The sequence below is a fragment of the Excalfactoria chinensis genome, chromosome 3 (assembly GCF_039878825.1).
Source record: "Excalfactoria chinensis isolate bCotChi1 chromosome 3, bCotChi1.hap2, whole genome shotgun sequence".
NCBI classification, from domain to species: domain Eukaryota; kingdom Metazoa; phylum Chordata; class Aves; order Galliformes; family Phasianidae; genus Excalfactoria; species Excalfactoria chinensis.
The window spans coordinates 66,893,037-67,016,942 of NC_092827.1; the positions used below are offsets into that span (position 1 = coordinate 66,893,037).

The following is a 123,906-nucleotide window of genomic DNA, read 5'->3' on the forward strand; positions in this document are numbered from 1 at the left end:
CAGAAACGACGTGAAACCTTTACTCTAATGTTAAAAAAACCCACTGTATCTCGTTACTTCCCCAACAGAAACCTGCACAAACCAACCACGGTTGCGGCGACAGGACCCCACCTTCGACCATCTGCTGCGAAACACCTGGTTATGCAACGGCAAAGATAATAATGGGAAATAAAGGGTGCACGGCTCGCGCTCACAACCGGCACTCGACCGCTGTGTGCGAGGGCGGCCGGCAGGCGGGCAGGCAGCAGGCGGGCGGCGCGGAGCCATCCCTCCAGGGTGAGGCCCGGCCCCGCCGCAGACAAAGCCCGTGGCCCGCCGCGAGCACCTGCACGCCGCCCGCCTCCGCCCCGCCCCGCGGCCCCTCCGCAGCCCCGCGCGGCGCCCCGCTCCCCTCCGCGGCCCGTAGGCGGGGCGGGCTCCGGGCGGCGCCTCCCGCAGCGCGGCCGACGCGGCTCTTTCCGTCGCTCGCCGCCGCCGCAGCATGAGCGGGCCGGGGCTGCTGGGGCCCGGCGGCGGTTCGGGGCTGCCGCCGCTGCCCAAGAGCTTGAGCGGGCTGCTCAACTCCTCCTCCTCCGGCGGCGGCGGCCAGGGCGGGCGCTGGCGGGACCTGGAGCGGCTCTACGCGCAGAAGTCCCGCATCCAGGACGAGCTGAGCGGCGGCGGCCGGGGCTCGCCGCGGCCCCCCAAGCCTCCCAATCTGGACGCGGCGCTGGCCCTGCTCCGCAAGGAGATGGTGAGCGGCGGCAGGGCACGGGGAGGCCGGCCAGCGGCGCGGAGCCCCCGGGGCGAGGCGGGCGGGGACGGCGGACGTGGCGGGAGGGGCGCGGCGGGGGGTGCCGCCGCTAAGCGGCCGCCTGTCGGGCGGAAGGGCCCACCGGGAGGCACCGTGGCGCCGTGCAGGGTCGCCGTGCGGAGGGCGAAGCGAGCGGCCTTTGTGTGGCGGCTGTAGGGCCCGCGGGGAGGTGGGCGCGGGCCGCGGGCTGGGGCGGCCCCGAGGAACTCGGGACAGTCGTTCGGAGAAGTGCCGTGGGCCCTTCGGTAAAAATACCGCGGGGAGCCGAAGGACGAGAAGTTGTGGTCTGTGCCAGACTGCGTCCGCAGCGGTTATTTTCCGTGCTCTCAGAATGCGGAGCTGCTGAATGAACGCCCTGTTCGGTGACAGCCGCCTGAATGTGCCACCCATCTCCGAACGCTGTCCTCTGAAAGAAAAACGAGCACTGACTGATTCATTTAGCTCGGGTGAATGACGCTTGGGTGCAACTTTCCTCAAGACCTTGTTTTGGTTCTGTAACGCAGCGTTATTAGCGCAGCTCCTCGGGGCGGTCTGGCACACCTTTGGGTTCAGCGCTCGTGTGGGTGTTGGTGCTCTGCTGATGGCAGATGCGCTCCTCATGACTAATGAACCACTTTATGTTCTGAAACAGCGTACGATATACAATACAAGGTGAAAATCTGCTCGTCCTAAGGCTTCTTTTGCCATGGTGGGGAGGTATTTGAGCTGAAAAAACTATTGAAAGACCCAAAGATACGAACTTTGTTGTCTTAATCTTTTCCAGAAAAGCAAAGCTAGCTCCTATAAAAATCCAATTTACTTTTCCTAACGGGAAATCAAAGGAGGTGCTTGTTAAACTCATTTGGCGCTGGAACTCCCCTTTGATAGTCTGTTCCCCTTGATGATGATTCGATTTATTTCTTTTTCCTTCAGAAGTGTTTTATCACAAACACACCAAAGACTTTGAAGCAACAGTCCCTTCAAAGGGACTGTTCCAGGTGTGCTCCTCCGTGGCCCATACAACCTGACTGTACCCCCGTGTACTGATAGGCTGCCTTTCATTGCGGGGACAGTAGCACGTTGTTATCTGTTTTGAACATTCTTCCTTTCGCCAATCGGAGGCAGCGTTACAGCTGAGCAATGAGCTCACTTCAAGGTTTCAGTACTGAATGAGGAAGCGTCTTTCCCCGCAAGATGTTCTGCACTGGCTTTTTGATGAGGAGAGTGTCGAGTTCAGATACTGGCAGAGGAAGGGCATCACAGGGGAGTTCATCTCAGAGCTTTGATCTTGAGGAGAAATGTTGATAGCTGGGGGGTGCACAGTACGTTGCCTCTTAGGAATCTCTAGAGTCAAATGCAGATGAGCTGGATTAAGAACATTCTGCTTGTGCTAGCAAGCTCGCATGTTTCTTCAGGCTTTTGGTACTGTCAGGATTGCACTGAAAGGTTGTGAAGAGCTAGAGGCTGTGGTTTTCTCAGTACATCTACTGTTTTTGTTTGATTGACACTGGTGAAAGCTACAGACATAATATATTACATAAAACTACTAAACTGGTTCTGTTGAGCAATGTCTAGCTTGGAGATTACAGCTAAGTGCAGAGCTGATCATTGCTGAATGCACTAAAGTGCTGCACTGAGCAGGGATGGGAAAGCTGTTGCAGATTCGTGGGCACTCCTTGGAAGACAAAGATCTTGCATCTGGAATCTCTTCTGCCTCCATGCTGCACTTTCCAGCCCAGCACATTCCCTGTTCTCCTAATCACTTGAATAATTCCTCACCAGTCTCATCTTTCAGACACTTAGTGCTGATGCAAGTTTTCCTAATCTTTCTCGTGTTTACATGTTAACAGTATCAAGTCCAGCTTCACAGAATTCTTTCTTGAGGTGAGCAGTTTGTTTAGGTGAGGCAAGCCAAACTTCATTAGCTGCCAGCCATGAGCGCTAATGTTCAGACTTCATTCTTGGCCAGGTAAACATTCATTAGCTTAATGTGCCTGAAAAAATTACCTCAAGTATGACTTGAGTAAGCAGAATGGGTCTGGATATGGTGCAGATACTTACTTTTGTTGGCCACTGTGCAGCCCTTTTGGTCCAAGCACTGATCTTCTGTCACAGAGTACAGAGAGACTAGCAGGTACCGTTCAGTGAGTTCTGCTTGCTTGGCCTGAAGAGCTGAGGGTACTGAAAGGCAGATCTGTAATCTTCTGGCATCCAGTATAGTGCTTCATACCTTACCCTGTCTCTGCCTAAGAGGCAGAAGTATTGATGTCTTGGTCTGTAAGAGACACCATCGTGTCTCTGCTCCTTGACCTGACCAGGTAATACAGCTTGGCACTGAAAGACACTGTATCCTGTTTTTCTAAGGTGGAGTTGTAATGTGGCTTGTGATGCTTGTTTTTCCTCCTCCCATCTTTATCTAAAGGAGCTCATGGGATAGGGCAGGTTGGGAGGGACCTCAGGAGTACCAAAGAAAAATCTTTTAACTTCTTGTGGTCTTCTGGTGCCGAATGCACCAGTTCTTAGAATTTCAATACGGAAGGAAAAGTTTTTGAGGTAAGAGTTCTCATTCTGTGTAAAATACACCCTTCCCTCCCCCCTGTTTTCAAATGTGAATTATAGCAGAAACTGTTGAAAGCCTGAAGCTCACTAGGTGTAGCCAGTCAGCTTAACATTCACTAATCTAAAACTCAGGCCTAATAGATACTTGAAAAGGTTACACCAGGCAGAGGTTTTAATTTACTGCAAGAGAAAACTCAGATTTAATGTGATCTCACCTGGATAGGTGGAAATGTCAAAGGAATTCATTTCATTGCCACAGGGGGAAACCACTTCAAGTTAAATAACCAGCTTCATTTAGTGTTCAGTGTAGCTTACCCATTTTTGTGCCTGAAATAAAGATGCCGGCTACAGGGTAACTTCAGTGTTGCTCCAAGTCTTACATTTCTTTTTGATCTGGTTAGTTCTAATCAAGATGAGATCTGTGAAAGACATGCAGTGATATCAGAAAAGTATGTCTTCCGCATCGCTGCATGTAAAAGCATCGTGTTGCAAGTAAAATCACTCTTGTAATGTTATTATTTTAATTTCTCTTCCACTCCTTCCCCCATCAGGTTGGCCTTCGGCAGCTAGATATGTCACTTCTGTGTCAGCTGTACTCCCTGTATGAATCCATTCAAGAATATAAAGGTGCCTGCCAAGCTGACTCTAACGCAGACTGCTCGTATGCTCTGGAAAATGGCTTTTTCGATGAAGAGGAGGAATATTTCTAGAAGTAAGAAGGCTGCTCTAGAGTCTTTGGTCCTACTCTCCCTACATACGCTAAGTCACCAAGAATGACTGGAATCTCTACAGATGGATCTCTTCTTGAGGAGGAGCACCCAGCTAACCTAACTTGCATTCAATTCACTTACTCTAACATGCTGTCAGCACAAGTTACTCATGCAAATACCACTTGACGAAAGTGCTGTACTGTAACTTCTGAAGAGTCCTCAAACATGTTTGACAAGAGTTTTCAATGTTATTTGCAAGGTGGGTGTTTTCAGCTTACAAACACTGATAGCTTATAACTGGAATTTTAATCATAGAAGACAGTAATGACTTCCTGATCTGTAGTAACTCCTTGGGGTGGGGGAAGCCTCCGCTGTGGTGTAAATAGCTATAGGTGATTTTGTTCTGTCAACAGTATTGATAAATGCAGTTTGAACAGGCATCTGGATGCACGCACATCCTCAGCTCTACTAAGCTAGTTCTGCTCTTATCAGCTGCATCCAGTTTTGTACTGGGTGGATTGTTTACACAGTTTATTTTTTTTCTTAAGCTAATTTTGACTTCCTTATAGCCAGCTTACCAGCTGTACGTGTGATACTGAATGCTATCAGCAGGTTTTTTTTCTGTTGATCTAATTCACTTTCTTGGTACTGCCGTTTGGCGTTAACTTTTATACACTTGTCTGGATTTCTTGCAAAACAGCTCTTTGACCTGCTAAACTCTGTTCTAAGATGGTTTGCTTGGCTTTTACTGTACTGAGGAGTAAAAGCACAGAATCAAACATAGTCTGTCTGCCACTGTGTGGCTTGGAATAACGTGAACTCTTGTGCAAGTGTTCTGGATCATATGAAGAATAAGGAAACCTCTCATATGACAAAATGGGACAAATTGCAATATTTTGTATTGGGTGAACTTTGTTTCTGTAAGGTAGACTACAGCTCTTTTTAAAAACGCTAAATAAATATTTTGAGCACATACTTTGCATACGTTCAGACTTTTTATACTAACTTGCTCTTTGAAGTATAACTTATTTTTGTTTTCAGAACTTAAAGCACTTGATTTTCTTCCTAAAATTTCATCGCATGTACCTGTAACTCTCAATTAGCGTGGAATACGCGAGTTGCCAACTATCTCACTCTTCCCTCATTTCTGTTTTAAGTGAAATCAGCTCCTACCACGATTCTCATTTCTTAACTTTCCTTTTCAAAATGCTGTAAATCACAGTGCCTGGCTCGTGACACAAGCTAATAATAAGGGCTCAAAGCTCAAGGGGTTTTTGCATGGTTTACGTCTGGCATGCATACAGTTTACAGAATGAATCGGAAATCAATTTCTGGAGTAGCTACTCTCTTAGTTCTTTTTAGCAAACGCTAGGATGTTGCAGTGGTAAAAGCAAGGAGACCTTCAGGGTGGGGAGCTTTGTGCGTTACCTCTAAAAGTGGTTGATTTTAGTGGAATTTAATGGCCACAAGAGTAAAGACTGTGCTGTAATTGTGTATGTGTTTAAGCTCTTAAACTAGTCTGTGAAAATTGCTGGATTTCTTTGTGTTAATTCTGGTCTAATTACTACACTCACACAAAACTTAAAATAAATGATAAGTCAGATGCAAATAATCCAAATGGCTACACCTGTATTTCTGCGTGTGTATGTGTTGTGTATATAGACACACATACGCGTGCACGCAACTTGATGCTTTGACCTAGGAATGTATCAGCTTTGAATATAATTTGCTGTGCTTTTGGTATTTATACGAGGCTTTTTCTAGTCTGTTGAAATACTGCTCTTTTCTTGCTTTTTCTTGAAAAATAAAAAGCACGGTGTTTAGCAGAACTTCTTCATGTTTGTGTGTTAATTTGTCGTTTCGATACATCCAGCACCTCCAAAAACTCCTTTGAATTAAGCATAGTAAATCCTGTCTCTGCAAGAATCAAAGGTCATTTTACAGATGCTTATGCAGCGCAATTCCTGAGCAGTCCCGCTGGTGAGAATGGACTTAAGGAACATTTGTAAGGTTTTCTCTTAAATGAAGCTTTAAGTTAGCAATGTAAACCATTTGTGCTTTTTAATGCAGCATGCTTGTGAATTAGGAGGCGTGGCATGTACCAAGAGAAACATAAATGTCTCAAGGAATCACTCCATGGTGCTATTTGTACTGGAAAGAGGATGGACTATTAAGACTTGCTAAGGTTTTTAGCACTTTGTCCCTTTTAAGACTGCCTTGCGTAGGAGGGAAGTTGTGGTCTTTATTCCTAAGCCAGATTCAAATAGAGTGATGGCTGCCTGGCTAGTGAGAAGTTGTTCTTAAAAATGATAAAGTCAATAAACAGTAGTTCCAGAAGCATAGTTAGTTCCATGCCTGTTGTTTTGGTTACTGAGCTGTGTCTATTCACCACATTATAACAACATGAGGTAGGGAAGTTCTTTTCAAAGAGAGATACTTGATGGGTAAGTATAGCTTAAATACTGAGTAGTTGTTACATGCATCTTCAAGCCAGAGTTTGGTTATATGCATGATCGAACAGGCTGTGTCACTACACGAGCCTGCTGTTTTCAATCCAAACCACATAATAACAATGCTTCTTCCCACTTTTCCTCCATAGCCCAGTTTACATATGTGCACTCTTGTCTTGCTCTCCAGCTTGACCAGTAGAGAGTTACTGTGCTATAAGGACAGCTTCCTTAAAGATCTGCCAGCTCTGCTCTGCTCCCTTGTTCTTGAAGGCAGGTTCCCAGGGGGTTTTGTTGACCGACTCCTTGAAGAACTGGAAGTTGGTTTTCCTAAAAATAAGCTTCCTGATTTTGTTCTTTGCTTGTCCAATATCCATCAAGAGCGTGAACTCCACTGTTGCATGGTCACTACTGTGCAGGCAGCTTCCAATCCTGATGTCACCGATCAGTTTGCTCATGCTGGTGAGCAACAGGTCAGATACATTGCATCTGTCCCTCCTGGAGGTGTTGTCTATTACCTGGCTCAGTTATCCTCAATACATTCCAGCAGCCTCCTAGATTGCCTATTTTACCATCATTACTCTCTGTACTAACAGGAATGAACAAAGCTGGAAACAACACAACTGATTTCACTTTGTGTAAGGACTGCAGCCTTTTAGCAGTTTTCTCCAGGGAAGAGTTGAGTCCAAGGCATACTCCTGCAGTCATAAAATGGGGATAGCAGCTAGTTAAAGCAATGGAAATGAATTACATGTCAGTAAGTACACACAAAAGGATCCTTGACTGACTCACTTTTGCTGCATCTCCCTTAATGTAAAGTGGATGAGTGTTAAGTTAATGAGTATTTAGTCGGCTTCACAGTCACAGAGGCTGCAGTGTACAATGAATTCTAAAAGATGGGTAAAAATGTACCTCTTGTGTCTTCAGTCTCCCTCCTTTGTCATAGCTGTATCTCACCATGATGTGGGAAATGCTCTCCCACCAGACCTGGCTGTGCTGGATACAGGCATACCTGGAGAGAGTCACAGAATCGACAAGGTTGGAAAAGACCTCCAGGGTCATCCAGTCCAACCGTCCATCTACTGCTAATATTTCCCCGCTAAACCATGTCCCTTGTTACCACGGGAAGCAGACAGGAGCTGTGGCAGATGGGAACCCTCAGCCAAAGGAAAGCTTCACAGATACTTCTGAAAACGTGAGAAAAGATTTTTTCATTCTATTCAGATACAGTGTATGTTACCAAGTGAATACCGTGCAACTCCTAGGGCATACGGTCAGCTTAGCTGATGCTACCTTGGAGAAGGCTGGCAAGAAAACAGGAATGACATCCTGCAGTTCAGTGGTAAAAAACTTAGTAAAGTGGTTGAGAAGGTGATGAACCATTGTGAGCTCTTCTCTAGTTTTCCTCTAGAGTGTCTACATGTGAAGTAAAAGGATTAGAAATAGGGAATTACCAGGTCTGCGTCAGCTGTTTGAAGGCTTTTTGACAACATACCTTCAATTTCTTGCTATGACACCTGCAGCTGTATGGTCATAACCAATTCACAGGCTAATTTGGAGATGTTCAAAGTCTGCAAACAGAAGAATCTTGAAACAGTGCTCTACTCAAGACTCGATGAAAAGGATGGCTGATGTGATTGGCAGCTATAAGAGAATCTGTGTAAATAAGTTAGTCAACACAGTGTCTATTTACTAAGCTGAGGCTTTGCCTTGCATTTAATCTAGTTCCTCAAGAAATACAGCTGACATAATGGCTGTCCCAGCACCTGCTGTCAGTCTTTTTGCTATTAACTAGATCTGATGTTACAGAAGTTGTAAAAATTTGTCTATTTTTGCAAGCTTTGTAAAAAATAGCCACTGACAGAAGAAAGAGACCTAGTGCTGCTTTGACTGCCAGGATCACAAGGTGAAATTCATGTTTTCCTTTCTGTATGGCCATCAGCAGCTTGCAAGCAAAAGCTGGGCGGCTCCCTGGAGCTCTACAGCAGCCTGGGTGCCTGCTGCACCTTCCTTACTTCTGACTACCAAAACTAAAAACATGTGGGTGTTGTGGGAAGGTGGGAGGCTTCAGCATGTCTGTTGGTGAGCACGAGAACTGGCTATGTTGCATGGGAGAAGAGGCTTAGGGGAGACTCTGGATATTACCTTTTGGACTAAATGGGATGTTGGAAGGCGTGAGTGCTGGAATGAGGACTGTCAGAACTTTTGGAGGACAGAGTTAAGTGAGGTCTGGAAGGAGATGCTCAGAGAAAAGTTGGTTTCACTAGCTTTGATGCTCACAGCTTGTGGGATTTTTCTTGTCATTTTCCAACAGGTTTTAAAATCTGGGTATACACTGCTTCTTTGTCACGGATTTCTAATGTTGAAGTTATTTATTGTAGACGCTTAGTTTTGCTCACCTGAAAATAAAGCATTTTATTGACCTTGCTGTCTAGCTAAAACCATTAGTTTTATTGTTCTGATTGTTTTGTCAGCAAGGGGAGCAAATTTCCTCACTCAGTCATTCAGCTGGTGAGAGATGTGAAATGGGTGGATTAACAGGTGTACCTGCCAGAAGTCCTATCATCAGGACTGTTTTGTTGCCCAGTGTGAAGCTTTGTGCCTTTGAGCCATTTGGAAAGAATTTACTCCTGTTTTATTGAGGTCTGCCTATAAGAATACATCACCACAGTAGTTTCGGGTTCATATTCCTTTCCATTTACTATGTGCACTTTCTAAGAAAACAACTCAGCTGCGTGTTTGCCATCCACTGTTATATTTGCTGGTTTAACTGAACCTATTTAATTTAACAACACTGTGTAACCTAAGGAAATAACTTGTTCTTTAAAAAAATAACAATAATTAATCGTAATATAAACTAGAGCTCTGTCTTATTTTAAAAGTATTCTCATATTGATTTTAACATTTCCTGAAGTTTTAAGGCACCATACCCTAAGTGGTAAGGCTCCCTACCAAGCTATTCTGACTGGCTTCCTGGCTATTCTAACTCCACAATCAGCTCTGCAAAGGGCTGGGCTTCTTTGGTATTCTGAGGTTAAAAGAATCTGTGAAATCTGTATACATGGTTTGTACACAGTGACAAGCTATCCCAAGATCAGATTGTCTGGAAGAGCAGACATAGCTCACAATGTAGATATGCTCAAGGGCAGATGTAATTGATTAAACTGTAGGTGAGTCTTGATTTGTGCTGGACTGGCGCCTGCTGCTTGCAGGGCAATTAAGCTTCATAAGTAAGCAGCAGTATTACTGTAGAAAGCTCTCACTTGAGAGGGCCAGCAGTGAATGTGGCCATTTGTTTTAAAATGAGAGGGTAATTTTGGAGGGGATGAACTGCACAAATCTGTTGCTTTTACTTTTTTTTCATCCTTTCTATTCAGGAAAATTCATTAGATGGATGTGGAAACAAGCAGCATTGGGTAATCAAGCTCACATCTGATTTCAGAGGAATGTGCTTTGAGCAATAGAATTTACATTTTTCAGATAAGGTCGGTATGTAATTGAAAGAGACAAAACGATTTGCTTTTGAAACACACAGGCTCGTGACTACTTCCACTGAATGTTTTTGCCAGGGTTTTAAATGCACTAATGCTACAACATTATTAAATAATGCCTTTAAGACAATGCAATTTTTTGAGAATCCCTCAGTGTAAATCAGAGGAGAAATCTCTTACAGGCTGTAGATTATAAGAAGTTAAAACATGTGACCAGAGCAGACTACATTGGTTGCTGCTGGGAATTGTCAGTGTGTAGAGTTCAGATATGTGTCAAACTGCTGCCTTAAATTTGCGGTAGCAGAAGTAGTTTAATCCTTCTCGCAGTACTAAATATTCTCTTTCAGAAATCTCAAGCATTTCTTCCATGGGTCAGAAACTTCCCTGTGATTATCTGGCTAGACACACGAGTAATAGTTTTAGAGCTCTTTTTGGCTCAGGATACCAACCACTGTCACAAGCAATAAAGTTGCCTGTCTGCATGCTACCAGCTATAGCTTAAACTGTTCTGACTCGTCCAACAGCAGAACCTTTTAAATCATTTGCAAGAGGGCAATACAGTAAGGTCATTACTTCACTTAGAAAAGCACCTGTAGGATACAGGCAGTAAGGTTTATTCTCTTTTTTTCCTCTGAACTCAACCCTTTGCCTTGCCTTCTGTTCAACTGAATCTGGGATTTAACAATAATCTGTAGCACTATTTGTACTGAAAGCCCCACTGCTTACAAGGTGGTTATGCCTGTGTAAGATACTGGCAAGTTCAAGCACTGTGCACTGAGGTGAATTTATAAGAAATAAGGCAAAGTTTTGAATAGGAAAAGCAAAAGCTTAGACAGGACCACACGTATAACCTGTGTTACTAACAACATAGCATGGGCTACTCATGTCATGGAGTAAAACTATTTTTGTGTTCTACGTTCCACAAAGGGTAAATTACCTAAAGACTTCAACACTTGTTTGGTATAGGGGAAGGCCATTTTATCAAAATCAGCTGAAAAAAAATAACACATCATTAGGAAGGACATTTCTCATGGTACAAGATTATCAAAACTCTGTTACCACTTGTTACCTTCTGAATACAAGACACCTACATTCTGAGTCCTGATTATTTCTTCTTTCTTCTATTTAATATGTACAAATCAAAGATAATCTTTGCTAGTACCTCTGGATTACTCTTGCTCTTTTTGACTGACGTCACTTTGTCACTTTGCTCAGACTGGAGAAGTATTTCTAGTAACACAGTGTATCATACAATATAGCCTACAGAGAGAAATGGAGTAGGTAGCACTAACATACATTTTATTTATACCACTTCACGTGCGTTTTTTGATGAGGAGGAACAGAGAATGAATGGAATGCCAGTGTATTTAGAGGCCAACCATTGCACTTGCATTGAGGATTAAAATTTAATGATAAACGAGCGTGGTAGAAACTTGTGGTAATCTCTGGGGTGGTGGGGGAAGGAATTCTCCCATCTGTTTGATGTATTTCATTTATCTTGCCTGGTGCCCTCTTCTGTAGGATTTGCTTAAGGTCTGAGTTTTCATATGTAAATAGGTTTGTCTCATCTTTCTGTGATCACACAATGGGACTTCTTTTCCCCGTGCCACTTATCGCTAGCCAGTCATTCACAAAGTCCTTTCTGTTTATGTGGCAAATGGTGAATTGTTCTACTGTATGAATATAACTTCTCATAGAGAAGAAAAAATCTTTTCTCTGCCGTTCAATGCAGGTGTGTAGACAAATACGTCAATCAGTATTAGAGAAGTCACGCACATCTCACTGTAGATGTTAATTTGTAAGAGAATCCGTTTAAAAAGTGTGCAGGCTACAGAGACTTGGACTGCAATTCTTTTGCAAATCAAAAGGGAGTTTGTACAGATGCATTTATTATCCTGAAACAGAGATCCCAATTCACCATGTCCAATCCTTGCGTTCCATACTAAAATAAGTGCTCTAGTTTTCAGGCAGTCATCATATTTTTGTTTCAGCTTAACTGTGCGTAACCCAATGTAAATGTCTGGACAAGAATTCCATAGCAGATTTAAAAGAGTACAGACTACCTTATTTAAAGTCCTGCATACATGGCAGTTGTACAGCTGAGGAATCCAAGTGATAGATCTTCATGTTTTCTGTCCTAGCAAAGCTGTTGCAGGAGGTTGGCGGAGACTTTAAAGAATGCAACTGGAAAATAAAAAGAAGAAACTGCATTGGTAAAAATCAAGCCACCGTATTCACAATGAATTCCTCGTGTAAAGTCTTACATTTTCACAAAATCATATCGTTTGAATAAATTGACATAGTTTAAAGGCTGAGAAACAACATCAAAACGCCACTGCACACAACGAAATTTAACAGGTCTCCTAACTTAGGATAGACAGCTTAACTTGGGTCTCAAGGGCAGGATCTCTGGCTGCCAGCCGTAACAGCTGTCCAAAGTGACAGTCTGGCCTCACGGACAGAGGAAGGACCAGATCATCTCGGGGTTCCCTTTTAGCCCTCATTCTGTGCAAACAGATCACTTCCCACCAATAGCAGCAGAGCCAGCTGCCTGCTCAGGACAAAGCTGCACACTCAGGAACAGCTGTTGCGAGGAGTTGAGAGGAGCCAGCACTTTTCAGTATAATGGCATGAAATTGCAGATGGCTATCTTCCACTCTGCCATTATAAAGAGGAAGGAGCTGTGCATGAGAACTTCCTGTTTTGCTGTCCTCCATCAGGACAGAACATAAAGGATTAAAAGCCTCTCTGAACTTAATATCAAAGGGCTCCTGCAGCTGAACTAGATTAACATCACCATGTTGGCATTTTTATTTAATGAAAGCAGATAGGTAACGATGAGGGAAGGCAAAAATGATCTGTATACATTTTTTAATGCTGTTTTATCAAGAAGTTGTTTTTAATCTGTCTACACTTGCTGAACAAATACTTCATTTACCAGCATTGTCTTATTTTTCAGCTGAGACCCTTGGTAGTGAAAAAGCTGATCAGCTTTATGCTCAAAATGATGTATATACTTATGCTCTCTATCATGAAAAGTCCAAGCCATTTTTCCTGATTCTGGTACATGTCACTTCTTTATACAGTCGATGTTTTCTTCTTCCTAGGTAGTTATTATAACATTACTGTTGGCTTTTGATTTCTGTTGATGAAAAGAATGCTGTGGTCCTATTGAGAGAAAAAGATGCTATCTATCTCTGCTGTAGCCAAGGCAGGGTGCATCAATGGCTTTGAAGGTTAAAACCAAACCGTATACTAGAAGCAAAGTGAGAGACCAAAGAAGAGATCAAAGTTCAACAGTGATGCATGTCTGACAGCATCAGATGGGCTACAGGCACTCATAGCAGGAAATGGCTATAAAGGTAAAAACCTTTATGGATGCTTACAAGCAGAGTGAATTAATGGTTATAAGAAGAGGATGTAAGATGAGTAGAAGTGTTGCTGTATCAACATTTTGCTTTCTTCTTTCAATGTATACAATGCTTCTGGATTAATTAAAAAATAATAATACTAATATTTTTGTTTCAAAAAACAATTTTTATGCAAGACATACCTGTCCTTTCCACCTCAAAGCCTCCAGCTGCCAAGTAAATGTTCCTTTCAGATAGCTGAAAGTAAGATCATGTTAATGTGTTATGTTAGCTCCCACCCCTTCAATTTTACTGAATTTCAGATTTATTTTGGCACACGCAGCTGCAATAACTTAAACTTTCTTATAAAGGATTAATGATTTGCGGTATATACCCCTAAAAGTCGGCAAACATGTACACTATTCAACTGTTGGTCAGCAAGGCTCAGAATTAAGGCCTCCTTTAACATAACAAAGGAGAATTCTTTGAACATGTCAACTTTGATATTCACATTCTATAGCTCCTGGCATGTCTGTTTCAATATCTGACATTCATGGTGTTGACTGACTCCCACAAACCTGCAGCTGTGAGGACTTAATGCTTTTCATCTTTTTAAGCAGACAACAACAAATTAATTCTTCCCCAAATCCTGTGATGATGGAAGTGAAATCGTTTGATGGAGATACATACATACATAAAGCAACACAAGGTCACAGCTGTAGTCAGTCTCATATTCATTTTAAGTATTCAGACTTTAATTCATATCCCTACTGCTCTGCTCACATACGTAGCTGTGGTATGCATTACTGTGCATCTTGTGAACAATTCTTTTCCCTAGAAACCTATTCAAAATTAGTTAGTTAAGAGATGATAAGAAAATTTGGGGGTTATATAGACTTACTTCTCCAGCAGCCAGAACAGATAAAAACTATATGAGTTCACACTCTTACATTATGTAAAGGAATTGAAACTACAGCTATGCACAGAAATGATATATATATATATTAAGTCTATAGTCCTTATGAAAAGCAATTAAAACATAATTGGCAGTATTTGCTAGGTAGCATTTGCTTTGCATTCCTGCTGTTTATTCATACAGTGCTCAGAAGAGCTTTACATATACAGGAGACCATATTTACAGAAAAGATTTTACAGAACTCTTCAATTTCAGTCTTCTTTCCAGTCACCTCCATAATACAGTAAGCATTATTGGAAAGACTCAGGTCAGAACAGCATTATAAATGAGAAGAGAATACTGAAATGTTATATACTCCTTCCTGCAAATTCTAACTGTGGCAACCTCAGCTTCAAATTAATTCAGTCACAAAATTCCTATTGACTTTGAGCGCTGAATTCACATGTTCATTATGCCTTTTACCACAAGGGTTTTCTTTTTAAACTCAGACTAATCACAGTTTGCATGACTGTTTATGTACTAAATGAGGTGTCATACTAAAGTAAATTGCATTTCCTAGCTTTCCTGGTGAAACTGTGAATTAAGTCTGTTACAAAGCAGGGAAACAATTAATTTGTGGGCTGATTTTGATCACCGAGTTCATTTAATCATTTCTCCAAACTGAAAATGAGTAATAGTTTTATTTAGAAGGTTGGAGATATTAAAGAATGAAAAATAATGAAAGATTATGTACTAACAGTGCTTTTATGCTCCTTCCAGTTCTGGAAACAACAGTGCTTTACTCTTAAACTCCAGATGGCACTGCAGTGCTTACTATTACTTCCTTGGGTGAGAACTGGATCGGGAAAATGCAAGTTCCTGAAAAAAACAATAGCTTTCTTGTTTTAACAGAAATCAGCTGCTAATAGTTTTCCAGTGCAGATGGATATTTTACTTTCAGTTTTATGAATACTGGGATAACAAACGGCAGCTTGTGCGCTGGAGATAGGGCTGGTTGTGTAAGACAGGACTCACTTGTCTATGCTTGAATGAGGTCACAAGTGCAGTAGCCTACTTTTCACCAGTGAGACCTAAGGCAACACATACTATTGCTGTGAACAGGAAGGGCTGTGCAACAGCGGTGATTCTCCATTCATTCCACAATTGATTCTATCAATTTCTGTACAATTTGTTTGAAAAAGTGTATTTACAAGGATGGAGTGCAGACTGCTGAATTAACGAGGCTATCAGTAACTTCTTTAGGGAAAGTCATTGGCTTTACTGTTTGGAAGATACCCTGTCATTTGTTGATGTTGTTACATAGAATATGGCAACAATATTTACAAGAAATAATATTCTTCCTTCATGTTCATCCTTGGAAATATTTAGGAGTATGATGTTTGTTTGTTTAAGCACATACTCGTGCTGTTTTATATTCCATCCATGATAGCTCAATCTTCTCTTGCACTAACATTTCTTAACCCTAAACCCAACCCCCCTTTCTTTCCAAATGATCTTCTCAATTCTGCCTGCCATCTACATCCATTTAACTATTTAACTTTTACTCCAGTTCTCTACTGTTGTATAGAGTACTTTCTAAATACTTGACCTACGGACCCAGTTAAAGTTCACAGCATAATCTCTAAACCTTGGCACAACCCAGGTCTAAAGAACATCACTGTTTGTTTTGTACACTGCATCTGACAATTCTGGACTTGTATCCTTCTCCTGTAGGCCACAATAACCTATTGGGCTCTGAGCAAAACACTTCATTTCTCTAATACGTTTTCTAGCACAGATGACTATCTCATTACAAACATAAATGTAAGGAAAATGAGATCAAAAGACAGAAAAGAATAAATGTGAGAGGGACAGGACTGTTTTAAGCAGGCAGGACCTTAAAATAGTCTAGGTTTTCTCTGAAGCACCATATGGGACCCTTTCCCAAACGCATCAAAAACGCAGTCCTCAACACACACTGTCAATGGTCAACACACACACGAGGGGGAGGAGGGAGGAGGAGAGAATCCTCATGTTCATACTAGATTCATGGAGTATTAGTGCACTTGTCACATTAGCGCTGGTACATTAGTAGCTGTAAAATCACACAAGGCAGACTGACCTGCATGACTAGATAACGATGCCTCTGAAAGACCAAAAGCATGTACAACACCTACTTTTGTCCACGGCTGCGTAGCAATTAATTTTTCCTTCTTCCTCCAACTTGCATAAGAATGACGGTGGCTCCCGATAGCATTGCAGAGTGCAAAGCTGAGACATTATCAGCCTGTGTGACAGAAGATATAAGCACTTCTTTGGAAGTATTCACTTCCATTTTAGGTCTACTAAATAAAACTCAGAAAGTGTCCCAAAATAATTTATTTTCTAATCCTAAATAAACTTTAAGAAGATTGCTCCCTTCAAATTCATATACATTTTATTTACATATTTTGCTTCTGAACTGGTAATATTTACATTACATGTAACACCTTTCCCTTGTATGTACAGAAAGCTGGAAAATACCACATGAGTGTTACAATAACAAATAGGGTTTGACTCATTGGACACCAGCATTTTCCTAGTGCATATTCTTGTTGCCCTCTCTGCTGCAGAAGAACCATATCCCTTCTTTCGCTATGGGCAGAAGGTGAAGGATGAAAATGAAAGCAGGCCAGACTTGTATCCTTGAAGCTTTTATAAAATATTTACTGCACTTTCCCATTGCACTTTCTCAAACTGCAGCATATGTTGCAGTGATGTGTCTGCCAGTGTAGGAAGACAAGCTAAAGCACCATAAGCAACATACTGTTTTTAAAAAGATCACAAGGGAGGAGTACCTCTCCAAATCTAATTATGCAAAGCGTGTTCTAGATACCACGTTGCCAAAGTTGCTACAGCAAGGTGGATCCCTCATACACCTTCACAACTATGTGCTTACTGGAACAGTTTTGGTGTTGCCTTGTCTTGTGTACTTAAACAGAGTTGCACTTTACTTTTCAGGGTCTGGATGATTTGTTTTGTTTTTTTCTTTCTCTGGCCATATCATATGCTCAGAAAGATGCCAATTTTAACAAGTGGTACATACGTGGTGTTGGCTTCTGATCTATTGAAAAACAATTAGCAATCCTTTGCTTTTCTAACAGAGTAACTTAACAAGGCTTGCATAGTTGCAAGGGTTTTAATGTGTGATGTCTTCTGTGATCATAATCTAGACCTACTCTAAACCTGTTTGTAATTAACTTGGAGGATGCTGTGGAATTTTAACTAATGCATTTTGCAAAAGGTAGATAGGAGACTGTACCTGAGAAAAATGAAGAAGTTAAATAGTACTTGTTGACAGTACAACCTTCTAGAACTGAAGTGGGAAAATTAAACACTGAATGAAACACGATGGAAACAGGTCTGTAGAAGAGTAGGTCACTGTGTCCTAACTACTGCCTTGAGAAAATCGATTCTGCCAGCTCCTTGGTGGGCCATCTATCCCTCTCCTTGCCTGTGAAGGAAAGAAGTGCAGAACTTTCCTAAGTGTCTCCTTGTTATTACTTTGCAAATCTCGTCTATTTTTCAAGAAATACTGCTACATAAAAGAACATTCCTGAGTAGACTTACATTTCACTTTTTATAAAATCACATACAATTCTAAGCCAGTTACAACTGTACTTCCTAGACATTACTCTAGATTTCATTATTCTGGAGCATTTATAATAAACAATCCAAAGAATGGAACTTATTTTTTCCCCACTCCACTTCCAATCTGCAATACTTGCCTTTTCTATTAAAAAGAATCTGTTTGCACATGTTCATTTTTCTCTGAAATCTGTTTTTTGCAGAAATATCAATTTTGGCTCTTACATTTTTTCCACTGATTCTTTTCCTTCCTTCTAAGGGAACAATTTATCCCCCTCTTTCTGCCAAAATGCAGTGATTGCTAACAATGCTGACATTTTTCTAGCATACCTTTTTTTATTTCAGTCACTTACACAGCCAGATTTATAAAGCTATTAGTGAAATGTTCATATTTTTTATAGAAAAATAAGCTAAGGCTGAAGTTTCATCGCTCATCACGTTAAACAGCCAAACTTCCAAGTTCTTCTCGCTTTAGCTCATCCTCAAACTGTCTACAAAAATTTTTATTACTGATCATCTTCATTATCACTATAAACACAGTGTCTTCAGAGCCTGCTGGCACTGATCTTGCTTAGACAAGGGGAGCAGAGGTGCAGGCACTGATCTCTTCTCTCTGGAGACAGCAACAGGACCCAAGGGAGCAGCACGGAACTGCATGGTTCTTCAACAGAGGGTAAGTCAATCACTGGAAGACTCTCCAGGGCAGTGGTAATGCCCCCAGACTGCCAGAATTCAAGAAGCATTTGGACAACGCTCTCAGACATAAGGTTTGAATTTTGGGTAGTGCTGTGTGGAGCCAAGAATTGGACTGCGGGCCCCTTCCAACTCAGGATATTCTATGACCCTCTTCATTTGAAAATGATCATCATCATCCTGTTCCATATTTCTTTAGGTCTGAGCTGGCATTTCAAACATCCCATCCCATTTTCTGGACCAAACAGACCACACCATTTTCCAAAATTAATCCAAAGAAAATAGCCAACCAAGGGAACATTCGGTTCAAATTCAACGTAACTGCAAAAGAAAACAAAAAAACAAGTCCATGGATTTCCATCTAAGATCAATGTGAGAATTCATACTAATCTGTATGCCTACGAAATCACACAGATCTGTTCACACCTGCTTCACAACGCTGTGCATAAAATTAACACAAAACATTCATCTTCCAGACACGCAAATAATTCTGTTCTGTGCTCTGATGATCCACACTGAAGTCTCTCAGACTATAACTGATGGATCTGATGGCTTTAATACAGCATATAACAAGAGACAATAAGTTGTTTTTTCTTTCAGTTCACTTTATATGAAATTAAATATCATCATTTTAGGCTAGAGCTTTTTCAATCACACATCTCATATTGATTAAAAAAATGTAACAGTAGAAATGGCTGATCTAGCAGCTACATTTTTTCACATATTCTATACAAATAATACAGTAACAAAGCAAGAACGTACCTCTAATTGCCTGAGAGTTTGATATCAAAACAAATACTTTTATAAACACAAGGCACAAAGGTGTGTAGTCGTGCTCCCAAATAACAGCTGGAATTAGCAAAAGCTTTCCATAGCTGGACAACAGCAGTGCCTTGAGAAGTAAAATGAAGTCAGACTTTGTTTTTAGCATCTTGGGTCTCCTCCACCACAAGGCAATAAAGATGCCAACCAAAAATGAAGTTTGTTCTAAGAGACAATAAGAGAAATTGAAAAGGGAAAATGAAGCACCAAAATCAAGTAATTTTTGATACCTTATAGTGAAATGGCACGTCTCAAATGCACCAGAGCTACTGCTATTTAAAAGATACATGCAAACATGAACATGATTTGCAACTTCTATTTCTAATTGCCTGTTAGCCAGTAAAACTAGAGTCATTGATGCATTTCCCTTCTGAAAAGGTCACCAGTAACGAACTCCTTCATGCAACATAAGGAGGAATACTAAGGGGAAAATATCATGGATGTATTCTTGCTATCTTCTCCCTGTATAACACTGGAACTTACACAGACTTTAGAGCAACTCTTGTGACAGCTGTAATAGCTGAATTACTACTGAAACAAAAGTTCCAACATTTTTGCTGACACGTAATGAAAACCCACTAGAGCAACATTAGCAAATAAACAGTTACATTTTCAATGTCTAAGGGAAACATTAATTTTTGTCTGCATGCTTGATTTAAAGAATATCACCTGGGGAAAAAAAAAAGAGAGAATAAAAGCCTTAACCAAAATAAAACAAAAACTCTCCCTGCCTCCAACTGTATTCTTAGAGCACAGGAGTGTTTGTCTTTGGTTGGTTGGTTTTGTTTTTACAAGAGCATTTAGTCACTCTGAAAGAGTTGTCTTTTCTTTTCCAATAAATCATAGGCAAAACTCTATGATAGCACAGCATCTCCACATGTTACACGCTGATTTTAAAATGAGTAAAACCAAGACGGTCCTTTTAAATAGATCAACGTAGAAAGAGGAGCACACTCTATTATAGGGAACATAACTGGCAACGTATCATGCAAGAGAATGAGGCAGAACGTAAACTGCTGGGAATGCAAACGCGCTTGAAACAATGATCATATGTAAAAACAGGACAATGACAGTATCTGGAGCTTTGCACCTTGGAATGAGGCTGAGCTATATGCTACTCTTCAAGCTATTTAAATGAATTAAAACTGGTTTCTGAATATTGCCACTTTTCAGCGATTCAATTATCAAATGCTGATCATGTCAGTGTGAATATCATACCTGTCTGAACTGCAATCAAATCTGAAACATTAATTTGTAAGAAATGAAGGCAAATGAACGAATGTGTGCATAATCATTTAGCCATGCTGGGTTGCACATGACTTCTACTCTTTTTGCAATGCAGGTTTGTTGAAAGACTCGTGAAATTACTGAATGCTTAAGAAGTATGTTTGATAGTTACAGGAAATAATTACTGTTCTTACCTAAAGAAGCTATACCAAACATTCTATAGAAATCCCATTCCTTGGCATATCTGATTAAGTCGTCAGGATCTGTACTTTGGCTGGAATCCTGGAGTTGCAGCCACCTGAGATAAGCTTCACAGAGTAAACAAAATATGTAGAGCTTCCCATGAAACTGCAAAATGACAGAATAATAACAACATTATTAAATACATTTATTTAATAATATATAAAAAATAATAAAAACCAATATTAAATAACTATTTAAAATACATCCCTATATCTCTAAAGAAACAACCTCTGGAGGATTTTATTATCTGTTTGGAAATATAAACAGATTATTCATTATACATCACTAATTTAGCAAATAATCTTTTAAACATCAGTTAACAAGATAGGAAAATTAGAGCATATAGAAAACTGCATGGAAGAAAGAAATCAAACCCAAGTATTACCTTTAACCTAAAAATTCACACAGTAGGGGCATAGCAACTTACATTTATCTTTGTATTGAAAAGAATGTGTCTGTATGCTTGTGCTTTACATAAAATAGCATTAATCAAGATGATAACAGGATCATACTCAATGTATTTATCCACGGGTTTCTGGCACGATTTCTGAAAGTCACAAAACAACAAGAATTAGAAAGAAAAGAAAGCAAGAGTTATCATAGAATCACAGAATGGCCTGGGTTGAAAAGGACCATAACGATCAACTAATTTCAACCCCCTGCCACATGCAGGGTTGCCAGCCATCAGACCAGGCTGCCCAGAGCCACAACCAACCTGGCCTTGAATGCCTCCAGGGATGGGGCAGCCACGACCTCCCTGGGCAATATGTTCCAGTGTGTCACCACCCTCTGTGTGAAAAACTTCCTCCTACTCTCTAACCTAAACTTACCCTGTCTCAGTTTAAAACCATTCCCCCTTGTCCTATCGCTATCCACCCACGTAAACAGCCATTCCCCCTCCTGTTTAAATGCTCCCTTCAAGTACTGGAAGACTGCAATGAGGTCTCCCCGGAGCCTTCTCTAAGCTAAGCAAGCCCAGTTCCCTCAATCTGCCCTCACAGGAGAGGTGCTCCAGCCCTTTGACCATCTTGGTGGCCCTCCTCTGGACCTGCTCCATCAGCTCCACATCCTTCCTGTACTGGGGGCCCCAAGCCTGGACGCAGTACTCCAGATGGAGCCTCACAAGAGCTGAGTAGAGAGGGACAACCGCCTCCCTCTCCCTGCTGGCCACCCCTTTTTTAATGCAGCCCAAAACACAGTTGGCCTTCCGGGTTCATGAAATGTTCCTGAGCTCAGCGCAAATGCATAAACACAAAGTAGCTATTCAATTCTCATTAGTTTTTCCTTAACGCAATCTTTATTTTCAATTGCTTTTTAATTCATCCAGAAAAATCGCTTTTTTGCCCTTTGACTTTACAGTCAATACAAGCATTTCCATTATAAACCAGAAAGATACACCACCTATTTTTATAGGCTTCAGATCACGGATCAACAAACAGCGAAGGACGTACTTATTTCATTTACCATTTCCTTCTGTCAAAAGATACGCTTTATTCTCCTATCCTACCTTTTTCTTCTTTTCAAGAAATAAAAATATTCTTTCTTGTTCTTCCACGCTGATAAACAGCCCAGTGTTTCAATTCATTTTCAATACTACACAACCAAGTATCAGTGCAATTAGAAAACTCAAAATGTAGTTTTCACAGTCAGAAGCTGCTACTGATGGGTGGTAAGACATGGAAAAAAAACCTTCTCTGATGCATCTGCTGGTTCCTTATGTGCCTACAGGAGGTTATCTCACCCAGCCCAATGGGAATAGATTGTCATCAGCCACTTCAAACTTACTAACCTGGGTGGGTGCCTTCTCCTTGACTTGAGCTAATGAGAGAGGCTAACACAATTACCCTGTTGTATTTGTGAACGGAATAGTCTTAGAAGAGGCTCAACCAGCAGACCTGAGGGGAAAATAACTTCTAGGGGAGCCACTTCAGCTCAAGAAAGGGCACTTGCAGAAAGCTGCATGTCTGCAGGCCTGCTTTCTTCTGCTACCAACCCTCCCGATCTGCTACTAGCTTTCTCTAACTTGCCCAGAGCTAATTCCACTCCCCCAGGCCTCCACATCAGCTGCCGTGCTCAGAGTGCTGATCTCTATTTCCATTTTAATGAGCACCCAGCTCCACACTGCCAGAACAGAAATCCATGCACGGCGGCTTTCTGAAACACTGCCACAGTCAAAAACACAACATGAGACAACATGAAGCTACAGGCAAGCTCCATGTCAATTTGACAGTGAATCCTTGTGTCTGAACTTAACTTTACCTTGATATTTATCAGAATTGTCCCGCTATTATCAGCCCTTTGGAAGAGTTTACCCCCCTCCTGGATATAGGTTCGCTTCAGGTACTGAAAGGCTGCAATGAGGTCACCCTGCAGCCTTCATTTCTGCAGGCTGAAACTTTAACTAGTTAAAATGCTGTAACTTTACGAACATTGACAATCCATAGCACTTTCAGAGATCAGCATGAGCAGCTCAGCAACGCAGAACTACTTGCAACCTCACTTTTAAGACCGGGGTGCATTAAAAGGCGCAGCCCCAGGCCCAGGCCCGCTCCCGCGCTACTCACGCAAACGGCGATGCGGAGCACACCGTGCCGGTAGTCGCGGTAGAGCTCCGCCGCTTCCCTGCTGCACTCCACGCAGCGGTACGCCCCGCGCTCCGCCATGGCACCAACAGCACAGCTCACCCGCCGGCACCGCCAGCTGCCTCGTTTCCGCCTTCAGAGGCGGAAGAAGGATGGTCCCTCGCCGCGGTGCACGCCGGGAGTTGAGGTTTTCTCCCGCCCCTCGGCAGTGAGGCAGCCCGGCTGCAGGACTCCGTATCCCATGGGGCAGCGCGGCGGCGCTCTGCTCCCCCCCATCTCCTCCCGCGGGGAGGTGCTCTTCTCCCTGGGCGCGGTGTGGAAGCGGTGCGCATGCGCCGCGCGAAGATGGCAGCTGCCGGCGGACTCGGGTCCGAGAGGGGGCTGTGGGCGCCGCTGTTGGTACTGGCCCTGGCGCGGGTCGCGGCGGCTCTGACCGAGCAGTATCCGACCCTGTCCCTGCTCAAACAGGAGCTGCGCCAGCAGCGCCAGGGCTTGGCGGGGGGCTGCGGCTCGGCGGGGGAGTGGGCAGAGCAGTACTCGGCCGAGTGCGGTGAGTCGGCGGGCAGGCCGGCAGCCCGGGGCTCCGCTCGGCCCCGCGGGCACGGGGAGGGGCGGAGCGCGGCGGGGAGGCTGTCGGCCGGCTGCTGTGCGGGGCTGCCCGCCGTGCGGGGCCTGCTGGGTCTGGGCTGCGTGTGTACAGGGCCGAGAGTCCCGTTACAGAAACTCCGGGTTAGGCAGCTAAAGCTGCTCGGCTGACCTCAGCCCCGGTTCGCTTACGCTTCAGCACAGACCCGAAAAGACTTTCACCCAACGTTAAGATAAAATCAGCGTTAGGTACGAGTTAATAAATAGCAAAGCACTTTATGGCCTTTCTTCTCTTAGTGAGGCACAGGTGACTGGCTCCGCCGGCAATGTGTGTGAAAGGTTAGGGTTCGGTTTGGTAGAGGATGCTTTATTACAGAGCTCAGAGTAACTGGGGTCGATCTGTGGTGCTCTGCTTCAGTCATCTCCTGCCTTTGCTTTTGGTGTTTCCTGGTAATCACTTAGCTGGCAATTGAAAACCAGCACGCTAACCCTCAGATAGCAAGGAGTGGGTACACAGCTACTTAAATCTTGCTGCTAAGCAAATAGCCAGTTTAAAAGTTCCCTTAAGCTTTCAGCTGTTGCTTTAGTTCTCCTTTACCAGAAGCCAAGAACCTTGTTGTCTCACAGTGTTTCTCTTGCATCCACCACAAGATCTGGGCTACTTTCTTTGCTGTTTGTGCTTTACGTTGTCAAGAAGAAAGTGTTGTACAGCTGTGAGTGTACCTAACGTGTGGACAAAGGCAGGGGGTGACGGGTCCTTTCCCCCTATCCCTTGTAACAGATAGACTGTTATTACATTCTGCCACCTCATTCACAAATTCTTTCACTACATTTTCACTACTATACAGGAAACAGTTGTGGAGGTTGTAAGCCACATCTGCATCTTTTTGTTTTGACTTGAGAAGCAAGTTTGCTCAACAGGCCTGCTGGATGGTTGCTAGCTGTCATGACTTAGAGCACCGATATGGTGCAACTCATGTATTAATGATGCTGCTGCCTGTGACACCGGAGAGGAGAGTTCTGACCAACATTAAGAATGAGGCAGAGCTGAAACTTCCCAGCAGCAGTGCATTCTTTCTGGATACGAATCATGAGCCACTGTTCTTACAGGGCTTCCCAGCTTTAAACTTTGACACGCTTTTCACTAGTGCTGCCTGCTTCTCTTTGGTCTGTGTTTGAGAGAAATGGGCAGTTAGCTGACTGGAGACTGAGACTTCACCTCCATCAAAATGCACGCGTAGCACTTCCTCCAGAAGTTAATGCAAACACACTGAAATGTGCAAACGTAATGCAAGCAAGACTGAAAAGCTAACAGTTCTTTTGGGATAGCAGTGAAAGTACCGTGTAGATCAGACAGTGACTTCAATGTGGGCTTTTGTAATATCGTTTATTTCTGTTGTTGTTGTTGCTGTATACTTTGCTAGTCTTTTTCTTTGCTGTTTCAAGAGCTGTGTTTGGCTTTCTCACATTTCTAGGTTTGAGTCAATCTTGGGCATCCTTAGTAATATTTGTGGAAGACTTTCTATATATTTAGTTTGTTGTGGTTTGCTATATTTTCTCTACTTTTTGTAGTCTTTGTTTTGTCTTTTACTTGGGTGTTTCTCTACCTCCTTTCCATTTATCTTCCTCCGTAGAATTGAAATGATGATTTGAGATTCAATTTCTTGGACCAGAGATCAGCATCACCATATCAAATGGGGATATGTCTCCTGCTTCCAGTTTCTTTCCCTTTTATTCCTTATCTGACTTTTCAAACATTCCTCCCCCCCCCCCCCCCCCCCCCCATGTATTTTTAGCCAGTAGCATAAACAGCAGTAGTGAATACGAGGAATGTGGTAGTGGAGCACGTCTGAATTCTTCAGGTATTAACTATCTCTCTTTTCCCCTAGATTCATCATTTTTGCACTTCCAGGAATCAGACTGTGATTTAAGAAGCTCTTCGTCTTGTGAGTCCGTGCTTTCTCTCAACACAGAAAAAATTCTGGTATGCTATCAAGAATGTAATATACAAAACAATTTTAAATAGACTGTTGAACTGATTTGAACTGCATAACTGGTTTGAATGAATCAAATAACTGTGTTAATCAGTAGAGATGTGTCTCCAAAAGATCAAGTATGAATCAACTAAAGTTGATCATTAAAGAATGACTTCATAGTACTCCATCATGAGTCTCTAGGGCTCCCAGCGGTTCATATTAATTGAAGCTGGTCAGATCTGTCTAGTCTAGGAGTACCAGCAGTTCTTTCTAAGGCAATGAAATGTATGTTAATTTGTTATAAGTTTCCTAGTTTCAAAAAAGATATTTTTTGAGGGTAGTTTTTGCTTGTTTGTATGTTTTAAGAGATCAAGAATACATTTAATTTGAAGCTGATGCAGTGATAAATTCTCAGTCGCTTCTCAAAGGCAGAATGACTTGTAGTTTTTTTGCACACAGAGCTGCAGGATATCTAACTTGTGACAGGATTCAGTTTGTTGAAGTGTGTATTGCCTTCACATTCCAGGGAGTTAAATACCAAAAATAACTTTCTGAAGCATGCTACCTGGAAATTACCTTAGGACAAATGATGATGCAAAAAGATTAGTTTTGGAGGTTTGTGGTTTGTGAATACTTGTGCAATGTAGGTCGGTATACCTGTTGAGCCCTGCTTATTCTTCTGTTCTGCTTAATTACTTTTAATTAATGATAGAAGGGCTATTAAATTCCATTGTACTGGGTAGAGTATTAATTCTCTGTGTTACATCTGAGCTCACACATTGTCTCTTGTTTCAACAAGAACAGTTTTTAGAAAATAGTTTGCTGATCTTATGTACCCTCCAAAATGTTGTTTAAAACTCTGAAGAGTTGGTCTAAGATTTCTTATTACATTACCTAATACACATTAAGTGTACGGGGCAGGAAGTGTTCTTTTGGTTTAGGATGGTTACTTTTGCATCTGTAGGTCATTGAAATACCTGTCATGGATACAAGTAATTGGATTTCTTTTGACTGAAGGAGCCAAAATACAAAAAAGAAGGGAGGAGGACAAAGTTCAGTCTTCTCAGAAATTAAGATGATAACGTTCTGTGAAGTTTGAAGTGTTAGACTGTCTTCTGTGAAGCAGAAGATGCATAGGTGCAGTTTACCCGGAGCAAAAGATGAGAACTGAACAGTGAGAGAAATTCATTTTTCCATTCTTACTTCTTAGAACGGTTTTGAAGGCTTTTATTAAGTGATCATTTTGAATGTTCTTAACATGTACTGCTCCGATAGGCTTGCAGCTATCTGTGGAATACAGTTGTGAAGATGAACAGGGTACAGTATTTCTGTATTCTAGCTGTTGTCTCTGGCAAAATTGTTTTCTGGCGATAGACTGTTTGAGGAACATAAATTTTAACCTTTGTTCAGCCTGCTTTAGTCTCATCATTAAATAAAGGTTGTTAGGAGGACAGTCTTTTCCTTTTAACATGGCATTACAAAGTTAAACTTGGCTTTTATTGCCGGAGTTATTTTCTTTTCAGTGTTTCATTTTGTTTTACTCTTTTGTGGTACTCTTCCCTTTGTAGAGACAAAGGAATTAATTATTAATGGAGAACAGAAGCTTTCCCATGAAGTGGGATGTGTTATACTTCTAAAACTTCATCTTGGTTGTGATGCAGAAGTTGCAACCGCCACTGAAATGTGATAAGGTCCTTTCATCTGACACGTTTGGTTTATGGCCTTATGGTAGAAAGGACAGCAGAATCTTGCTGAAGAACAGTTTTTCTCCGTACAGAAGACTGGGAGTGTATTTGTTTTCATTCTTAGCAATCACAGTGGTCTTAACATTTTGATTTAAAGCATTCTCTGTTAAGTTTCTGTTAAATTATTTACCATAGTTTGCTAAACACTACAAACCATGATGTTTTACAGAGTCAAGCAAAGTCGCTTGCAGAGCAGAAGAGATTTCCATTTGCTACTGATAACGACAACACAAATGAAGAACTAGGTAAGGTGTCCTATATGGTTTGTGCAGGCGAATTGCATGCTCATTGGTAGCACTGAATATTTTGAAGCTAAGCTAACCATTCCTAGATGATACATTAGTTTAAAATGATCCTAAAAAGCCTAGAGAGTTGTCTTTGGTGTCTTCCCAAGAATCCTTCCTGCTATAATCACTGGAATTCATCACTGCATCTGCTTATGAAGTTGTTAAAAATTCATGATTAAATCCTATTAAGCTGTGTAAAATGTATTTTACTTCCCATTTTCTGTCATTACTGGTGTCTAAAACTTTTCAAGCATCCTGAAAAATTTACCAGTAGGACGTGGTTTCTGTCAAGCATAGGTCCATACATTCTTCCCATCAAGACAGTAGCAATTGTTGTCCTTTTGCAATCCACTGCTTGCTAATGTTTTTTTCAAAGTGCACTTGGTGCAGAAGATGGAGGTATTTCAAATAAATCAGCAAGGAATGCTTTTCTCAATAGCTTTGAGGAAGAAGTTACTTGCTCTGCTTCTGCAAATGTGTATCCTCATCAGAAACAGAGATACTGTGAGAGAGCAAAGAGATTACTGAGAGTGTATTTCAAGGAGGACAGCAGACTATCTTGTATAGCATCAAGGGGTGACTTTACTCTTAATTTATCTAAGAAAGCAAAAATAATCAAGTAGATTTTTGTTAATCTTGCTTCTGCTTTCAAGGGTTTACCCAGCAAAACTTGAGGGCTTCATCTCTTTTTCATTTATCTGGCAAACCTAACTATACTCATAGAATCATTCAGGGTATACTTCCATCCAGCAGGGTGATGTACTTCCATTCACCAGGGTGAACTTCCATCCAGCAGAAAAATAAATGATGCCTTTAATATCTGCTCTGGACTCTCAAGATTATGCCAGAAGGTCCCAATACCTGTGTTTGGCCTGTAGGCTGGTACCTATGTGCCCACTTTATGTCAAGTATGTCATAGCTTGAGGAGCCTGGGTCCTTCTAGAATCATGGAATCCTTAGAGCTGGAAGGGACTTTTAAAGGTCATCCGGTCCAACACCCCAGCAATGAATGGGGGCATGCATAGTTGGATCAGGTTGCCCAGGGCCTGATCCAGTCTATCCTTGATGGCCTCCACAGAACATGTTTTTAAAAAGAGTTGTCTGTTTCTTTGGTGAATACTTGGATTCTGCACCATGGGAAGGATGTGAGAACTTTAAACCTTTCCTATCTTAAAATGGGTAAAGATTGTGCTTTTCAATCTCAGTATAAAAATAACAGAATCACTTCAGTTTTTCTATATATTTCTTGTGAAGGAAAAAATTGTGAGCTAATAAAGTTGAGCAAAATGTGCAAATGAGTAAAATCAAATGTTTTCTAATGGATGTGCCAAAAAAGCTCACAACTTGAGGGGTCATCTAGGGCCATCAAAGGGAGTCATGGTGTCTTTTCTACGGCCAAGTACTTCAGAAGCTAACATGAACTCTTTCCTGTACAGCTTGTAAAAAGGAGAGGTGTAAAGCAAACACAGAACTCCAAAACAGCTCTGATGAATGTAATCCAAATTGAATAATTAACAAATGGTAGGTAATGGTTAAAGAAAGCAATTTTTAGTGATGGTTTAGAAAACCCTTGGCTGTCTACCTCTTGTGTGCAATATAAGGACTAATACATTTCACAGTTTGGTTGTATTTAATATATTTTAAAAACAACTGCTTTTTGATGTTTGTCTTACACTTGTATCTTCTTTTTAGCAATCGCTTACGTGTTGATTGGCAACGGCTTGTATGATGAAGCCATACGACAGTTTTCAACAATGCTACAGGTAAGCTTTCTTTTTGAACTCCTTAAGTTAAGTATATATAACTACAACTTATGGCTTTTAGCACAACAGGTGTAGAATTAAAGTTCTTAAAGTGAGAGCAATTGCTCTGTTATTTGTTCTTTTTTATTTTTTTTTTGCATCCAAACGGAAACAGGCTTTTAAAGTGAGGCAGTTCAGTGTCTCTTTGGGGGGTTACTTTTCTCACCTGTAGGAATAATGTTTTTATGACTTTTTGAAGAAAGGGCACCTTCAGAAACTGACACGTGCAAAATTGAAGTTCCTTTAATATCTGTCTTAGGGTGTTGACAGTGATCTTTTTAATTTCTATGTGTGTGGGAGGAGGTGGGCTGCAGTTGTTACTAGTAACATAAGGAGAAAACTAAATGAGATCATTTATTGCTAGTGTCAAATATCCTGTTATGTTCTCAGTGATATTCTGAATCTTCTATGAGTCTAGGTAGCCACATAAGAAAACAAATAACAAAAGCCCAACACCTATGGCTGATTTTGTACTACTGTATTTGCATGGCTAAGAACCTGTGGCTACTAGAAGTATGTGCCTGGTTTTTGTTTTAAACTGATGGTAGTGCACAAATGCAAGTGATAAGTAGGAAATAGTATTGTGTATTTCAGTTCAAATCACATATGGCTCATGTTTAAATTGAGCGAAAATGTAGCAATTCAACAAAGTAATTGTAGGGAGCTTATCAGAGGACAAAAAAGGTTTGGAGCAGTTTTTTGTTTTTCTCAGGTATATAAAAATCTGTCATTGGTTTGTTTCTGATATGAGGAATGATTTTATTTACTTATCTTTCCGATGATAAATCATGCTTCCAAAATCCTGGAATTATAGGGCACTTCTGCTTTATAATTCTGATGGGTAAGAAGGTAAAGAGTCAAGATAAGCAAGATACAGTAACTCTAGAAAGTTGCTATGAAAAATGTGTGTGTGGTAGAGTAGATTTGTAAGGCACACATTTTGGTTGAAGTCACGGATTGGATGCCTCAGAGAATGTAGACTGGTTGCTCTTCCATAATTTTAAACATAAAGCAAGTGTTAGAACACTTAACAAAACAGTCATGTTTAGTCACTGTATTAAAAGTAGGAAAGTTACCTGAAGCTGACGTTGGCAGTTGTACACTTGGAATCATCTGAAGTCTGGCAAACTGTCAGCACTGGTTATATCCCTTATCTGTTGTTTAGTCAGTGAAGTAATTTGCTTCCTGGCAGTTGTCCCAGGTAAATGAGACCAGGTCTATTCTGCAGACTGCAGTAGTATGTACTGTGTACAAAACAGGCTGCGTACCTGCTTGCAGTTATGGTGTGTGATTCCTGACTGACTTTTAGGAGGAAAATGACAGTATAGGTGTAATCATGCCAGGAAAACCTTCTTGTAATTGTTGTTCTTCATATTTGAATGGAAAACCATGGCTGGATTAAATTTTATTGGACAAGATTTTTCCCTGCTAGAATCTAGTAGAATCTAAACTCATTTATTTTTGTGTTATAAAACTAAATCGTAAATACGACTAGAAGAAAAGAATATAAAAGTATACATGTATCTCTTCTGTATCTTGCTATTGGGTGCTTTTGCTATAAACTGGTGTAAAAAAAACCTCTGTGGATAGCATTATTTCTCATGTGAAATCTCTTCTTTTTCATCAGATTAATGGAGATGTTTAGCTCGTTTTCCTGACAAGTAAATTCCTCAATAATTCCAGTAAATTAAATAGGAAGTTGTGAGCACATAAAGGTACAGGTTGTAATGCAATCAACTTAGTATCTTCGCCTGGCAACGGTGATTGTTTATTGCTTACTGGTTAATGTTTACAGGAGTTAAATGTACTCTGAAGAAAAATGCTTATTTTTTAACTGACCGTAGCACCTGTTTTCAATCTAACAGGAAGAACCAGAGCTGGTTAGTGCAATTTATGGACGAGGGATAGCATACGGGAAAAAAGGACTCCATGTAAGTAAATAATTATTTAAAGTAAAATTTAATGAATTTTTTGAATCTAAACTATAAGAAGGCCTGTTGGAGGGGGAGGAGCTAGTTTGATTAGATATGTACCAAATTGATAGGTACGTACTAAATAGTTTTGTGCTGTCTTGCTGTAGTGGTGCTGAAGTGTTCCACCTCCTACTCTTGGTTGGTACTCTGTAACATAGTGATCTCTTCTCATAGAATCATTGATTCTATGGGCTGTACTACTTGGCCTATGGGTATGTTACCTTTGTATAAGCGTGGAAATAAAGCAACATATGAAGCAAGAGTGCCAAAGGTGAATATATAGATCTGATTGTGAGTGGTGAATGGTAAGGCTGAGGGCTGGAAGCCACATCCACTGGGAGGCATTAATTAAAAATGTAACAGGCAAAATCTTCTAAGAGATGGTTCTTTGAACTCCAACTGAATTTAGTTTCATATCTTGTCAGTATTTAGAAATGAAGAAGTTTTACTGCAGTGTGGAACGATCATCAGCCCTTGCAATCCAGGAGGCTTTATATTGCTTCTTGGTTGCCATGCTTCATGAAATCTGTATTTCTTTTAATTTGCTCAAAAAGATTTGAAATAAAATTATTTAGAGCTGCTGAAAAATGTCTTGAGCAAAAGTAAGTTTTAAAGTCACTTGAGTTTCTGTAGCCTATTAATTCATGATTGAGTAGTTTCTGGATATTCTAGAGGGAGGAAGAGTTGAATAAGTTCTTGAAAGTTTACTTCATGCAGGATCTTTAATTCTTTACAGTTGCTGGTGGGATATTAGAATCTCTCACTTTTGCATGTTTTTAACACCATTGTGGTTTGTTGAGTTATATTGGATGCTTAGACAGTTTCCCTTCATAAAAGATGGCTTCTCTGAACAATACTGTTGAGTTACAAGAAGGTGATAATTAGCACCTTGGAAATTTCTTTGCCTTAAAAAGTGAATGAAATCTAATTCAGAACTTGCTATATAACATTTATTTATTTATTTATTTATTGTGTAGGTGAAGTAACTGCTCCCATCCTACAATCTATTGAGGGAAATATAAAAACTTAGAATAGATATTGATCATCAATCTATTTGCTGGAACTCCTACCATTAAGTTATTGATGGTACTCATGAAAATACTGTTGTGATTTCATGTGAGAGCTTGATCCACCTTTCCTCCCAAGCCGGATAACTGTGCATCTGTAAACTCCATGTTGATTCAGCTACATAAATGAACTGCTAGAAGGGCAACACAAAGTTGAAATGTACAAGCAGAGTTTGTTTCTGTTAACATGTGGGAATTTTTTCAGTTATTTGTGGTATACTGCATCTTAGTCTTGTTAGTAAAGGTGTGTAAGGCATTGTTACCAAATTAGTTTGAATTTGGTCTTCAGGGTGTACTACTCTAAGTATGCAAAGTTGTTTACCTTGTTTTTCTCTCATTTCAGGATATGAAAAATGCTGAACTTGCTCTTTTTGAGCTTAGTAGGGTAATTAGTCTAGAACCAGATCATCCTGAAGTATTTGAACAGCGAGCAGAAGTGAGCATTTTTTTTCTCTTTTTATCCTTTTGGAAGTCATTGCTGTTATATAGCATTTTCAGTGTAATTTCTGGAATGTTTACCTTGAAATTTAAACGTGACATTACTGTAGCCAATGGAATAGCACTGCATGTTGCAGCTTACTGTTAGTACAAGTTGGGAAGATACCCACCTTACGAAGAACAAATTTTTAATCAAATGCTTTGGTTTTATGTTTATGAATATAATGAAATGTCATTTGGAGGTGCAAATAGTTTTTGTTCAGCCAGTTAAGCTATTGAAAATGGATTTCAGGAAGTTAAGATATCTAACTCAGGAGCATGCTTAACTCAAAATAATGTGTATCAATAGTAAGTGCCATAAAATGAAATACTAAGTCATAATTTTCATGTTTTTAATTGTTTCCAGTACGTTTCATAGTAACATTTATCTTAGAGATATGAAAGATGTTCGTTTAAATGGAAAATGGACAACCTTTGGTAGGGTGGAATGTTTTGCTTTTATTGAAAAAGATTTATGAGAACATCTTAATTCTTTTTCTAGTTGATTATGTTGGAATTCTTTGAAATACAATATTTTTCTTTGACTTATTTTTATTTGAAACACTACGTTTTTGCAAATGGTGATGATAGTGGTGAAGTACAGTTGTATTCCAGGGGGAAACTGCTTTCAGATTTTCCATTTCATTTATAAGAGCTAATAAATAAATAAATAAATGAAAACAGCAGTGAAACATACATATTTATTTGTCCCTTAGATACTGTCCCCACTGGGACGAATCAGTGAAGCATTATCTGATCTCACCAAAGCGATTCAGTTACAACCATCAGCACGGCTCTACCGACACAGAGGTACCCTGTACTTCATATCTGAGGTTAGTAGATTTGGGGGATCCTGTTTGGTTTTGGTTGCGTGGGTGTTTCTGTTGCTGTCCTTTTTTGCTTTTAGTACCAGTTGTTACTGTTGTTCGAGAGCATCTTTGGTATTTAAATGAAAAAACAGCAACAAAAGTCCTGCTTTTTGTGTATTTAACTTTCCAGAAGATCAGAGGTATTCAGTGATTTCATTTGCTTTTCTATTTAATGCAGAGAGCAGGTGTATGGTTTACTTCAACTGCACATCTCTAATTATTTTGATCATTCAAAGAATCAGATATAGGTATAGTTTTGACTTATAACCTACTGCTATGTTTAGGCAGTATTTTAGATATCAGTCTCACAAGAAAAGAAGATATAGCCAATACAGTAACTGCCATATATCTTAAAGTAAATTAATAGAAAATCCTAATACCATGTTTTGTTGTTTGTCAGTTGTCTTACACGTTGGAGATATGTTATTTGATTTAAACATTGATTTTATGAAGATACAAATTTGTATCCCTCTTTATTTATATTTTTCCTCTGTCACCTGAAATGTGCTTTATTGTAGGATTATGCAACGGCCCATGAAGATTTTCAGCACTCACTGGAACTGAACAAAAATCAGCCTATAGCTATGCTTTATAAGGGCTTAACATTTTTTCACAGAGGGCTTTTGAAGGTAAAGTAATATTAAATAATAGTTTATATGGAATAAGCTAGGTATTGATATGCTTTTATATTTTTCTCACATAAAGACTTTTTTTAAGGCATAAGAGTACAAGCTGAATGAAAATGCTATTGCTTTTGATCCCATTGCTAACAATATAATGCTCCATAATATGACGTGTAAGTACTGCTGACCTTGCTGGATATGGATGAATATACGACGCATAATTGATGATGTGCGTATGTGATGCTTTCAGAGATGTTTGTATTTGGCATCCCTAAGATCTCTATGATGTTATCCCGTTCATTTTTTTCCATGGAATGGCAACTTCTTAGGGGTTTGTAAAGGAAAAAGGAATGAATAGGAAATAATGCTAAATGATTCCTTGAATGGGCTAGAAGACAATCAAGGAAACTGCTAATATCATGTTGGTGTCTTTACAGGAAGCCATTGAATCTTTCAAAGAAGCTCTGAAACAGAAAGCAGACTTCATAGATGCCTATAAAAGTCTAGGACAAGCCTACAGGTAATGACAGTGAGAAATAAAGTTGTTTTTTTATATAATAATTTAAAATGTACTCCTAAATTTCATATGTTTGTTACAAATCCATACAGAGCTGTATGTGTATTCAGTGGTTTCCCAGGCCAGTATGGCATGTCAGGTGTTCAATACCAACTATCTCTAGGTTTGCTTTGTAATTTTAATTCAGTTCCCAGAAGCTCCTGATCGAAGGTTAGATGAATAGCACGTATTTAGCATACCTAAATCATATCTCACAGATGTTTTCTTTGACAATGGAAGCATTTAATACAAAATATATTTTTATATTTCATTATTGTGCTCATTAGTTGCTGAGATTACTGTGCTACTTAAATTTATGAACAGCACGTTGCATTGTGAATATGGCTTTTTTAGCAGCAGTTGTCTGTTACATCCTTTATAAGTTATCTCAACAGTTAAATCGAGCAGAGTTGATACAAATGTGTTAATTACAGATTTTTAGTGACATGATCGTGTGTTCTTTTTCATCAGGCTGTATGCTTCCTTCAGCATACAGAACGTGCGTTTTTCACTGAAAGCAATGGTTTACATTTGTTGTAGAATCATTGAATATCCCAAGTTAGAAGGGACCCATAAGAATCATTGAGTCCAACTCCTGGCTCTATAGAGGACCAGTCATGTGTCTGAGAGCATTGTCCTGATGCTTCTTGATTGCCAGCAGGCTCAGTGCTGTGACCACTGCCCTGGGGGGGCCTGTTCCACACCTCAGCCACTTGCTCTGGCCACTAAAAAACAGTTGCAGAATTCTTACATTTCTTAAGGAAACTTTCCAGTGACGTTGCATGCCTTTTTAATGGTATCTCCTGTGGACACATGAAAGCAACTCTTTGTTTGTTTGTTTGTTTTTTTACTTTCTGTATTCCTCACTTTACACTTTGTGGAATTCCATAGGGAACTTGGAAACTTCGATGCTGCTACAGAGAGCTTCCAGAAGGCTTTGCTGCTAAATCAAAATCATGTTCAAACATTACAGCTGAAAGGAATGATGCTTTATCATCACGGTAGCTTAGATGAAGCACTGAAGAATTTTAAGGTATGCAGTAGAAGGCCCTAAGTTAATACATTTAAAAATGTTTTAACAAGGAGTAGCAAATAAGTGTTTTACATTCTGAATGCAAAAGTGTTTGTGTTAAAACACAGTTTTGAAGTCTGTCGTAAAAAGATACTTAAACCGTACTGTTGGAAACTGGAAATGAAATTTGGCTGAAAGTTACTTCTTCTGACTGCAGGATGAATTTCTGAAAATGAAGCACTAGTTGAAAAGTTTTCTCTTTTTTTTTGCTAATGCTTTAATTTGAGTTGAAGCCTAATGTTTTTTTTATAATTAAGGGAAGGAAGTATTTAGTCTTCTTTCTAATTTTAAGCTTAAAAGCTTTTTTTTGCTTACTTCCTTTGTTTGAAACCACTGTCGCTATACAGTGATTTGTCTAGCTTGCAAAAAAAGCCAACTGTGTGTTTCTTGCTTCTTTCTGTGCATGTTAAGTAACAGTCTCATTTTGCAGGCAAAACAATAAAATATATGTTGATCGTGTGTTTAAATCCTAAAAAAGTACTTGAAATGAGATGTCCACATGTGTGTCCTGAATGAATAATAGAATGGCCTGGGTTGAAAAGGACCATAACGATCATCTAATTTCAACCCCCTGCCACATGCAGGGCCTCCAACCACCAGACCAGGCTGCCCAGAACCATGTCCAGCCTGGCCTTGAATGCCTCCAGGGATGGGGCATCCACAACCTCCTTGGGCAACCTATTCCAGTGGTTCACCACAGTCTGTGTGGAAAAACTTCTTCCTAATCTCTAACCTAAACCTCCCGTCTCAGTTTTAAACTATTCTCACTTGTCCTGTCACTGTCCACCTTTGTAAACAGCTGTTCCCCCTCCTGTTTATATGCTCCTTTCAAGTACTGGAAGGCCACAATGAGGTCTCCCCAGAGGCTTCTCTTCTCCAAGCTTAACAAGCCCAGTTCCCTCAGCCTTTCCTCATAGGAGAGGTGCTCCAGCCCTCTGATCATCTTAGTGGCCTTCCTCTGGACCTGCTCCAAGAGCTTCCTGCCCTTCCTGTGCTGGGGCCCCAGGCCTGGACGCAGTACTGCAGATGGGGCCTCACAAGAGCTGAGTAGAGGGGGACAATCACCTCCTTCTCCCTGCTGGCCACTACTTTTTTAATGCAGCCCAAAACACAGTTGGCTGTGCTTATCCCAAGGAGCACTTTGTCAGTCATTACATGTATCTCTCCTGTAATGCAATGTGTAGATTCTGGTGTAATTGAAAAGATGTTTAAGCTTTTAAGGCAAATATGCTTTTCTAAAGAGATGTAACTGTCGAAAAAAAGAGTAATAGTGTTTAAATATAAACTTGCTCTGTGTTTAACATATAGTAAATATTTGACTCATGTAGTGAAATGCTCTAATGCATGAACTAGGGAAGACAGGGGTTGAAGAAATGACATGGCAAAAATTTTGAACTATTCAAAAATATCCCATCCCTATTATCATCAGGCATATGGGGCTTTTTCCCTAGGTGAATGAAACTATTGAAACTGTAATGCTATTACCACTAGTGCAAACATGATCTACTTTCATGACAGCAAATGTGAGATAGAGAATACATTTACACTGGCAGTTTTTTTTGTTTGCTTTAGTGAAGCTCAAAATAGTTTCCTTTCTTAAGGATTTGATGACCAGCATCTCTTGAAAGAAAATTTTGATGTAATATGGAACTTTATAATCAACGTATCTTTTCATTAGCGAAGGTCTGACCAAAGAGGTTAGTTTGTTGTAAGATATTCATTCTCTCTTTCTTGATCTAAGGGTGCTTTTTTCCTTTAATCTCTTAGAGGTGTCTACAGCTAGAACCATACAATGAAGTATGTCAGTATATGAAAGGACTCAGCCATGTTGCAATGGGCCAGTTTTATGAAGGCATTAAAGCTCAGACTAAAGTTATGTTAAATGATCCACTGCCGGGCCAGAAGGCTAGCCCAGAGTATCTGAAAGTGAAATATCTCCGAGGTGAGTTGGAATTTTGGTTTTCTAGTTTAATTTAGTTATGTTCTTTTTTCTTAATTCCTCTGAAAGTGCTCACACGCTTATGGTTATAGCCATTTTAAAGAAACCATCGTGTATTCTAGTGAGTGCTGTAGAGTATGTCATCCAAAAATCTACAGACTTAGCAATAGATCATATGGTTAAAAGCCAGCACCGTAAGTCAGATGTGTTTTTCTGTGTACTGGTAAATACTTTGCTGAAGTAGATGTATTTCTGTCTTGGAAATTAGCTAATAGCAAAATATTATTATCTAAAAGCAACGTCTTATTAAAATTGTATTGAGTAACTGACAAATATATAATCTGTGGTTTCGTATAACTACAGAAGTAAACTGGTACACAACCGGGTTTTAATTTCATTTCTTTCCTCCAGAGTATTCTAGATACTTGCATGCACACTTGGATACCCCTCTTACAGAGTATAATATTGATATAGATCTTCCTGGAAGCTTCAAGGACCACTGGGCCAAAAATCTTCCTTTTCTCATAGAAAATTATGAAGAACAGCCAGGGTTACAGCCACATATAAAGTGAGTATTTTTTATTGCTTTAAGCCTGCTCCAATGTTTTTTAAAATCTTGACTTCTACAAATGTCATTCTGAGACACTTAGACCTGCCTTTTCTGTGTGTAAGCCCTTTCCAAGATCTCTGGGATTGGAGTTGATCTATTTCATAAGAAAGAAAGAATGAAACTTAAGACAGGGTTTTGCAAGTTGATCTTCACATAATCAAGTAATATTGTTTTCCTTTACACACCTTTAATTATTTAAAATTCTATTTTGTCTTCTTTGCAAATAATGTTAAGATATTGATAAGTTTGAGATCCTCAGTGCAGCATTATGTAGCACCCTTGCTATAGTTTTGTCCTGTATGCTTTTATTTTGTTACAGGTATAATTTCACAGGCATTAAGTAGATTTTTAGTAACAGCTGAGTTTCACTGGGAAAAGCATTCTCTAGAATAATTTACGTAACCAGTATTTTAGAAAGAGCTCAGTCAACAAAGTAGATGTTTTAGGCTTGTCTTCAGAAACTAAATGAAGGGTAGTAATTTCACCTGCTATAAATGCATTGCTAGATGTGTTCTCATGTATTCCTTTTGTCTGTGCATAATGCTGAGTTAAGTGTTCGGCTTTGGTGTGGTCTGTTCCATATGCAAAACTTGTATTTTACAGAATTGAGAGAAATCACAGAATAAGGCTTTCAGTTTATGTATGTATTCTTTCCTTATTTTTAGCATTGATGCTCCTCAGGGTGTATGTAACACTGAAGGATGGCGTGTTGTCAATTAACTCAGTGCCACTTAATATGAGAGGTCTGAAGGCAAAATAGCTTTTGACAATAATAGGTTGAGTAGGACCAGGATTTGACTTCAGATATGGGGCATAACTGCCATATTGTGTGTATGTTTGGTGATGGTGAGGAGAAATGAGTGTTCTTTGTAAAGCTTTTGAGTATTTCCCACACTAGCTATATGGATTACCACACAAACAAATTGTGTTTTATAACTTTCAGGATTTATGTTGCCAAATTATGTCTGATGTATGTTTTTCTCTTCTGTAAGAGATGTATTGTTTCAGAATTTTGAAAGCTATAGGACTGATGTGCAAGAACTCATATGCGTAGCTGATCATCTGGGTTCCATGATGCAGTATGAGACACCAGGATTTCTTCCAAATAAAAGAATACACAGAGGTATACTGGAAAAGCTCTATAAAATTGAACAATAAAAAGTTAATGTAGTTACAATTTAATGCTCTGCCTTTGCTGTCTGTAAATTTATCTTAAGCTTTATGCATTTGATATCATTAAATAAATAGTTTTAAAATGAGAATAACAGTATCAACAGTTTGGTTGGAAATCATGATATCCCCATTCTGATTGATGTTGACAGTTTTGTCTCTATATGCATCACTTCCCTACTTTGGTTTTACTGTCTGTATGAAAATAAGCATTCTGGTTCTAATTGAATTTCTGCTTCTGTTGTTGTCTTTCTTTCCTCCCATCTCCCAGCAATGGGGTTGGCTACTTTAGAGGTAATGCAAGCTGTGCAGAGAACATGGGCAAACTCAAAAGTTCGGATGAATGGGAAAACAAGACTGATGCAATGGAGGGATATGTTTGATATTGCTGTGAAGTGGCGAAGGTAATGGTAAAAGAAGAGAGAAAACAAGCCTTAAGTTTAACAGTGGTGCATGCTTCAGTTAACCAAGGGGCTGAAATCAGAACAGGTAGAACAATTATTCTTTCTTTGCTAGAAACAGATGGATGTTAGCCTATGTATTTGATTGTATCTTTGTGAATATCCTCATCCAGTCTGAAAAGTCCAGTGCATTCCTTGAAGGGCTTTGTAACAATACATCATCTAAACAAAGAGATTAGACTGAGGAGTTCTGGGGTTTGAGGAGTGTTTGCTTGGTTTGGTTTTTTGTTTGAAGTTTGTAATGTAAACAGAGTAGATGAAAACAAAGATGTCTTACAAACATGGATTGGATCAGTTCTTAATCCACACATTTATATAATCGGATTCATCTGAAAAATTTGAATATGGGACTCTCTTAACATGTCTCCCAGCTTGCTTTTCTTTCACTTCTCCCAGTGCATAAAACGTTTATCATAAGAATATCTTTCATTTCAACCAATTTTTCTCTTTGTAAAGAAGTACATAGTGCAGAGTTTTTTTGGCACTGAGCTACTACCAATAGAGCTGTTTGTTCTAATTTTGTTAATTAGATGAGTAGCCAGTTATTTGGAAGTTATTATTATCATTTACTGCTTTCTATTGTAGGACATCCTTTTTTAGCCAAATTCTGTCTTTTAATACTCCATTTGTATATGTCATGCCCATACCACAGTATGTGCCTGGTATCGGTGGACCTTTCTGGTGTCCAATTCTTTAGAGAGAGGAATAAAAAACATAGGATATTCTCATCTGAAGTTACACTGAAAGCAAATTCTTTAGAGTTGTTAATAGACAAAATCTGTAGCAACATATCCATGTGATGATTATCGCATTGGTCTCATCACTTCAGCTTCCTTAGTGGAAAAAGTTACCAGCTTGGGCATCTGGTCCATAGGTGAGCATCTGCACTGATTAAGCCCAGTGATTAATATAACTTTGCAACCTGTCAACAGCAAGGGCCAACTATAGGTAATTAAGAAAGGTAGAACAAGCACATAACAGTCATCAAGAATATTTTTGCCACCTGCCATATTTTTTTGTGGCTTGTGCATTTCCTGAGTCAGAGTTCACATTTTTCTGTCATTATTCTGGCAGTAACATTAGCAGTTAAGTGTAAGAATGAACTGAGGCATATGTTTGGCTTTTTGTTTTGTTTTTTAAGACCAAGAAGTCATAATACAGCATTTATATTGGTTTAATTCTTTAGAAACCAAAAACCTGTAAAATATCTCTCATAATAGTTAATATTAGTCCACTACAAACTGGCATGCTGCAAAGTCAGATTCCCAATTCAGGAGTTTGATTCATTCATTTTTAATTCTGTATGGGTATTGGCATTGGCATAAGACATCAATCATACCATTGTGTTTAATTTTTGAGGAGAGCAAAAAATTCTCCCTTAGAACAAGTGAAACTTACCATAGGAGGAATCCAGTATATACCTTAGTCAGTAGGATGGCATTGTTATGTGTGGGTTCTGCTGGCAATGAGAGATCTTTTCTTTTGTCCAAAGCACCCTAAAAATGGAGTAATCGTGGGCACATTTGACCGAAGAATCCCAATTACTGTAGGCTAACTGATTTTGTTTATGTGATAGTAGCGTCTAGAAGCTGTAGTGAAATTGTGTCCTTATTATGCTTCTTTCTTCTGCAAAATAAAAGGCAATTTGTGTAGCAAAGAGCCTATTGTGTGATAGCAAGTTAAAGTATATAGGTAAAACAAACAAGGATGAGAAGAAATACAGTAATATCATAGTGTTAATAATAATAGTGCAGATCAACTAAATATAGTAGGCCAATTTGGAGCAGCAATCAGAGTGATAGCCTCTCCTTAAAAACAGATCTACCCAAAATATGTTTGAAGTGTATCAGCGGGACAGCACTAGGGAAACATCTGTTACCATTGCCTGGGCTACTGTTATTGATTTATTAAACGAAAGACATCAAAAGCAAGAAAAAGGGGAGAAAATGAATGCTGTCTACCTCTCTATGACTAAAAATATTCTGGTGGAACAGAATGATGCTTTAAGCATTGTCGGGATTGCACTTGAAAATACAGTTTTCCCTTATTTAAAAAGTGAGGGAAAGGTTTGGAGTAGCTTTTGAAAGCTGTGAAAGACCTTAAGATACGCCGTGACTTAGTTTGTAGCCCTTATTTTGTGTGAGCCATAGCTACGTGAAATGCTCAATCATATTCTTAGGAACATCCTAGGTATGTTTCCCTTCTTTGTGACCACTTAATTCTGGCTTTTACTAAAATTATTTAGCAAAAAAATTAGTGTAAGAATGAAGTTACATTAGAAATATTACATGAAGTGAAACGTGTGTCAATAACGTCTTTTGTCTTTGTAGGATAGCAGACCCTGACCAGCCTGTACTTTGGTTGGACCAAATGCCTGCACGAAGCCTTAGCAGAGGTTTCAATAACCACATTAATTTAATCAGGTATGAGATTTTCCAAAATTTCTCCGTACACACCGAAGAACTGAAATTTACTGGTTGTGAAACTGTTTGTGAAACAGTGTGCTGTAAGAATCGATGCACATGTCCATATTGTTTTGCCTCAGTATTTATTTTCTATTTTCTAACGGATCATTTGTTTATTGTACGCGCTCCTGATTTTCCCTCACAATTCCTCTTTCTCCCGGATTTCAAGGGATAAGTAGTAACTGGAAGATGCATATTTTTACATGCTGTTTTTAATTCCCAAACGATCTAAGATTTATATTTAAGGTAGAGTTCATCACAGTTCTATTGTTACAAACATCGCTTCTTGAAGACAGTGGCAGTGATTATGAAACAAAGCAGTTCTGTTACCGTTGTTCCTGACTTATAGAAGAACAAAATAGTATTTGTTTAGTCTCAGAGGATGTCAGATTAAAGCATAGGTGACAAAATAAGTAACCTGACGAGAGTAATAGGTGTACTTTCAAACCAAGGTAAAATTTAAGAATCAACCACTGTTGTACGTTCCATCTTCTCCCATGCTGCAAGACTCAACATTGTAGTCAAGACAGCGCTACTGCCCATTAAGTGGTAGAAGTGTGAGAGACTCGATGTGGCAACATCACTGTCAATCACAGGAGTAGAGGGTGTTTGTAAGTAAATACATAAGTTAGACTTCATCTTTTCTTCTCCCCTACTATCAGAAGTATTGAATCCTTGATCTGTCATTCTGTTTTTGTATCTGTTTCTTCCTTTTTGAGAAAGCATCTGGGAAAGGACAGGGGAAGTAAAGCCTACCATTCTACCAGGCTGTCCTTTGTTTTAAGGAGCAGTTACAGTGTAGTTTTAAATTCCACGTGAAAATCAGCGTTTGTTCTAACAATCTGCTGACTTTTGGACTGTGTTACGCTTAGGCTTCCTTCAGATTAAGTGTTACATTTGGGTTTCAAACTGTCTGTCTTTGCAGTTGCTGCATTCCTCTCTCCGCACACCTATGATCCAGCTCAAATAACAAGCTGTTCTTTGAGACAAGGGTCTGTTTCTATCTGTTTTTATCTTAAATTGGAGAAGAAGAGCCTAATTCCTATGTGGTCTGAACTTGCAGAAGACAAAGGCATCCACACAACAACACTGGGTTACTATGCTGAAATCAATATTGATCATTTAATCTGCAGAAGTGCATCCCTGTACAGGATGTCTGTTAGCAACTCTGTTTTTCACTGGCCAAAGTACTTTAATTGCTGGTGTTCTCTGCTGAGAGAAAAACAGAATTCACAATTCACTGGTCTGGTTATTATGTCTGTGTTGCAGAAATTTGAAATAAGCCTTGTGGAAGGCCTGCAGCTGATCAAACTTTAGTCTCGTGTTTGAATCAGCCTTGACTTTTGGAGACCTCATCACCATTTTTATCATATGTTTTAATAACAAATGGGTGATTCTCTGCAAGTTACTCTTTTGGGGCTTTTTTTTTTTGGAAGGAACTATAGATTTGAAACAAAACCACAAACTTCTGGAACATATTTAAGTTCTTTATAGTATCTAAACAAAAATGTAGTGCATTATAAAGTAACACAAGGAGATCAGACAGGCCTATTCAACAAAAAAATGGCTTCTAATTGAAGATATTAGTGGGCTACAGAACTATCACTTTTTTGTTGATAAGTGAGATCATTCTATGGTATTTCAACTGTTTTTCAGGAACATTGCTTTATATTAAGCTTAAGATTTGAAAATTATTCTGACTTCTTAGAGCATGTATACGTGAAAACTAAGAATAGTCTTGAGATTCAGCTGTATTGGCTGTCCTTACTAATTTGTAGGTCTGTACTCAAGTAGGACTATGGCTTATTTCTCTTCTGGCAAACAGTGAAACTTGGTAACAGTGATTTACATTAGAGAAGATGTTTCTGAAAGCTTGAGCTATTTCCATGGGCAAAACAAGGATTTGGGATCAACTAAACATTAGTGGTGTACTCTGTGTGTTTACAAAAAAAATCAAGGCACTCTCTGGAACACTGTTACTATTGAATCTTTTGATGGTAGTGCTCATCAAACAAGGAGAAAGTGGGAATAACCAAAATAGTGTCTGACCACCCAGTAAAAGTCTTCTACTGCTTTTAGATAGCTTTACAGACAGGTCTGATTTGCATGTATTTTCTGAGATGCCACTGGGGGAAAATCCAGTTCCTTATTCTGATGTGCTTCTGCCTGTTGTACAGATATTTTAAAAACAAATGGAAAATGATGGGACGTACAACAAGGGCAAATAATGTGCATAAACTTATCTTTGTCCTTCCTCTTTTCTTTCCTTCCCTCCCTCCCTCCCTTTACTTTGTGCAGATTTGTATGTGCTCTAATTCTGTTCAGTTTTTAAAGAGAGATTCTTCTATTACTATGAGAGAGGACCTACTGAAGAGTGAGATGGTGGAGTGAGACATTAGGGAGTTAAGCTGACAAAATAACTTAAAGTGAATAAAAGCCAAGTGTATACACCTTCTGTGATTCACCTTCCTGTGATTGACAGTGGTCTTGCTTCCTCAGAGAGCGATAACATTTGCTTTATAAAATCTTGTTTTGTAGACTGGGAGAAGAGGAAGGACTCCTACAAATGCAATAATGGTATGTAATTTTTCCTCTCAGAGTGGTTAGTATCCTAGCAGGGTTCTACCAAGTTTTTATTTATATTTTTCCATAGTGTTCTCTGGGGGAAAATGTGTTTATTTTGTTCTCTTCCTTCAGTAGTTAGAAGCCCTAGCTGTTAGGAGACAAAGCAGAATTAATTCAACATGTAGAGGTTCGGATGAATAAAGAAAACTGTATGTGGACTGTCAGAGTGTATCAGCCTCATATCTTGGCAAATATATAAATTGGGGAGTTGTTGGCTCTCAAAGTCAGTATGCAGATTCATAGTTCTCTCTTAGTTCTTCAATTTCTACTCGTCTAAAAGTCTGAGAACTATTGTATCTTTTTAAGAATCAATGATTATCATACAGGTAATGGATATGCAGAAAATAAGAAAATACCTGTGAAATACAGTTTATGTGAGAACAGTTCCAATGGTATGTGAATTTTTGTAGGTTCATCTTAGAATCTGCATTCAAAATTGGCAATGGACAGTTGGTACTTCAGAGACACCTCTGGTCTTTTTCTTCGATCTAAAAGCATCTGTGGATAAAACTCTGTCAAACTTTAAATGAGTAATGTTTGTGTCTTATCCTGGAACGCTGGTCTGGAAAATAGGACTCGAAACTCTGTTTTGTTTTGTAGGGGACAGGTGATTAACATGCGGTACTTGGAGTACTTTGAGAAAATTCTTCATTTTATCAAAGATAGGATCCTTGTTTATCATGGGTAAATTACTGATTTATTTATTTACTATCTTCCCTGTCCCCATACCTGCTGCTTCACTCCCTTGGTGATACTGATTTGAAATTTATGTAATAGCTAATTTCAGAAAGTCTGAAAGAGGGTGGTTTAGTGGCTTGTGATAGCAATGGTAATGGGAGGGTGGTTGGACTAGATGATCTTGTAGGTCCTTTCCAACCTTGTGATTTTGTGATTCTATGGTACTTTCTTAATTCTACTGTCTTCTAGTTTTCTCTGTTGTATTTCTGAATGGAAGTGCAATTCCTATTATTTGCCATTTAAACTAATAGGAAAAGTCATTACAATATGCTTATGATTAAAAAAATCTGTTGAATTTGTACCTGCTGTTTTGGCCTGAGTATAGGTCTCAACTCTTTCTAAATTTGACTTCTTGAAGATCTTCGTCATGTTCCCTCCAGGTAGAACAGAATACAGTTTCATTAACTATTGAGAATAATTTATTGAACAGTAGAGTGATAAATCCCATCTTTGTGAATGAAGAGAAGGGATTATAGAAGTTATGGATGGTAATTTTATATGAAACTGGTGTTTGACAAGTAGTTTTAAGGGAAAAAGGGAATCTTTACTACTTGTTACGCAGATGGGTTGTAGGCTTTGCAACCGTCTTCTTGCTTCAGTGCAGAATCTCAAACAGAAGATGTGACTAAGGATTCTAAAATCATTGTTGTTATCTTTTGCAAACTTTGATCACTTTCTAATAAGTAAAATATCTTCCCAACCCACAGCTCATTTGTGGTGACAGTGTTCTGGTAAATTTAAAAATTAAGAAACTCCCAAGTCCTCTCATTTTTTCTTTGACTTGATAATTTTTGTTAAATAAAGAGTTTTGTTGTTCAGTTTGATTTTGCAATGTAAATATTGAAAATGAAAGTGCAGAGAAGTCTTGAAACCGTTGGAAACATTTCAGAGTTGGAACACACAGAACAACCCCTTTGCCCACACAATCATGCAAACAGTTCCACGCTTCAGAGTGATCAACAGCAAATGAATAAGATAAATCTGAAGTATGTTGTTAAATTATGAAGCTGGGAAAAAAGAAACAGAGTTGATCTGGGACGGAGAGGTTTTGTTTTGTGTTTTAGAAAGGGTGCTAGAATAAGTGAGCGTGTGGCCAAGTATGAAGGAACTCTTTCAGAAAATGAGTTGTTTTCAATAACTCATGCAGCTAAGCATTGGTTAGCTAATTAGATTAAAGAGGTGGATTTGTTATAAGTGTTCAGCTATTGCAATTCTATATTTAGTTATTTCTTTTTCTAGTGCTAATAATCCAAAAGGGCTAACAGAGGTTCGAGAAGCTTTGGAAAAAGTACATAAAGTAGAAGATCTTCTTCCAATAATGAAGGTAACTTGAAGAAAACACTTCAAAATACACTGAAAATAATACAGTTTATTCTGGGATACATCCAGCTCACCCGAGGATGACAATTGTGTAAATTTAAAATGAAGAACACGAGACACTAACTCAAGTTATTTCAAATCTACATATGGAAAGTGTGACCTTCCCTTTGATAAATACAGATGTGTGGTGTATATTTGAAAGACTTGGTCTGGTTATGGTAACTACAGGAAAACAAAATGCTGAATATAATTCATTGAAGCCAGCCCTATCGGACAGAAAAGTCGGTGGTTAGATCTCCTGTAATGGGCTCACTGTGTGTGTGTCTGTGTGTGTATATATACAGTATGAAGAAAATAATTGAAGATGGGTCTGAAGGAGAAGCAGCATGTAAGCTCTTCTTGTGTTAGCACCATTCATGTAGGTCAGCACGTGGTGGAGGCTGGCAGAGGGGAACACAGGGGAGTGGCTGCCCTTAGCTGACTGATCACCAACCTGAAATTGTGCTTTGCATTCTAGTACTCTCGAATAAGGAGCTGTTAAAATCTGCAGTTTTTCTACTTCCTAGTGATGGTCCCTGTATGACGGCTGTGGATCATGAAACATACCAAATGTGTTATGTGTTCTTATCTGAAACACTGAGGCTTAAGCTAGGCTTAAGTCAGAGGTTTTACCCCGAATTAATCTAGCATGACCAGTATGTAAGCACTGAACAAGACTTCATTTAGAATCGAATAAAATTTGGGAAGGAGTAGCCATTCTAAATGGAGACAAACTCATAATTTCCTTGTCAGTATGTCTGCACTGTGGTTTCATGAATGGATCATAGATACCAAGTTATCTCTAAGCAATGCTGACTGATTGCTATAGAACAGCTATTGTATGATGCATTTACCTTGCTACTGCTGATGCACTGTCTGGTTTTGAATTTGCTTGCAGTAGCACCTACTTGTTGGTGCTCTATAAGTAACTTTACAGAAGCTATGTGGCTCAAGCTCTGAGTTTTTCTACGGGGTGTTTTTAATAGGTATTACAAATATGAGTGTTGTGTCATCGTTTTGGAAGTTCTTTTTTATACTCTTGTCTTGTTTTTGGTCTTTGAAGAGGAAACTGAGAGAATATGAGCTGAACCTGAATTCAAACACTTGAGATGAAGAGATGATAGATGTTGGGGTGCAGAGGCAGCCTAAGCCATCCCTACTGACAAATGAATATGCAAACAGAGCCCCATAGTATGCCTCTTATGGCTACTGCAGAATCACAGACCAGAAAAGAGAATTGCTATTAGTGGAGTTAAAAGTACAAGTTACTCCAAGACAATGAAGAAAATTATGAATAAACATAGTGGACTATATTTGGCTCAGCTCAAAAGTTTCTTAGAACTGGCAGCAAGTATTTTTCCTGGTTTTCATAACCTGTGCGTTTTGTCTGGTTTAACTCAACTGTATCCTATTCTGAATTGTAACTGAGCAGAATGCTGTTTCTCATTAGAGGCTTTTAGATTTGTTTCTTTAGAATAAATGTCGATGCTCTTTTAAACATAACATCCCAGATCATAAGTTCCATTTTAAAGTAAATAATTTGTCGTAGTAATTAATTCAGTGTTACTGCACAATAGTCACTATTAGGGCCTGTATAAAAGGAATGCCTGCTAATAATGACACAGTTTGGCTATTTGGGTAGCTGGGGAATGTTGTATGTCAAAAGCTGTGCTTTTGGCTTTACTTAAATAGAGTTTTGCATGATTTATACAATCCAGCTATGGTATTACAGCTAGATCACGCAGCTTTGTGAAATTCTGAAGCTCTTATACATTTTTCCTTCTGTTGAGGATAAGCACTAATTGAAATTGAATCACAGCTAAGAAGTTGTTACTATGAGCTGTATTCTGGAATCCATGCCTCGAGCTAATGCATCTGCTTCTTGGTATAAACATAGCAAGCAGACTCTCAGATTTCTGCTTTTGCTTTTACATCGTTACACTAAATGGTTATTGTCAACATGCAACCTGGGGAAAATTCAGAGCTATTGAAACTGCTGTATGCATTTGCTTTTCATAGGTGATACAACTGTATATGCTATATAGTTAAATTTGAATGGTAATATGCCTGATTCAGTACTTCAGACTTCCATTAAGTCAGAAGGAAAAAAATGAATAAAATAATGTCATTAACATTAACCCTTTGTACTGTTCACCCATCTTGTTCACTTTCATGTCTGCTTCAGTTTCAGGTGTTTGAGAACAATAGAGGCGGACAGTCTCTTTGCATTCACTCTATAATAACTTTCTTTTCCTTTTGAAAGCAGTTTAATAGTAAGACGAGAGATGGGTTTACTGTGAACACAAAAGTCCCCAGCCTCAAGGATCAAGGGAAAGAATATGATGGATTCACAATTACAATAACAGGAGATAAGTATGTTTGTTATTTTCAGGGGCTTATATGCATTAAGTAATGATGAAGTATTGGCAATTAATCTTCTCAAATGCCATTTCTACTTGTATAAAGTGGTTTTTGTTTTTTTCTCTTGTGACATTTTTGCCACCACTTGTTTATTTCAGCGCTTCTGTTTCCTATCATGTTCCCTAACAGAGAGGGGTTATGGATACTATTTCTGGAGATCATCTTGTTGGGATTATTCTCTAACAGACAGCATATAAATGGAGTCTTCGATATTCTTCAGTTTAAAATACCAAAAGGAGTAAAAGACTTGGTCTTTATCCATAACAAAATACTCTTCTTGTTACAAGCCTTAAGCTGAAAAGAGAATGGAAAAGATTCTCCTATTTGGATTTTGGCCTTTTAATTCTGTGTGTTCGTTGAGTTGTTTGCAGATCTTGTATCTGCAGTTACCAGTTTGAACTATATCACATGCTCAGATGGGACTTTGGGCTGCTCGCTGAGTGGAATAGCAAGTTTCTCACCTTATGGATTCTAGCTCTTTATCCTCTCAAAGAGTATTTGTCTGAATCTAGTTAGGAGAAACCAGAAACCCCCTCCAGGTGCCAAAGTTTGACTAAAGTTGACTGAAGTTCTTCCCTTTTGGTTTTTTTGGTTTATTATGGGCTTCTAAATTCCATGCTTGGGAATTTCTGCAAAGTGTGTGTGCTTCCAATGTGAGGCACGGATTCTGAACTTCTCTTTTGAAGTGTTAACATACCTACTGGTTTTTAATCGTACATCCTAAATCATATGCCTGTATGCAGTCTTTGCTAGTTTGGAAAAATATTTTGGTGTTAGTAAAGAGATACAGCGATTTACTCTGTGCAAATTTTGGTCCATGTTAATGGTTTGTGACCCATAGTTTGTAATTACACTTTTATTCCAAAGCAATTCAGATTTGATGAGTTTAAATGTTAACTATATTTTACATTCCCAAGGCCGAAAAGATACTTTTAAATTAGATTGCAATCTTATATATGACACTTGCAGCATGACATCATGTTTTTAAATTCAAGTGGGGTTTTTTTGTTTCCTTTAGTAAAGTGAAGGTAATCCTCATAATCTCCTGCTTAAAGGAAAAAGAAATGGGAAAATGTGGATCATGTGGTATTTAACTGCTGTGCATTTGTTACTTAGCCTGAGTATGTGCAAAAAAAATGATTATCTCCTTTTCTGCTTAATCTGCTTGATAGAGTTGGAAACATATTATTTTCAGTTGAAACTCAGACAACAGAAGAAAGAACACAGCTTTATCATGCAGAAATAGATGCGCTTTATAAGGATCTAACAGCTAAAGGAAAAATCTTAATTCTTTCTGCAGAGCTGGGGGTAAGCCTGTTTTAGTGACAATTGTGAGTCCGTTGTCTAAATTCTATTATGTCTTTATACCTTGTGTATAACAGTCAATGCCTTAATGCTTCCTGACAGAGATCTTCAGTAATAAAACTGACTGCTTGTTTAAACCTAGTTATGTCAAATAATATAAGAAGTTGCCGTAATTCCATCTGCTAATGAAATTTGCTCTGCTTTGCTGCAGTAATTGTAGAGTCTAGACAAGCTCTTGCTATCACAATGCTCTGCTATAGAAGTGCTACATGTTTTTTCTCCTTTTTTTGTTTGCATGAGTTTGTGGTCGTCATTTCACTGATAAGCACCGCTTAAGATCACACAAAGATTTGGTTAATAGTGGCTGGATGCAGGATGAGAAGTAACATGAACACAGTTCTAGTGTTTTTTTCTCACGTATTCATGTTCATTTCTGTTGTAATAAGAGCCTGTGATTTGCACTTTTCATCCTTTAACACAGTATAGATGAACTGTGTAGCCTAAATATAAAATGCATAATTGCATCATACTTTTATATACTAATTGAAATTCAGCCTTTCACATTTAAAATGGTTATTGTGCTGTAAGATTTTCCAACATGTGTTTATGTATATGGTAACATCTGGATATTAAGCCATCCTGATTTTTTGCCTTTGCTTAGGAAGCAGATGCTGTGTGCAACTTGATCCTGTCATTAGTTTATTACTTCTATAATTTAATGCCACTTTCAAGAGGATCAAGGTTAGTGATTGTCTTTATCATATCTGTTTTCTTGGATACGCTCTATAAAATGTCCATGTGTATGGTATCAGCTACAGGTTTTTCACTATCTGAAAGAACTGGGAATCTCTGAGTTAAGCTGTCTGTCCTGTACAGTTCCTCATTTTATGATGAACACTGATTTGATACTGTTTTAAAAGCTAGTTTGTAATTGTTGATAGTAACTATTCATGGCCGCACATGCATTGAAAAAGATGAATAGTCTGTATTTATGGCCTTTAATTTGTGAATTGAAAAGTGTTATTTTAAGTTTCAACATTTGGGTTCCTAATCCATATTATGTTATGCTGCTCTAATTTGAGTCAAAGAGCTTCAGTGAAAGACATATTTTAGATGAGGTACACCTTGGTGTAACTTAATTTATGAAAGCACACTGCGAATATTATTTTAGGTTAGTGGGGTTGTTTTTGCAGCTGTTAGAATTACTGAATGAAACCCTGGCATAAACTGTCATATTTCACAGATCTCTGCAACTGAAATTCTAATTTAATGCCAACCTGCCTACATCTAAGACTACTGTTAATGTCTTTCCAGAAGTTTTAAGTTTATTAGTAAACTCATTTCAGTGAATAAATAATCAAGAGACTTTTGCGTCTATAATAAGCCTTTAATTTTCTGACTAAGTGAAAAAATTAACATAAATTGTTTAAGTTTCACAATGTAAAAAATATATATGTATGGAGCAGATGGAAAAAGGGAATTTCTTTCTGTTCTCTGGTGTCTGTAGCCTAGTTCATAAACTCATCTGGGCTATAGCTGAGCTTCTTGGAAACAGTAGTTTGCTTTGTATTCAGCTCCATGGAGCTTTAATAACTACCAATCCTGAAGTTACAAGTCTGACTACTGTGGAAACAGTGTTCTTCAGTAGTTAAGCTTTATAGTACGATAGCTTCCTACTAATGCTGTGTGAAGGTAACAGTGATTTCACTTTGTGTGTTGCATTTTCTTTTTTTATCAAATAACTAGCACTGTTGTTTTACAAACCATTTGTGAACCAACAATGTATTCTTTTTTTTGCATGTGTAGTCTGAAATAACGCTGTTTAAATGCTGCCATTTACTGTAACAGTATGGAGGGACTTTTACTGTGGGTATCGTTTGTTTGTTTTAGTGTGATAGCTTATTCGGTGATCATGGGAGCTCTAATGGCAAGTGGAAAGGAAGTATCAGGAAAAATCCCTAAAGGAAAGGTAAGTGTCAAGGCCTTGGGGATGGGTGTCAATTTAAGGAAGGAGCTGTGAGAATGAACTGAAGTTTGCACATTTGTGTGCTGGAGAAGAGGGAGCTGTTTACTGTGTGTCTTCCAGCCTTAGAGAGCAAATAAGACTTAGAAATAATGTATGCAGTGCCTCTGGTTAGTCAAATTGCAGCAGATTGTGTCCCATAGTGATCACACTTTTCTAATGGAAGCAATTCTTTGGTTCTGCGTTGCTTTTTCCAGCTTTGTTTGAAAAGGGCACAGAGAACACTTTGGTAGATTGGACATATGGTGAAAATTTTCATCAGTGTATTTGTGAGCACTTAAGTCTAGGCAAGCAGAAATGTATTTGCAACTTCTCATAATACCTCCTTCACCTCTGTATTCTGCTTAATATGAAATATCCTTGTTTTGAAGTGACTGCATTTAAATACTATATCATCTTGCTCAATTTATTAAGCTGTTTGTCTGTTAGCTGTATCACCTCCTCAGCATGAAAGGAGTGAGAGCACCTCTGTCTCTTTAATGTATTATCAAACAGCCATCAGAATTCCAATCAGAATCAGCGTTGAAGAAAATATCCTGTGTGGATAACTGAAAAGAGAGTGACTTTCCCTTCTGTTCTATGAAGTCCTGAAAACAATGAAGTCTGTCCTTTCAGTACAATGAGTTTAGAAGGCTGATAAGATTTAAAAAAATACAAAAAAAAGGAAGAAACAAGGGCGTGAAGAGAATGTATGTTGGACTCCTAGTAGCTTACAAGTGCTTATATTAAAAACAGATTCTTTTCATGCATTATCAGCCTGCTCTGAAGACAAAGATGCCCAGTTATTAGGAGTCCTGTTATTTCCTGGCTGATCTGTCAGTAGCTACAGCCACATATTATTTGTGGTGGTGGAATGCTCAAAGCTGCAGACAGTTTTAGTGCCTGGTATGTGTACTTACTTCCAAATTGTTTGGTGGTGAAAGAGAGAAGCTGGTTTGTGCACAGATTAGTTAATAAGCTTCCTCCTGTCCCACCAGAAATAGAGGTAACATTCTTTCAGAACTCTTCTTTGAATTCAGCCAAAGTTCACTAAACCACAAAAGTTTCAACTTAAATATATCAGTATTGATGAACCAGTGTGTTTTGAACGCTGTTTTACTTAAAACTTATTATTAGCTGTAAATATGAAGTTTCCTATAGTTCTTGGCTACGTATAGTTAAACTTGTCTGAAAACTCACTGTGGAAAATTTGCCATGCCATTCCTATGACACAGTATTTTGTGGAATACAGTATGTGGAAATGAGAAATATTCTGGTATTATTGTTTAATTGGATGCTGTAATGAAGAGCTAAAGACAGTATTTTCTGGCACTGGCTCAATAGCACAGATACATTGTTAGAAGATAATAAGTAAACCGAATTTAGTCACAAAAAGAAGGGTACGTATTTTAAAGTTGAATTTATCTATTAAGAATGTTCAAGGATGAACTTCCTGGAACTAGAGAACTTGAAACTCCTCCCATTTCTTAAGATCTTTTAAATTTTATTGCGTTTTCAGCTTGTTGATTTTGAAGCAATGACAGCACCAGGATCTGAAGCTTTTAGCAAAATAGCCAGGAGCTGGATGAATCTGAAGAGGTGAGTCTTTTTATTTGGATGGTAGAGAAGGAGGATGAGGGCGGAGAAATAAAATATGGGGAACTCTGTAGGTCAACTTTAAGCCCATTCTAAAAGAAGTGACTTAGACATGATGAATTTAGTTAATGACTCTTTTATATCTTATCAAATCCTAATTTATAAAGACATTTCTAGTTTAACAGATGTCTAGACACAGTCATTGTGTGTTGGTGTCTGAGAGAATTTGTTGATTTGATATTGGTTTTGTTTTGTCAACTGGTCTAACTTCCCTTTTTCCTGTTTTTGTTATTAATGAATCTTGTGACTGAGCAAATAAAACAAGTGGGAAAAGATGCAACTTGGTTGCTCTTTCCATTATTATGAATCGCTTCAAACTACACATTGGAAGCGGTGCTCTTACCCGTTTATACTATCTTAATTTGGAGAATAGGTACTTGCAGAGTAGATGGAAGTTTTGATTCTAGAGAATTGCATTAGTACAACTGTGACTTTAGTATAGAATCATAGAATCACACAGGTTGGAAAAGACCTTGAAGATAATCAAGTCCAACCGCAGCCTAACCAGTACCCTAACTCTAACAACCCTCTGCTAAATCATATCCCTGAGTACCACATCCAAACGGCTCTTAATCACATAAACAGTTTAATTCCTTGTCATTTTGCAAGATTGTTGCATTTGATTTGTCCCTTAATGATTATTCCCTGAAAAAAGGGGTCAGAGACAAAAAAAAGCAAACAACCCAACAGCAAAACAGTTTTAGTATCCTTCAGATCAGGGTCAAGGCATTCTAATGGTGCTGAGAGAACTGACCAAAGTCCTTAGTCTGTAATCTCTGAGAGTTTGTACGGATCACGGGATGTTTGTGGTGACTTAAGGAAAGGAAACCTGTCTTCAAAAGGTCTGAAGGACCATCCAGGGAAACTAGATGCTTGTCAGCCATGCTTTGGTTGCTATGTCAGTCATGAAGTCATTCCTGTAGCAAAGCACTTCAGTATATGTGAAAGTCCATATTGTCTATTTCCTGGGACCTGTTTCCTAGACTGTTTCCTATTCCAAGACAGGGTGGTAAACCTGATGCTTTCTGTGACAGAACTGTACGCTTGTGGATGGGAAGAGCACAATTGATGTTGTTTGTTTTGACTTTAGCAATGTATTTGATACTGTCTCCCACAGTATTTTTGTACTAAGATAGCTGTCTTAGTTTCAGCTGGGACTGAACTGTTTTCTTCAGAGTGTTTGATATGATACTCTGTTTTGCTTATAGAAGAAAAATAATGTTGATAATACACTGATGTTTATAATTTCTGATAAGCAGTGTTGTACAGAGCCAAGGCTATTCTCAGCGAAGGGCTTAAGGAGCTGGGAGAGAGCAGAATTAGGACAGGAAGGATTTTTGAAGGGAATTGGAGTTCATCTCACTATTTCATACTGCTTGGGGGGCTATCGGAGCATTGGTCAAGGGATGATGAGCAATTACTTGTGCATCGCTTCTTATATGCGTGGAGAAGAGAAGGCTTTGACCTAACAGCAGCTTTGATACCTATGAGGTGTATAAGAGCTGAGCAGTGCTTGGTAGGAGGATAAAAAGGAAGATATATGGGTTGAAACAAGGTTCAGACTGAGCGTAATCTTTTCACCCTGAAGGTAATCAAGTAGTGGAGCAGGCTGCCCAGAGAGGCTGTGCAGTCTCCATCCCTGGAGATTTTCAAGACCTGACAGGATAGAGCCCCAGGCAGCCTGCACTGTCTTTGCAGTTGACCTTGCTCTGAGCGGGATGTTGGATCACAGATCTCCTGTGCTACTGTGTGATCATGAGAAGCTATAGAACTCCACAGCTCTGTTAGTGCTAAATGTCTCATACTGCTTAATGTTATTTAACTTCATCTCTGGTCCTCGGTTTGAATTTTGCTAGACTGTAAAATGTATTTGTAAAGGAGGGATGCTGTTAAGAAGAATCAAGTCTGCCTTTATCAGACATGGGTTAAAATTCTACATGTAAATGTGGTCGAATTCAGCCTTCATTAAGACGTGATGTTTTTAAATGAGTGTAGCAAGTTGCAGTTGTGGATTTTTGCTGAAAGTAGTCTGTGCAAATATTGTGACTTGGTTGTCTTAGGAATACCAGATGTTTATAGCTCCCACTTTTTTATTATTATTCCTGTACATTCCCTAATTTATGTATGCAACCTCTTCTTAAATCCCACATTGACATGTCTTCATCGGGGAACTTTTCTCTTTGGAGCACAGTCAGCTAATGCTATCCCAACCAAATCAAGAGCCTGCTGACCACCACCAGCTCTATCTTCTCGTGACCCCTCACATCCAGAGCTGCTCTCACTAAATAGGATGAAAACAATCGCTAAATAAAAGGGCCTTTCAAAATGGCAGAATTTAAAGCAGAATTATTATAGCTTAAAGTCTTCGAGACTTCTTTACCTTAAGCACTATTATTTCTATACCACAGACAAATTAGCTACTCAGGTTAATTACCTGCACGTTATTGCTTCATGTTCTTTAAGTGGTGGTTCTACAGATATTTTTCTTAGCATCAAGCAAAGCCAGCTTTTAGCATTTTCTTCTCTCTGGCTCATTCCTCACTCATCTCTCGGTTGCGACAGGAAAACCTGTGCTACGAAACAGCCTCAGTTACGAATAACCCTGCCAAAACCACAGTTTAAAACAGATCAGTTCCCTGATCTGGTTTGCTATGGGATCTCACTGATAATTTCAGCAGTACAGCTGAGAGGGTTGGAAACATGTTCTTAACTTCAAATCTCACATTTGTTGAAGGGGATGAACAGAAATATAAGCCAATGTGTTACCTTCTGGGTAAATAATTCCTAACTTAGAATAAGTGAATAATTGCCTTTTTTTTTCTTCCTCTTTCAGTATTTCACCTTCTTACAAGAGCCTACCGTCAGTATCGGAGACTTTTCCAACCCTGAGAACCATGATTGAAGTACTAAATACAGACTCCTCTCATTGTCTAAAAAAAAACGTGGTGGTGGTGTAATTTATACAAATAAAAAGCCAAAGTATATTGCTTCTTAATTTATTTTAAAAGGGAAAATGTGTTCAAAGTGGGTTATTACTTACATTTTTTTTTCCTGGTAAATAGAGTATGTGAACTTATTTGAGTAATTATGACTACAAAAAGAAGTCTTTGTGACCAGTAGAATTAAAAGGGAAAGAAAGAATAGGTAGAACAGTTAACTTCTTGTATTCTGACATACCCTAACAGGGAATACAGCTGTTCAGGGGCCAAAATGAAGAGCAATAAGGAATTCCCATCTCAGTTACGTTCTGGACATTTTGCAGGTGAAGATTTTACTTAAAAAAAAAACATTGTTTTTAAAGTGCATTGAAAATCCCATGATGCAACTTCCATTTATTCTTTTTTCCAAAGCCTCTGCCTTCTGAATGGAAAACTTCAAGCCACACACATGTGTAAGTAATTGGTAAATACGCAGACACTTCATGTAATGTAATCCAGGGAAGGAACAGATGTCAGCTTAAAAGAACAGCGATCGTGAGAAGATAATCTGGAAATAAAACCAAACAAATGACGTATTCAGGGTTAGCTTCTCGGTGAGTAAATGTCAGAAACACAACAGTACGTGAGTTTTCCTTTCCATTGGTGGTGGCAATTGGCAAAAGATCCCAACAGGTTGACAGCATTGAAGGAGCACACTGTCTGGTGTGGGTATGGTGCCTGTTGCACCTGCGTGTGTGTGTGTGTGTGTGTGTGTAGATGTGTTCCAAAGGGGTGGTTCTCTGGGCAGTACGTGTGACTAAGAAAGTGAGCTCGAGTCAAACAATGCTCTCAAACAAGTTTGACAAACAGAGCAGGATTATATAACTGGACTGGCATGTGGTGACTGGGAGAGCTGTAATTACCTCTTAAGAACTAGAGATGTGGAGAAATGTAATTATCGTTTTCCATCCCCTTCTGTGTCATCAGACAACTGGTCTAGCCATCTCATTTGAGCTCTTAAGTGGGAGCTGCTAACATACTGTAGGCCCAGCCCTTTATCTATTCATGTTAGAGAAAGTTTTGAGGGGAAAAAATAGACTGAGTAATTAAAACCTATTGATCTCCTAATATTTGTGACACTTCAGAATAGAGTATGAAGATCGTAAAAGGGCTTGTGCAACTAGAAAGGATAAAAGACCAAACCAATTTAGCTGCAGGCATATGCAACACAAGATCTGCCTTGTAATTACAGTACTAGGAAAAACAGATTCAGAGCAAAGAATTGAGGTTGCAGAGAACTGTGCTCTTGCTGCAAGCTCGTCGTCGTGCTGGCAGCAGCTTTCAGAAGATCGCTGCAGTTGGGTAGTAATGAATGTTTTTTAAGATGCTGGTTTTGCGCTTGCACTCTTGTTCTGGCTTATAAACTCAGGAGCTGTAGTTGTCAGAAACAACTCCTAATGTTAAGGAAGAGGCCGGCGGGGTGCGGGAACTCGGATGGCAGGTGGCAGCCTGGCTTCCTTCCTCTCCTTCACGGGGTAAAAAGTACGGTTGTGAGGGAGACAGTACAGCTCTGAGCGCAGAGAACGATCGCCCGCAGCTCTCCCCTCGGCCGGCCGGGAGGAGCCCGGCAGAGACCGGCCACGAGGGGCTGCAAGGAGGGCGCTGGAGCCGGGCGCCGGGAGGGGCTGCTGCGGGCGCTGGGCGGGTGGGAGGCGGGTTGGGGGCGGTGGCCACTTTTATAGAGAGCGAGGGGAGGCGGCGTCTGCAGGAGCGGAGCGAGGAAGGGAAGGGACGGGAGGAGGAGGAGGCGGATCCCGCTCCGCCGTACAGTGCGGCCGGTTTGGTGCGCGCGGGGCCGGCGCCGGCGGGGCGGCCATGGCTTCGATGGCGGCGGCGATCGCCGCCTCCCGCACGGCGGTGATGAACGGCAACCGGCCTCTGGACGAGCGGGAGCGCAAGCGGTTCAGCTACTTCTCCTCGCTGAGCCCCATGGCGCGCAAGATCATGGCGGAGAAGGAGCGGATCCGCGAGCGCTACGGGCCCGAATGGGAGCGGCTGCCGCCCCGCCAGCAGGACGAGATCATCGACAAGTGCCTGGTGGAGCCGCACATCCAGGCCCGCTACGCCGCGCACCGCGGCACCGCCCGCCCGCCCGCGGCGCCCGCCTCCTACCCCAGCCTGCGCCTCAACACGGGCCAGAAGGTGGTGCGCTTCGGAGACGAGGTACCGAGCGGAGCCGCGCCCTGCGCCGGCCGCCCGTCCGCGCTCCGTGGGCGCGGCCCGTCCGTTCTCTGAGGGGGGTCCGCCATGGCGGGGCCTGCGGGAGGGGGTGAGCGGGCGGTGGGCCCTTCTGGTCGGCAAACGGGGCTCGGTGGCGTGTCTCGGTTGCGCGGAGGAACGGGCACTCGTGGTCCCTGACAGCCGAGGGACTGATGGATGGAGAGCGTATGCAGGAGGGCGGGATGGCGTACTGCGTTCGGTGAGACCGTAAAAACAGGAAAGGCGGCGTACCGAGGCGTGCGTGGGAGAAGCGGGAGGGATCCCGATGCGGGATTCCTAAAGCAGAGGCTCAGTGAGGAGGCCGCTGTCAGCGCTCCCGGTCCTACAGTGCCGAAGGCCGTGCACAGCCCCTCGCTGGGCTCGGACCGCACGGAATGTGCCCCCTGTGTTAAACCTCTTCCTCTCTGCTCCTAATTTCAGGCTCTGCTAAAAATAAAACGTTGAAGACATTCCAGCTGTTGGTATTTTTGACGCCTTAAAGTAAATAAATAAATAAGCACAGTCGTTCCCATGTTACCTGCCAAGAAAAACAAGGGCGTGGAAAGAGTAGATGACCAAAAATATGTAGATGTTAGAGCTTCTGAGGGTCCCCTGTCTAGTGGAGAAGGGCGGCAGGCCTGCCAGAGTCCCTGCAGTGGGATTTGTAAGAGGTGTGTGAAGCATCGAGGCTCCTGCCTGGCTTTGTGGTTCCTGTGGCAGAAAGGAACGGCACCACATTGCACACACATCCTATCTACAAGCCATACAAGGTGTGTTCAAGCTTAGTTTTATGTAGTCAGTGATAGCAGGAGTTCTGTGTGTCCTCTAGTAATAAGCTGTTGCTACTGGTGGAAAGGAGTGTAAAGACGCAGGCAGAAATCTTGTTGTATGAGCAGTCCTTGAAACCTAGACTTGAAGTTATTTCTGAAAGGATTTGGGTGAATGACTGTGGAAACAGTGTGTTCGGCGTTCCTGGTCTCAGACAGCTCTGCTGGGCTTTCTGCTTTGAATTATGTGGATCCAGAATGGACGAAGGCATGTTGTAGGTGGTTGTGCTGCACCATATGGAAACGATCATTTTCTGTTCATCCGCATTACAGCTAGAGCGTCCATCTGAAACTTTTGCACACCATTGTCTTTTTCCTTCTGCCCCCAAATGCAGCTGTAATACAGCGTTGTTCTTAGCTGCTGTACAGCCTCTAACTGATGAAGGCATGGAATACAAAGTGTTTAATTTTGGAAGCATCTGCCTCAACTGACTTCCTCCTTGACTTCCAAGCTGAAGTCGTGTAAAATGCTTCTTTGAAGAAGAGAGGTTCCACGTGTCTTGGCATTCTGCATTTCCATTTTAGTTCTTCCAACCGCACTGTTGAGCCTTGGAGCTTTTCCTGGCACCTCATCTGATAGCTTCCTCTCCCTCCGCTCCCTCTCTGGCATTCAGCCTGATTCTTGGACATCTGCCCTGGCTCGCTAATCTCTCCCTCCTTGTCCTGCTATTACAGAGCCACTGCAGCCACTCTTGCCATTTCGGTTCGACTTTCCAGGCTTGCATATGCTTTGCCTACAGAGCTTTGTTACAGTGCTGCCTTCAGACCTGACAGCTTATTGAGCTGTGCTGCTGTTGCCTGTGTAAGATGTAGCTGCTGTATTTGGTGCAGTCGTGGTTAGATTGGTCCTGGCAAGGACACTGAGAGTGGCCTCCATAAGTCTGCGTACCCCCAAATCTCTAATTGGTATTGCAGTTCTTTCGGTGTGAGTGTGCTGTCCTGGCAGTGTTCTTGTTGACACCTGCGATGTAAGCATCACATTTGCATCCAGTGGAGCATAGCTCAGCCCTTACGTTAACTGATGCTGAACTCTGTAGCGATCTACCTGTGCTTGCTTAAGCATAGGAAGTTCATGTCTTTCTCTTTATGTTCTGTAGAGGACCTGGGAGAAAGCAGAATAAGGATGATGCTGAACGTACTGATTCACCCATCCAGAGCCCTCACCGCTTCCTTTTCCCTTTAATGTGTGTGGCTGTTTCAGTAAGCTGGTACAGAGCATATATTTAGTAGTTTCACAGCTCTGGGCAGGTGGTTCTCTTTCTCCTCCCATTTTTTTCCCCGTGCATCTTCTAACACCAAACCGACTTGCTGAACTTTTTGTGCAAGTTCTCAAAGCACAAGTGCTTCTCAAAACATCTTTCAGTATGTTACCTGCGTGGGAAGGCTCTAACAGAAAATAGATGTGCAGTAACAGGACCGCAGCACGCTGCAGCCACGGTCTGCCCATATCATAGTGCTGGAGTGCTGCAGCACCACGTGTGACTCCTGGCAAGTGCCTCGAGTCACCTGAGTGCCACTAGCCAAGGGCTTTTGGACTCTGCAACCTTCAAGAAGAGATCTGTGTTCCTTAACAAGGTTCCAGCTAGTGGAAAGCAATTGAGCAGAGAGAAATCTGGAAACAGAATTTGGAACTGAATAAAAAGGGGCTATTTTTAAAAAGCACCTTATATTACACGCTACCTTTTGGGTGAGTACAGTGGAAAAACAGCAGTGTGAAAAAAAAAAACTATCATCTTTTATTGCTGCAGTGGGCAGCAACATCTGACTTGATGTTAGTTGATACCCTTTTAGTTCAGTGAAAAACAGTTGAGATATTTAGCTTGCAACAAGTTTTATGTTGTCTCCTAATGGTGCTCTTTTTTCCCCACAAGCGTATGACATGCACACACACAAGCGTGTGAACCTAATGAGGTCTAACAAGGCCAAATGCAGTATACTGCGTTTGGGTCGGGGCAGTCCCAGGTAAGAATACAGACTGGGAGAGGAACTCACTGAGAGCAGCCCTGTGGAGAAAGATTTGGTCCTAGAGGATAAAAAGCCGAATGTGAGCCAGCAGTGTGCTCTTGCAGCCTGGAAGGTTGACAGTATCCTGGGCTGCATTACAACAAGGGTGGCCAGCAGGGAGAGGGAGGTGATTGTCCTTCTCTGCTCTGCCCTTGTGGAGCCCCAGCTGGAGTACTGCATCCAGGTTGGGGCCCCCAGCATGGGAAAGATGTATGTAGAACTTTTGGAGAAGTCCAGAGGAGGGCCACAAAGATGTTCAGAGGGCTGGAGCACCTCTGCTATGAAAGAAGGCTGAGAGAGCTGGGGGTTTGGGGGGGATATTGAGTATTTGACAGGCAATCACAATAATGAATTTTTTTATTGAATAAAGTACCATGTGATTTAGAAAATGCTGAGCAGTTTATGTGGAGGAAAGATGGGTAAGGGAATTTTTTAGCTTCATCCATCATCTTTTGGAAGGGAAGCTACCTGAAGGTGGATACGATATGTATTTTGCTTTGCCTTAAGAACTTTGAAGCCAAGCCAAAGAATTGACCCTTTTATCTCCTACTTATAAATGCTTTGAAGCAGCAAATGTTTAATATATCAATAGCTCTAATGTCAGGCCTGCTATAGATTTGTGCTTTTAAAAAATAAAAAATGCACTGTGGTTTGGAGTGCAGCTAAACCACAATAACCAGCAAGTCCTGTTCTGACAATGCTTCTGAAATGCATTTGCCAGCACAGAAATCCATTTGTTGGTAGTTTTGTGATGGCACAGTCACTGTTAGCTGCTGTGAGCAATGCTTCTGTCAGATAGGCAGAACCTTTCTCCCACTGTCCTTCCTTTTGAAGCCCTGATGCTGTTTGGCAACAAGCTGGCTACGTGTGGCAGGCATAGTTTGTGATTCTTTTTAACAGAATCAAAGGATTCTACGATTAATACATTCTGCAGCTGGTTCTTGAAGTGTATGACCAGATTTGTGTCACTCTCTCCCCATACCCCCAACTCCTTCTTTTTTTCTCTCTTTTCTTTCTTTTTTTAAGTCGTGAAATATGTTTTATGAGGCTCACTTTCTTACAAAAAGGTTCTTGAACGCTGGGGAACAGAAGTTTATTTGTTTGCCTTCTTTCTGGATGAAAGCTTTGTTGTGTGGTGAAAACAAAAGCTGATCAGATATGGATCTCCTCTAATCTGTGTTGATGATAAGAAGCCTCAAAGCTGCTTTCTTGTTTTAAATCTCACTCATCATTTCCTTTTGTGAATCTTAAAACTGTTTGGTTTTTGCTTCTGTTTTCTTCAGTCATGTAAGAACTTGTTTATTTTGGCAAAAACAAAGTTCTTCCTCAGATTTTGTTGGTGACTAACGTGAATCAGGAGCATCGGGCAGAAAACAGCTGAACTTTGTTATTCTCCTGCTGCTCCCTTGGTTCTCTCCATGTCCTCTGAGAACCAAGAAGTGAAGGCCACAAACTTCCCTTCTGTGACAATGGGCAGAACCTGGTAACTGTCTTATCTTCAAGTACACTTCATCTATTTTAGCTTGCTGCACCCTGCATACTACCAGTACAAGTTTTTCTTTTGCTATTTTCCACTGGAAATGTCAGATAGTGAATAGTTTATTTAAACCACCTGCACAGATGGCCAACCTGTAACCTGTCTTATTGTTGGGATCAGTCTCGTATTAAGTTCTTCAGCTAGTAATCCTTGTGAGCTATGAGAAACTGTCCCGGCTGCCATTGCAAATGAGTTAGCCAGAGCCTTGTGACAAGAAGTCACTTAAATCAACAAGAACCTCCTGAGGTAAAATCCACTGATGATTCTGCTTTCATATCTGGAGGTTTAAGGCACTCTGACAGCATGTGGGAGTTTGCTGGACTTCGCTTCTGTTTTTTAATGCTATGGCTGATGTCCAGTACTAGTTTGTGCAGACAGAAGAGCTGTAGTCCTGTAGTCAAACTGTGTGACTTAATGCAGTGGCTGGGCCCACAAAAGGCACTTTCTAACCTCTGTTGCCACCTGAGTGAGCTGTGATGCCTGTCATATGTCCATGAGAAACGGGGTTCCAACTTTGCCAGTTTCAAATGCAAAAGGTACAGTCTGAAAATGGCTTTGAAATAATTTGACAGCTCACCAGCTTCAAGGCATCCCATCTAATGCCTCGTATGGCTTTTGTGTGGTCAGCAGCACCCCACTGTTAGAAGTCAGAACAGATAGTAATAACAGACTTACTCTGTTTCCCTTAAATGGTAATAAATAAAAGCAACCATAGACAAGTGTGTCTAGTATTACATTTGTGTTCTGGGCAATAACTTCCTGTGCCAAGCTACCTTTTTGGTCAGAACACGTGTTCCAGCAGAGCCCAGGCTTTTCCTTTCAGGTGGAAGAAGCCTTTAGGTTGTTTAATTTTCAAAATGATTTTCATCCATCCTCACCTTAGATACTTAGATATTAGCCAGTAAAGAATTAGTTAGGAGAATCTTGCTTCCATATCCTCATAAAGGAGTGTGGGATTACTTTCATATACCTCAAATACTGTACAATTCACAGGTGAGAACCAGTTGGGGACTGACATGTTTCCGCATTAAGGAGTTGGACATTTCTAATGGTAATTTTCATAGCCTTTGGCCAGTAGAATTTCACTGGGCTGAAATGAGAGGTGGCAGAGCAAGAGAATGCTGTCAGATGTCTCTGGGAAACGCATTTCCATAAAGGCAGAGATCAAAAATATGAAGAAAAGGGCAGTCGTGGTAAGGTGGGGGATTCCTGTGCAGTAGTTAGCTTAAATCATATTTCACTGTTATTACTTTAGAAGCAGGAGTGTGATGCAAGCACTTCTGGTATTGTCCTGTCATCTCTTTTGTAGTGCATAGTTTCTCCAGGCCTTCATCCATCCATCCATCCATCCATCCATCCATCCATCCATCCATCCATCCATCCATCCATCCATCCATCCATCCATCCATCCATCATTCCTGCTCCTGTTTTTCCCCTGACTTACTGTGGTGGCAAAGCAACGTTATACTTGGCATAGAGGGTGCAACTTGTTAGCTTTACCAGCTCATGCTGGTAAAATGTAAAAATAAGAACTGAAAGTGCAGTGATTTTATTGCAAGTTATGTAGAGACGTGAACTATGTAGTAGATTTGTTTATTTGTCATCCCTTCCTTCTCAGTGTGGATTGTGTGTCTTTTTGGAGGCCAAGCTATGCATGAAGAGACTACCTAAATTTCTCATTGGGGTTCTTTTCTTTTTTCTTCTATGATTGATACTGACCTTCTGTTAGTAATAAAAGTGAAATATAGTAATAATTGAAAACAGCAGAGTTCAGTCAGAACACAGCCATGCACAGCAGTTGATACATTCTGCACCAGTCTTTCTGCATGACATATGACTGGAGTCTTTGGTAAGCTGTGAGACCTTGCAGTGCATTCCCAGAATGGTACTGCTTAGATTCAGATTGGGATTTTACTCCTGCATAAAAAGCACCAAATACTTATTTCAAGCTGATTGTCTTCGAAGTGCATAATGCTGGGTTTTGTTGGATTCAGGATTCAGCTGTGGCTTGTGCTGATAGGTGTGCAGCTCTTTTGCTGCCTGGTTGCACACGTGCTCTTCAGTCCGTGGGGCGGAAGAAATGGAACTTTATTTCCCTAAGGCCCCAGCTCCTCTAGTAATATTCTTGTGTGTTGCTAGCAGCTATCAAGGACTGTAGGTAGTAGAAAACTGGAGATTTTAAAGCAATTTGTAGAGAAGACGTTTCAGGAAGTTTAGGCCAAGTTAAATCTTCATATAATTTATAGGTTAAATAGGAATACTGTTTGGTAATCCTTCCCTTAAAGAACTTGCTTTCAGTCAGTCTTAATATGTAATCAGTGACATGTAGAAGTAGAGCTCTCACTTTTTAACTACTTCTTTGGTCGCGGTTATACTTCCAGCAGTGCAATATAATGTTATCTGAATGATGCTCTATGTAGGTAAAGCTGTTCTGATTTTTAATCGTTCTTGACTTTTATTTCAGGATATAACTTGGCAAGATGAGCACTCAGCTCCATTCTCCTGGGAAACAAAGGTAAATATGCGTCACTTTTATTTTTAATGTTGGATCGTCATTCGATGCTGCTCCTTCTGCTTTTCAGTTATATTTTGACACTTGATAGGCAATGGTGCCTTTGTTCTATGAGAGCTGTGTACAGTGACCATACCGCAAATGAAACAGAGCTGGTATACTTCGGTTTACATCAGCAGAAACACAAAGTGTACTTTGTGAACCAGTGTTCCTACTTCAAGTGCAGGTGTAAAACCTGATTCATTCCAAATTATTTGGTTCTTTCACCGTTGAGTTTTCAAAACAATTTTCCATGTTTATCGAGGACAGGAAATAAATGTATATCAGTTATCGTGTAAGCATAGTTACATTCTGCTTTTGGAGGCAGGAGAAAAGTAGTCAGGGAATGGGGTGAGAAAGGTACAAATAAGCTCCATTGCTGGTTTTTTTTTTAGTTACTGTTATTTCTTGAAGTCTGTCTTATGCTTCATCTTTTTGTTGTGTATTAGAGTGTAATGAATCTTGTTTACCTGGGAAGCTTGTTAGTGCTATGCTGGAATCATTGTGTTCTTCTCCTCTGTCCCTGATATTTTGTTAAAGCATTATTTACAATGGGATTCTCTTCAAGGCTAAAACGGAGTTGCTGTTTTTGTGAACCTGTGGTGTAAGAAAATACAATTGTACCATGTTTCTGTTGGGAAAAACCTGTCTCGTTGCATTTCTCAATGGGATATGACTACCATGGTCATTTCATCATATTTCAGACTTTTTGTTTTCGGGATTTATCTGCCAGAGAAAGCTGCTTTTCTCCCACCTTCATCTTTTTTTTTGCCCTTGAACTATGTAGATATCATGCATGAGCTTATGGATATAATCTCAGCTTGATGCAGAGTAATTATCTGGAAATGCCAGTGGATACTAAATTAATCCATTTGACCTAACCCTCGAGTTGTTGTCAGCTTTCCTTGTTCAAGGTCACTGCCTCTAACTAGCAGCCCATCTGTGCTCGGCAGATGTAGATTAACCTATAACTTGATGTGGCTCCTGGATCCCTGCAGCCCACACTGCTGTGGTTTAGCAGAAACCAGCTTGCTCAGTCAAGCCCTCCTGTCTTTCAGGACCCTTGGAAAAAGAAGCCACTGACTTTTAGGATAACACCAGAGAGGCTTGTAGTATGAGAGCACTTGGATGGAGCTGTCAAGAATAGTTGTCCTTCTGGTGTCTCAGAATAAAGGTCTTCAGTGGATCAGTGTTCCAGGTTCATGCCTTTCTGTAACGTGGAGAATTGCAGGATGACATGGAAACACTCCTCTACTCCTCTGACTGCTGAAGAAAAGTGAAACAGAGGAGGCTGAGATATGAGTTTGTCTCAGCTAAGCTGTGCTTCTCTGTTTCCCCCTCCCTCCTTGCTGTGCTTCAGCTGCAGGGTGAAAAGTCAAATGACCTTTTTCCTTGAGCAAAACTCTGGGGAATCCATTTCAGACTGCTTTCATGGCATGTGGGTTGGTTGCTTTGTGTGGGTTCCTCCTTTTGTTTTCTTTACAGTGCCTCGTCGTATTGTGTCAGATTTCCAGCCCAACCCTTCAGCTGCTGAGTCTTCTGGTTATTAAAGGCTGATGTCTTGCTTCATGCTTACTCTTTGATCTCTTCCCTAACCAGTACTTCAGCAAGAAAATGTTGGAATGCAATTTCTCCACGAGTTACTGGCTGAATAGAAAATCCCCTTGCCCAATCAGTCCAGCCCGGGGAAACAGTGAAGAAACCTGAATGGGCCGTTGCAATGTTGTAAAGCATGTTTGGTGTCTTGTGTGCCACATCTGTTCCCACTCTTATTTTAGGCTATCAGCCTCTTTCTGTTTCATTAGCTTTCCCTCATGGTGGGCTATTCTTTCTGTACAGTTTGTTTTTTTTTCCTTATCTCCTGTTCATGAAGAGTTTTTTGTTTCCTTCTGTGTTGTTTGTTTTTTACACATCGCTGCTGTTACAACAGAGTACCTTCATTCTTCTGTAGCTTTGGATGAATGAGCTTTGGCTTTCATGTACAAGAAAATGCAACAACCTACTTTTGCAGAGAAGGAGGAAAGAGATTTAAGTCAGTAAAGCCAATAGACATTTTCTTTTATTTTAACACTTAGTCTGTAAGAAAAAATACGAAGTAGCAAAATCAGTAGTTGTTTGAAGGACAGCCGTATTTGGACAACTGAGGAGGTGGAGGGAACAGCAGAGAAATGGCAAGGCTGTGTTTTCTGCAAGTTGGAGCTGTTGCAGCGGTGACAGTATTGCTCCCAGCTGATTAGGCATGGACACATTTTTCTTAACAGTAGCTAATGGAACGAATCCCCGAGTTTCATGGCTGTTGCACTTGCCATTAAAATACTATAATAAATTGCTTTCATTTTGGATGGAATGTCCAGATTTGATGACCTCCCTTCTGTCTGAAGTAAATTTCGTGTTCTCATTTTAAACACAAGTATGAGATAAGGGTTAAGTTGCTCATAACGTGTCAGATACACCCATGAAGGTTTCCACCGCTGAAGCTGCAAATGAAGCAGGAACGCGATGTGAATGTTTGAGCTAGCAGTTAGGCATCATGTCAATGATCTAATATTTTTAGTGGAAAACCATAGCACTTCTGACAAGGATTATTACTGGAGAAGGAACACGTTCTCATGGCGCTGCAAATAAACTGACATTTTAGAACGAGAGGCTGACTTGGATGGAGTGATTTGGTTCACGGGTGGAGCCCTTATGAATATAACACATGCAATGTGGGTTACTCTTTTTTTTTTTCAGCTGGGTCCGAAGCCAGGTTTGTGAATTTAGGGCATTCTATTTATGGCTAAAGGTTTAAGTGAGATGAAAGCTGACATTTTGGCTGAGTTTAGCCTTTGAGGTTTCTTGGTCTGTTTGATGTAAAAATGGAGTGAAACAGCATGGATTTCAAGATATAAATGGAAAACAGGAATCATGCCTGGTTTTGGAAATACAGCTTTGTTTTGTTTCTAACGAGCAGAAAATATAATCTGGCTGCCACCTTGGTTAACACATTGAATGCGCAGAGCAGCATGGGGACAACTTGGGGAACCTATTTCTAATCCACACTGTTAACTAAAATAAGTTTAATTCCAGGTGTTTAAAACAAACTCTCGCACATCAGAAAACTGTTTGTCTTGCTACAGCTAGAATAGTTGTGAAAGCAGCTTCGGAGAGTCCTTTTTGTAGGGGTTTACTTTTTCTTCCTCCAGCTCTCCTCTGTGCTACTTTTTATGCTACTTAGGATATTTTCCCCTCCTTCCACAATAGCCTGATATTAGAAACAATTTTCAACTTACAGTTGTTGTTTTGGTATAAGTGGCAATACTTTCTTGGAAGGAAAGAAGAGGGATGCCTGAGATTTTGTCTTTTTCCTTCCCCTTTTTGGTCTAGATTACAGATCTATAAAAATCAGTGCCGTAAAACTGCTACTGAGTACTAGTTCTTGAGCAAAAGAAATAAACTGTGATAATTGTAGCTGTGTTCAAGATTTATTTTAATCTGCATGGCCTGGTGTTAGCTAAGGATTCGGTTACCTGCATCAATCTTTGGACAGCTGTTTTTGAGCATAAAACCAGGCACGTGCCAAACACTGATACAAAGAGTTTGCTCAGGCTCACCAGTAAAGGAGACAAACTTGTGTCCGGAACCAGACTACTGTTCTTATCACCAAATAGTGGATAATGAAGTTTCCTCTGAAGCTACACGCTGTGCCTCTTTCATGTTGTCTTTTGGTATGGTTTAAAATTACTTAGACTGTTTTTGTATGCTCTATTTTTATCATTGTGATTGGACTCTGCTGACCTAAGGATTTCTTTCTCAAAGGGTCTCTGAAAAGATCCTGAAAACACCCACAGGAAACAAAGCAAAAAATGGCAACAAGTTGGTGTCCGTGTTTATTCTGATTTTGTCTGTTCAGCAAACCAAAGTCATTTTCTAAATCCTTTTCAACTTGGCTTTCTTATCTCTGCATATATATCAGGCTTTGCTTAAAACGAGTTGCTTTTGACAGTGTTTCTACAGTCTTTGTCTCAACAATTTAGATTTTTCAGGCTGCCAAGCAAAACAGTTTGTTTTGGCTGTGTTTGCGTGTCTGTTGAGTAAAATACTACACATTCCTGATGAGTGAATAAGATGCTTAAAAAAAAAAGTTCCTGAGTTTTTGCGGTCATTTGTTTTTAAGATAGATTTATGACTTCAAACCTGATTCCATTAATCGTTAGGTTCTTAAAGTGTGTGTTGCCTGTCTTATAGAATACGTTGTTTCCCACAAGCACCTGCAGATAGGAGTATGATTGGATAACTTATCTCTGCTTCCTGAGGGATACTGAGGTGAGGTCTAAATCATTTTAATAGATCAAAATGATAAATATCCTAATATGGCCTTTTTAAGGAAAGAGGGAGACATAGCTTCCTAAAAACCTGTTTTACGTATTGCTTCTCTTTTATCTATCTATTGGGCAGAAAGGTAAGCCAAGGTGTAGGCATCCTTTACTCTAACCCTTGCAAAGGAATTTGATAACACAGTAATTGCATTTTAGGTTTCTACACTGAGGGCTTCTCACATGGTTCTTCTCTGTCTCCGTATGAATTTATCTGCTGCTCTGCTTTGTGATTTTTTTGTTTCTTTCAGTATTACAGTACCGATTTTGCATATTAATATTAATATTAATATTAATATTGCATATTAATCACTTTCTTTCATCACCAACGTTTCTCAGCGGTTCAGGTACCTTAAATAACCTTTAAAGTCAAATAGAAACAGTAAGTGTTTCAGGGAAAACAGGGCTTGCAACTTGTCACCCTCAGTGGTGCACTGAGTAGAGTATTGGAGATACTGACCAAGAAAGGTGAGCTTAGTAGCTCTTTTATATTTCCAAGCTAGATAAACTAGATTCAGCTTAACTTAGACAAAGCATCTATACAGTGAACTGATTTAATGAATATTCAGAAACTTTCTTCACCACTTAAAAGGTGAAAATCTCCAAGAATTGAGAGCAGAATTTCAAGAGCTGCTTCCAAACTGAGGAGCAGGCGTTTTTTCTTCTCTAATCAAGATCCTATTTTTTGTCAGATTTTAATCTCAGTGCTTCAGCTACTCAAACTGTAGTCTTGCTTTGGTATATTATTATATATTGAGCATTAGGACTGCTTCATCCACAGCCCTATGACAATTCAAAATGTGTGCAACTCCTTTCCCCGCCTCATGTTCTCCATTGTAAAAGGACAAAGAGTGTGTCCTCTCTGGGTTGGAAAGGTTAAAAGTGCCTGAAGTTCTGCTGCAGGGTCACGCTCTTACCTGCACCAGCAGGAGCCTGCTGCTTCTAAACCAGAGCTCTGGGTTGACATTAGGGCCTTTGTGAAAGAAAATCAAACGTGACCACAGGAAGTGACTTTTGGACCACAACATGAGAAGTTTTAAGGAAACCTGACATTATTTTGTGTGTCTCGGTGCTACTGAAATGTGAAGTTATCATGTTGGTTTTTCTTCTTTCTAATTTGTGTTTCCCAGCTTCTCTTCTATCGGTGTTTTGCCCAGATTTTGTTTCCAGCGTCTATCTAGCGGACACAGGGCTGGGGTGGCCTCTCTCTGCTCTGGGCACTGACCGTCTTTCTCACTTGAGCTGAGGTAGGAAAGGATCATTTTACTGACAGTACTCCTGCAGTGGCCTTCTGCCAGCGTCATCTCTAGTGTAAGCTCTGTGATGGGCTGAGAAGAAAAACAGCTACAGAAGGATAGGAAATAGCACTGGTTTAAGTACCTTCTCACACAGGAATTAAGTCTTCCAAGGTGCAATAAAAGCAAGATTCTTTTTTTCCCTTTTGAATATTAGGGAAAGGCACGTTCACTTTGTATTGTGGCTTGGGTTTTTTTAAGATGGGATTCTGTCATTTTTGAAGTCTTAAAGCATCTTAACTCCAGGGTGGTAGATCTCTATTCAGTAGCGTTGTCAAGTGAGCTTAGGGAAACAAATTCTATAAATTAATATAGAGAATAGCAGTGACTGAATAATCCTCAGCACCGTTGTGTTTACGCAGAATTCATCGAATGGAAAATTGGGTTTAAAATAAAAATAAAGCAGTGTGTTTATGGCCTTCATTGTTTGGTGACTCAGTACGTTTTCAATGGAAACATGGAACTTAATGCTTCCCTGCCTATAATCTCAGGAAGATACCTAATAATATATAATCAATTCTTTAGAAAGTTCAGGTGTTGAGTCATGAGTCAATTATGTGTAGCCAGCTGCTGGCCAGGTCAAAACAAATCGGCCGTATAAGCCAAAACAAATCTGGCTTCTAAATAACCAGATGCTCTGTTAACATTTGCATTTTGATGGCAAGTTCTGAATATGAAATATGAGGTGTGCAAATCCTGAATCTGAAGTCCCTTTGAGCTGAACGTGTACAATAGTGCAAAACTTGGCATCAAAGACCGCTATTAAAACAGTATGCAATTTGGACTTCTTTTAACCTTAATTCTACGGATGCTATTGCAGTTTGGTACAGGAGAGTCCCACAATGAGGTAAAATTGGAAAAACTTAACAAATTAGTAATGAACTTCAGATGTATCAACATCTACTGTTTGAAATGTCCTATATGATTTTTGCTAACTAGTCAACAACAGCGTAGCATTAGCTGAAAATGCACTGGCTTTTGTTGTTGTTGTTTGTTTTTTCCTGTAATGTTCCATGTACAATAACACTTGAACGTTCCTTAGAGTGAAGTAAGGCTTAACTTTTACTGGCCTAAAGGCTATCAAGCTGACAGCCAAGAGTGCTGACATGGTGGTAAGCCAAATGAACGTTTCGTAGCACTGTTCACCCTTGGGTGGCTTTTTCAGGATGTGTTTCGTCCCTTAGCCATGGTCTTCATTGACTCAGAGTAATTTCTCAGAAGTGAGTGCAGCTATCCTAATTGCAAGTAAAAATCAAACCCAGCTCTGGGGTGAGTGTTGAACAGGCCCTGCTGGAGTTGTTTCTCACTTCAGAGTGGCATTAGAATTGTAAAACTACTGATTTACACACACTCATTACATCTAGTACTCTGTCTTGGAAGTAGATGGAATTAAAATGTATTGCCAACTGTATCAAAGACTGTACTGGACGACTGCCTTTTCAGCATCTTGTGGTTTCATTTGCTTAATCTTCTCTTGTAAAACATGTATAGCTTTCAGGAAGCATCCACATCTATTCTAATGTTTTAGTGCTGTTCTGAGGGACATGGTTTAGTGGGAAATATTGGTGATAGGTGGATGCTTGGACTGAATGATCTTAGAGTTCTTTTCCAATCTTGGCGATTATATGATTCTATACGCTGTCTTGGATGGGACTCGGATGGTAACTCAAATCATATTTTCAACCAAATCAATCTTTTCCCTCTGACTCCATTTCAGCAGGTCTGGGACACTTATATTTGCCTGCATTGCAGACTTCTATTAATGATTATTATGTAGCTAGAATGGTAGACATTTATGGAAAAAATTGAATGGCTTTTCTGTGATATCTGCTGCATGAGAATTGCCCAGCTACTGGTAGAAATATTATCTATATGCATCAAGCTGAGAATTTCATAAACGTGTCTTTGTGAAGGGCTTTGAAATACTTTTTCTTTCCTTTAATCCCTAACAGAGTCAAATGGAGTTCAGCATTGCATCTCTGTCCATACAAGAACAGAGTGGTGCCCAGACACAAAATGAACAGAGGCAGCCACTTAAAGCAGCACCTGGTGTCCAAGTCCCTAAATCTTCTCAGGCTAAGACCCCTGGCTCTGATGGGTTAATAACACCCAGGAAGGATGAGGAGTCCTCATTCTGGAAGATAAATGCGGAGCGCTCCAAGTTTGAAGGAGACAAGTCTGAGTTCCAGTCCTTGACCCCCAGCCAGATCAAGTCTATGGAGAAAGGAGAGAAACCCCTTCCCTCTTTTTACAGACAAGAGTCTGCTCCAAAGGAAGTGGCAAAAGCTGAGAAGCCCAGCATAACTAAACCTGAGAAGTCTGTTACCCCCAGTCTACCTTCTGTATCTCTTGAATGGGAGAAACCTCGACCCACTCAACTCCCTTCTAGTTCTCTAGATGATTTCTTTCTTCCTGACCCACCACAGGACCTGGCATCTTCTAGGACAAACAAGGAAGATACTGATGGTACTATACTTACAGATCCACAAATGCCTGGACAGGTAAAGACTGCTGTGTCCACTTTCCTTGAATGTAAAAACCGTATAACACGTTAAAATATGACAAAGTCAGTCTGGAAGATTAGAAACGAAGCATTAAAACATAGATAAGCTTGTTGGCTTTTTATCCTGCAAATTTAGGGAAGTCTATTTAACCAATGTGTCAACTGCCATTGTTTGTTTCAATATAGTATTTATTAATGTAGTAAAGTTCATAGGATAAGGGCATCATTTAAATATAACAACTGAAGCACTGACATGGCATCTATTGGCTGACTTGAGAGCAAGCTACTTAACTATTTCGGGTAGGGAACTTACTATATAAAATAAAATAAAAAAACCCTTTTTTTTTCTTGAAACAGCGAAATGCTTTTTATAAAAAGCTTAACTTGAATAGTAGGTAAATTAAAATCTGGGACTCTTTCTCGGTATATGCGGCATAGCAGTTAATGGTGAGCTTGTTTCTCAGCTGCTCTAAGCCCAGCAACCACGTTGCAGTGTTTTGTCCCAGGCAGCTGGACGGCTTTAAATGTATTTTCTCTTAAAGTCCAAAATGGAAATGGAATGAGCTCCCAGAATAGCTTCCTGAATGTGGCTTTTTTTTTTTTTCTTAAAGAAAAACAAATAACAACAAAAAAGAACCTTAAGCAGCTCAGTAGCCCATTGGATCTATTTAAAAAGCAGATGCTGATCTGTGAGAAAAGAAAAGGAACAACAGGATAGGACATGGTGAGGGAAGGAGAAGAGATACAAAGCCTAAAAACTGTGAAGTAAAGAACTGTTCTTGAAACAAAGCCGTGCAGTTCTGTTTGAAGTGCAGCACTGCGCTCAAGCCTGATGCATTACTGTACACCTTAAGCATGTCACAGAGCTTTCTCTTACCGTGTTTTCACACTGGTGATTGTTTAAATTCCAAACAAGATGATGTAAGGTCAGAAAGATGCAGGCTGAGGTAAATGTTTGAAAGCGAAGAGAGTGGCAGTACTTAAGAGAGAACATTACTTAAGCCACGTCAGTGCTTGGAGTGCCACATTTAGTTTAGGTTTTGGTGGGGTTTTCTTTCCAAAGCGAAAACATTCTTCTTCTTGAGCTTTTTACTACGAATTGTGACCGCAGTACTTCTTTCATTTTAGATAAGAGCTGTGCCACAGTTTCCTATGTCATAATGGTTTGTTCAGTATTAATTTCTTGCTGAATGCTTTCTGGCTCGCTGGAATAGTTTGAAAAGCCTGGGTTTTCTATCCATGCAGGAGCAAACCTACCATATCAAAATGTTGCAGCATGTTCTTGATAGTCAAGTAAAATGGCTTGTCAACAGAGTCTAAACCACATACTTTTCTAGAAACAACTGGCTGTCCCTGTAGCAGGCAATCCATTTGAATTAGCAGTGCCTGCATTGTTTGTTTATTTGTTTTTCATTCTCTGCAGTGCTCCCCTTATTCTGATCTTCGTGGGTTTTTCTATGGGCACAAAGTTACCTTCTGCCTGCAGACGGGAAGGATTTCTTTTCTTCCTTGGAGTTGCCTTTTTGGTCTTGTTTGCCTTTGTTTTCATGTCTGCTGTAGATTCTTAGGCATCCTAAGCAAGATGAAAGACGTGAAATACTGGCAGACAACAGCTTAAAGTTTCTTTTGTAGTTAAGTAGACAAGTGCTGAGTTTGTATTGCCATAATTAACAGTCATATCTTTTCTTTTTTCCTCTTGCAGACTAGTACAAGCAATGTTATCTTGAAGACTGGCTTTGATTTTCTAGACAACTGGTAAAAGGTGCATCAAAATAGTCCGAACCAATTTTGGGGAAGGAATGAGATACCTTTCTCTTCATTGTTAATTTACTAGTATTTTGTGTCTTTTTCTAGAAGTAACTTTCAAATTCTTAAATGTTGCCTTTGTATAAACTTTTGTAATACCGGATGCGTTTTTGGTTTTTAAACAGTGTTAGATGTGTGGTTTCATTTTGATTTATTTTTAAGATCTGTTACATTTTTAGTAGCAACTGTTTGGAGAGGATGGGAGAAGTTACCAAATAGATGTTAAAGGAAAACAAATGAGCGCCTCTGTATCTGAGAAGTGGAACCTACAGGAGCAGGTTGTTCTTTTCAATTGAAACCTTGCTAGTGTGGCCTCTAAGTCATAGCATAACACATGCAGTGGTTCCAATAAAACCCCAAGTGATTCTGTACTTCAGGTGACTTGCAAAAGCAGTATGAAAAATAAGCATACGGAGTGTGTTGACTTCTGTATCTCATGTAGTCTGGAAGTAACTTTTGTATCACTTCTTTGAAAATACTTTTCTTTCGAAGAGGGCAAAGGTATTGCCAAAATAATGGATCCAAAGAAGCACTTCTTGTACCCTACAAATCTGCTCAAATAACCAGAAGAGCGTTAGAGAAATGACCTGAGGAAAGAATTGATGTTTCTGATCTTTGGATTAAAGACTTGAACCGGGGAAGGGAAATAGGACATCACCTTATGAATGGGAGAAACTGTCTTCAGGGAATATAAGCCTAACGATTCACTGCCTCCTTGTTAGAGCATAACTCTTCTTAACAGCAGTGCTGGAAGCACAGTGCTGGTAATTGCTGCAGTGCGAATTACCTTTGTGTCAGGAAACCACTATGTTTATGGGAGGTCCTAGCAGTATGAGGCTTCTTGGTATCTATAAGCAACTTACAGTCTCAAGGACTTATCAACTTTGGTGCTTTTTTCCTCCTGGATGGGTACTTTCTCTCTTCAGCATTCAACATCTGGGTTACGTTTATTCCCAATCGCAAAGTAGCATCTCAAGGTGGCCCTCAGCGGTTCTGCGTTCGAATGATCCTTGGTGTTTAAAATGTAGAGAACAAGGTTAGCTGTCATGTGAGTCTGTTGTCTCTGAAATGCAGCATGATTTACACACTGACTCTCACTGTGTTTACCTCACCTCGAAGCCTTAATTCCCCCAACGCACAACCAGTGGGTGGTCTGCTCCAATGCCAAAGGTCTGACCTTCCCTTTACCTCAGCAATAGTCCCGTAGCATTTGTTTGGGGTAGAAGGCAAAGCACAGGGCTCTGATGGCTCATGTAGGTCCCTGCTGAAGCTGTAAGAATGTCGCCATCTCTTAAGACCTTGACAGTGCTGAGCTTCTCATGGATTTGCATTTGGTTAAATGCCAGAGGCAGTTACATGCACAGAACTGGCTGCTGCAGAGTTTTCTTCTTCCTACTCCAAGTCTGTCGCAGGAAGTGTTTGAAATGTACTGGAGGAGTCCTTGCCTCTAATTGCTGCACTGCCTGCTCTGAACAAGCATTGTGTGCTGATAGAGCATTAAAACTTACTTGCTGATCAAGGAAGATGCTGTAAGCTGCCCTCTGAGAAACAGAACCACCGAGCCCCAAACCTCCAGCTTTTCTAGAGTTTTCTTAAAAGGTTTCTTAGCTAAAGGGGCAGATTGCCACAGAGTATAAGCCATTGCATAGCCTTATGTCTAGAATTCAGAGGCTTCTAAATATCCTTCCTGAGATGTACACGTTCACAGACACAGTCTCCGCATTCAGCAGTTCACAGAATACTATCATTGTTTCTGCTGGCCTAGGCTTTGCAGCTTGCTTGTTCTTAGCTGTCCATTTTTAGGATTTCTTACAAGTATCCAGCATTAATATAGCTTAGGACAGCTTGAGCAAAAAATGATTTAGGTGTGTAATTAGTACTGACTTACACCTCCTTTTCAAAGCTGGCTAATGCTAACCCTGGGTATTGCTCCTTTCATTGACTCCAATTTTCTATGCATTCAGCTGCTGAAAAGTTTCGAATCCAGTGTGAAGATGTGTATTCTAATCTTACTTAGGGATGGGCAGATCTTAAAGCAAACTCTCATACTGTTGAGGGGGTGTTATTTCATATCTCTGCTAACTGCATTGAAACTTCTTAAAGCAGAACCTGGGCTGTCTGTCTCCTCCATTGGCTAACACTACCCTGATGATACACATTGGGACCAGCTGGTAGAACATGCTGCAGAACTTTATACTTATCCTGGTGTGTCTTTCCTGTGCTTTGACAAGAGTTGATGCTCCTTCTTTCTTTCGTATGTTTTTATTAAACATTCTTACAAAAAAATAAAAATAAAAATGTACTTGGTCACATTTTATATTAACGATGTTTTAATAAATTCACTTTACATAGAACATGTAAGGCTTTGGTACTAGTTTGTGTTTCGTCCCTTATGCCCTCCCTTCCTCAGTGCCATTTGAGGGTCTTTTGTGTGTTTCGAATTTGCCTTCAAGGCAGCGAAGAACAGTCTGATCTAGACTTTAGGAACTGAGTTCTTCAGAGCAGGGGGAAAAAAAGAAATCAATTCAGTATCTGGATTTCAGACTGGGAGTGAGGCTGTTTGGGGAAGCTGCCTTGCTTTGTTGTTTTATCTGACAGGTGGGGAATGGAGAGGACTTGAGGCTTCAACGACTAAAAGGACATTAGAAGAAAGACTCGAGAGCCAACTAAAGGGTGGTATTCCAAGTGTAATTAGGATCTGGCTTACACATCATTTTGTTCAGTCTTGTTTAAGCTCCATCTTAACTTTTAAAAGTCCATTCTAATAAGAGCAAATCCACAGCCTCTGGGAGCTGTCTGGGCAGTTAGAGTCAGCAGGTCTCATAACCGAGTACAGGCAGCATTGAAAACATGCTGTGGCTGTCTGCCTAAGGACAGCGGAGTAGTAGATTGAGTTTGTCACTGCCACAATTGCTGAGGGCTGGCAAAGGCTCGATGGCACACTTGATTCAGACAATGAGAAACTGGCTGTGTGGCTGCCATTGTGGTACCGTAACAGCTCCCAGCAGGCAGAGTCCTGTTCACTCTTCAACATTCCCCAGAGAGCTTGCAAGTCAGGAGAGGTACGAAGCCCAACTTTGTAAGCGTTATTCACAGGCAGGGCCCTGGACTTTGCTGCCCGAGTTTGCCATGACCTACTTGTCACAGTTTGTTCTTATTGCTGTGAGGTACAGATGTGGCAGAATCGAGGAGTAATTATTGGCTGAGCCTACATTTATGAGTTAGTAATGCAAGTGAAAGACTTCACAGAGCAGGTAATCCCAGTGTGCCCGATTCTTCGCAACAGGATATTTTAATTATTCCTGTTGAAAATCTGTTCCTGTCCCTTTTCACACGTGCGATTTACACCTCAACACATACTACAGCCAAGTACTTACTTCACTGTGGAGATCTGCATCTCTCTCACCTCCTGGAGTGGTGACCTGGGGCACTCCGACAGCGCTCTCTAGAGTCAGTGAGTGTGTGGTAAGAGATGATCACAAGATACGCTTGCAACCCTGGTCCCGTTCTCCATCTCCAAGAGATGCTGATCTGAGATCAGATATATTCTGTCCTAGTGGAGCAGGGAAGGAAATCTCTCAATTCATTCCTCTCCTTCAGCCCTTTTCCCTCTATGATCCTCTTCCCAGAGGCATCCTTCCCATCCTGCTCCCTGCTGTTCAAGGCAAAGTTGCCAGAGGAAAGAGAGGCCACAGTTCCTCCTGCCCCTTACCAGCAGCTTTATTTTCCTGCCCGAACGAGTGGCTTAGCCAGCTGCCAATTTATCCTTCTAAGGCAGGCTTGGCTGCAAGCCTGGCAGCTGCGTCTCTGCTCACCTTCAGCCTGGCACATTGTTTTTAAAGCTTATTGTTTTGCCTCCAGATTTTACTCCGAATTTCTTCTAGGGAAAAGGATTCCATTAGGCAACCTCTAAATCACAGCCTTTATCAGCTCTGCTGCCTAATGGCTGTGAAACTTGGACCTCATTTCAGAGCACGGATACAGGGATAAATGCCCTTGGCAGGTCAGTGTTTTACTGGGATGCCAGTGAATCCAAAAACATGTAGCTGCTCTGAAAATAGCATACTGCAATTTTGTTTTAATGCTTGTCTCTAAAAAGAATGAGGGAATGAAAAAAAAAGATGGAAGGGGGAGGGAAGTATTCTGTGTATTTTGGATGGTGTAACGATTTCAGTAACTAGCCAGAGGTTTGCACAGGGGCTTGCCCTCAGCCTTAGCTTCCCTTCTTACCAAAAGTGGCAAGAGAGCTGGTGACCCTCAAGTCAAGCTGGCTGTTTGCCTCCTGGGTACATGCTCTGAAATCAAATAGCCAGAAAGAAGGCAACCTTTGAAGATTCCCTCTTTACAGCTTGGTACAGAGTGTTTTACTGGGACTGCTTTTGTTGCGGTGAAGTGCCAGCTGCTATGAAAAGCTGCCATGACACACAGCGTCCTCATGGAGATAAGAGAAGAAAGGTTAGAGAAGAAGGAGAAAAGGTCAGATGGGAGTTGAAAATTCACCACACTGGGTTTCTCTCCACTGTGACATTTCCCAGCCACGGGAGCTGGAGCACTGGCTCCAGTTTGCTTGGTGGCAACATTTATTGGGACTCGCAGGAAGCCCAGACTTTATTACAGCTGTTTGTTATTAGAGGGCTGACTGAACATCCTGCTCTCCTCGCCACATTTTTCAGGACTGATACCTGCCAAAAAGGAAACTAATGCTGTGTGCCTATAAGCCTATCTTTAAGAAACACTGCTCTGGCCCCTGTGTTGTACCGAACCCTTTGGCTTCTACTCTCGCTTGGCAGCAGCTCCATTCCTCCAGAGCAGAGAATGATGGCAAATACTTGTGGCCACTAATTGCAGATTATTTTCACTTCTCCATCCTGAAGAAACAGAGCTACAGCCAGTGATCCAGGGCCCCTGGGAGCCCCAGCAGCCCGGCTGGCTGGAGGAGCAGGATGGCGGCCTACCTGGGTGAGCTCCGCTGGGTCTCACAGCCACCTCTGCCCTTCAGCAAAACCCTTCACCCGCAGCCACCCAGCTGGCTTTACAGACTGCATCTGGCCAAGGCCACAGCAAACCTGCATATGCCCCAAGAGTTGCCAGGCCAGGCCCCTCAAACCTGCAGCTGTGCTCCAGTGACCTCTTGTAGGCCCAACAGCTCCACTCTAGGTCACTGCTAGCAGACAGTAACCCCATTTGGGTTACTCAGTTCTGTTACAGCTCCGAGGCGTTTTGGTGTTGATGGATGGAGCAGGAACCAGGAGCTGGCAGGCATGCCCCCAGCCTCATGGACTTCATCTGGTAGTCAGTGGCTGCTCTTAAAGAGAACTTCAGCTTGCATAAATAAATAGCATTTGTGAATCCTTTCTACTGTACAGATTCAGCTAAAATCCATAATAGCAACAGCACCAAGTCCTTCCTAGTTCATTCCCAACTAGCCCCCAGGGCACTACTTTTGCTAGAAATTCCATTAGTGTTTACTGTTAAGTTCACTACAAGGCACTTCTGGTTTTAATTATATAGCCCTTGTAATGCTTCCTCTGGCACTATCTCAGTATGGAAAAAATGAGCATAGGATGTAGACAGATTAAAAAACCCTATTAATTCCAGTGCTAATAGTGCCAGATCATTATAGTTACAAACAGATTTGTCTCCATTACCCAGCCCAAATAGCTGGCTTTCAGTGCCTGTATAGGAATGTATTAAATATGACAAAAATGCCTTTATCAGGGGAAGCTAATTTTAGATACCATGTTTAGCCAGGCAATGGAACTACTTAGGGAAGAAATCATTGAACTTCCAATTAAAAAACACATGGCAGGACACACTGCATCTCGCTTTTCAGATATGCTTCCCCTCACTGCATCCATCACATGGGTGTTTCTGCATGCTCAGAAGTGTTCATCTGTCCTGTTGTCACTGGATTTTGTCCCTGTCTCTGCAAGGCTGCCGTCCCCAGACCTCCAGCCTGCAGACCTGCCAACCCCACTGCCCTCCTTCCATCCAGGTGTGGGTGAAACCGTGTTCAGTCTCTATGGAGTTCTTTGCTGAGGTTTCCTCAGGCCTGCTCAGTCAGCTCTGCTCTGAAAGCAATCACGCCACATGAAACCTCAGGTATAGCTGCTGGTGTCCAAGGCCATGATGCCACCCAAGGGCCATTCCTGAGTTCCTGGTGTGCAGGCCCTCTGCCTTCTGACACTGCAGGAAACAAGTGGAGGAGGGCTGCAGAAGGTATATGTTACAATGTGGGATTAGTTTTCCCTCACAAACCAAAATTGCGTGTGCTTTCAACCCCCTTATTCCTTCTTGCCCATGAAGAAGCAACCTCCCTGCTGGGGCCGGGGAGGCCAGGCCTCTTCCCTGCCTTGAAGGACACCCTTTCTCATTTGAGAAAGATCCAAACTTCTGCCACATTTAAAGTTACTTTCGGGTAGTTGATTCCAAGTGCGTACAGGATGCAAACACACACGTATATATCTATTTTCAAGTTCAGGAAATTGGAGCACAAAAATGCTAGCTCTTGCAAACAAGAATTGAAATATTGAAGATGTGTTTCCTCTTCTAGTAATGCTCTGAGGCTTAACACCGCACCTCACCTTGAGACGCCCTCATTAAATTTCCTGTGGGGTGGAAGGTCCTCTGTCTATCAACAACAGTGCTGATTGTTGTTATTATCTTTAGAGGACTGGTAAGATAAAGACCACGGGACTCTCATGGACAGATCCCACAGTGCAGTACCTTAGTTTGTTGCAGGTAAAATACAGATTTTCTTGCTAAAGTGGTAATAAATTATGATGGCAAATACTACTTGTGGCCATTCTCTACCTGAGTCTATTGGCTGTGATACTTCCCTTTACAAACTGCTAAAGGCACTCTGCTCTTTGCCGTTAAGAGCCAAAGAGGATGCCTCTTCCTCTGTTGAATTTTTGAACCACATGAATCACAGCCCAGTGAGTGAAGCTGCAAACTTTATAATTACAGAATGTTGTCTTGTTCCGGCACTGAAGTTATTCTAAAGGGGTTTTCTCTGCTGAACTCCTTCAGATATTCACTGGTAGCAGAAAGCACACAGAGATTCCTCTTCAGAGACTTCTAATGAAAGCCACCAGCTTTGATCTTGATATCAAATGACAACACTCACCTCAGGCTGAAAGCCTACATGCAGCTCAGAGCACCTTCTTAACCTCCCTAGAGGGAGCAAAAAGCATCAGCTGAAGTCACTTGGAAGGGATCACATGGGAGGAAGTGCAAGGAATTGACATTTGTAAGCCACTTGAGATTATGGGAAAGACAACTTTGTGAACGCTAGCTGGAACCATCGGGTGGCTGAAGATGAAATGTCCCCGTGCTTTGATAGGCTTCATGCTGGGTCCTGCACAGAAATACTACACAGGGACAGAAATTCAAATGGGTGGGAATTCCTGAATAGACTCCTGCAAATTCCTCCAAATTCCTACAAAATCCTGCTGGCGGGCAGTGTCTCAAGCAACTACTGGAGAAGCTGGGCACGTGCTCTGCCAGTGCAATCTCTAGCTGCAGCACAGGTATCAACTCCAATTTTAGCCCTAGGAGCAGTGAAAGCCCTCTTGAGTTGCAGCATACATTGATAGTTCATCTAAATCAAGGCTGCTTAGCCTAAAGCTGGCTTTCGAATGGGAAAGGCCAAGTGCTGAATTTTAAATCTAATTTTGAATGACGCTGAATTCAGCTGAGAAACTGCATTTTTCCCATGGGACAGAGATGGGTCTGTAATTGCAGGCTATTGCCTGTGCAGAGCAAGCTTGGGCCTTTTCTTGTACCCAGTCAGTTTTCTAGCTGAGTGATCCATGTGTGGTGAGTCAAAAGTTGGCTGTCGGTGTAGGGTACAAACCACCTCCCTATTTGGGGTTATTACTGAAAAGTTTTACACAAGCTGTCCTACATGTATATAGAACATGTATATATCTGTGTGTGTGCATATACATATTATGTATATATATATATGCACACATATGTATGTATATATATACATAAATCATTATTTATGTTACAGATTTAAAGTATATACACAGAAATTGGTGTATACATTAATACACACTGAAGGGTTGCTGTTCTGCTTTTCCCTTTTTCAGTGCATCTGACTGCAAGGAGGGATACTTTTCTGCTGAGATGGGTACTGCAGCATTATGACATTAATGTTAGACCTCCAAACAGCTTTAAATCACCACTTCCCACTCTTGGGGCTGTTTGGTGTTAATGTTTTTCAAGAGCTGGATGTTAGTGATCAGAGAAGCTACTAAATTAACAGCTCCAGAGACTTAATTGTCACAACACTTTCAATTATTTATTAGGGAAGGAAATCCCTGCCTGTAAATAGAGCCAGCAAAGGGTTATTTCAAGCCAGAAGCAGTAACAACACATCAAAGCAGTCACAAGCCATGAGTTAAAGCCACTAAAATCATCAACATGGTCTGAACTTCAAAAAGCAGTAAAATAGCAGTGATCACTGTATTCCAGCTTCCGAATCTTTAACCTGCTCAAATGCCATTTTCTGGATTTTCTCTGTCATTAAAGCTGGAACTTACAGCATAAATCCAGTCAATTCTCACTTTCTCATAGACCTCTGGAGCTGAGGCTTCATGGAGAACATGAAATCTTGTGACACTGACAGCGCAGTTGTGAAGCTGCCAACAAGGAGCACACCTAATAGCAATCAACATTTTGAGCAGTGGAATAGTTTTCCCTATAAAGCAGGCACTGATCATCCATTCAGCGAGCCCAGACCATGGGCTCCATCTTTCTTGTCTGGTGACTTCTGGGATGTCCTAGTTCCAAGAGCTGGGTGATAATGGCATCTTGCTGGAGAATTTGTCTCTGGTCTATGAAGGGAAATAAGGACAGTGCCATGTTTGCCTTAAGCACATCTCTTGTCCCTGTGCCGTGGATCTTCTGGGTACATCTCTGCATCTGTCCACAGGAGAGTGGCCCCTTCACTGCCCTGCCAGACCCTTGCTCCCTCAATCAATCCATTCTCACTGGGGCATTTGGGGTACAAGATGGCAACAACACAGAACACAGAATGATTGATGCTGGCAGGGACACCTGGAGGTCACCTGGTTCAACCCTCTGCTCAGGAAGGTTGCCCATGAGCATGGGACCATGCCCAAGACTCAGGATGTTGCATCCCAGGATCATAGCTGCTCTCCCAGCAGGGACCTTGTTTACTAAGTAGAAAATCCTGGCAGGAGAATGAGCCTTGGGTACATGAGCCCGGGCAAATGGGGCTCTCAGCATGCTAAGTGCTGGCTCTGCCCACGCTGTGCTCCGAGAAGCAGCAGTGGGACATGCGTCTGTGGGGGGATCAATGCCAGCAGGGATGAATTGCAGGGACAGGAAGGAGGGGAGGGATGAATGGCGGCTCATGCTTTTCCAATGTATGAAGTTTTGCCATGTTGGCCTGAAGATTTGCTAGTCACCCACAGGAATTTATTTTCATAAGGCTAAAAGAAATAGACTTTCATAATTACATTAAAGCACTGAAGACTGCTCGCGTCGCACTGCCCCTGCTTTCTCTCCCTTTCTCTTCCTTGCCAAACCAAACCTGCTGCCCAGGTTCTTTCTCTTGCACTGGATGCACCTTTGCCCCAAGGCTTATGCAAACTGCACTGTGACTCTTTTTCAGCAGCCAGCCAGCCATGCACCTGTTTTCAATTAAAATTTCTTACTGTAGCTCTTGCTGGCTCAGAAAAGTGTTTTGACAAGTGTGAGGTTTCCTGCCCCTGGAAAGAACAACATCTCTCTAACAGTGCAGCGGGTTCTCCTGGAGAGATCTTACCCTGAACTGCAGAGAAAGCTGCACTCACTAAAAGGACCCGAAACTGAATCAGCCATAGTGGTACTAAAGATGTCCCGGAGCTACTGGTCTTAAGAGGGCTACTGGCACCAGCACAGGACATGGCTTGGGTTGCTGCCATTGCAGTGCCCTCATAAAGACAGTTCTCAACCTCTGTTTTTTGAGCTCAAACATTGGCCTACCCCAGTATGAGATAAAATGGTGTCTATGATCTCCTTAGGGACAATATCAGGAACTCCAGCTGAGCCTGGTGGGGCACAAAGCTGAGCTGAGGCTGTAACTACCACTCACACACTGTTTAGTGCCAAGAAAGCCCTCACTGAAATGGGAGGAGACCTATTCATGCTTTCACACTGGAGAAGGAATCTGTGAGGATGGCACTTACTTTCCGTACAGTGGCTTCTCCAGTTCTCAGGGACTCAGAGCATTTCTGCCTCTGATCTCCTTGCTAAAACATTCTGTGAGTTATTTATCGGGTAAATATGCAAAAAGAGCCATCCATCCCATCAACATATGGTGACAGTGACTGAGAAATACCCTATTAATTGCTGACCCCATTTCTATTTTGGTCACCTAGCACATCCTCTAGGAAACGGACGGGATCAGTCATGGTAAATCCAATCTCTGTGGTCCCAGATAATCCGTTTTCAAGCCAGAGTGGGTGCTGAGCTGTCCATCCAGACAGCCAGCTGCAGGGCAGCCAAGGGGCTGCAGGGAAATGTGGCAAGGAGACTTGTGTCAGTGCTCCCGTGTACAGTAAGTGAGTTTGGTGCACAGCCCTGAGTCCTGGAGTGTCCTGCTGAAGTATGGCATATGCCACCCTTGCATGATGCACAGTGTAAGAATGCATCTCTCTAAAGGCGCCACTGATTAATTCCTGGATGGCTTACAGCCTTTCTTTTGGGTATTAAATTCATGCAGAAAGGCCACCTGTCTACTGACTGCGGGATGCTGAAGAAAGGTACTTGTGATTCAAATTGCTCAATGGTTTCGAGCCCAGATCTCCTGTTTCTGCTCTGGGCACTGTGATTTGAAACACTGTGCCTTACTGATAGGGATCTTTGCAGCTCCCAGTGCTGCACATGCTCTGCTGAGCTCTGAAACAAAGCAGCCTTCAAGATATCAGTAATGGTGGAAGGTGTACACTGGGATTTAAAGGTGATTTGACCATCCTGATGGTCAAACAAGGTGAACGCTCATCAAAAAACTCTTTACCACCAAGAGGAGCAGAAGCTGCATCCTAGCTGTTCCCTCCTTGGGCTGGGTGCCCAGTGCTGGACTGCAGATCTGGCACAGCAGCAGCTGCAGAGCCGGGGAGACAGATCTGTGCTCCCCCGTAGCAAAGGGAGCTCTGCTGGGATTCCCAGCAGGCCAGGAGGGCAGGGGAGTCCCGGAATCTTCCAGAACAATGCAGCAATTTTCCCTCTGAGCAGTTTGTCTCTGCTTTATTTGTGTCCCCAGCTGCTTAGCAACTGGATAAAACTGTCACAAGATGCTGGTGCTGCCCTCCCTGCCAGGGCAGGGGCAGGGCTGTGTCCCATGGGGCTGCCTGCCAGAAGAGTGAGCAGGGTCCTGCTGCCAGCAGCTGTGCCCAGACTCCAGCCCTCGCCCAGTCTGACAATGCTCTGGGAGAACTTGGGCCTTCTCCCTGCTGGGTGGCCCTGCTCAGTAGTGCTGACATCCCTTTGAGGGCCACGTAAAGGGCAATAGATGAAAACAGAGTTGTTGGGAGGGCAGTTTATAATATCACTTGTCCTTATAAGTGGCTGACGTGCAAAAGATAGTTGTTTGTGAGAGTTGACAGCTTGTGTTTACCTCGATCTGCAAGTATTTGTATTTCAGTTCTAAAATGATGAAGCTCTAGACATACTGGGAACATTACAAATGACCCTCAGCGCTCTGATGTGCTTCCAAAACATGAGCTACCACAAGTCAAAAAGCACGAAGACTCATATGTTTCCGGGGAGAGACAAGGAGATGATGCAGTTGAAATGAAAATGATGGAGATAACTCATCTGTCTCTACACAAATATTTAATTTTGATGGCTGGAAGCAACCACAACTATTACAGATGGGGAGGAGGCCTCGTCACTCCGAGCATCTCTCCTGCCTGACGCCACGGCACTACAACAAGGAGCTGGTGCCAGCAGTAGGCCCGTGCCTTGGTTTTCATTCTCTCCCACACCTCCTGGCCCTGCCGTGCCTCAGGCACCCCTGTGCTGGTGGATCAAGAGTCTGGGAACCAACATCACACCTCATAGGAGTTGGAATAGACGTGTGACAGAAACAGGACGTTTTGGAGGTGGGTGGCACTGCCAAAGATTCGGCATCACTGAGCTTTGCAATGAAGCATGAGGCCCACACAGCATCCTGAGCATCCTGTCCACACAGGTGCCCCAAATTTTGTCGCTTCCATCTCTGTGTGGAGAAAGGACAGAATGCAGTTTTGCTGTTTCTCAGTTTATGTTTCTATGGCAGTTCTTTGTGGTTCTCTGTGCTAGCTTGGATATTTGGAAAAGTTTCTTCTCCAAAATAATGGAGAAGACCTGGAGGTGTTCAAGAACTGTCTGAATGTGGCCCTGTGGGACATGGTTAATGGGCATGGTGGAGGTTGGGCTTGATGATCTGAGAGATCTTATCCAATCTAAATGATTCTATGATTCTGTATCTCATGTGACTAGGGCAGGAAACCTCTGAGACTGGAAAATCCATTGCAAAATCTACATCAGAAACTGGTGATGGAGGTGGGTGGGCCAGCTCTGGCCGGCATCTGGCCTAAGGTTTCAGCAGCAGGTTTTAGGGAGGCAGTTTTTGTTCTGAGAGGGAACAGAGGAGCACGCTCAAATTGCAACCTTGTGGCTAAGTGAAATATGTCTGAAAAATGCATCTGATGTTTCCCATTAAAGCAGCCATTAACATAGAGGCAGGGCTCCCAGCATGAGCCAGTACTTGCTGACAAGATCTGTGTGCACCACATTAGGGAATGTATAGCTCTCACGGCTTCCAGACCACCCTAAGTGATTTGCCATAGCTCTTGTAATGATGCAGAGCCAAACATGTCTATACCTCATGTCACAGAAGGTAGAAGGATCTGACTTCAAACTCCTTAGCTGAAATAAAAGAAAGCCAGCAAGCTCAAGGCTCTGCTTCTGGTCATTGGACTGCCTTCCTGCTTGAGAACCAAGTGCTGAAAGGGACTATCGCGTTCTGATGGGGCTGTGAAGTCAAACGTCTTACACTCGCCCACCCATTCACTCACACAAGCAATGTAACAGCAGAATAAAAGCTCATACCTACAGGAAATTATACGATCCTCCACCTTCAGATGCCCCAACTCCCAAGGTTGCTTTTCACTTTCGGAACAGGGCCTTATTGTAGTTTGCAAAGGATACAGGCATTAACTCCCAGATTCCTTGTGATACAGTCAGCAGGTAACTGCTCTGAGTGGGCAGAAAACAAGCTGGGGTGTTTTTGTCTTAAGTGCATGAACTTTCACTTAAATGCAGAGATTTTTACTTGTGCTCCATTGCTCTCACTCCAATATTTATCACTTTCTTTTACTAAACCTGATCTCTCCAAGACACCCCCAGCTCTATGTAAAGAAACAGAAAGCTACAGTGGAGGAGACAGAGATGGAGAAGTCACTTCTGCATGGCTTGTGAATATTGCTTCAGAATGAAAATGTATTACATTACAAATTTGTATCAACATCCAAGCTCACACAGTGAACCAGCTAAGAATCCATTAATTGAGTTTCAAGAACGTGGCCAAATATTTATAGGACAGTCTAGATTCCAATGCAAACTTTCACAAATTTAGACAGCTGCCTCCAGTGCTGTTGAAAGCACTTGCAACCAGAACATCTGAAAACCAATACATCCCATAGGGTTGAGTACCTCGGTTGGTTGCATACCTCAACCACTACCTTTCTCTCAGCTTTCAGTTAGCTCCAGAGCATTTTCTATACGGTTACCAGATTGCTATTTTTGGGAAAAGAAATGGGTATTTTAACCATCATGATCCTTGTTATTTTTTCTTCCAGTAGTTTGAGCTTCATCTTTATTGCAGCTTGATTCTCATTCCAGAATTGCTCAGTAGGTCTAAATCTAGAGAAAGTAGAGCCCTGTCTGTCTCAGTGATCCCGGAGGGTAAAGAATACAAAGCTCTTCTGGGGCCATCTGTTTTGCTGCAAGAAAGGCTTTCAGAAACAAATCCAGACAGTTGATTCATTATAAAATAGACATAAGTTATGAAGATATTCATAGAAACAAATCCATTGAAGACCTCTTAAGTTCCTGGCTGTTATTACTGTTATTTTTTAAGTCAGCACTGACTATCAACATCACATGAATAATGCAATGCAAGAGACAAATGCAAAATAGCAATAGCTGCAGAGATCAGAGCCTCACCACTGGTAGCATTTAGATCATATAATATGATTGTAATTGCTCTTCTGGAGGCATGGTTGTTGTGGGATAAAAGCTCTGACTGTGGGTGGGGGAAGATGTCCCCAAGCAAGAGCTCACTGTCTCCTGAGCCATGTGTGTCTCTGAAGATGCAGCCAAGCTGTGTGCAACTGTGTGCAGACTCTGGCTTGTGGGGCATGCTATGGCCCAGACAGAAGAGGAACTGAGGGGAGTGAGATGCAAAAAATTTTTCTCTAAATTAAATCAATGATAGACATCAGCTCTTAGCTTAAATAAACATTCTTCTAAGGAAGCCTGGACCAGGGACCTATGTCCTAAATACATATTCAGGGATGGACTTTCATCCATCCATTCCCTTCACAGAATAGCAGACTGAAATTCATGTGGCTGCAACAAGAGGCTTGTTATGTAGCCTCACAGCAGGCCTGGAAATAAATTCCAAATCGAACAAAATTTTATGCGACCTTATATTTGTAAAAGCATCTTACAGCAATCTGTAGCCAAACAGCAATAAAGATGTTTAATCATTGCAGTCTGTGCTGTGCTGAAACTAAATACATTCCTATTTCATGAAAGACCGTGTTTACTCAGGGGCATCAGTTTCAGTCTGCTTGAGAGGCACGTGTGCCCCATCCAAATATCTCTCCCAGTAACAAACCCATCAACAGGTTTTATCAAAATTAAAAACAAAATGAGATCTGACTGTTGAACTCCTGAACACAACAGGGCTGGAGACCAGAAAGATGAGCAGCGCGAGCCTTCCTCCGCAATAAAGCTCCTGGTGAAGTCTGCATGAGAAGGGCATCACAGCTGTTGGGGCAGAAGTCATGGCCATGATGGTACAAGAAACTCAAGGCATCCAAGTCCGACTTCCTCAGATATTCATTGCCAGGTTGATGAACTAATATTGAAAAAAAGATCAAATTTACAGTAAGTAATTTCAGGTCCTTCACCTGCCTCCCCAAATGAAAGAGCAAAGTTCAAAAGCGCTGCCTCGCTCTGATTTGATCCCATACAGGGAAAGGGATCTTTGTTCACTGGCTTTTATGTCCTGTTGCTACACGGAGACCCTGGCTAGTATGCAAGCAGAACTTTCCAGCATTTACTTCTGTGTTTGGAGGGAAGAGGGTAGAGCACGTTGAGCACTGGATGCCAATAACAGCACTGTGTTTATTTCCTTCACCGCAGCCCACATGAGCTTTCACATTTGCTGTGCCAGGGAACTCAATGTGCATTGCCCCAGGAAACTTTGGGTGAGTGTAAAATGAGAGACAGAGCATGTGTGCAACAGGAAGACAAAGAGAGCACAAAGAAAACAACAAGCCTATGCTTAGAAGTTGAGGATGCACATTAACTGAGATGCGGATTTCAACTCCTGAGAGATTCACAGGGAGGAAAAAAGTCCCATCCTAGTTTGCTGCCTCTTCTTTCCCCCACTGTGAGCATGCACCCAAGGAAGGTAAAAGCAGAAAAGCCAGAAGGGGGAGATGGAAAACTGTCTGTTTGCAATGGGGCAAGGAAAGAAATAGCACCAAGGGGACGTTATCATCATACATGCTGTAAAATCACAGCCCTGCTGAAATCTTTGGCAGACAGTCTCTGCCACAAACACAGATTTCACCTAAAACACCTCACAGAAATTCTCCAATTTTTATGTGAGGACCGAGCTCTAGAGAAGCCCCATCATTTTGCTGGTGTTTATGAAGCTGTGCTCATACCTCACCAATGTTCAGGTTAATGAAATCCTTGTTTTTCACACTCAATGCTTGGAATACTCCTGAAATGAAAAACAGGACACCGGAGCTATAAATATGCTTCATTCATATTCATGCATCAGCTCCCCGTCCCACTGTGGGCTGTGCCTAGGACAGGAAGGGCCTGGCACAAAGGCTGGATGCTTAAGGCTGCTGAGTGGTGGTGGCTGCTCTGAAAAATGAATTCCTTGCAAGAGGAAAAGTCTTGCTGTCTTCAGGCCTCTGTGCAAGTCTCACATCAGGAATCAAATGCATGTGAATGTCTAAGCACTCAGATTTGGATAGTCAAGAATGAAGCCAAGCAATTTACATTTCTTTATCTAATTTTTCTCTCAGTACTTTATACTTCTTTTGCCATGGACATAACTGGGAAGCAAAGAGAAAAAAAAAACAAAAACAAAAAAGTGAAACATATCACTCAGTAAACTTCATTGTGATTCTCATTGTGTTGAGTGGCATTGTGTTGAGTTTGGAGCCACGCTGATGATCACTTCAGTATTTATCCAACCATTTTTACCTGTCTCTACTGCTTCTGCTCCAGAACAAGTGAGACACTGCGTGCAAATGACCTAAGATATAAGGTGCCTGGATGAGCAGAGAACGGTATCTTCAGCCAATCCAAAAGAAACCAGAGGGAAGTGGTGACAGTAAGTTTGAGTACTGGCGAGAATAGGGGCTGGACCCAACAGGACCACACAACTGCTCCATATTTTTATGAGTGCGATTTGGCTAAAAGCAGGCTGGGCAGCACTAGTCCAATGGGTGAGCCACGAGAAAAGGACACAACACAGACTTTGCCAGCATTCTTTACATGCCTTCTGCATTGCTGTGGAGTTTATGAAGCTGGCTCTATTCACATGGGGAAATTTTCCATCAGCAGCAGAGCATTTTTCTCTTTACAGGAGAAAAGCTATTCTAAAAACAGACTCTAAACAGAACTATTTTATGTTAGCCATTGAATATACACACTTCACCTCAGATATTATGCAATATGCTTGAAGGCAACCAAAAGTGGATTTGCTCTTTTTCAAAGGGAAAGAAATTCCAGAGGAAGAAGATACTCACGACTTGCATTCTCTAAGCGAATTAAGCAGTTTAGAAAATCATCAAAATCAATCTGGAACTGCTCATCAGAGTATCGCAGGACAATCAGCTGTAGCAGGTAGTTGCTGAGTTGGTATCCTTGCCAAACACACAAAGGAAAAATGAGCACCCTCATAGAACAGGTAGGAATCTGCAAATCTGTACTAATGAATGTTGAAAACCAGTTAATGGGAGGATGTGCAATGGCACACATCCACCCAGAAGGTGATCTGATTGTGAAGTGAATAACTAACTCTGAACAACTAATTTTGCAGTCACTGGATATGACAGACCACTCTGGCTCTCTGAAAACTGAAGATTTCTGCAAAGCTAAGTGCTTTAATGATAAAAATACTCAGTGATGTTATGCAAACTCACTGACTGATGCTCTTTATAACAAACAGCTTACCCACTGCTCCTATACACCGGAGGTGGAGATAGGCTCCAAAGTGTTTTCCTTTTTCTAACCCTGCAGTGTTGAGTTTCACAGGGCTTAACAAAAATGTAAACATTTATCCAACAAGCAGGAGGATGGGCAATACCACTGGCCCATCACTGGCTGCTTCCAGCCCCAGCTTGGCCATGCTGCTTCAAACCTTTCTGGTCACAAGGAAAGCTAAGGTTGGCCAAGAAAGTGCTTTAACTAAAGGGATGTCTGATCTTACCTACATCTCTGTACACATTTGGGAAGAGGCTGCAGGGTTGTCACAAAGAAGCATGCAAGTTTTCATTAGATGCTAAAAGCCCATTTACTTTCCCTTCTATATATCTAAGTCTTCTCTGGGACTTAGAGCTTCTTGCAGTTAGGGGGTGCCTAGCTGGCATCATCGGTTGCAACCATCTTTGCCTACAGAAAATATGCCTGACTTGCCTTACCTGTAGTGCTTATGGTGCTTGTCTTACCTGCAGCTTTGAGAGCACTGCGAAGCTCATAGGAGGACATGGAGCCAGATTTATCAGAGTCATATCGAAGAAAGATATTCTGTTATGAAAGGAGCAGATGGAAGGCTCAGTATTTTCACACGAAAAGGAGTGCAGAAATGGCACACAAAGGCAAGGTGTTGATCTCTGTGTGGCATAAGCACTCAAGAAAGCTGACAAGACTTTAGACTAGATCTAGTTTGATCTTCAGTAACTGAGAAGAAATTCTGGGACCCAATTCTCTGTCATATGAACAGGCTGTTGTGAAACTTAAACAAGTACTGCCAAACCCAAGCATTCAGAAATAATGAAGTGCTCCTCATAAAAAGAGTTCTATGTTTTTTAAGAAGTAATTTTATCTGAGAAGGATGTATTTTTATTTGTCTTCTAACTTCCTTCTCCTAAGGCAGCATCCTGAATCTCTTTTCGTGTTTTTCTCTGTAATCCTGAAGGTAGAAACATGTTGTTTAACAAGAAATTGAGATTATCCCTTACTCATTTGCTTGTAGATATAAAGGTACTTAAGATATACCTGGTGCAACTGGCTTTAATTTTGACCTAAGTATTAAATGATCAAGTTAGAGTTCAAATCCATGCTTTTAATGAGATGACAAACACAAATCTCCTTTAAAATATGAGTTAAATAGAGATGTTTTTACGTTGTTTGAAATTTTCTATCAGATATATGTGCAGTCTTCTTACAGAAGACAAGAATTTCTCAAGCTTCCTTATTAAAAAACAACGCATCTTTTGATAAAAGAGGTATGACACTAGGACCCAGAATAAGCGTTTGCCATTTCCGATGGCACAGACAAGAAGCAGAGAGCTGCATATTTTGAATGCTTGGGTGAAGTATGAATTCAGAAAAAAACTATTAATGGCCATGAGGAAGCAATTAAGATGCCTTTATTTGAATATTCAGTCTGTGCCCTGATTCTGAAAGTCTGCTTCTTTTTACTGCCATATACAGTGGCAGGGAAATGTGTTTAAAATTGGAATCAGCTTTCCCAGACTTCAGTACTTTTGACTACTGAGAGATCGATAATGGAAATGCAGTGACTTATGATTGTTTCCTACTAGTGATGAATCATCATTTTCTTCTTCTGTACACCAGTTATGGAAACTCCTTAAGTTTCATTTTGATTGGATTCCCTGGTAGCGCCCACTACATTCTTTGTCCCAAACATACTTGATTTCCTTATAAAAATCTCTGTTATTTCCAGAAAACCATTAAGGTTTAGCATCATGGAAAGCTAAAGATATCTTTGATGATCCAAAACAAGCAGTACACTCTTAAAACATTTGTTTCGAGTTAAAATTTCTGGCTTATAAACACTCCTGTCTCTATTTTTCTCTGCATATGCATAATAAACCTGGCACGAAATAGCTTCTAACGTGAAGAAACAAATACTTAATGTCACCTACTATCCATTTCTTCAGTTTTTCCCAGAAAACTTTGAACTCACTGAATTCCAGTTTCCCGTTGCCACTTGTCTAGTAATCTGAATTAAGGAAAATGACTCACTGCATAAAGGTGCAAATTCCAGCTGAATTTGCTGTTTCTTTAAACATATAACATTACATACTTAGGGAACATAATGTGATAGAAAAACACAGCTGAACAATGCAGGCTCCACAGGAATAAGAAAGACAGATTGTTCTGAGGCAAGAACAGCTTTGGATGCAAATGTGATATAAATGATTCAGAGAATGAAATTACCTGATTAAAACAAATTGCTACTGCAGTTGAAGCAGTTAGTCAACCAATGTGTTATTCAGTATTGTTATCTAGAGATGAGGCTTTACTGCAGTGACTCCATCAAAGATTTAGTGAGAGCTGTGAGACAAGGCTGGCAAAATCTGGTCTGAAATAATAGTCTGTAAAGTAGTGCTGAGAGGTGGTGACAAGATGTACCTGGACCTCACCGTTCCTGAAATGTGAGGGTCTTCTTAATGCCTATTGTACTGAGTTACTGACAGTCCCCTCACTCGTATTCCTCTTCCCCTTCCCATCTTACTTTTCAAGACAAAGCCCTTGCTCTTGGACACTAGCTCAGCAGGGGTTCACAATGGCCAATATGTGCCAAGCTCTCCCTTGTTTAAATAGCATGCTTTTGTTTAAGCATCTATACTAGTAATATTACTGAGGGCACCCGTAAGTTCCATGGACATTGTCATTCCTATGGAAAGTCTGCCTTTGTATCCAGCCAGGTTCTTCCTCCTGGTGTCATATCAAGATTTGTTCCCATCCACACTGCTGCATGGTGACTACAACCAGGGAATTTGATGGTTTGTGACATGGAATGGACTTGCAAGCATCAACTCAAGCTTCCATTTGTGTCCTTTCGCTCCTCCAGTGTACTTTAAATGTCATGACCAGAATGGGATGGTTGTGTCTGCATTCCTCGTTCTTCCAAAGCAGATGAAGAGATATCTCCCCATTAATTCAAAATGATGCAGAGATTTTCTTGGAAGCGCTGCAAATCATGGAAACTATTTGGTTATAACCTAAATAGTAGGAGCTGTCATGCCCCAGGGTCAAGTGTAGACTCTTGTTCTGCTCCAATACCATGTAAGGATGAGAGGTGAACATGGAATGGCTCCCTACTGAAGCTTGGTTTCTAAGGGAGGAGATTTTGGACTGTTCCGCTCTCTCTAGTTGCACATGCATAGTGATGGGTCTGCACCGAATTTTAATATTATGGGCATGGCTGTTACAGGATACAGTTTTGGTTTGGTTTGGTTTGGTTTGGTTTGGTTTTGTATTGGAAGTGTTTGAGAGCATGCTACTGCCATCATGGACTTGAGCAACTGAAGGAAGACATAAGAATTTGCTAGTTGAATAAGCAGGACAAAACTCAAATGTTAGATAATTGTCTTGTCAGAACTGTATCTGTTTTTTCTCTTGTAACAAAATCAGCTGTCAGAAAAGCATACAGCCAAAAATAGGTCTACCTGAAGAGCAGCCATACTAAATTCAACAGACAGCAAAGCATTGCAAAGGATGAACCCAGTGGAGAACTACCAGGGCTCTGATTCATCAAATCTAATATCTGCACCATCATTTAGCATTTCTCACAGTCAAGCACATCCAGAACAAGCATAATTACACCATCCTTTTCACTGTCTACAGGAGAAGTCTAGAAAGCCAGCATAGATGTAGACATTTCCATCACAAATGCCTAAATTTGGACATAAAAATCTGACCCACAAATCTGCTTCCTGGAGTTCCATAGTCCAGACAAATGACCAGATCTACCAGCTTTTCATCTAGCTGTCAAGAAGCCCACAGCCTTGATGTCAGTAATTTTCACCAGTCTGCTGATTCCTAATTCTTTGTCCCATAATTTCCATGCACACGACTGTCTGGTGAGTTCCACTCTCCAGACAACAGACTAGAGTCATACTTCAGTAATCTCTTCCAGATCTTTTTTTGAATAATCCGCATCTCAAAAAATCCGCTGTTCTGTATGTAAACAATTTGAGATTTACTTCTACGGGTGTTCAGCTTGAAGAATCTCAAGACAGAAAATGGTCTGTCTTGAAGATCCTTACCCTGAATTTCTAAAGCAAAAATCGGGATACAACTTTCACTTCTTTTTTCTTTTCCTTTCCAGCGGACGGTGTTCTCACATGACATTGCTGCACTCATTTCCAATATCAATGACAGGCCCTGCTATGAACAATTATATTCAGTATTTGTTCAGCTTCACAAGCACTTATTTAAAAGGATACATCCATAAGAGAAATGATGTTTCGGCATGAAATGAGACTTAACTTCTTGAATTTGATGTCCTTTCCTGAAAAGGGACAATAATAAGAAAAAAATCACTGGGAAAATCTGCCTTTTATAATTCCATAATAGAAAACGGGATTTCATAAATTCCAATAGCTGGCTGTTAGGCCTCACTGTGGAAGGACCCGTGCACTGGAACATGACAACAGCCCACACTGCATGGAAATCACAATCCAGACAGAGGAGGTATGAACTGAAGACATAAAAGGAAATATTCTCTTTGTTTCTTGTTATACAAGGGGCCTATAGCAGTACCGTGAACTATGTCCAGGTCTTACTAGTCCCACTCCCAGTCTCTCTGGAGCAGAACAGAAACGCAGTGTAAAACCAGCCTCATAGAATTGACATGGATCATGCTGGAGGCAGAGCAATCAAGTGGTTAGATCACAGACTAGATGTTTTTCCAGCTCTGCCCTGGCTGGAGGACACCATGCAAGATTAGTAACACAGCCTTTATTTTTCCATCTGTGAGGGAGCTTAAGAGCAGCTTTTATAAAGTTCTTTATGGCTCTTAACTGCATGCCACTGAGCAACTACAGAGATTATCAGTACTTACTGTTTTTTAATACTGCATTTAGAACATATTCAAGTTCTTCTGCAGCTACTTCCATGTCCTGAAGTTAGGGGGAAAAAAAAAAAAAGTAAAAGAAAAAAGACAAAAAAAAAGAAAGAAGCATCTGTTGCTTGAGTGTTTCTAGAATAAGACATATCAAAAACCTCAGAAAATGTCATCCTATTTATCTGCACTTTGTCGCACCTCAGGAAAAGAGAATCATACAAAACCCAGAAAAGGCTAAAAATCAGCTGGCAAAACACAGACGTGCTGCTGTGCATGAGGCTGTCTGCAAGCAGTCTCAAGACGGAACCACTGACTTAAAGAGAAAGAAAAATGCAGCTGGACGCTGAACCAGGTTGGCGCTCTCAGGGCTTGAGTTCTAGTTCTGAACCTCTTGTTTGCTTAGCAGGAACTGTGTCCTTCTACGTCTAAGTATAAGGCATGGTGACATCTGGTGCCTAAATGACACACTACAGCTAAGCACACTGCCCCCAAAATGCAATTGGCCCTGGGAGGGAGCAGAACTCTCTCCTCCTTTCTACATGTTGCCATGACCCACAAAGATTTTGCACTCACCTCTCCTGAGATCTGCTCAAACAGTGCCCGGAACTGCTTTTCTTCCTCAGTTTCTTGTGGACTTGGGGTTGGGTTTGGAGGCTGCAATATCAACCACAGTAAGAAATTGTAGGTAAAACATGGTGTTTCTCCTGCACACAGTCCCTCTTTGCATCAGGAGACCATAACATATCTTACAATAAGGGTACATGCTCCTGAGCATTGTTTGCTTTGATGGCAGACCTCTGGCCTTCCTAGCATCTAGCTGTCTGAGGGGAGTCTCATCCCTCATTTCTTTTTCCTGAGTGATTACATAGTTTGCCATTGCTTTGGCCTACTTCAAAACTATGACCATCCATACAAGAAAATGCCTCTTGTCTCATCCCATCCCTACAGCACCCTGCTTCCACAGTCCTTCCTGGAAGGACTAGTTCAAGGAAGCTCTTTCTAGAGGCATCATCCAGGGATTTCTGGCCCCTCTCAATGGCAGCAGCTAGAGGTGGCTGCATCTCAGCACTTCATCCAGAGCCATTGCATGCCTAGAAACATTTTCAGATAACTGAGAGCCTGAGTATCATTGCAGGAGTGTAGAGCCCAGGATTCAGTCTGCCAATGAGACATGCAACAGTATAGGGCCATTGCTATAGCTGTGGTGACCATGCAAACAGAGAGCAGTTGTTGTGCCAAAAATGAGAAAAGGAAGGCAACCAACAGCACAATACAAACAATTGAGCTTTGCTTTTTCCACCCAAGGAAGACAAAATATGGGTGATATTTAGTATACTGTCACTCTCTCGACACTGCTTGGACACTTATTTTTTTACCACATGCCTGTTCCTCACTTCGTACTGCTCAGGTTTGGGTGCGTTCCTTTAATGATACTGGACAGATTTACTTTGACCCTGAACATGGCTCTGTGGTCGTAGAAATGAAGGGGTACACTTGCTAGCTGGTCTCTGGAGAAGCTTTCTAATAAAGAGATCAGCATGGAATCCTGGCTTTTCTTGTTTGCATAGGAATTCACACCACAATCAGCAGATTAGTTGCAGGGAAACACTAAAACAGGAGCTGATTTGGATTCAGCTGCAATTGGTGATCAGCAGGCAGGTCAGGCCATTTAGGAACAAAAAGCATTTAATCTCTTCACTGGGTACACACGCATGTACGAAGCCTTTCCTTCCAGGCCCCGTGGATACTGGTAGGTTTGTATTCAAAACAAACAGAGGTCTGTGGAAATTCTAGCGCCTTTTATTTTTTCCACAATAAACAGGATTTGAACAGATAGGAAAGGCCACGTGCAACCCCACGCTAACTGAGTTTGCACTTTCGGTGCACCTGTGGTGGCTGACAGCAGCCTCTGGCCAATGTGACCGCCTTGAAGCAGCTGCAGAAGTATAATGACTGTGATTTTGATTGTTATAGCTCTTTTACCATATTCAGCAGAACTGAATGCTTCAGTCACTCACACAAAGCTGGCAATTGTGGAACATTCCTGGGAAATGAACGTGTTTTAGCCGAAGACAGTAAAAGCAGTGTGAGCTGGCTTACACTGAGCTATCCTCTTGCTATTTTAACTCTGTAGACTTACCTCTGGAAGATCAATGGCAACGTTTTCATCCAGATCCCTGGGGAAAACAAAACCTTATTCAGTATCTGAAGCCGTTCAGTGTCTTCTTAGGGTGGAAAGGGCACAAGGCTGCTCATTACATTTTCCAGAGGTGAAAAGTAAAACTGCATATATATATATATTTTTCTTTACTGAACTACTTATGTTTAGACAAAAATAATCAGATTTTTTGCACAGTTCAAATTTTGGCATGAGCCATTATAACAGATCTTAAGCAGGACTCAGTGAAGGCACAGCCTCTGTGCATGCTGTCTGCAAAAGAATTAATCTTATTAATTGTGCACTTTTTTCCCTCAGTTTTGTTTTTTCCATGCAGAATTGTCATGTGGGCAGACTTTGTGAGGAAACAAAGAGGAACCAAACGCTATTGCAGCCACATATTACTGAACAGCAGCAGGCAGCTAGCTGTTTTTCCTTGCAACCTTCCATTGGAATCAGCATGGCAAGCCATATTCATCCACCTTCTACGCTCCTCTCCAAAATAGCCAGATTTAGCAAAAATGGGCAAATGCAACTGGAGATGGATTTTTCCCAACCACTTTGAAAGGAACCAGGCAGATGAGCCTTGACTGAGTTCAGCCTCACATGGGAGGGCACACTGCAGGCCAAAAGCCCATTTTCAGACCTTTCCTTATTCTCCTTGCTAAGCAAATAAAAATTGCAGAGTGGCAAAAAGCCCTCAGGAGCCTCCCACGACAGGGTGCTGTCATAGGAGTTGGCAGCCTCATGCAGAGGAAAGCACCAAAAGGCCTGGTGCTTTTTGCTGACTTACTCAGTGATGGCCTTCTTCTCTGAAAAGATTCTCAGGCAGAAGTCTGCCTCCTGGTGTGGCTCAAATGTGGTTGGAACAAGGATGTAGTCACCTGGTGGCAGCTTGAATCTGTCAGACACTTCCCTTAAATTGATGTAGGTTTTGCTTCTAGCCTTGGAGGCGTGGTACCTGAAGAAGTCTTTGCTCAAGTGTTCAACTCCACCAGGGCTCTACAGGGGATTCAAGGCAGAACTGCATTGGTTGTGGTATACTGAGGGCTACATCCACCCTCTTCCCAGTCATGCATCAAGCTGCCTGATGCAACACAGCACTGATTGTTACCCCCTTGCCCAAGTGCTCACAGAATCTGGCTCATGCTTTTTGGCAGGACATGTTACCAATGGTTCTCTCCCACCCAGAAGACAGTCTAAGGGGACACTAGGACACTACCTTGCTGCATGAACATTCCCTGTTAATAAATACCACAATCTTGGGTAAGGTGTCACAGAGTACAGTCCTCTTCTGGATAGAGAACATGCCTCAAAAGATTTTCTAATCCAAACTTAACGCAGGGACAGGAACCACTGTGCATGATGAGCCCAAAGAGGCTCACAAGAAGCAACATGCACTCCCTGGGAGCCAGGCAGGGGAATGATCCAGTCACAGGGCTAAGGAGTTTACCCTGGATACCCCTTGATTCTCCTTTGAAATGACTCCATGGGGCTTGATGAAACTAAGAAGAGTATTTTAGGAGAAAGGGCCCCCAAAATATCTGATGTGTGGCAGGATTACCAATCTGGAGAAAGATGCTAGTATTGATGGTGTGGCTACTGCACTGTAAAAGCAATAGAGCACCTCATAAATGGAGTAGCCAATGCTTAGCATTTCAGCACCGAGCTTCCTGAGTTTACGGCGATCTTTTTGCATCAGTGCTGCTATGAACGTGCAGCCATCTTGACCATCGTCTTTCTCTGTCAAATGCAGCTTGATTTGTGGATTTGTCCAGAAAGTGTCTGCCAAAGTAAAGAACACCAGAACATTTCTCGCCTCAGAATAATACCACAACCACACACACACACACACACACACAAAGTAAACAAAGAGGACAATTAAGCTGAGGTTTTGCTCAAAACTATTTTTCCGTCAGTTGTCATGCTTCTTTCCACTCGATTCTGCAGAAAACTAGCCAAATCCCAAAGTCCTTCGTGGAGTTAGGTGTAGAAAAGATTTTAGGGCTGATATTTTATGAAGTTACCGTGTTTTAAATAAAGCTGTCAGCTGGGATTTTGTTCACATAGTTACACTGATTCCGTAGTACTGGTGCCAATGTGGAGTAACACAGTTCAGATCTACAATGCTACTTCAGAGCCACATAAACATGCTGGCTGAGCTGGATTTTTGTCTCATCTTACACTTACTGTTGCATTTTAAGTGACTTATTTAGAGCTGGTACAGCTTGTACAAATGTAAATGAGAGACAAATCAGATCCAACAAACTTGAGAGCAAAGCAAGCAGTTTTTTTTACCCCAAGTCTCAAGTAGGACTGTATTTGTACCTTTGGCTGGCTTCTACTAGCTGAAACTCAGCTGGTCTGTCCTATTTGCACAGTTGTGGCTCTAGGGTAACAGGAGAGGTGGCTGAGAGAGGTTAAGGGCTTCTGTGCTTGTTTTTCATTTTCAAAGCAGTATCTACTTGCCTAGAAAATTTCTGCATCCTCCTGCAGTGGATCCCCGGACCCAGCTCCCCTCATGGATGGTCACCTCCCACTTTTGGGCAGTGCTGTCTTCCAGGGAATCGGGAGTCAAGTTGCAGATCTCAACTTTATCAAAATGCACTTTGAAGTCTTCAAACTTCATCCTGAATGAAAGACATGGGGAATTAATGGACAATTATTCACTTCAGTGAAGGACACCCAGAAAAGCACTTACACTCCAGGGTCCCAGGGCCAGACTACCAGCTCACATGGATTTGAATAGCTCCAGTGACCGTGGAGATAAGCTGGACGCCCACAGAGGAAGAAGATAGCTCTCATTCATTGTGGTGTGAAACACAAACAACCCTATTGTTATAGCCTGATTTTGACATCGCTAACTGTTACTCTCCCAATTTTATTCATTTACAGTTGAGTGTAAGATACAGTGAAGTGACACTGGCATGAAACCTACTATGAAAAGAAATACTTAACTAACTCTGTCCCCTGGACTTCCAGATCCTAATGCTGAGTTGCATCCATACTGACAAAGAACCAACCAAAGGATAGCAGGCATCCATGGAGGAGCCAAGTTTGCCTACAGATCATCTGTGCTTTCAACACCAGCCACATGGCAGCAATACAAGTGACACATTGTGATGGATTAGCCAGGCTGTGGTACATCTAGCCTGTCCACACTGCAGTTAAAATAACATTTGGGCCTCTGGTAAGGTTCTTTGGCTCAAGTTTCTTGCCCTTTCCTCCATTATGGATGCCTGGGACTTTGTCTTAGCAAAAATATGCACCAAGCAGAGGGGCAAAAAGTATAATTGGACTTGAGTAAAGACACCAGCCAGCCCTTGAAGGTGATACAGACACTGCTGGAGCACCATTCAGATCGCAGTACATGTATTTTAAACCCAAGGTGGATACATACACATGATCACTGAAAGGGACAAGTTAATGCCAAAATACAATCCTTTTTTACTTTCTATGTTGGATTGGTTGAACCTAGCCTACTCAGCATGCTAAGAAGCAGATAATTCATGGGATTTAACTAGCAAGTAAATTGGAAAAGAAATGCCAAACCTTCTGGCTGGGGAGCTGGGTATTCAGGGCTGAGCCAGGAAAAGGGACAGCTGGAGACAGGCACCCAGCTGTGCACAGTGTGCAGCCCTGGGCAAAGGGACTGAGCAGAGAAACTGCTCCCTCCTGATACAAATTCCTGTAGCTATCCTCTTTCTCCTGTGACTAATGCATAACAGAAAGAATAGAATAGAAGGAAAGTAAGAGCTCTTCAAGACCACATTGTATATCTGTGCTAGCAGCAGATAGGACTCAGCTAGCAATCAGTGCTGCTCACTGGGGAGAGCATGCTCCATTTTTCTGCTGTGTAAGAAACGGGTGTCTATGGCATCAATAATGTACAGCTGCTGTGGGACATTTTACAACATTTTTTTTTCAGTCAGGGATGAAACAGTAGAACTTGCATTCCTGGGATTTTTCCTCTTTCTTGTCAGCTGTTCATATATTGCTAGCCTTGCATGCCACAGCCTCTGTTAATTCTTTCTGTGCTGCTCAGTACACTATAGCAGGAACAGTGTAGCAAAATCTTTGCCTCTAATTTCCTGGCCATTCTAGGCAATCTGGGGCTCTTTGGAAGCATGCTGCAAAGCAGATGAAGAAACTGAATTACTTTGCTACACACTGTTTCTAGCAGCATCTCACAAAGATCACTCCAGCTTTCCAGGGAGGCAAGCCAAGTCACCACAAGAAGTCCTGGTGAACAGGCTGGCTGAAGGTTCCCAGCTACAGAAGTAATAATAAAGCTCCATCTCCTCATCTAAACTGTGCCAGCAATAGGAACAAACTGAAAGCATGGGAGAAGCAGCTCTGTTTATCTCGTTCCTCAATGTCTTTATACCACAGTCACTGATCATGCACATTCTGTATACTTATCCCAATGGGGAAACCATCAAGGTGTGTCTTAGAAAGGGCAAACAGACAAACACTCCTTAGAGAAATATGCAAAAGTCAAAAAGCATTAGGACAAACAACTCTGATGGACTAGGTGGAAAGTTTAGCTGGTCTCAAAGTTGTCTGACTTGTTCTGGAAGAATTTATTATATTTTACATATGATTTTATTCCACTTAACACCTTAATGGAAAATTTCATTCCCAATGGCTTTTGTTTCTGCTCTCAGTGTCTGAGATGCTGTATGAAGAAGACCAGTATTTGCCTGGGTGTGCTGAATCTCATTCATTTTGTTGACCTTCGGAGGAAATACTTAGCTATCAGAAGCAAAATAACTAAAAGATGTTTAAGTAATCAGATCAGTCACTGGTCCTACTTCCATCAGGAGCTATCAGAGTATAGGATAGATCATTTTATGTGACTAAATGCTGTTCGTCATCTGTATTATATCACCTTTCAAGCCTAAAGTGAACTGGTGGGAAAGATCTGGAATAGTGGTGTTGAATATCTCTCTAGATTTATCTCTGTATAAAAGAGATAAGCATCTGGCACCAGAAAATATGACAAGACGCAGCATCAGTAGACCATGGCATGGCTGACATGGGGTAGGGTGGGAGAGGGAATCTTGTGCAAGTCAGCCATCTGCTCTGCCTGAGATAGTGAATTTGGCATGAAGAATACTTCACACTTCTAAAGCAATTGCTACCACAATTTCCCCCCTTTCCTTTCATCTTTTCTTAAATCTTTCCATCATTTCACACATATTCTGGAGCTCTGGTACTTTCTGTAACAAGTAGCATTGCTTCTACGTGCCCCCTTCCCTACCAGTGTATGACTAACATCAACCCTGGAGGCATTTCATAGCTCATACAGTGCATACAATGCTCCCTTGTGTGCTTGCATTCCTGTTAAGGATTTAAAGGATATTACAGCCATGGGAGACACCAGTATTTGAAAAATGCTAATACCACTGACTAAGCTGATGTTTAAAAAGCTGTTTGTTAGTAAAACACGCGTGCTCACATGAAGCATGCAGTACCTGCTCTCTACTAGGAGGAAACTGAGCATCTGATCACTCAAGTTTCTTCCTAATCAATTATTTTGATCATCTGTGCCTTAATTTTTGACTGGAGTCACACTCGAACTCCGTGGCTTACCAGAATTCTCCATCATCCAGTGCTGTCTGAGCCAAGCACTTCTGCTCTGATGGGCTGACCAAACGCCACTCCGGAGAGCTGCAAGAAAATAAAATGAACATTTACTGTGAACAATAGAGTGTCCTCCGTTAGGAAGAATATCCTGAGTGGGAAGGGGACCCACACAGATCACGAATACAACTCTATCATCAAGGCCAACTCCAGTAATTGAATACAACTTCAGCAGAGCACATGGCGTTTAATTTCTCCTCACTCAGAACAATTGGCTGGACACATCAGCAAGCTGCTGTTCTCCCAAACGTGTTTTCTTTGAGCAGCACAAACAAATATGCTTATTTTAAACAAATATGTTTACTTTAAAAGGCTTCCTGAACCCCACTACCATTTCATCTAGCGGCATAGTCTCAGCTAATGTACCTGGAAGCAGGACAGGGACAAAGACCCCCCAGACTTCCCTGAGATCATCCTGTTTGAACTATTCTCTGCACTGAGCGCTGGGATTGCTGCCAGGCATTGGAGCTCGGTAAAATGTAGTAGCACATTTTAAACACCCAGACTTCTGTAAATCACACTCCTCTTTAAATCTGTTTGTCATCCACAGGCAGACATTTTGACAGTTGACTCAATGGGAACCAAACAGGCTCCCTGCCCTGTGCAGAGAGATTTGCTGAAGTAGCTGGGGTCGCAGATAAAATCTTTGCCTCCTTTTTCTTTATCTTTACGTCTCCAGCTGCAGCAGATCAAAACCAAACAAAGAAATCTAAAAGCTTTATTAAAAAACAGGAAATGCCCTAACACATTTCCAATCTGATAGCATGCATAAGGCACCTCTTGTGAGGTTTTCAGTTCCAGCAACCATTGCAAAAAGTTAATGCAGGTTACTGCATTGACCTGGGGGACCCAAAGCTTTGCTCTGGTGCCCTGAGCTCCAGAAATCCTCCAAAGTGCAGAATCAGAGTTCTGCTTTACAGAGAGAGCATTTTCAATATACAATCTGAATCGCCAGATGCCTGTCCTGATCTTAACCTCTCTATTTTTTTCAATATTTCATCACTCATTGTATGTGCCAATGATCCACATTTTTCATATTAAACAAAGGATTTGAGACTATGCAAAAATATTTCATTGATTTGCATTCGAAGGAGAACTAGAGGGGACTAGAAGTCTCAGCAATTTTAAAGGCCCCGCCAGGTTATGGCTCCTCTCTGTCACATCTGTGTGAACAAGAAAAAACTCAGTTAGAAGGAAAAGAAATAAAACAGAAGTGAGATTTATGTGTGTAAGAACAAACTGGAAAACTGCATGTTGGAGGGGAGATGTGTTATTATTTGTTTACTACACGCTTTTTTCCCCCCCTTTTGTATTATTTGCACGTTACTTTTAGTAATAGAAGCAGACTGTTTTTCAGACCAATCCTGTTGTGTTTTTGTGTCTCCCCACAACTTTGAATGGCACCACAAGGGGAGAGTCTCATCTAACTGCCTTAGCATGGAATCATCATAGAATTATTTGAATTAGAAGGGACCTTTAAAGGTCACCTAGTTCAGCTCCACTGCAATGAACAGGGTTTGCCTTCAAGCCTGATCTTGAACGTCTTCAAGAACCAGACACCCACCACCTCTTCAGTCCACCTGTCCCAGTGCTTTACCAACCTTATCATAAAAAAACCTTTTTTTCCTACATCCAACCTAAATCTCACCTCAAGGACCTTGCCCATTCCTGGGTTTAGAGACCCAGAATATAAATGCAACTAGAGGGGGCGATACAATATCAGTTTTAACTTCATCTGCAGTATGGATATTGTGTTACAAGTACTACAGGGACAGGCTTGTATTAAAATATATATATATATATATATATATATCACTTCAAACATGTAATTTTGGGGAGTGTCTTCAAATTCACTTATCCTATTTATATTAATGCATGATTTTTACTAATACTGGATTTTAGGAGCTAAATAATCTGGACAGCATCCCATTAATTGAGCAGCCCTGAAAATATTGAGGATGACATGCCACTGTGACAGTAATGTTGTTAAGCATACGCAAATCCTTCATTTAATTATCTGTGAAATTACTGCATCTACAGAAAGCTAGATGTAGAGTAGCAGATTGATTTTTTGTATGGTGAGTATATATGGTACAGTGCACGCACTTGTCACTCCAAGGCCCGTTCCACTCCACTTGTCCCCAGGGGTTCCTTATTCTTATGAGCTGCACTTTCCGGCCCTGATAACTCACCTGCAGTAGAAGGAAGCAGAGAAAATACTGAGTGTCATTAGCTAGGGAGCAGGTCTTCTCTAGCATGAATATGCTGGACAAGTTGGTGTAACAGCTAGGCTAAAGATGCACTGCTACAGGAGATGCAGGAGGGAAAGATGGGTGGGAATTTGGATAAGTCCCCCAGGATAATTCCTCCCATCTCTTAAGGGTAGTAGGCACTCCTTTGTCTTATGACCAAACTCCTCCTTGCCCTGCACTCCTGACACAAGCCAGAGGGAACGTACCTCATCAATGCCAGTTACAGAGTAAGCATGTCCCTTTATGAGGCCAAAGGGTGTCCTGGCTTCTGACTCGGCAGCACTGCTGGTCTGAAATATGGAAAACAAATGTGAATAGATCTCTTTTCTTGGTGGGACTGCAAGAGGTGCTACTTGGTCCCTTCCAAGCATCAGATGGGAGACTAGTGGCTAAACAGCATTGTAAACAGGCAGTTTGTCTTTCTGCTCCGTGCAGGCAGTAATAGTGCAGCGGTGCCATCTGAAAGGGAACTTCTTAGAGCTGTGTGGTTTTCTTTTTTGGAGCGTAGTGCATTCTGAGGGAAAACAAGGTGGTTCTCTCATTCTGGTGAGGAAACTTGGCGCACCTTTGTTTCTGAATTGCTATCCCCATTGGGCACAGTGAACAGGGAGCAGCAGTGTGGCTTTCACTCTTGGTGCTGAGCAGCTTGGGCTTTTTTCACCAGAAAGCCAAGGACACATGGGTGGCTCCTTTACGTCAGACATGCTGATGAAGCACTGTATAGCCACCCACATATCTGCTATGTGCCTGAAACCTTTTATTGGGGAAAAGGGAAGATTTCAGTATCTGGAGGGATAAATCTGATGTGCTTTAAAACCCAATCACTGTTTACAAACTAATACATTGATTCTGAAAAGTGTCTTGAGTTCCTCAAGACCCAACATATGCTACAGAATCTAGGGGTGAAGAAAAACAATATTTAGTCTCCAGAGCCTTTAAGTCCTCACAAAGCTATGGCTAGTTTTAATGCCAAGTCACCACGTAAGCCAAGAAGTAAAGTTCACTCTCCCCAAGTGCTCATACTAATGTCATTATTGCCTTAAATACTGTGGCCATAACCTGATGAAATGTGATGAATCTTCTCTTTTAAACAACTTTTAAACTAGAGGTTACATTAATATTACATATCTATCATTTCATAGCTATTATTTACAAAGTCCAGGGCATACCCAGTGCATATTTTTCAATGCAGAAACCACAAAACTAAGCTGAGAAAATCAGAACCCATTTCTTACTCACATCAATAGAGCAGCCCACCATTGATGATCTTTTCAGAGCTTTTTCTAGGATTTCATAGAAATTGTCAGGAGCTTTTTTAACCTCATACATTTCTCCCACTCCCCCAGTGAAATCCTCCATGGCTTCTATTGTACTGCCTCCTTTCAGAGCCTCATAGCTGCCATTCAGCCTGGAAAACACATTAACGAGAGTCATGCTTTCAAAGCTTTGAAGATATCCGTGTGTGAGAGCTTTCTCAATACGTATAAAATCGCAGCAAGGGCACTGAGATTAAGAGAAGTGTCCCAGAACACAGCCAGGAGGTATGTGAGTTGTAATGGGAACCTTTTTAATTCATTTGATCCTCCATATCTTCAGGCCTGGGGCTTTTCTTATGTTAGTGCCAGTCATCACGTTGGCAAGGGCCTGAGATCTTTGGACATCAGCAGCTTGTCACTTCCCAGATCAGTTACAAATCTAGAGAGCCAGAATCATCATATGAGTCTCAGCAGAGACACAAATGGTAGGATTCAGGCTTTGGTCCAGCTCTACTGCTGTAATCTGTGACTGTACCTAATGATCTGATGCAAGATGGATGAGCTCACAAAGGATAGACATAATATCTTCATATCAGGGCAGCAGCAGATGATAATAACAATAATAATAAAAACAGGATAGAAGCTGTTAGCTTGAATTGTATATAACATATTTACAAATTGTGCATAATGTATGTACAAATAATGAACTGTGCATGTACAGTGTGGTACACCAGACTTACTTGGCATAGGCTTTCTCTAGCAAAGCACTCCAAAATTCATTGTGTTCAGCTGAATGCACGAATACCAACCGGTCTTTGAAGGTGGGCAATCGATCATCAATCACAACATCCAGCCACTCATTGTGCTGCCAAAACTATTTAGAAAGGATGGAACATGAGTTGGTTGACAGCGTGTCATTTCCTGAGCATAAGAATCTGATATCTCAGTGCTTCTAAGCATAAGTTAGTGACAATCAAAAGCTTGCTCAGAAGTCAAGGATAAACCATCTACTCCCACTGTGCCATGCTAGGTTGGTCTGAAGGAAGGACACAGCTCAACTCTTTATTAATCTATAACACTTTATATCCTAAGAGAGGTTAGGGTGGAAAATGAGAAATGATTTAAAAAGCCATATTTCTCTTCACAGAGACTGGCCACGTATATGCCTGTAAAAGGCTGTTCCTCAGAATGCAAACAGCAAATTAAGTTCAGTGATCTTACTTTTTGTGAAGTTTCCTCTGGAATAAGTGACATCCCCACCACAAAGCAAACCACAACATGCAACAATCAACTGAGCAAAAATGTTGTCATGCCGTGCCAGATGTTCATCTTACCTGGAAGTGAAAAATCCCAGCATAACCTGGCCCAAAATTCTGATCCAGCGGCACTACTCTTGCTAGTGTTTTCTCATTCAGTGTGAGAGAAGCTATGGCTGCTAATAGCCAGCAGTCACCTGTGAATCAAGAAGGGGGAAGAAAAAGCTTCATTTTCTTCCATTTGAGAGGAAAAGAAGGTGTTGTGGGGATGAGGGGAGATGTTGTCGCAGACAGCTGCTATCCCCATTGAAAAGTGATCCTGTGCATCCCCAGGAAGTGTCTGTGACTAGTGAGTGCAGTTGGAAAGTGCTAAGGGATGAAAAGCTCCTTTGGGCTCCCAGTACAGTTGCGTGGTGATCCTTCCCTGGCCTTGAATCCCACTGAACCAGAATGATCCCTGGCAAAGATGAAAGTGTGCCACTAACAAGGTGGTTATGGGCAACGTCAGCAAGGGAGGTGACTCCATCCTGACTGCTCCTACTGCTCCTATCAGTTCAGGAGGGATAACATCCCCTCTCTTGTGAAGACATGCCCGCTGCTCTACACAGGATGCAGAGGAATCACTCACCAAGATCCCCTTGGCATATGTCAGTTCTTGTGGCTCCTCCGAGGATAAACTTGGGATCTTTGACAATGTCCTGGAAGAGTGGGAGTGAGACACAGAATGACTGAAAACATGCCAGGAAACATCACTGTCACTCTGAACCCAGATGTGCGGCACTCTCTGCACATGAACCATGTTTTCCTGAGCAGTGCAACCACCACAAAGAACTAGATGGGGAATCCTTGCTAATTAATTGTACTGTAGAGCAATTTAAGAATTAGCTAGCCTCATTTCCTCCTAATTAGTTGGCTGCTAATGAAAGGCTGCCATTCTTTGTTCACCCATAGGCAACTTCAAAACATAGCACATCCTGGTCCAGAATCCCAAAGTTAAGCTACAAGCAATTGGCAGTTTACTTCAAACACAGTATTATGTCTTGTATTTACCTGCACATAATACAGCCTTAAGGTTGTCAAACACTATATAGCCTATTTCCTTCTCAAATAAGGAAATAAATAAAAAGTGGACTCCAGCCTTGTTTGTTTTACAGAGTTGGTTTTTAGGAGCTGTTTTCTAACACTACCCACCCTTGTGTGCTCAGAGGTTGGAGGGTATATGTGATCATGGTGGCATTAAAGCAATTCTCAGGTATCTCAGTGGGACAGAAAAATTACAGTGGTAAACCCATAAAAGTGGCAAAAACTCCCTTCCCTTCTCCCCTTTCCAATGAGCCAATTGCATTGAATCAAATAGGAAAAAGAGGAAGATAACACATAATATACCACTGGAAGAAGTATCCTGTAGTTAATCAGATTGCCCTGATATCCTACTGCAGATCCCATTGCATGAAGTTCTTTTATTTAACCAGCAGTTTGCTAAAGAAAAGGTAAACTAAAGAGGAAGAGAAAACAGCAGAGCTCATTCAATCACTTAACCTGTGCAGCTGCCCAGAAAGAGACTGGGTTACTCTTGGTTCACGTCAGTGTATTTTGTGAGGCCACCAGGGTAGGATGCTGATAGTGTTGTTCAGCTTCTTGCACTTATTCATGAAGCATCTGCCACTGGCTACTGCAGGAGCCTGGGCTGTGACCCAGTTAATCACTACTGCTGTTCTCATCTTTACTAGCAAAGCCTGGGCATGCAGCCTGACTTTTTGGTCTGTCAGGTCATGCAATGCTTTGCCACGGGTTTGCAGATGGTTAATGAGCCAGTACTGATGCTGAAGGGGACAGTGGTTTCACTAGACAGAGTAGCCGGTTTGCAGATGTTAAGCCTGAGAGTTCAGCTAAGATGCACACAACTTGCAACATGTCTAAACATTTTTAAACAGAAAGCACAGATATGGTTTGTGGACAGTCAGAGCAGGTTTACTGCAGCAGCAGGACAAAAAGATCATGCTGTGTGTCACTGCATAAAGGGCAACGTGCAAGCGTTATCCAGTGAGCCAAGCCAAGGCATACCAGCACCACTTTTTCATTTCCTCATGCCTTCTCAGTACATTTTGTTGTAATCATCCATTTCCTATGAGGTGGCTGTGCCCAGAAGACATGACCAGCATCACAGCAAACCATGCAGCTGATCACATCAGCCACCTCCCTATTTACAAGAGCAAGTTAGCTATGACTTATCTGTTGATGAGTAAGCTTCTCTTGGCAAAGTCATCCTCCAATGGGCAGCTTGAGATGACCCACACAGCCCAGCTCCAAATTGCTGAAAGCCTTCATGCAGGTCTGAGAGGTTCAAAACTCTCTTGTGAACTGAACAAAAAGAGTGGTAGAGTGGAACATCTGCAGACCACTGGTGAATGTGTTTGAAATGACCCTGGCTATAGCAGCTTAAGCTTTCTGCTTTGGATGTCCATGGCTCAGAGCCCACAGTTCTGCTCTAGGACAATGGCTATCCTGAATCCTCTTTAAAGTACACATTTAAGACATGCAGTGGGTGACCCCAGTCTTTCAGACAAAATACACATCCCTGTCCAACATGTAACAGGGACTTTCCCATAGTACCTGAAGCATGACAGATCACCAACTCTATTCCATCCTTGCCAGAGTGCTATGATAAGGCATGTACTATATCTACACATGAGTTCACCTGGATTTCACAAGCTGATAAGTGGTTTTCTATGAATTCAATATTGGAGAGAGTGGTCGTTAGAGAAAAGGGGAAAGTCAGCCCTCTCCTGTCATCAATGCTCTATTTGGACAACAATCCTCACTGCCTACTGCCAGACTTAGCTACTGAAGTACGCACCTGCAGAAGTCACTGAGCCAACTCTCACAGCTGAGGGGAAGAAAGAATCACTTAGAAGGCTGAGGAAAATGGCACACAGCCACAGAAGAGGAAAGCAGCACCTACGAAGCCAGTCCCACAGAGGCAGCATTTGGGCAGGAAGCTGGTGGCATATTTTGTTTGCCTTTGCTGTGGAGGAGGTGGCAGTGAGGTTATATCCCCAGTGTACCTGGCTCAGGTAAACCAAACAGCCCCTCCCTGTCACCTGGCCCACCTGCTTGTTAAATACAGCCAGTCATGCATGGATGGGATGGGAGTGATAAAAGCACAGCTCACTGCCTTTAGACAAGAGTATCATGATGGCTGATAATGTAGCTGATCTTTAAGAACATGCTTTATTTTAGCAGCAGTGCTCTTGGGGAATGTGATTCTCACAGCAAGCTGTGAGAACATATAGTTGTTACCAGGAAACTGTGTGTTAGCAGAGATACTGAGATACACTGACATAGACATAAATGCTGCTGAGCATTGTGAGTCTTTCATGGCTCATTGCCTATTACACAGCTCTACAGCTAACAAATGGGAAAATGTTTTCAATCTCTGTATCTAAAGCAAGCACAAATGAAAATCAATGAAAAGGAATTTAAAGGACTTTGAATGGACTTGCGTCACGTTCTCTGTTACACCAAAGAAAACCAAGCACTACAGTTTATGAGTGGAAGTTATAAAAATATTCCTAAAGGAATTTTCAGTCTGGGTAGTATGTATACTTTAAGCAGTTCTTTCATAACATTAAAGGACAAGGCCCAGAATTAGGCCCTGCATTCATGCACAGGAGATAGCAATTCAAGGCTCCACCTGCAGAAAGGTGTTGCCTAGAAGCAGGACAAAGCGATGCTCAGGGAGATGAAAGGAGGCTCCTGTACTTCTCCTGCTGCCTATGATCCTTTGGAGTCACAGGAAGATAAATGGCATCCCTTGGGTCTCTGTCAAATATTGGTAGAGGAAATACATGGAGATCTAAGAAAAGCTGAGGCTGTTTAGCGAGGCCTTATTTTTGTGATTCTGTTTGTCTGTTTCTACTATGTAACTCCTGCCAGACCAGTGGTTGTTCATATTAGGATAATTTCCTTGTTAATTCCTCCTATAGACCATGGGAAAAATATATTTGAATTCCTTTTCTAATTTTTCATTTTTCAGCTTACCAATCTCTAGCTCTCCAAGACGGTGAGCTATAAGAAATCAATGACAGATATACTAGCTTAGCAGTTCAATTCAGATATAAATTAATGAGGGAAGAGAAAGAGAAATGCAATGAGAATTAATTATTTGATTCTTATTATCTTCTTTATTAATTTTAATTTATTCTTCAGATAATTCTGAAATTCTGATAAGGCTTAATTTCAAAGTGATGACTTAATTTCATTTGTGATGACACGTGATTACCAAACTAAACGGCTAAATATCTTGCTGGCTCTCCGAGCACTTCAGATTTATGTAGAAATCTAGATGTTCCCCTGGTGCAGCTCACTGTAGTAGAAGACTTACAGACTTAGAGTGGCTGAGGATCTGGGGTATCAATATTTATACTTGTAGGTGCATAAATATACTGATGGCTAACAGAGATGAAACTAATTCAGCTTAAAGGCTGAAATGCTGAGGAGGAGCTAGAGGAGGGTTTAACCTTGTTTTTTTGGGTCCTCAAAACCTCCCCTGAGCTGTATTTCTTTCTGCGCTGCTCATAGAAGTTCAGTCTTTTGATTTTTTGCATGGCAGAAGTTGGAGTGTAAAGGCAGAGACTGTATCAGGTGACTTATTCATCAGAGAGAAATCTCCACTTCAGCATACAAACACCCTGAAGCTGAGAGCAGTAAATACAACAGGCAGCCCACTCTCCTTTGTCCCAGGGACACAAAAACTCTCAGCTGCTACCAGTCACACCTTGAAGGAAGGCGACTCACACCTCCAGCCTGCTCCTGGGGCAGCCCTTGCACTGCCAGGCAAGGTGGCATCGGTGCCACTGGGGCCATCTCCTGCGTTTTCATAGCTGAAACTTGTTGAGAAGTAATGGCTTTAATAACACAGCAGTGGCACTCCATTAGCTATCAGACACTAAGGCATTTGAGTGGATTAAGTGAAGCTAAAATGTAGATCCGTCTCTACGTTTCTTTTGTTCTTTTTCTCTCTAGTTATCACTATCAGCAAAGGAAAGCTTTCTACTAAGTGAGAAGCTTTCAGACTATGAAGGAAAAGAGAACAAATGTCAAGCATTAGCAAAGAAATGAAATTAGCCACATATTTTCTGTGGCTACTAGTTAAACATGGGAACCTGGGGTGGTGGTGGGTTTGTGATCTGACAGCATGTGACTGGTGAAGCTTCAGGCGATCTCTGTGCTATTAATGACTGTTATGCGGGATGCATTAAGAGATACTCATCGAGCCCTCGGCTACTGCTGAATGGCTCAGTGACTGTGGTACATGCTTCATGAAGGAAGCAAGCATCTCTCATTCTTGAAAGTTAAAAGGTGGTGTTTTTTTTCCTGTTTAGCCCTAACTATGAATTTCCTCCACTAAGAACACCTGTTGTTTAAATAGTCATCACATCATCATGATGCATTTTACCTTTAATTCCCTGCATGTCCGCTCATTTTCGTCTGTACTTTTGTTTAGCAGTAATATAGGAGAGAAGCCTGATCAGAAGTTGTTTATGCATGTACATAAACACGAGCATATTAAGCATGGCTGCACATTAAGCTACAGAAAGCAGAAAAGAAAGGCAGAAGAAAAACTACATGCAATATTTAATATGGATAAACTAAAGGTGGTGAGCAGATGCTGTGTACTCACCCCAGGCCTCTTCCAGAGGAAGGGAATCGGTGGCTTTTCACTGAAGAAGAGGGAGGCATTATTGGCAGGGAAGTCAGGGTCCTCAAATAGGCAGCCGCTACGCAGGCACTCCTGCTTCAGCTCCTGGTAGCCCTTCCCTGAGCTGTGGATGCTACGTGCCTCCTTTGGCAGTGGTGGTGGCCTTGGCTTTGAGTCGTGGAGGAGGTAGGGCATGGCTCCCAATAGGGAGAAGTGCAGTGGGCTGAGGTTTAGCAGAACAGGGCACAAGGGGAGAAATGAGCGGGAGCAGCTCCGAACAGCATGGGAGATGATGAACACCCTGAAAGCAAACAGGGAGGGAAAGCGTCTGGCCTGGCCACACCAGCTGCTTGGGTGGGAGTGGGGAGGTGGTGCCAGACCCTCCCTGGGGCAGGACTGCTGTGCCCACTCAGTGGCAATGGGCCCACCCGGGGCCTGGCACCACTCCCTGCTGCCCCAATGAGGACGTGGGGATGGGCAGGAGGTGGCTGCTGACTTCAAGGTATGCAGCTCCTGAGGAAAGCCCTGGTGGCAGTGAGCCACCGGAGTGAAACTGGAGCTGCAGGAGGGTGTAGCCTTGGCAGCCACTACAAGCTCACCCTTTTCATCCGGCACCTGAGAAAAGCCTGGCATGCCTGATGGTGGGGCTGTCTCTCTGGTCAGGTGTCGACCCTGTTGAAGAGTCAAGATGTGCAGGGCTGGCCCCACGTTTGAGGTGGTAGAAGCTGATGCTGAGAGCTCAGAGCAGGGCAGGTAGCAGGAGATTTTAACTAAGGGAGGGATCCTTTAGGGATCCTAAGGGACTGTGCATTGAAGGAGTTCCTTGTGCTCTGTAACACAGGATTTTAAAACTAAACACATGCTTACTTGCCGTGACTTCTGTGTTTCACAACCTCTGTTGTGCTTTTGCTGCCCACCGCATCACATCACACATTAGACAATAAAACACTGTCCTGGAGAGGATGCCAGTACTGAGGATGCTCTGAAGAAATAATGGCAAGGTTTCAGAGCAAAACAGACATGGATACTCCTCCATGCATTGAAAGGCAAGATATACCACCCTCTCAGAACAAATTACAGTTCCTGTAACACAAAACACAGCTCTGAGTACAAACACTGCTCAATGCTCCCTTTTCTTTAATTGGCCCTTTGGTGGACCAGTCAGAGCTTGCTGTCAAAGATGATTCATGGAGAGCAATTAGGTGAAACAGAATTAATTCCTTTTTGTTCTGCTATTCTTCACAGCAGCGCTGTGAGCAAAGCTTTCTCAGAGCATATATTCCCATGTTTATTCCCCATAATTGCACCCATTGTTGATGTCTGCAGGCTCCCTCCTGAGGCCAAGTTCCTATTGTCCAAGATGCTGTCCAAATGTGTGAGAAGGGCCAGATCTTGGGCTGCAAATGTGACCAAACTTTGGGTGTGCAGCACAGATCCCAAACCACACACCTCTCTACTTTTTCTATAGTCGGTGCAGAAGAGCTGTGCCTCCAGCGAGTGATTCATTGTGTCCTCATCCATAAGATCTCTCTGGAAATGAACACGTCTTTTGACTGCCTGGAGGTGAAGGCTCCTGGCCTATCTTACTGTAGATACCCAGCTATTAAGTGTGTGTATCAAGTGAGATGAAACTCAGTTAACAAATTAAGACAGGCAAAGGGCATAAATGCCAACACAAGCCTTAGGGATGTGATGTAGCCAGTGTCCCTCATTCAGACAGCGGTTAAAATGGGAATGCTCTTTAGCCCACACAGAGATGCTGTGTATTAGGCTTGTTCTCATGTACCAGACTAACATGAGGACTGGAGAAGGAGATGCTCAGTACCCTGGACACAGAGCTTCTACACCTGCAACAGTGCACTAAGCTCCGATGGGTGCCCTTGCTGCTGAAGGGGAATTGATAGTTTTTCTCCTATGGTTATACCCTGGTGCATCATAAGGGATGTTTCCACACTGCAGCAATTCACTCAGAGGGCAGGGACAGCCCTTCCCACCTTCTCTTACCCCCCTCCGTCTCCTCCCAGCATGAATTTTCAAGTCACAGTGCTGCATGAAACATCATATTTCTGAGATCTCAATTTTACTTCAAGTCAGCCTGAAAATGGCCTAAAGAGATGATGCCTGGCAGATGGAAAACCCCATCCCTGGAGGCATTCGAGGCCAGGCTGGATGTGGCTCTGTGGCAGCCTGGTCTAGTGGTGGGCAATCCTGACAGGGGGGTTGAAACTGGATGATCTTTGAGATTCTTTTCAACCCAGGCCACTCTGTGATTCTATGATGATTCTGTGAAAGAGACAAAGGAGCAGAAAATGCTCCCAAAGTGTTTCAGTTCCCAGTTTTTTACATCACTTTGTATCTACTTAGCCATGCTCAAGTGTTTTACAAGAAAGGGGCCTTCAAGCAGTTTTGCTCTTTAACATGAAGTCCCCTTTTATATCTCTCTATGAATGACGTTGGCTGGTCCCTTCATTCATCAGGGACATTATTTGTATTAGATTTATGTACAGTAGGGACTATTAAACTCTGCATTGTGCTTGTAGCTGTGTAGATATGTAACTTTAAGACATACCATGCACTGCTGGAACAACAGTATATATATAAGATATGAGGTAATGGGGAGATAGAAGGGAAAGTCTATAGAAGTGGTTTTGAAAGGTGGATGTGGCTGGGAGATTTACATGAAGGGATTACCTTGATATAAGCAAAAGGGCAAGTTATATCTATTTGTCCTGGCCTCTTTGCCATGGATGGCAAACTGGATGGCAACTGCAAGGATGCCAAGAAAAGCATTAATTTTTGTGATATTCTGCTACAAATTGTGTATGGAAATGCTAAGTCACAGCTTGAAGCAGTGATGAAGCACCTGGTGGGAAGGCAGGGCCAACCCAGGGGAGCTCAGGTTCATGCAATGTACCTGAGTTACCAGAAGGGGTGGAGTCAGGATGCATCCTGTCCCAGACCTCATTTAAGGGTTGGCAGTGCAGGTGAGGGTATTTAGCTGGAGATTTCTGTGTACCGGAGACTTTCCCAAGGTAAATTGATTTTCTTCTTTTGTTTCTGCATCTATGCCTGCTGCATTTGGGCTTGTTCTCATTTGCTGTAGCCTAGGATTGTGATACTTCGCTGTTATTGCTGTACTTTCCATCATGTTACAGCATTATAGGCAGACAGCAAAAACATGTTGTTATAACTCAGGATACTGACAGACAGTATTAGATCCACCAACTGAGAAAGGCTTTGATCCTTAGTCATGCTGGTCCTCTTGAGAAAAAGCTGAGTAGGTTTTAACACTGGAAACGGAGGTGAACACAGACAGTGAGAGGCTGTGACAGCAGCTTTGTACGCTTCCACTTAGCAAGCTGTTGCAGTGGACATACTGTCACATTAAAGTCATGTAAGAGGAGGGTTTGTGACAGGCCTGAGCAATTCCTTACTCCGTGCTTGCACTGTCTTAGTGCACAACAGGTTTCCATCCTCCTGTCTCAACAGGGGTGATAGGCTAGGTCTGTTCTAGGCCTGCAAAATGAATGCCTGCATAGCCGTGAAGGCATGGCCAACTGAGGGATAGACGTCCGAGTGCATGCAATTAGCTCTCAGGAGGCTGCCTCTGGAAAGTTAGTAGGCTCTTGTACATGTGACTGGGCAGGATGTTAAGCTGACATTGTGGAGTGCATGTGACGCACAAGCTGGCAATATCTAGTGAAGCTGAACATCATTTTCTTCTCTATGCACCATCATTAAACACCTACTCCTTAAAATGCATGGAGTTTTATCTGTTACCTTCAGCCCTATCCAAGGGTTATAAAACCTACAGAGTGTGAACACTAGTTCAGCTGCTGCTGCCTGTAGACATCATTCAGACTACTGGCTATAGATGAGGACTGCTGGCTCCAAGGATGTAGGAGCTATTGGAGCCTTTAGGCAAAGGCTGTGGGAAGCACAGATCCTGGGGGCCATCAGCCCATAGCCAGGAGAGCAGCTTGGGGAGGTGGGATTTCACTTTTTCTGTTAGCCCAGAGGTGATACCTTTGTTTCTGTTCTCCAGAGCTTTTGAGTGATGAGGCTTCATCTCCTTCTCCACCATTAATGCTGTCAGATCAGATTCCCTTGAATTGTTGCCTTTTCATTGAGAAGGCGTAAAGTTTGATTTGGATTTCTGTGGCCTTAGCTGCCTTTCATCTGAAGAAGACTCTTAGTCTCTCTCTCTTCAGCTGTTATTCAAGGTGATGTAAATGGAACCTAAAAAGCTCAACATAGCAAAATATTATGTTCTCTTCCTCCTGGCTTCTTGCTGGGCTTCATGCTACAGCTCTGACTTTCAGCCCTTGTTTTTCAACATCTGCTATGTGCTTTTCTTAGTCACACTTATGTAATTCCTTCCCCATTGACACCAGGTGGGCTCTGGTCTCTCAGGATTTAAAGTTGGTTATTCAAATGACAGCAACCTGATTAAGTCTTTCATAACCTCGTTGTCATTAAACCTCATGCCCTGTCATCAGTTTAGCATTTCATGGTTTATCCATAGCCTTTGACCTAACCGAGCCCACGTTCTCTAGTGCTTGTTTGCTGCTGGCTAAGCCCTTTCACTGCTGTCTGCCCTTCTCTAGGGGGCTGTTTTAGGCCAGATGATTTCATTTTGTACTGTCTCCAGGGGCTGAGAAACATGACTGGTTTGTCTGGGTCTCTTTATAGCTCTCCCTGTATTTGCACTGATTTATGGATAGAATTTACTATGTGGACTGAGGTGCCTTCTGTGCAACTGAGCAGCTCTCTGTCCTTGTTTCCTCCTCTGACTTTCTATGAAGTTATATAAAACATCTTTGTTCTGTCTCTGAGATTAGTCTCATTTTAAACTGTTTGGCGCCTTTCTGAACTTTGCATTGACTTGAATCCAAATGTCACAGCCACAGTCACACGAAACCACGCTGTTTCTTATACTTTCCATTACTTTGGCCCAGTGTAGTGTGGACTTTTGCCCAGCGTCTTGCAGCCTGGCAGAGTTTGCTCATGCTCCTGCACATGTCTATGCTAACTGTGAATGTACTATAATGCTACAACTATAGCTGAGACCGGATGAAATTGAGCCCAGCCTGGGGTTTGTTTTTAAAGACTTTTCCTTCAGCTTTCAGCAGTAAGGCGAAATAGGCTTTTCTGGCCTGTTCTCTTGGGAAAACATCCTTCTCTTTCATTTCTGGAGGCAGAAGAGAGGCAAAGGAAGGGGAGATCAGGAAGGTCATGCAGGTTTTTAGGGGACTGCAAGCCAGGCCTGAGGACTAGGCTGCCCTACTGAATGTCATGGATAGCCTAGTGAAAAACACTTCAGAGCAATGAGAAAAAGGGTACTGGAAACCAAGGGAAGGGCTTTAATAACTGCCCTTTGAAAATCCTGCTCTGTTTTATATTTATTTATTATTTTAAAGAAAAAAATCCCTTGGAGGGACTGAAAGATATCAGAATCTCAGCCAAAGGAGGAGGCTAAAATGACATGCTCAGGTCATTTTGCCCACCAGAGAGATGCTAGATACCTTTAGGCAGTTGCTTTCTCTGTGCTGAGTGGTAGCAAAAGGGCCTTGCCCTAAGGAGATGTCTGCCCCAAATGTGGTCTTAAGACTCAGACACACTCATGCCACCCGCGGCTCTGTCATAGCTGACTGCTGGCAAGGAATTGCTCACACACAGCAAATGTATCCTAGGGCTGTGTCATTGTCCTGAGTAGGGGTGATACCCAGGGCAGAACCCCGCTGCAGTTCATCATGTCTGAGATGCCCCAACACTCACAAACCCTACAAGCAGGCCCCTTCTCTGCCTTCCCTGCACAAGCCTGGGCAGTAGCATTGCTATTTCTCTCACTGTGCACTCAGAAGGAAAGACAAAAGACATCATTCTGTATGCTTTGGTAAGTAATGACAGCATTATCTCTGCTGGCAGCTGCGGTATCAGTTAGGCAGCTCTCTAAGTGCTTTACCAAGACAAACAGGCATAGCTATCCAAGCTGTAGGTCCAGGCTTTTGTCAGAGTCAA

The 123,906-nt window shown here is 41.5% G+C and overlaps 5 protein-coding genes across 7 annotated transcripts; 3 read left to right on the forward strand and 2 right to left on the reverse strand.

Moving 5' to 3' along the window:
- Positions 1-244: 244 nt before the first annotated feature.
- FAM89A (family with sequence similarity 89 member A) lies at positions 245-5,870 on the forward strand. Its single transcript, XM_072331605.1, has 2 exons — positions 245-733; positions 3,883-5,870. Exons 1-2 carry the CDS (start codon positions 482-484, stop codon positions 4,039-4,041), a joined length of 411 nt encoding a protein of 136 aa, XP_072187706.1. The 5' UTR covers positions 245-481; the 3' UTR covers positions 4,042-5,870.
- Positions 5,871-14,398: 8,528 nt separating this feature from the next.
- ARV1 (ARV1 homolog, fatty acid homeostasis modulator) lies at positions 14,399-23,566 on the reverse strand. Its single transcript, XM_072332265.1, has 5 exons — positions 23,401-23,566; positions 21,264-21,383; positions 20,788-20,941; positions 19,307-19,531; positions 14,399-18,865 (listed from the first exon to the last, which is right to left on the reverse strand). The coding sequence occupies exons 1-5, from the start codon at positions 23,497-23,499 to the stop codon at positions 18,759-18,761; spliced, it is 705 nt and encodes a 234-aa protein (XP_072188366.1). The 5' UTR covers positions 23,500-23,566; the 3' UTR covers positions 14,399-18,758.
- Positions 23,567-23,741: 175 nt separating this feature from the next.
- TTC13 (tetratricopeptide repeat domain 13) lies at positions 23,742-58,194 on the forward strand. Of its 3 annotated transcripts, none has more exons than XM_072331800.1 (23): positions 23,742-23,968; positions 25,893-25,987; positions 27,894-27,969; positions 29,704-29,774; positions 31,679-31,744; positions 33,197-33,289; positions 34,047-34,163; positions 34,718-34,828; positions 35,260-35,342; positions 36,270-36,411; positions 38,218-38,392; positions 38,801-38,957; positions 39,992-40,122; positions 40,441-40,573; positions 42,961-43,053; positions 46,321-46,404; positions 47,698-47,782; positions 50,081-50,190; positions 51,411-51,546; positions 52,205-52,284; positions 53,434-53,512; positions 55,065-55,144; positions 58,035-58,194. In XM_072331800.1, the coding sequence occupies exons 1-23, from the start codon at positions 23,749-23,751 to the stop codon at positions 58,156-58,158; spliced, it is 2,541 nt and encodes an 846-aa protein (XP_072187901.1). In that variant the 5' UTR covers positions 23,742-23,748; the 3' UTR covers positions 58,159-58,194. The 3 variants fall into 3 exon arrangements, with proteins under 3 accessions (XP_072187901.1, XP_072187903.1, XP_072187902.1); XM_072331802.1 differs by having other exon boundaries at positions 38,864-38,957; XM_072331801.1 differs by having other exon boundaries at positions 50,084-50,190; positions 58,035-58,179.
- A 1,685-nt stretch (positions 58,195-59,879) lies between these two features.
- On the forward strand, positions 59,880-79,610 carry C3H1orf198 (chromosome 3 C1orf198 homolog). The gene is made up of 4 exons (XM_072333524.1): positions 59,880-60,342; positions 67,211-67,261; positions 74,900-75,448; positions 77,153-79,610. The coding sequence occupies exons 1-4, from the start codon at positions 59,995-59,997 to the stop codon at positions 77,207-77,209; spliced, it is 1,005 nt and encodes a 334-aa protein (XP_072189625.1). The 5' UTR covers positions 59,880-59,994; the 3' UTR covers positions 77,210-79,610.
- Positions 79,611-92,354: 12,744 nt separating this feature from the next.
- CAPN9 (calpain 9) lies at positions 92,355-118,080 on the reverse strand. Its single transcript, XM_072331835.1, has 20 exons — positions 117,868-118,080; positions 112,813-112,882; positions 112,263-112,381; positions 111,669-111,802; positions 110,912-111,080; positions 109,879-109,962; positions 109,527-109,612; positions 107,370-107,447; positions 104,244-104,404; positions 103,402-103,559; positions 102,568-102,776; positions 101,757-101,793; positions 100,190-100,270; positions 99,614-99,671; positions 98,997-99,061; positions 96,687-96,755; positions 95,244-95,322; positions 94,323-94,439; positions 93,222-93,280; positions 92,355-92,404 (listed from the first exon to the last, which is right to left on the reverse strand). Exons 1-20 carry the CDS (start codon positions 118,078-118,080, stop codon positions 92,378-92,380), a joined length of 2,073 nt encoding a protein of 690 aa, XP_072187936.1. The 3' UTR covers positions 92,355-92,377.
- Between the last annotated feature and the right edge of the window lie 5,826 nt (positions 118,081-123,906).

Coding starts and splice junctions, on each gene's coding strand:
- C3H1orf198 (XM_072333524.1), top strand. CDS start 59,995: ATGGCTTCGATGGCGGCGGCGATCGCCGCCTCCCGCACGGCGGTGATG. Junction 60,343..67,210: donor TGGTGCGCTTCGGAGACGAG/GTACCGAGCGGA, acceptor CTTTTATTTCAG/GATATAACTTGGCAAGATGA. Junction 67,262..74,899: donor CATTCTCCTGGGAAACAAAG/GTAAATATGCGT, acceptor AATCCCTAACAG/AGTCAAATGGAGTTCAGCAT.
- CAPN9 (XM_072331835.1), bottom strand. CDS start 118,080: ATGCCCTACCTCCTCCACGACTCAAAGCCAAGGCCACCACCACTGCCA. Junction 103,560..104,243: donor AGGATGCAGAAATTTTCTAG/GCAAGTAGATAC, acceptor TTACTTTGGCAG/ACACTTTCTGGACAAATCCA. Junction 99,672..100,189: donor TTGAGCAGATCTCAGGAGAG/GTGAGTGCAAAA, acceptor CCCTAACTTCAG/GACATGGAAGTAGCTGCAGA.
- ARV1 (XM_072332265.1), bottom strand. CDS start 23,499: ATGGCGGAGCGCGGGGCGTACCGCTGCGTGGAGTGCAGCAGGGAAGCG. Junction 19,532..20,787: donor GTTTGGTATAGCTTCTTTAG/GTAAGAACAGTA, acceptor ATTGTCTCTTAG/AACAAACTTCATTTTTGGTT. Junction 18,866..19,306: donor AAACTCTCAGGCAATTAGAG/GTACGTTCTTGC, acceptor TTTCTTTTGCAG/TTACGTTGAATTTGAACCGA.
- TTC13 (XM_072331800.1), top strand. CDS start 23,749: ATGCGCCGCGCGAAGATGGCAGCTGCCGGCGGACTCGGGTCCGAGAGG. Junction 33,290..34,046: donor TATTTGAACAGCGAGCAGAA/GTGAGCATTTTT, acceptor TTTGTCCCTTAG/ATACTGTCCCCACTGGGACG. Junction 40,574..42,960: donor ATTGCTGTGAAGTGGCGAAG/GTAATGGTAAAA, acceptor TTGTCTTTGTAG/GATAGCAGACCCTGACCAGC.
- FAM89A (XM_072331605.1), top strand. CDS start 482: ATGAGCGGGCCGGGGCTGCTGGGGCCCGGCGGCGGTTCGGGGCTGCCG. Junction 734..3,882: donor CCCTGCTCCGCAAGGAGATG/GTGAGCGGCGGC, acceptor TTCCCCCATCAG/GTTGGCCTTCGGCAGCTAGA.